Source organism: Lynx canadensis, chromosome C2 (assembly GCF_007474595.2).
Source record: "Lynx canadensis isolate LIC74 chromosome C2, mLynCan4.pri.v2, whole genome shotgun sequence".
Lineage (NCBI taxonomy): Eukaryota > Metazoa > Chordata > Mammalia > Carnivora > Felidae > Lynx > Lynx canadensis.
The window spans coordinates 36559134-36685813 of NC_044311.2; the positions used below are offsets into that span (position 1 = coordinate 36559134).

General features: G+C 45.8%; 1 protein-coding gene across 3 annotated transcripts; it reads left to right on the forward strand.

Annotated features, from left to right (window-relative positions):
- The first annotated feature begins 48450 nt into the window (after nucleotides 1-48450).
- Nucleotides 48451-121564, forward strand: PXYLP1 (2-phosphoxylose phosphatase 1). Of its 3 annotated transcripts, none has more exons than XM_030329903.1 (7): nucleotides 48451-48536; nucleotides 67968-68090; nucleotides 85077-85208; nucleotides 102324-102482; nucleotides 103334-103460; nucleotides 113603-113742; nucleotides 119215-121564. In XM_030329903.1, the coding sequence occupies exons 3-7, from the start codon at nucleotides 85130-85132 to the stop codon at nucleotides 120153-120155; spliced, it is 1446 nt and encodes a 481-aa protein (XP_030185763.1). In that variant the 5' UTR covers nucleotides 48451-48536; nucleotides 67968-68090; nucleotides 85077-85129; the 3' UTR covers nucleotides 120156-121564. The 3 variants fall into 3 exon arrangements, with proteins under 3 accessions (XP_030185763.1, XP_030185764.1, XP_030185765.1); XM_030329904.1 differs by lacking the exon at nucleotides 48451-48536 and adding an exon at nucleotides 62380-62443; XM_030329905.1 differs by lacking the exons at nucleotides 48451-48536; nucleotides 67968-68090; nucleotides 85077-85208 and adding an exon at nucleotides 87501-87606.
- Nucleotides 121565-126680: the final 5116 nt, after the last annotated feature.

Here is a 126680-nt window from a genome sequence, read left to right on the forward strand (position 1 = left end):
AAGAACAAAGAATCCCATTGTCTCGTGAAAACATTTTCAGAGAGCTGAGGTCCTAGAAGCACTCCCAGGAGCGCAACATCTGTTCAGGGCTCTCCCATACCTAGTGGCCTCCTATAAAAGCAAGTGTGGATGCCCTTATGAGCCCAAACGCACACAGGGGAGAGGTTGCACGTTTCCATCTAAAAATGCACATTTCTTTCCTGGATAATAGTCATGTTACCTAACAGCCCCTGGGACTGTCACACAGAGCTTAATAGGATATCACTGCCCACTAGCTACAGAAAAATCCACCTTTTTTTTTTTTTTTTTTTTTTTGTAAATAGAGAAGACCAGCCTTTTTCCTCTCCTTAAGAAAAATGTCTTGAAATCGCTTCTCCTTTATCAATGTGTGGGCAGTCCTGCATTCCTCCCAAACTCCTCCAAGATTTTCAGATGAAGTTGCCAGGACTGGTTCTGAATTCTTAGAAATTTAAAACAGAGACTGAAAATAATCTTTTTTGGTAGAAATACAAACAAATAGTTCCAGATGGAATCGCATGATGCTGGGGCTGGAGTTACAGGGATATATAGATGAGACAAAACAGGCAATGAGTTGAAAACTGTTGAAGCTGAGTAATGAGAACACGAGAGTTTATTATACAGTGTAGTCTACTCTTATTGTTTGAAATCATCTACCATAATAAAAAAAAAAAAGAACAGATTCTCTGCAGGTGAATTGATTTGGATGGATGAACATTTACATCTGATCACATGAATTAACAGGGAGATTCTGACTGCTGAAAGCCACTTGCCATTTCTCATCCACCTTTGAAAATGCAAGTGACATTTCCTGATTTGCACTCCAGGTCACTAATAATTTTCTACCATCCATGTGTCCTTCACTAACTGGAGTCTAAGCTTGGGGTTTAAAAGTTTGCAGTTTTCTTTTTTGATCATTCAGATATATTTGGTTTTTATCTGCTCTTTTTTATCTGGATTCCTTCATTCAGCATAATTATTTTAAGATGCATCCATACTTCTTTTTTTTGTTGTTTGTTTACTTGTTTTTGAGACAGAGGGAGACAGAATGCAAGTGGGGGAGGGGCAGAGAGAGAGGGAGACACAGAACCTGAAACAGGCTCCAGGCTCTGAGCTGTCAGCAGAGAGCCTGATGCAGGGCTCGAACCCACAACCATGAGATCATGACCTGAGCTGAAGTCGGACTCTTAACCGACTGACCCACCTGGGTGCCCCCTCCCCCCTTTTTAAAGATGCATCCATGCTTTTATGTGCAGCAACAGTCCATTCCTTTTTCCCGCTGAGTAGCATTCCGCTGGGTAAATACACCACAGCTTGTTTATCCATTGATGGACGTTTGGGTTGCTTCTGGATTGGGGCAATTACAAATAAAGCTGCCACAAATATTTATATGTGGGCATATGCTCATTTCTCTTGGGTAAATACATAAGAGTGGAAGATTGGATCATATGGTAGGTGTATGTTTCACTTTTTCAAAAAACTGACACATTGTTTTCTAAGTTGGTTGGGACATTTTACATTCCCAGTGTGTGAGTTCCAGTTCCTTCACATGATCGCCAACATTTGATATGATCAGCCTTTACAATGTTAGGTGTGCAGTGTTATCTCACTAGGGTTTTAATTAGCAGATCACTAATGATCTTGAGCTTTTTTTCATATGCTTATTTACCATCCATGTATCTTCTTTGCCAAAATATCAATTCAAATCATTTTTACATTTTTAATTGGCTTGCTTGGTTTTCATTATTAAAATTTGAGAGTTCTTCACACATTCTGAATGCACATTCTTTATCAGATGCATCCTTTATTTTCTCCCAGTGTGTGGCTTGTCTTCTCATTCCCTTCGCAGTATCTTTTAAGAGCAGAATTTTTTTCACTTCAAAGAAGTCCAAATCATTAATTTCTTCATTTATAGTCTGTGCTTTTGGTGTCTTATTTAAAAATCTTTACCCACACTTACAAAGCTTTTATTCTATGTTTTTCTTCTAGGAGTTGTATAGTTTTAGATTTTACATTTAGGTTTTGATCCACTTTGAGTTAATTTTTGTATATTGGGTAAGGCATTGATCAAAGTCATGCTATTGCATATAGATATCCAAATGTTTCAGCACTATTTGTTGTAAACATTATCCTTTCTCCACCCAATTGCCTTTGCATCTTTGTAAAAGTGCAGTTGTTCATAAATGTGCGGTATTTTTCTGGACTCTGTATTCTGTTCCATTGATCTATTTTTCTATCTTGGTGCCAATACTCTACTATCTTGACTACTATAGTTTTATAATAAGTCTTGAAATCAGTATTAGTTCTCCAACTTTGTTCTTTATGAAATTCATTTTGGCTATCCTAGGTTTTTTGTAGTTCCATATAAGTTTTATTTTTTTTATTTTTAAAAAAAATTTTTTTTAACGTTTATTTATTTTTGAGACAGAGAGAGACAGAGCATGAACAGGGGAGGGGCAGAGAGAGAGGGAGACACAGAATGTGAAACAGGCTCCAGGCTCTGAGCTGTTAGCACAGAGCCCGACGCGGGGCTCGAACTCACGGACCGTGAGATCATGACCTGAGCCGAAGTCGGACGCTTAACCAACCGAGCCACCCAGGTGCCCCTCCATATAAGTTTTAGAATTAACTTGTTCATTTCTTCACAAGAAAATTTGCTTGGATTTCAATAGGATTGCATTGAATCTATAGATCAATTTAGGAAGAAATGACATCTTAATAATACTGAGTCTTCCAGCTCATGAAAAACATATATCTGTCCATTTATTTAGGTCTTCTTTAATTTCTCTCAAAAATGTTTGATACTTTCAGTGGATAAGTCTTGCGTATCTTTTGTGAGATTCACCCTCTCAGTATTTAATATTTGTTGCTATGTTGTAATGTTTAAAAACAATTTCTACTTCAGATCACTGGTACCTAGTGTATAGAAATACAATGGATTTTTGTATATAGATCTTGTGTCCTGCAACATTGGTGCACTCACTCATTAGTTCCAGTGTCTTTTGTAAATTTCAAGGTACAAAGTTGAATAGAAGCGGTGAGAATAGACATTCTTGTTTTGTTCCTGATCTTAAGGGCATAAGTATCAAGTTTTTCACCTTTTTAAAAAAAATTTTTTAATGTTTATTTATTTTTGAGACAGAGAGAGACAGAGACAGAGCTTGAGCGGGGGAGGGGCTGAGAGAGAGGGAGACACAGAATCCGAATCAGGTTCCAAGCTCCAAGCTGTCAGCACAGAGCCCGACGCGGGGCTCGAACCCACGAACCGTGAGATCATGACCTGAGCTGAAGTCGGTCGCTTAACTGACTGAGCCACCGGGTGCCCCAACACCTTCTTATTTTTCTCCTTCATCACCCCAACTCCGTGGCCCTGATCAGGCTGGACATGCAGTAGGTGTTCAGTGTGTGATTGCTCTATGGCAGGAAAATGTATCGGAGTGTTCATTTCTCATATTCTCTTTGTGGCAGGAAACTCTCCCACGGAGGAAAAGGTCATTTTTCTCTCTTCTCTTGCCTCTCTTAACAGATAAGGGCAGACAGGGTCTAGACTCCTTCGCCTCTGGAGTATTGATAGATTTTGGGTTTTAGAGACCAGAACAGAAGCTGCCAGGAATTTTAGTTTGGAGTCCCCAGAAGCAGACCCCAAGACGAAGATTTGCACACAATCTGGGAGATGATCCCAGGAGTCACATGTCGGAGAACAGAGGGAAAGGGAGCCCAAGTGGTATGTTAACGAGTGGGTTACCACTTGGGGCACCTGGGCTCATCCTACTTGGACTTGTGGGAGATTGTGGGGAACACAGACATGCACTGTCTCACCCCAGGGGCCCAGAGCCGGTGTATTTACCCATCAAGTGCTATTCATCACTGGTTGAAGTTGTTCCCGGGACATTAGCTTCTGGGTACTTCTGGCCCGCACCCTGGGCCAGGCACACCCCTGTGCCAAGCAGCTGGAGAAGTCACCGGGCAGAGTGTTGGGGGCCTGCAGGAAGGTGCTGTTGGCTTCCCCAGAAAGGTGAGCTCTGGGGTTAGGGGCAGTGTACCTATAGTGACTGCTACATCTAAAACCTAGAAGATGGCCCCTCCTCACTGAGGGGTTAAGCTTGGTTCTGCCTGATGGGAAGGAATGGAGGCTAGAGCTTGGGGCTTTGGGTGACTTGTGGGGACAGAGGGGAGGAAGGTGAGTCCGTGCAAGGTGAGAATGACACCTCACGTTCACAGCAGGGCCTCTGAGGGATGGCACACAGATGCTGGGTACTGGGCCCTCGGGGGTATGACTCTGGGGAACAACAGCGAACAAACGCTGTGCCCAAGCTGGAGGAGGAAGGAACACCACCCATTGTTTGTTTGTTTTTTAATGTTGTTTATTTTTTGAGAGACAGACAGAGATAGCACATGAGCAGGGGAGGAGCAAAGAGAGAGAGAGAAAGACAGGATCAAAGCAGGCTCCAGGCTCTGAGCTGTCAGCACAGACCCTGACACGGGGCTCACACCCCTAAACCATGAGATCATGACGTGAGCCACAGTTGGACGTTTAACCAACTGAGCCACCCAGGCGCCCTGGAACACCATCCATTGTAAATGGGCAACATAGGCCATGAGAATCTCAGTGGTGGCCGTGATGGCCTGAAGACCAGAGATGCTTCCTCACGTTTCCAGGACTGTGCAAGTTCCACTGGCTCCTTGGGTGACCCCGGCGAAGAGAGAGTGTCCCCAACAATGGGTGATGTTGGGCATCTCACTGCCCTGGTAAGTAGGGGCTGAGATGCAGATTGAACTTGATAAGGAGAGGAGAAGTCATGTGATGCTTCTTACTCTTGAGTGTTATGGAGCAAATACAAACCGATTTCAGTGGTTGTAGTGAATAAAGTTTTGAAATCAGAGGGGAAAGAAGCCTGAAACATGGAACCACAACCCCAAGGGCGAGCAATTAAAGTTAAATGCTGTGTGTCCAGCACATACACACAAAAAGAAGGGTCCCCTCTTCAGCAAGTGAAATAGCATCCTGGGGCCACAACACACAGCAAGGCGATTTTTAAGTGACAGAGACAAAAAAAAAAAGCGCCTCTTCATCCTTAAAAACTCATGAAGCGTGTGTGAAGTCATGGAGAAGATGAAGAGTAGAACTTGGATCTTAGGACAAAGTCTAGACACCCGAGGGAACTTTAAAACACAGAGTAGGACATCCTGTTTCCCCAAAGGCAGCCTGTCACTTTGACAGATGGCACAGGCTGGAGATGGAGACAGGTTCAAGAAAGGCTGGAGGAACTCACAATTCACAAAGGCTGGCGTGTTCCTTGGGGAATGAAAATTGTAGGGTAACCGTGCGCGGTTGAAGGACATTCCTGACCTTCACAAAACCACCACAGCCAGCAAAACCACATGGAAGCGGCCCTGGGTGCCAGTCTATAGGGATATCCCTCTATATCCATGCTAAGATACCAATGGAATAAATTGAACACATGATACCGGGAACTCAGATGTCCACACTTGACCAAATGTACCGCGGTCCTGCTTTTGTGGAGGCACCCAGCACCCTGGAGGGGAAATTAAAAATACCCATAGATTGCATCCACCTGCTACGTGTGGAACAAATGTTGCTAAACTATCCAAGGGGTCCCTGTGTACCAGCCTCTCTGAGACACGCACATGTCTCAGGCCAGCCCCATTCTAAAAATTCCAACCCCTGAATGGTGGCAGGATCTGTGTGGAAGCAGGGTCTGAAAGGCATCCATGCTCCCAGCGGGGCCACAGTGGTGGGGGGGATGGTGGTGCAGAAGAGAGCTCTAGAAGCAGGTGGGGTCTGGTCGGGGAGTCTGGGAAATACAAGAAGTTCGGTGTGGGTGAAAGTGCAAGTTGGAAGTTTCAGGATATGAAGTTAGAGATATAAAACAAAGGTCAGATCGCAGTGGGCCCTATCTGATGATACGATGCTTTCAATTAGGACACTTCTTAAAAATTAACTTTTTTTATTTTGAAGTAATTGTAGATTTATATGCAGTTGTAAGAAATAACACAGGCAGGTCCTGTGTACCCTTTACACAGTTTTCCCCAGTGGTAATTTTTACACAACCGTCGTACAACATCACATACAGGATATTGACCTTGATACAGTGAAGCTCAGACCGTTCCCATCACCACAAGGGCCCCCAATACTTCCCTTTTGTAGCTACATCTGATTCCTTTCCACTTACTGTCTCTTTAACCTCTGCCAACCATTCATCTGTTGTCTATTTCTATAATTGTATCATTTTGAGAATGTTATATAAGTGGAGTCATACAGTGTGTAACCTTTGGAATTGGCTTTTTGCATTTAGCATCATTCTCTGGAGATTCATCCAGGTTGTCACATGGATCCGCCATTCACCGTTTTTTAAAAAAACTTTTTTTTTAGTTTTTATTTATTTTGAGGGAGAGAGAGAGCGTGCAAGCAGGGGATGGGCAGAAAGAGAGAGACTCCCAAGCAGGCTCTACACTGTCAGCACAGAACCCAACATGGGGCTCAATCTCATGAACCATGAAATCATGACCTGAGTCAAAATCAAGAGTCAGATGCTTAGCCGACTGAGCCACCTGGGCTCTGTGACAGTTCACCCTTTTTTATTGCTGAGTAGTATTCCGTGTTTATTTACCCACTCACCTGTTGATGAACATCTGGATTATTTCCAGGTTTTGACTATTATGACCACAGCTGCCATAAATATTAGTTTAAAGGTTTTTATGTGAAAATGAGGCTTTATTTCTCTGGAATATACACCTAGGAATGCAACTACCAAATCTTATGGAAGTTGTATGTCTAGTGTTCTGAGAAACTGCCGAAACTGTTTTCCAGAGTTCGAGGAACTGTGTTTTATTTTACATTCCCAACAGCAAATGAATGATCTAGTCCTGCACCCTCACCAACGTGTGGTGTTGTCCTTATTTTTTTTTATTATTGATAAAGAATTGACATAGAGCATCATGTAAGTCTAATGTGTAAAACACATTGATTTGACACATTTATAGTGTCATATGATTGCCATGTAGTGTTAGCTAACGACTCTATCAGGTCACATCATTATCATTTCTTCCGGTAGTGGGAACAATTAAGATCTTGTCTGTTAGCAAATTTGATGTTTATGATATGGTTTTGTTGCCTGTAATCACTATTCTGTGTCTTAGAGCTCCAGAACTTATTTGTCTTCTAGCTGCATGTACCTGTAAACAATACGTCCCCAATCCCTCCATCGCAGCCCCTGGTAATCACCGTTCCGTTCTCTGCTTTTCCAAGTTTGTTTTTTTTAAGATTCCGCATATAAGTCATATCATGCGGTATTTGTCTTTTCTGTCTGACTTATCTCACTTAGCTCAGTATCCTCGAGGTCCATTCATCTTGTTGCAAATGGCAGGATTTCTCTTTTCCTCATGGTCGCATAGTATTCCAATTGTATATACAGACCACATCTTCTTTATCCATTCATCCATTAATGGATGTTGTTTCCAAATTGTGGCTATTGTGAATAATGCTACAATTAACATGGGAGTGCAGATATCACTTTGATAACCTGTTTTCATTTCCTTTGAATAATTACCGAGAAATGGGTTTACTGGGTTGTATGGTATTTCTATTTTTAATTTTTTGAGGAACCTCCTACCATTCTCCATAGTGACTGAGCCATCTTACAATGCCACTAACAGTGCACGAGAGTTCCCTTTTCTCTGAATCCTCGACAGTGGTATTGTCCCTCATTTTTATTTTAGCCACTCTGGTAGGTATGCAGTGCTATTTTATTGTGCTTTCAACTTGTACTTCCCTAATGGCTAATAATGTTGCACACCTTCTCATGTGTTTTTTTGCCAATTACATATCTGCCTCAGTAAAATATCTGTGTATGTCTTTTGCTCACTTTCAACGGGATTGTGGTGGTTTTTTTAACTGTTAAGTTTTGAGGGTCTTTATACATTCCAAATACCAGTCCTTGGCTAGATACGTCATTTGCAAAGATTTCTCTCACTCCGGAACTTGTGTTTTTATCCTATTGTGGATCATGCTTTTGGTGTCAAGTCTAAGAATTCTTTGCCTAGCCTTAGATCCACCCAAGATGCTCTTGAGAGCAAATAGGAATAATGGGAATAAACCACAACTGTGCAGGGAACTCAGAATGCATGGTGACACTATCTGCAAGGCACGCTAAATAGCCTGTGCTTAATTCTGTAGCTAACGGGACGTAACAAGATAAGATTTAGGTAAATGGATTGGCAGCTCCATACCTGAAGAGTCAGCCCCTTGAGGGGTGGGGAGAAGGGTTCTAAAACTCAAAGAACCACAGGATGACAGTTTAGGAAGAGGCCTCAGAAATCATTGATTCAACCTTCCCAATATACGGATGAGTACATTGGGGCACAGAGATGTGCCCCATCAGCAGATTCTCAATCACACATGATGAAGAACTTCTATGGATCGTTGAGAAATCTGTTGGAGCTTCATTACTTCAGTGCAAGATCAGGCACTGGGATCTTGTTAAAATACACATTCGGACTCAGTAGGTCTGGGGTAGGGCCCAAGAGTCTGCATTTTTAATAAGTTCTCAGGTGATGCCTTTGTTGCTTGTCCATGGATCACACAGAGAGGAGCAAAACTTAGAGAACATGAATAGCTCACAGGGGCACCTGGGTGGCTCAGTCAGTTGAGCGTCTGACTTCGGCTCAAGTCATGATCTCACGGCTAATGGGTTCAAGCCCTATCTTGGGCTCTATGTTAACAGCTCAGAGCCTGGAGCCCGCTTTGGATTCTGTGTCTCCCTCTCTCTGCCCCTCCCCAGGTCCCTCTCTCTCTCTCTCTCTCTCTCAAAAAAAAAAAAAAAATAGCTCACAGAATTTCCAGGGGAACCAGAAAACCAAGCAAGGTGGCTTCATGGTCAGATGGACTCACACTGGGGAACAGGCACAGGCACTGTGGGGGCCCTATTGGAAACAATGACACTGAGCCCCCCATTGCTGCCACCTTGGCTGAGTAGATTGCATGGGGGCCTGTTTCTTTACACCATGAACTTCAGATTCCAGTTTGCCATGGGGCATCTGACTGGCAGAGTGGGGATCAAGCTGGTTCCTCACTTCAAAGGAAGCTGGGAAAGAGACCTCCCCTAGCTCTTGTAGTCAGGAAGCCCTGACCCACACAATGGAGGATCGCCTAAACTCAGTTCAAAGGCACTAGGTGGCTGGAAAGAATGACATCCCCCTCTTGGGGACAGAGTGTACAATCCCCTAAAATCCAATAAGATGTAAAACACTGAAATTTCTGGGAGGAAGAACACATTAACTCTAAGGTGTGAGGGCCAATAGTAATTTTTTATTCCTCTATTAAACAAACATGTGGCGGGGCACCTGGGTGGTTCAGTCAGTTAAGTGTCCAACTTCAGCTCAGGTTATGGTCTTGCAGTTCATGAGTTCGAGCCCCACATCAGGCTCTGTGCTGATAGCTCAGAGCCCAGGGCCTACTTCGGATTCTGTGTCTCCCTCTCTCTTTGCCCTCCCCCACCCCCTGGCTTGCGCTCTGTCTCTGCCTCTCTCAAAATTAAATAAACATTTTAAAAAATTTAAAAAAGAGAAGCATGTGGATATTTACTGAGCGCCTACTAAGAGCAAATCACCGAAGGGGCAGTATTCTGTGTTCATATTACTATCTTGTTAGGAACTAGGCTCCAAATATCTCTCCACAGTTTTCTCAAGGTTTATGATTTTTCTCTGACCTGCAGAAATATGGGAGTGGTCTCTTTAGAAAAGAGAAGTTTCCCTAACATCCATGATCCCCTTGAACTTCTGTTCAGATGTCAATTCATTTGTGCCCAATTGTTAAACTCCATTTATTTATCTTATCAGCAGGCTTCTGGCACATTCTCTTTCATACAGAGGGTAGAATGTGCTATCTTTCTAAAACATTCCAAAGCATATTTGAATAAAATGGTGATCTTATAGAAATCAGAGAGGGACATGACACATCACAGATGGAAAGAGCCTCAAGATGTTCAATGCTTGCAAAGTAACAAATAATGGAAAGAATGAAAGATAGAAATGGGATTTGCTAACAGATGGTCAGTATGAAAATATGCAATCCTAATTCGGATATGCAGATCTGTAACTTTGTGAAGAAAACTGGAAATGGTAACTAAAAGGGTAAATATGTAAGATTTTTTCTTATTTAAATGTTATTAAAAGATAATTATCCAACCAACAACAACAACAATAACAACAAAACACAATGGTTTGTGGGGTTTATAATATGTGTATAAATAAAATATATGGCAACAAAACACAAAGACTAGAATGGGTAAAATGAGAGCATAGGATTATAAGATTCTTATACAATATAAGTAGTAAAATATCACTTGGAGGTACAGCATAAGTTAAAAATGTATAAGCCTTAAAGCAACCACTAACATAACAAAATAAAAGGCTATAGTTTATAAGTCAAAAAAAGGAGATAAAATGAAGCATAAACAATACTCAAGTCATCCAAAAGAAAGCAGAAAAAGAAGAAAAATGGAGCAAAGAACAGATGGAACATGAACTCCCCTTAAACACACACACACACACACACACACACACACACACACTTCTGGTAGGCAGTATAATGTTTAAAGTTGGGCTTGCTTTTTTACCCACAGGGAAGAATCCAGGCACTGATGAATTCACTGATAAATTTTATGAAACATTAAAGAAAGAAATAATACCAATTCAACACAAACTTTTCTAGAAAATTGAAAAGGAGGGAATCCTTTCCAGCTCATTCTATGAGGTCAGTATTATCCTGACACTAAAACCAGAGAAAAGACATTATGAGGAAAAAAAAAAAAAGGTACAAACTATACCCCTCACAAAATGAATGCAAAAATTTTAAACAAAATGTTAGTAAATCAAATTCAAAAATAATTAAAAATGGATAATATATCACTGGTGAGTTTGTCCCAGGAATGCAAGGCTGGTTTAATATGTGTCAACTGATTGATACAGTTAACCATATTAATAAACTAAAAAAGAAAAACCATATAATCATCTCACTATAGGTGGAAAAACATTTGACAAAATTTAACATCCACTCCAGACAAAACTCACAGCAAATAGCAATTCTAGATGGAACTTTTCCGACTTATTAAAGAACATTTATGAAAAACCTATAGCTAACATCTTAGCTGAAGGTGAAAAACTTGGGGCGCCTGGGTGGCTCAGTCAGTTGGGCGTCCGACTTCGGCTCAGGTCATGATCTCACGGTTCGTGGGCTTGGGCCCCATGTTGGGCTCTGTGCTGACAGCTCAGAGCCTAGAGCTCATTTCAGATTCTGTGTCTCCCTCTCTCTCTCTGCCTCTCCCCCACTTGTGCTCTCTCTCTCTCTCTCAAAAATAAACATTAATGGGGCGCCTGGGTGGCGCAGTCGGTTAAGCGTCCGACTTCAGCCAGGTCACGATCTCGCGGTCTGTGAGTTCGAGCCCCGCATCAGGCTCTGGGCTGATGGCTCAGAGCCTGGAGCCTGCTTCCGATTCTGTGTCTCCCTCTCTCTCTGCCCCTCACCCGTTCATGCTCTGTCTCTCTCTGTCCCAAAAATAAATAAACGTTGAAAAAAAAAATTTTTTTTTAAATAAAAAAAAATAATAAAAAAAAAAAAATAAACATTAAGAAAAAAATTTTTTAATGACCCAGATCTCAGGAAAAGAAAACCAACATTCAGGGATTGGGAATGAACATTTGGGGAGAACCTAGTTTCTGTCATGTGTCTTATGCTCACAGTCTCAAGCATTTATTGGGGAAGTTGGGGCTCAGAGGAATGCAGGCACTTGCTCAAGCTGACAGTCACGCGGTCCAACCTTGGGGTGACTAGACATTGGTCAGCTGCCCTGATATGGGGGATCTGGGCCACTAGGAGGGGACATTGCCAATGGCAGGCCCCACCTTGGACAGGACAACAGCAGGATTTCTCTGCCTTGACTGAGCTTTTTCAAACCATGCACCCCAGTGCCACATCCTCCTCCCAGGGAAAGTGTGGTGCAGGGAAGATGAAATGAACACTCATGAAATGCGTAAACGACAGCGTGGGTAACATCTTATTCATTGCCCACCTGAGTGATCCAGGGATTCCTAGGGGTCATACAGAGCAGAGAGAATTGGTGGGCACCCTCTCTGTATTTAAGTCAACAGGGTCAAAGTCACTGCAGTTAGGGACCCAAAGGCCTCCCAGACCCATTATCCTTGGCCGTCACCTTATTCTGCTCTTCTCACCTGTAAGTTGCGCGAGAGGGCCTGGCGTGGTTGAAAGGCCTCGCTGAGACAAAGCGCAGGCTGTGTTTGTTTGCACGGTGAGCACCATCTCAAAGACACAGTCTGTTTGGAGCTTGGTTTCCCTGGCTTTCCTCTTCTAAAGGCCAAGAGCTTGCAAACACTGCAATGTGAATGATGCATTAAAGTTTTATACACTAATATATATTTTACTGAACTTTTTAATAACCCGGGGAGAAATGGCTTTAAATAATTCAATATGGTGTTGGCCCCGAGCTGAACCATGCTACAAGTAACCATGTATAAAATATGACACTAATATAGCATACCTTAATATAATAAATGTTTATCTTGATAATAAGCCATTTGAATTCTAGTAATGTGGGAGTTACGGTTGCCATGGCATGGTCTTGTTAAGTTTTTAAATGAGACGTCAACAGCAACAGCCACATAAATGCATACGTTCACCTACTTGCTGTTTATAAACGAACCAACTGGACAGTGAATGGCTTATTCATCAATAAAAGTTTTAAATGCTATTTATGAAGCAATTGAATGACTGGAGGAAGTGTGTTGCCAGTAATGTATGTTCCTTCTCAGAGCCAGCCTTGGGATTTTACAGAAAGTCCGGCACGAGGCCCGAGGTCACCCTCCCCGCCCGACAAGAAGGCCATTGTCAAAAGAAGGTGCCACTGGCACATAGTAGGTGCTCCATAAATCCTTGTGGGACAGATCTTTCAATGGCTGCCTCAGGAAAAAGAATTCAAGAATCTGAGTGGTTTCCAAACCTGGCGTTGTATCAAAACCACCTGGACATTGCATTAAGAATACAGACTTGTGAGCCCCACCCAGACGCAGAGTCAGAATCTCCAGATTTGCAGCCCACGAATCCCACCCCGAGTCTATGGTAAATTTGCCTTTCATTAAATTTCTACAAGATTTTTAGGCAGAGGATCTTAGAGTTGGAAGAACCCCTGGAGATGACCTAATTCAACCCTTAAAATCACATAGCAAGTTTGTGGGAAAGCTAGGACCCAAATCCAGTCTTCTGGCTCCCGTGCCAAAGCTCTGAAATTCTTTCCAATAGGCCTGGCCTCCAAACTGGAGCACATCTCCACCAGTTGAATGAGTCAGAACGCTTTTAGTTACACGTGAAAGAAGCCTCATGCAAACCAGTTTAACCAAAAAATTACCTGGCTTCGGGTGCAGCTAGATCCAGGGACTTACATGGCCCATTGGGACTTTGCCTCTTTCCATGTTTCAGCTCTGCTTTCCTTTGGGTTGGCTCATTCCCAGGCAGCTTGACTAGGTGGCCTCAAAGCTTCCAGGCTGTCTCCCAGCAATTGAGCCATCCCAGCTGAAATAGGCCTTCTCTGTCCCTACAGCAGCAGCCGACCTCCCCAGGGTGATACTCATTGGCTCACCTTTGGCCACGTGTTCACTCCTGACGCAATCACCATGCTCAGAGGAATGTCACCTAACTTACAGGTCCACCCCTGTGACAGAGGGCACTGTGGAGGGAGAATGGGGGGATGGTTCCCTCAAGGGGAAACCGAGTCACTGGCACCAGAAAGGGATGGAGGCAGGGCAGGAAAAACAACAGAACAGATGTCTTCTCACTGAGACTGTACCGACAGAAAGCAAAGTCACAGGGAAACTCAGGCATCTCTCTGCAGCTTCTATTTTACTCACAGAAAGTAATTTCACACGCGATGTTACATTAAAACAAGCCCAGAAGTAGAGTCAAAATTCTCATGAATTTTTAAGATGAAACAGGTAATTTCAAAGAGCCCTCGAGCTCGTAAGTGGCTGAGGCTCACCCAGACTCCCAGGGGCCCCAGGAGGGAACTCAGTGGACACGCTCGCTGATGGAGTCTGGGAAGCTTGAACACAGGGTCTGGCCCTGAAATGATCCGCAGATTTGAATTATTCATTATTTGTTCTCATGATGGATCTAATATCTCCCCTGCTCCCCACACCAGCTAGAAGTCCCCAGTGGTGGGGCGCCTGGGTGGCGCAGTCGGTTAAGCGTCCCACTTCAGCCAGGTCACGATCTCGCGGTCCGGGAGTTCGAGCCCCGCGTCGGGCTCTGGGCTGATGGCTCAGAGCCTGGAGCCTGTTTCCCATTCTGTGTCTCCCTCTCTCTCTGCCCCTCCCTTGTTCATGCTCTGTCTCTCTCTGTCCCAAAAATAAAAAAAATAAAAAAAATTAAAAAAACGTTGAAAAAAAAAAAAGAAGTCCCCAGTGGTCATGCCTGTCCCTTATCCCTCCTTGGCTATGGGGAGCAGATCTTCCTTTGGGTAGAAGGACCTGGAAGGCTCCACTCCCACCTCTGGCCTCAGGTACTTTGGCAACACTGGGTCCCATCGGAGGGCAGAAATGGCATAGTCAAGTGGCTCTGAGCCCAAGGAGAAGAGAGCTAGAGGCCAAAACAAGTTTAGCCTTGCCCTACCATGCAGGCTATGCAGTGCAACTCCTGATTCCTTTTCCCTAACCCTGGCAGTTGAGCTGGAGAACATGAGTGTGAGGCCATCCATTCATCCTGTTGAGTAGCAGACCCTGTTCCTGGGCACTGGGGTGTCAGAGATGAGTATGATAGTGTCTTTGCCCTAAAGGTACCCCTAGGCTGAGCAGAGAACAGTGCAGGTTCTCAACCATCAGGATCACCATGTATGGTTGTGCAAGTTGAGCACTGAACAAAGACCTCCAGCTGAGGGGTGAGTGGGGCTGAAGCCCGGTCAGCACTCTGCTTGCTTATCTGTGACCCCCGGCACAGGGCTATAAAGAGGCACAAAACCAGTATGTATGCTAGTGGCAAATAGGAGGGGTACCATGTTCCTGAGACCTGAGTCAGATCTGAGGAGGAAGCTGGGAAGCAGAATTGTGGGGGTCTGATGTGCTGGCCCCAAAACTGGGTCTCCAAACCCAGCGGCAGGGAGAGCAAGAACAACTGTGTGTCAGTGACAAAAGTAAAAGCCGTAGTCAAAAAGACCCTGGAAGCTGAAAGAAACAATAAGGCAGAGGAAGCAGGCGGTGGGGGAAGGCTGGAGCAATCTGTCTGGGAGGGGCAGGTAAACTGCCCATGTGCTCTCTGACCTATGCCCTGGCCTTCACCTGCCCTGCTCTGTGTTGCAGCGACTGCCTTCCCCGGGCCCCTTGCCCTCTGGCTGCTAGATGGTGTCCTGTGCTAACTGCCATTCGACCCAGACAGCATGCCCCTCCCTTCCTCTAGATTACCCTTCTCCACCAAGCCCAGGTCCTTCAGAACTCAAAGCAGAGGTTGCCTCCTCTGGGGAAGCGGTTCGTTTTGCACAGAGGGGATGGCACGTCTCTCCTCTGGCTCCCATAGCCCCCCATGCTTCCCTGGAGCAACAGACATGCTGTATTGTTGTAAATCAACCGAGATGTATCAGTCCCGCCTCCCCCCCCCTCCCCCAATCAGGGCTCTGCACTCTCAGAGGGCAGGGTGTCATCTCCCCGTTTCTGCATCCCAGCATCTGGTGCTGGTGCCGAACAGGAGGAACAAATAATGTCTGAGGCTCACTGTTTGTAAAAGGATTTGCATACCTTCTCATTGAATAATCAACCAACCTCTCATGGCAGAAACTGTCATTCTCATTCCACACATGAGGCTAAGTGACTTGCTCAAAGTCACCCTCTTAAACAGTGGTTCTTGAATCTAAGTCCCCTCCCACCCTGTCCTCAGGTCTTCCTAACTCCTGGAAAGCTTCTCCTGCTTGAATATTTTTCTAAGACCTTTTAGAATAAGCACAAACCCTCCCCAGACGGATAGCTTAATTGTTAACCTCAGTCTTGAGACCTAAGAGTTTTCTGGAGTCAGATTGCCTGACTTCAAATCCCAGGTCGGGTCCAGTAATCTTAAAACAAAATTTTTAAGTTTATGTGTTTATTTTGAGGGAGAGAGAGAGAGAGAGAATGGGGGAGGGGCAGAGAGAGAGGGCGGTGGGAGAGAGAGAATCCAAAGCAGGCTCCTCACTGTCAGTCCCCGATGTGGGGCTCAAACTCACGAACTGTGAGATCATGACCTGAGCCGAAACCAAGAGTCAGACGCTTAGTGGACTGAGCCACCCAGGCGCCGCCCCCCACCCTCCAGCCCCCAGCGATCTTAGGCAAGTTGCTTGATCTCTCTGAACTTTAGCCTCTTCATCTGTAAAATGGGTTCAGTAGGGTCCCTACTTTGTCAAGTTGTGTGAAAGTTGAATAAGACAAGACATGCGAAGTCTTAGCACACAGCCTGGATCACAGGAAGGATTTTTTTTTTTAATTTTTTTTTTCAACGTTTATTTATTTTGGGGACAGAGAGAGACAGAGCATGAACGGGGGAGGGGCAGAGAGAGAGGGAGACACAGAATCGGAAACAGGCTCCAGGCTCTGAGCCATCAGCCCAGAGCCCGACGCGGGGCTCGAACTCCCGGACCGCGAGATCGTGACCTGGCTGAAGTGGGACGCTTAACCGACTGCGCCACCCAGGCGCCCCAGGAAGGATTTTTTAAATGTCACCTAGTAGTAATAGGGTCAGTTGATTTAACAGATGGTGTATTCTAACTCCCTGCTTCTCAATGTTAATGTGCATGTGAATCACTTGGGAGCTTTCTTAACAATGCAGAATCTGTTTCGGGAAGTCTGGAGGGGAACCCACGATTCTGCATTTCCAGTAAGCTCCCTGGTGATGCCTGTGCTGCTGGCCCAAGGACCACACTTTGAGTAGCAAGGCTCTAGGTCAGGACGGAGCAGGACCTTGAGGGCTGGGGTTTGCCTGAGGAGTAGTGGTGTGTTATTTTGGAATGGGGGACCCTGCCGAAGGTGGGAGGAATCTGGGGACCTGTGTGGGGTTTGGGGTGGGCAGAAAGGGGAGTAGTAGAAGGGGCAAGAGGGGGCCCTGCAGACCAGTATCCTCAGCTCTTCAGATTGGGGCACAGGGGAGGAGAAAAGGATCGGGCTTCCCTTCCGGGGGGATCGGCCCTCCCCCTACAGATGACAGTCTTTGTGCTACATTGTGTCTGCCTGCCAACTGCTACCTCCATCTGTCCTCAGGGAGGAATGCTGAGACTGTGGAAGGGCCCAGGGGCTGGGGACAGCTGGTCCAGCAGGCAAGTAGCTCTGGGTTCCTGTTCACTGAGCAAGAATGACCCTCCGCCTGGGTTCCCCCACCCTACCCCCCAGCTAGGGCTGTGCAGGACCTGTGGGACCCCTGGATTGCTGGGCTCCCACTGTCCAGGATGCCGTCTGGCTCCTGCCCTGCCCCCCACAGACAGCACACATCTGCCATCCAGGGGAGCGTTCTCAATCCCCTTCTGACCTCGGCAGCCAACTTCTAGCTTTGGGACTCCACCTGGTCACCCCTCTCAGACCTCACCTGATAAGATCCAACAGGGGAGAGAGGACAGGTTTTTTAGAGAGTCTGAATCACAACAGATTTCTAAGCAAAGCGTGTCTGTCAATATGTTTTAAATTTCAAGAGCCACTACTGAAGGGACTGCTTTTAAATAGTTCCCCACCTCATGCACTTAAATCATGAAAAGGCTCCTTTTGCTGGTTTTAGGTTTTTAGCAGATGCACATAGTTGATAAAATGTCAAGGAGCACGGAAAAGCTTGGAAAGGGAGGCCCAGCCACCCTCGCCACCTGCTTCCAGTGGGGCCATTCTGAACCCTTCCAGGTACTTTTGCTGGGGGTTCGTTCCTTATCTCAAGACAATAGGATTTTCTTCTCTGCATTGACTTGTGGACTTTGTTCTGCCAGAGTCCTCTGCCGTTTGCTCTCCAGTTTATTTACTCAGATGTGAGTGATATCTTGTTGTAAACATGGGACAAGGTGAGTCTAGAGTTCTCCTACTCGGCCATCTTTCCAAGCCTCTTTGAGACAATATGACTTTAACATGCTTTCTAGACTTATCAATTTTAATTTTTTTTTAATGTTTGTTCATTTTTGAGAGAGAGAGAGAGAGAGAGAGAGAGCAAGTAGGGGAGGGGCAGAGACAGGGAGACACCGAATCTGAAGCAGGCTCCAGGCTCCAAGCTGTCAGCACAAAGCCTGACGTGGGCCTCGAACTCACAGACCATGAGATCATGACCTGAGCCTAATTCTGACGCTTAACCGACTGAGCCACCCAGGCACCCCGAGACTTAACAATTTTCGACATTATCTGTTAGCTTCCTGATTCACCCGAGCTTAAATAATCCGAGGCATTCCTCATTTGAACGCCTTTGTGCGTGTAAATACTACCTTTATATGTCTGCTCTTAGGCCCATCAGCCTTCCACAGTATATTCGACTCTCCATAGGTCAAATGAAGACACTGATTTCTCGCTTTATTCCTTCCTATCAACCCTGGTCAGCTTTACTTTTTGCTTTCCTTCAAAGTTTATTTATCTGTTTTGAGAGAGGGAGAGTGTACATGCACAAGCTGGGGAGGGGCAGAGAGAGAGAATCCCAAGCAGGCTCCATGCTGTCAGCACAGAGCCCGACGCCGGGCGCAATCTCGTGGACGCTGTGAGATCATGACCTGGGCAAAAATCAAGAGTCAGACTTTCAACTGATAGTGGCACCCAGGCACCCCTGGTCAGCTTTGCTTTATGTTTTCAAGACTGACGTGCTATTACACAGCTACAAATAAGGTTTCTGTTCTTTGTTTACAGGCTGAATCTAAAAATTGAAAATCAGGAAACAGTGTTTACATGATTATTACTAGGCAAATATTGATGGTGGCTCAGCCAATTATGGTAACAGACTATAAGCACACTGTCTTTCTTATAAGTTTTTTGTTTGTTCAGGAATTTCTTTTCTATTTGCCTTTCATTTCTTCGTCCTATTTGCCTACATCATACCCTAGTTTTCTTTCAAACTTTCCATCACATCAGACATTCTAACAAGCAGAGAATTATACTAAAAATATTTAATCACAAACCAACTTAATTTAATTCAATATATGGGGATGATTCATAGCAGAGAGCAATCAATGGACAAAGCGTGAGCCATCAAAGCACAGGGTAGGTACTGGGAGCCTCCTGCCGTGCTGAGCATGAACTCCTCAGCACCTAGACCACGGTGAGGTCCAGGGGACCCAGTAAGAGACCGGGCGGTGGAAGAAGGGTGGCTCATGTCAGCTGCTATTTAACAAGCAATTCAGAAGTACTTCAACTGGCACATCAGGCCTGCTAACAAGTCGTTTTCCTCTGAATCATTCAGCCATCAGCTTCGTCTGAACTGGCTGCTTTCTGGTCCTGCTGCCTATCAGCCATTCTGGACCTCCTTCCACCCTGCCGTGCTATGGGATCCCCTGTGTCCTAGATCCCGTGTGTTCTTCCTTGTGTCACCCCCTTGTGTTTTAGCTCCTCGTTTTGCTAAATGTAATACCCAGTTTTGCCATTTGATATTAAATTCAGGGTATGCTATTAAACATATTTAACCACTGGGGCACCTGGGTGGCTCAGTCGGTTGAGCGTCCGACTTCGGCTCAGGTCATGATCTCGCGGTTTGTGGGTTCGAGCCCCGCATCAGGCTCCGTGCTGACAGCTCAGAGCCTGGAGCCGGCTTCGGATTCTGTGTCTCCCTCTCTCTCTCTGCCCCTCCCCCACTCATGCTCTTTCTCTCTCTCCTTCAAAAATAAATAAACATTAAAAAAACACATATTTAACCACCAACTCATTCAAAAATTTTAGTCACTTGACATCTTGTTACAAAGTGACACAAAGACTCTGATATTTGAAAATCTCACTTTTCTAAAATGAGCATCAGTGACATACTATAGTGGAAGTACCATATTTGCAATTGCTTGAAAGCCAGCAAAGGAGGGCGGGGCCCTCAGGAGTCCATTTGACCTGCTCTCAGGCGGCCTCAGGTGCCAGGAGCAATGCAGGACCGTCCAACACATCAGCTGTGTCATTAGCAATCTAGAGATAACTAATTATGTTCTTATTATTTAATTAAAAAATTTTTAAGTTTACTTATTTATTTTGAGAGAGCACACGCATGTGTGCAAGCAGGGGAGGGGCAGAGAGAGAGGGGAGAGAGAATCCAAGGCGGGCTCCCACCTGTCAGTATGGAGCCCCACGCGGGATTCAAACCCACGAACTGTGAGATCATGACCTGAACTGAAACCCAGAGTCAGTTGCTTAACCAGCTGAGCCACCTAGGCACCCCTTATTTAATTAAAACTTAAATGAAAATGGAAGTTCTAAAACTGTCCTCCTCCATGCCAGTGGATTGTCTTGCACGAATCCTGAGGTACCCAGCTCTCACTTTGGGTGCCACTGCTTCATTCAACAAGTATTTGCTGAGTGTCTCTACCACTCCACTCTCCTGTTCTCAGAAAGTTCAATGTTTAGAAGGGAATATAGGTAAGAGAAGAGAACACTACAACCAGAGTGACAGGTGATGGGATAGAGGGAACACACATGACTGTGGGGCACTAAGGAGGGACTTCACCCAGAGGAAAGATCGTCTAAACAACTGCTTAGATGGATGTACAGGTAAGTGGGTGGATGGATGGCTGGAGGATGGATGGATGATGGTGGGTGGATGGATGAGGGGACGAATATGTGGGTTGAGAGGTGGGTGGATAGGTTGGTAGATGGATGGATGGATGGATGGATGGATGGATAAGTGGATGAATGGGAGGATTGGTAGGAGGGTCCACGAGTGGATATATGGGTGAGGTGACATCACAGAAGGCAGTGGGGAATGACAGCACAGTCCTGATTGGGGCAATCATCCTTTCCCTCAACTCTGCACATCTGAAAGATGGGGAAAATATCTGAGTCATCTCTGTTTTTCTGTGCCTGACAGAGGCCTAATACACAGTAGGTATTCAATAAATGTTTGTCAAGTATGTGAATCAATGAAAATTAATAATAAGCACCAGCCAGTTCAAAGAGGTCATGTAAGTCTCTTCCCCTTTCTGGGCCTCAGTTTTTCTGTAAAATACCTGCCACCCAAACTTATAATGCCATCAGTGCTGCAAAGGGAGACTGTGCTTGGGGACCTATTTTAGATATCACCATGTGACAGACCTCAGGTACCTGGCGTCTTTAATTTACCACTTTAGTGTTCACACTGCCACTTTATGTGCATGCATGATCGTATTCAACACTGGCATAGGTATTGTTATAATTATGTCCATGTAGCAGACAAGGCTGCTGAGGCTCAGAGAGGCTAAGAAACTTTGACGTCTGTTTGATTGGGATTGCAACCTTGCAAACTTGGCAAGTCACTTCCCTTCTCAGAACCTCTCAAAGATGGAACAGTAAAATGAGATAAAGCATGTAAAGCATCTGCACACATGAGGTAATTAGTGGTGATTCTCTTTGTTGGTCAAGCCAGGCAGTTGCAGAGAGGGGATTCTGTTCATTCTATCAATTGTGCTGAGGACCTCAAGTTAACTAACAAAAAAGATTAGGGGTGCCTGGGTGGCTCAGTTGGTTGGGCGTCCGACTTCAGCTCAGCTCATGATCTCACGGTTCGTGAGTTCAAGCCCCGCGTCGGGCTCTGTGCTGACAGCTCAGAACCTGGAGCCTGTTTCGGATTCTGTGTCTCCCTCTCTCTCTGCCCTTCCTCTGCTCATGCTCTGTCTTTCCCTCTCTCAAAAATAAATAAATATTTAAAAAAAGAAAAAAAGATTAACGTCCTGCTTAGTGCTCCAGTATATGTAAGGAAGAGTCCAAGAACACATTTTGTAACTTGTATTGTGTAGCGTAACTAAAATAATCATGGTGATGGGCATTAGGGAGGGCACTTGTTGGGATGAGCACTGGGTGTTATAAATAAGTGATGAATCACTAAATTCTACCCCTGAAACCATTATTACGCTATATGTTAACTAACTTGGATTTAAATTAAAAAATAATCAGTGAACAGCTGTGGCCTTCCCCAGCCCTAAGGCAACGGGGTTCCCTAGCCATTCAGGGTTCTGCCGCCTCCTGTGTGGCCTTAGGTGTCATTTCTTTCCCCCGCCTGTCCCCTGGTGGTAAAAATGGGCACCACAGGCTCAGCTTCCAGCCAATATTCCATCCAGAGTAGCCCGGCTCGCCGTTGTCTCGCTACGCCATCTAGTGACTGTTGTTAACACTGCAGAACAAGAAAGGGAGTGAGTTGGACCTCACTCCCCTGTGCCAACACCCACTTCGCGATCTTGAGCATATGTCTTAACTTCCCTGAATGTTAGTCTCCACATTGGTAAAATGAGTAATGCACCTACCTCAAAGAGTTTTTGTGATAAATAAGATAATTGGGGTAAAACACCTAGCCAGAAACAATGATCCATGGAAATTTAGCCCCTCTCAATAAAATGAAAAATTAAATTGCACGGTTAGATTCTTACAAGCTGGATCATTGGCTTTGTAAAAGAATGAAGCGTCATAAAGCAGGTCAGTTTCGAAGGCATGGAGAAAAGGGCAAAGGGAATTGTTAGGACAATGTGGGACGTAGGCCACGACTCAGGAGTGTAGATGTGGAGTCAAGTGGACATTCAAGAGCCAGTGGATGACTTTGAGAAACAACCTATGCTTGTGTCCTTAGAATGCAGGTATGTGAAGGTCACAGGACACAGCAGAGCAGAAGCCATGAACAACAGCAAATTTTCTAGTGGGGCCAGGCCAGTCAAGGAGGGCTCCCTGGAGGAGAGGATATTTAGTTAGGGTAGGATCTGGAGAATGAAGAAGGGCTCAGGGATGGGCTGGTGGTTCTAGACCAGGGAAGGGGAGAAAGGAGAGGTGTGAGCAAAGGGTCCAGGGGCTTGGTGAAAGAGACCAGCCAGAGAGAAGCAGGAGCAGGAAGTCAGACTAGACCACTCTAGGGCCAGGAGCTTCACCTGGACCCTCTGGAATGGGAGGAGCCCACAAAAATATTCAAAGACAGACTGACGTAAGGCAGATGCTGTGTACAAATTGGACATCTCTGTGCAAGGTGAATGGCAAGAACAATTAGATTGGTCGAATGCACAAAGAATTCAAAGCAACAATCCCTGAAACCGGTATTAGGTGGGACCAGCACTTTTCAGCAGGCTCTGCTGGCCCTACTGCTGGGTAGGATTGTTTCATACTCAGCCAGAGCCCCCTCAGGCTGCAGCTGCCTCCTCAGAGCTCATCAAGCGGCCCATCCTCCCTACCGTATTAGGAGAAGCGGCAGCTCCTATCAGCCAGAGGCGGCCAGATGATGTAGGGCCAGTCCTACACCCGCTGAGCATCAGAATTACCCGGAGACCAGGGGTGCTTGTGAAAAACCAAATTCCCCAGCTCCAGCCCAGAACGGCTCGGGCAGAATCTCTGGGGTTTGGTCCTAGAATCAGAATTTTTAATAGCTCAGCAAGTGTTGGAGATATGTCTCCAGGCTTAGGGGTACCGGTGAGGAGAAAGAGCAGGGATTTGGAGTCAGACAGACCCAGGGCAAATCCCAGGCCCATTCCTTTGCAGGGAAAAACTTCTTTACCAAAAAACTACTTTAAATATAAAGACATCAATAGATTGAAGGAAAAAGGATAGGAAAGGATGTACCATACTAACCAAAAGAAAGCTGGAGTGGTTGTGTTAATATCAGATGAAGTAGATTTCAGATCAAAGAATATTTGAAGGGATAGAGAAAGTGTTTTCATAATAATAAAGGGACAATCTATCAAGTACCCATAACAATCCAAAACATGTATGCATCTAATAACAGCTTAAAAATACACGAAGTAAAAATTAATAGAAGTGAAAGGAGAAAGAAACAAGCATGTAATTATGGTAGATGCAACCTCTCATTCAATAAGTGATAGAACAGGGGCGCCTGGGTGGCTCAGTCGGTTAAGTGTCCAACTTCGGCTCAGGTCATGATCTCACGGTTTGTGGGTTCGAGCCCCGTGTTGGGCTCTGTGCTGACAGGTCAGAGCCTGGACCCTGCTTCAGATACTATGTCTCTCTCTCTCTCTCTCTCTCTCTCTCTCTGCCCCACCCCTGCTCATGCTCTCTCTCTCTCAAAAATAAATAAAACATTAAAAAAAAGAGACATATCAGGGTTCGTTTCAGCTCTCAGACCCAACGGATTCAACAGGGGCTTAAACCTACAGCCATGTTCTGTTTTATGTTTTTCTTCCCCCAAAAGAAGTCCAGGTGGGCACTCCGGGCAGGTGTTGAGGTTCTAGCAAGCTCCCCAGCACCCAGACCGCCCCCATCTTTTGGCTCCACCGCACGTGAGTACCGTCGTTACAATTGCCTCAAGATCCAAGGTGGCAGTGGAGTTAGTCATTACATCTCCTTCCAGCTAGTGGAGAGGCAGAAGTGGGGAAAGGAAGACTGGATGTGAGTTAAGCGAGCCTCTTTTAAGTAGCCTTCTCAGAATTTCTCCATGACGTGTTCACATCTACTGGCCAGAATCAAGCCACATGGCCACAACCACTTCCAAGAGAACCTGGGAGATACCTTCCTTATTGCGAACAGCCATGTACCCAGCTAAATACCAGGGATCTGTTACTACCTAAAAGGGGGGAGGATAGACTGCCCAGAACTTTCCAGGGAGAGGTGTGGCTTACGAAAAGATGGTTATTCACTGCAGCCTTACTCAGGAGAGTACACAGAGTGACAAGGTGCCTGATGTCAGTCCTGCAGAACTACCACTTCAGGGACCTTCCGAGGAGCCTGCAGGAAAGCCTGAGGGAGGAAGAGCTGGAGCCCGACTGGGAGGAAACTTCGCAGAGCTAGCGAGCCAGAGGAGCTGGGGCGGGAGAGGAAGGGCATGTTCACAGCTTGAAAAGCAACGCAGACCTATAGAAGCACGGGCTTCCGAGCAGCTGCAGGATTTCACTCCAGAGCGGTCACCCGAGCTGGAAACGGAGCAGGTCTCAGGGTGGGTGGCATCGGAGGAAGCCAGCTGGAAGAGTCGAAACAGAGAATGCCTCCACCATGAGCAGGGATGACTTCTCCAGATCCCGGAGGAGAACAAGGGGAGAAAGGTAGGGCAGCGGTCGGAGATGGAAGAAGAGATTGAAAGAGGAGGTTTTTCCTTCCCCAAAGGACTGAAAGAGAATTAGGAGTATTTAAATGCAGATGGGAAAATGGGGCGCCTGGATGGCTCAGTGGGTTAAGCGTCAGGCTCTTGATTTCCGCACAGATCATGATCTCATGGTTTGTGAGATAGAGCCCCACATCAGACTCTGTGCTGACAGCACGGGGATCCTCCCCCTCTTTCTTCCCCAGCCTCCATCTCTCTCAAAAAAAAATAAATAAACGTTTAAAAAATAATAATAAATGTAGATGGGAAGAAGCCAGTGGAGAAAACAGTTAAATAAAACCTGGAGAAGAGGAGAAAAGTTGAAGTCTGGAATTCTCCCCTCCTGTCTTGCCCGCAGAATTCCAGACTCAAATGACTTGCTTCTAGGAAGGAGGGCACCTCTCCACTGGGGACTGGGGGGCAGGGGCAAGAGGACAGACCTGGGCAGGGGGACACAGGACACAGATGTTACAGAGAAAAGCTGACTGTGATTCCTTTCCCACCACCACACTCTCAGATCAGAGGGTCAGAGAGGAAAGTGATTTCTCTACTCCCCGCTTCCTGGCAGAGACTGGTGGATAAGAGGTTAACGGAGACTTTAGAGGCTCCTGGGATGTGCCCATTGTTTTGCTGACTATATCAATGGATGTAAAGGGAGGCCTGGGGCAATCTACGTGCAGAGGCAAGAATGGGCTACATTGCTCTGAACCAGAAGGTGTGGGGGTTGTGGTTGCTGGACTGTGAATAAAGACAAACAGGGCAAGGAAGAGGTGGGGTCCAACTGGCGAAAGCAGCTGAGGGAATTTTTAGGAACAGGAAATTCTAATGTTTGATTTTAGGCTGTTTGCGTTTCTGTGCTGTAAATTCCACTGGTCTCCAAAATGATCGGTAAAATCTGCCGTACCTGCAAATGCTTTGTCTGAGTGGTGAGGGAACCCTCTGGGATCTGGATCTCCCTTGGACTCCTGAGGAGGTTCTGGCAGGATGCTGAAAGAGCCCCCTCTGAGAAGCAGGGGCAAAGTCACCTGCTGAGAGTGTGAGTGGGGCGGGGCTGGAGACCATGGAGGCATTTGCAAAGAGCTGCTGTGGCACCTTGGGGAAAGAACTCCTGGTGGCATTGAGGACCCAGCTGAGTTGAAGTCACAAGGTTATATTCTCCCAGCCTGAGACCAACAGCTCTAGGCCACGTGGAAGTGGCACAAAGGGGCAGACAATTGGGTTTCCTAGGAACTGGGGACCTTGGGGATGGATGGGACAGCTCGACAGAGGGGCAGAGAGTTTGAAGTTACCACAAGAGGTGGAAAGCTTGGCCTGAAGAGCGGTGGAGCCTGGAGGGGTTGACAGGGAGAAGCTCAAGTCACATCAAAGTCTTCCAGATCTCACTGAGGAGAGCCAGAGGGACAGGGGCTGTGTGTACCCTGGGCAACATGTGGACTTAAGATGCTCATGGTCAGGGGCCCGTGGCTCTGTGATGGAGAGGTCTGGAGTATAGTCGTGGGAACCAGTGGCTCAGGGAGAAGAGGGGTGAAGATTCTGGGAAACATGGCTGTCTAGGGTCCGAGAGACTAGGGCACCTGACAGGTCATCCGTGTAGGCACTGGAGTACCCAGGGTGAGGAGGAAGGCAGTGAGAGGGAGGTGCCTGGCAGGGTAAGTCAGCCCCCAGCAGGGGAAGAGGGCTGCATGGTTATATGGCAGAACCCCCAAGGGAGCGGGGGATTTCTTGCGGCAGGGGTGGGGGGCGGGGGGCAGGGGGGCGGCGGCTTGGTAAGGGCATGGAGAATAGGGAGGCCTGGGGTATCAGGCACAAAGGAGAATGCATCAACGGCATTGAGGGTTTCTGCAGGGGAGCAGTGTCCTGGGGGCCAAACGGTGAAGGCAGATGGTGCAGGAGGTCTTTGGTAAGAGGGTTAAGGACAAAGGGTTTCTTTTCCCCATGAAACAAGAGTAAGCAAAGGCTCATTTTGAGGGACAGGGTACTCCTCACTGCCATGTAACTGCCTGGCTGCTCGGTCCCTCTCTTAAGGCAGACATAGCTAGGGGTCGTTACATGGAAGGGTCGTCCCCTTCCATGGGAGACCCTGAAGGGGCCTCCAAACCCTCAACACCGCTTTCCCGGGGAAGTCGCCACCAATGGATTAGGTCAGGGGTTGACAAATTACAGTCCACCAGGCTAAATGTGACCTGCCACCTGTTTTTTGTAAATGAGGTTTTATTAAAACACAACCAGCCCATTCATTTATGTAGTGTATTGTATGTATGTAATGTATTATCTGTGACTGCTTTCATGCTACGAGGGCAGAAATGGTACAGATATGATACAGCCCAGAGAGCCTAAGATATTTACTATCGGGTCCCTTAAAAAAATGTAGCTCAATTAGAATCTAGGTGAGACATTAAATGCACTTGTTCTCCCTGGATCTTGCTTTCCCTGATCAAGACTGACTGCATTCCTTAAATGAAAAAAAAATTCCTATTTTTTTTCTTTGTCAATATTCCTGTCTTGTAATAAATTGCAAAACAGCATGCTACTTTTCAAAGTTGAGCAAATGAGTTTTTACATATTAATATATTCATGTAGCCACCACCCAGATCGTGATAAATTATATACCCAGCCCCCAGGAGGTCCCTTTGTGCCCCTTCTTAGTCAATATCTCCACCTCTGTTGTGACCTCTATCACTGTTAGTTCTGCCTGTTCAAGTTCATATGAACAAAACGATACAGCAGGTAGCATTTTGTGCCTGACTTCTTTAATTCAATATGTGTCTGCGAGATTCATCCCCATTGCTGCATATATCCATACTTTATTCCTCTTTACTGCTGTGTGGTATGCCATTGCCTGGCCATCCACAGGCTTGTGGGTTGTTTTTTTTTTTTTTTTAATTCATTCTTCTATTGATGCACAATTATTGTTTTGTTTTAGTTTGGGGCTATCAGGGAAAAGATTGTGATGAACAATCATGTATGTGTCTTTTGTCAGATGTATGTTCATTTCACTTCAATATATGCCTAGAAATGGAATTTCTGGATCATGGAGTAGGTGTTTATCTTTAGTAAATATTCCAGACAATTTTCCAAAATTGAATCAGCTTATACCGATCTGTAGACTGCATTTAAATGGCATGAGAGCCTTAGCTACAGGAGTGATGGCTCCTAAGAGCAAACTCTCTGGTGTTAGCGAAGAAATAAGGGAAATACCAGAACAAAATTTCCTGGAAATCACAGCACGAAGGTTTGTGGTGCTCCACTGGTGCAGATATGGATCAGCGGGATGTCATTTTTTTTAAGTTATTTTTTTAATTTCATTTTTTAAAAATTTACATCCAAATTAGTTAGCATATAGTGCAACAATGATTTCAGGAGTAGATTCCTTAGTGCCCTTACCCATTTAGCCCATCCCCCCTCCCACAACCCCTCCAGCAACCCTCAGTTTGTTCTCCATATTTATGAGTCTCTTATGTTTTGTCCCCTTTCCTGTTTTTATATTCTTTTTGCTTCCCTTCCCTATGTTCACCCGTTTTGTATCTTAAAGTCCTCATATGAGTGAAGTCATATGATTTTTGTCTTTCTCTGACTGCCTCATCTCACTTAGGGTAATACCCTCCAGTTCCATCCATGTAGTTGCAAATGGCAAGATTTCATTATTTTTGATTGCCGAGTAATACTCCATTGTGTGTGTGTGTGTGTGTGTGTGTGTGTGTGTGTGTGTATATATATATATATATATATATATATATATACCACCTCTTCTTTATCCATTCATCCATCGAAGGACATTTGGGCTCTTTCCATACTTTGGCTATTGTGGATGGTGCTGCTATAAACATTGGGGTGCATGTGTCCCTTCGAAACAGCACACCTGTATCCCTTGGATAAATGCCTAGTAGTGCAATTGCTGGGTCATAGGGTAGTTCTATTTTTAGTTTTTTAAGGAACCTCCCTACTGTTTTCCAGAGTGGCTGCACCAGCTTGCATTGCCACCAACAATGCCAAAGAGATCCTCTTTCTCTACATCCTCACCAACATCTGTTGTTGTCTGAGTTGTTAATGTTAGCCATTCTGACAGGTGTGAGGTGGGATCTCATGGTGGTTTGGATTTGTATTTCCCTGATGATGGATGATGTTGAGCATTTTTTCATGTGTCAGTTGGCCATCTGGATGTCTTCTTTGGAGAAATGTCTATTCATGTCTTTTGCCCATTTCTTCACTGGATTATTTGGGTTTTTTGGTGTTGAATTTGATAAGTTCTTTATAGATTTTTTGGATACTAACCCTTTATCTAATATGTCGTTTGCAAATGTCTTCTCCTATTTTGTCAGTTGCCTTTTAGTTTTGCTGGTTGTTTTCTTGGCTGTGCAGAAGCTTTTTATTTTGATGAGGTCCCAGTAGTTCATTTTTGCTTTTGTTTCCCTTGCCTCCGGAGACGTATTGAGTAAGAAGTTGCTGTGGCCAAGATCAAAGAGGTTTTTGCCTGCTTTTTGCCAGGATTTTGATGGCTTCCTGTCTTACATTGAGGTCTTTCATCTGTTTTGAGTTTACTTTTGTGTATGGTATAAGAAAGTTGTCCAGGTTCATTCTTCTGCATGTCGCTGTCCAGTTTTCCCAGCACCACTTGCTGAAGAGATGGTCTTTATTCCACTGGATATTCTTTCCTGCTTTGTCAAAGATTAGCTGACCATACGTTTGTGGGTCCATTTCTGGGTTCTCTATTCTGTTCCATTGATCTGAGTGTCTGTTCTTGTGCCAGTACCATACTGTCTTGATGATTACAGCTTTGTAGTATAGCTTGAAGTCTGGGATTGTGATGTCTCCTGCTTTGGTTTTCTTTTTCAAGATTGCTTTGGCTATTTGGGGTCTTTTGTGGTTCCATACAAATTTTAGGATTATTTGTTCTAGCTCTGTGAAGAATGATGGTGTTATTCTGATAGGGATTGCATTGAATATGTAGATTGCTTTGGGTAGTATCGACATTTTAACAATATGTGTTCTCCCTATGCAGGAGCCTGAAATCTTTTTCCATTTTTTTGTGTCTTCTTCAATTTCTTTCATAAGCTCTCTATAGTTTTCAGTGTATAGATTTTTCACCTCTTTGGTTAGATTTATTCCTAGGTATTTTATGGTTTTTGGTGCAATTGTAAATGGGATCGATTCCTTGATTTCTCTTTCTGTCACTTCATTGTTGGTGTATAGGAATGCAACCAATTTCTGTGCATTGATTTTATATCCTGCAGCTTTGCTGAATTCATTAATCAGTTCTAGCAGTTTTTTTGGTGGAATCTTTTGGGTTTTCCATTAGAGTATCATGTCATCGGCAAAGAGTGAAAGTTTGACCTCCTCCTGGACAATTTGGATGCCTTTTATTTCTTTGTGTTGTCTGATTGCAGAGGCAAAGACTTCCAATACTATGTTGAATAACAGTGGTGAGAGTGGACATCCTTGTCTTGTTCCTGACCTTAGGGGGAAAGCTCTCAGTTTTTCCCCATTGAGGATGATATTAGCATTGGGTCATTCATATATGGCTTTTATGATCTCGATGTATGACCCTTCTATCCCTACTTTCTTGAGGGTTTTTATCAAGAAAGGATGCTGTATTTTTGTTAAATTCTTTCTCTGCATCTATTGAGAGGATCATATGGTTCTTGTCCTTTCTTTTATTGATGTGGTGAATCACGTTAATTGTTTTGTGGATACTGAACCAGCCCTGCATCCCAGGTATAAATCCCACTTGGTTGTGGTGAATAATTTTTTTAATGTATTGTTGGAGCTGGCTAGCTAATATCTTGTTGGGGATTTTTGCATCCATGTTCATCAGGGAAATTGGTCTATAGTACTCCTTTTTAGTGGGGTCTCTGTCTGGTTTTGGAATCCAGATAATGCTGACCTCATAGAAAGAGTTTAGAAGTTTTCCTTCCATTTATATTTTTTGGAACAGCTTCAAGAGAATAGGTGTTAACTCTTCCTTAAATGTTTGGTAGAATTCCCCTGGAAAGCCATCTGGCCCTGGACTCTTGTTTTTTGGGAGATTTTTGATTACTAATTCAACTTCCTTACTGGTTCTGGGTCTGTTCAAATTTTCTATTTCTTCCTGTTTCAGTTTTGGTAGTGTATATGTTTCTAGGAATTTGTCCATTTCTTCCAGATTACCCATTTTATTGGCATATAATTGCTCATAATATTCTCTTATTGTTTTTATTTCTGTTGTGTTGGTTGTTATCTCTCTGCTTTCATTCTTGATTTTATTGATTTGAGTCCTTTCCTTTTTCTTTTTGATCAAACTGGCTAGTGGTTTATCAATTTTGTTAATTCTTTCAAAGAACCAGCTTCTGGTTTCATTGATCTGTTTTACTGTTTTTTTGGTTTCAATAGCATTAATTTCTGCTCTAATCTTGATCATTTCCTGTCTTCTGCTGGTTTTAGGTTTTATTTGCTGTTCTTTTTCCAGCTCTTTAAGGCGTAAGGTTAGTTTGTGTATCTGAGGCCATTCTTCCTTCTTTAGGAAGGCCTGGATTGCTATATACTTTCCTCTTATGACCGCCTTTGCTGCGTCCCAGAAGTTTTGGGTTGTGGTGTTATCATTTTCATTGGCTTCCATATACTTTTTAATTTCGTCTTTAACTGCTTGGTTAGCCCATTCATTCTTTAGTAGGATGTTCTTCAGTCTCCAAGTATTTGTTACCTTCCTTTCCAAATTTTTTCTTGTGGTTGATTTCGAGTTTCATAGCATTGTGGTCTGAAAATAGTTTATGTATTTATTGTGAGAGGGGGCAGAGAGACAGAGAGAGGAGAAAATCCCAAGCAGGCTCCACAGTGTCAGCACAGAGCCTGACATGGGGCTTGATTTCATGAACCATGAGATCATGACCTGAGCCAAAATCAAGAGTCAGATGCTCAACTGACTGAGCTACCCAGGCACTCCTAGATGTCATTAATGCCACACAAAATGGAGGATGCCTCCCTGGGCTACCAGAACTGGGAGAATGCAGGCTTGGGCTGAGGCCTCACAGGCCACTCAGAATGATGTCTGTCAATGTTTGGCTTATGCTAACCATACTCACAGGAGACTGATGTACCCCCTTCTCCAAGAAGGAGGTGTATTCACAGCACTGAGACCCTAATCTGGAGTCAGGAAAGTTCTGAATGTGTCAATGTGCTAAGATGGTAAAGTATTTGTCCTTCAGCTGCTTAGGAACTGTGAGCCCTGAACCAGAACGTCCTAAAAGAATCTCTTACTCCAGGGCTGAGGTTCCTCTCTGGTGGCAGGAGTCCCCCAAACCTCTCTATCCAGGGTCTCTCCTTTTTGGACAGTAACCTAGTTTTCTCTCTGAACCCCAGGTTTTCTCTGCTGCATGATTCTTGAGGTGGGTTCATGCCCCTGAATTAGCTGTAGTCTCTCTGTGCTACTCTGCCTATCCCAAGAGACATTCCCTGCAGATTCATCAGATCTTACAATTCCAAGGCCTTGCTATTGTATTTGCCTTAAAATTTGGTTTAGGAGAGACTCAGTTTCTATGTCCTTTGGGACATATGAATCTATCAGGAAGATAGACACACAAGTCAAGAGCTTAGGAGATCTTGTTGGACTGGATTCAGACTTGATAAAAGAAGTAGATGACCTCATTGAGGTACGTAAAGCAGAAGGCTTAGAAGTTAACCTCAGGGGACACATCAAAATTTTAGGGCAGAAGGAGCAGAGTACCAAGATCTAGAAAGAAACACATATTTTTTGAAAATAAGAACATAATCCTGCCAGCATGCAATACTGTTCAACAGATTGGAATATTTGTTTCAGAAGGCTTTGTGCTATAAGTATTGGTACCTGTAAGAGCTTCCCCAGGAATTAAGCCCCAGAAGGACTTTGGAGTAGATTCTGAGATCTCTGACTACCTACTCTGACCACATCCATCTCAGAGAGTTCTTTGAGGGTATCTCTTGGATTCTGCCTCTGCAAGCTGGGGAGCCACATTTACCTGGACATCCCCTAGCCAGTGTGAGATGTGTGACTGCAGAAATGAGAGCTCAAGGGTAGTGGAGGAGATGGTGCTTTGGGATCATACCCAACTTTGTGTGGAGAACAAAGCTTAGGCTAGATGAGGACAGTGGCCAAGTCTGCCTCGTCTCCACTTTTCTATTACAATGTTTGGCTCTGTCGGGTACTCAATACATATTTGTTGAATATACGTATGGATAAATAGATAAATGAATGGGTGCGTGAATTAGTGGATGAGTGGATGGGAGGATGGATGGATGGATGGATAGTGGGTGGATGGAGGGTAGGGTGAGGTTTCAGTCAATATTGGTTTTCCAATATCATTAGGTTTGCTGCCCTCCCCCTTTCCCACGGCCCAAGCCAGCAGGACTCCTCTGAAAAAATATGGAGGTCCTTTACTTAATCTTTCAAACTTCAGGGATAATAATACAGATTTCTCTTTCAACCCTGAGGTTTATGTTTACTTAACAAAAATATTGTACATGTGGACTCAAACCTTACCAGAAAATAAGATCGAGGGATTGATATATGTGGATTTATAAAACTTCTAATATATTTAAGTAACCTTTACAAAAACACAATAGAGTATCACTCAAAACAACAACTACTACTACCATCTTAATGGCATTTAAAATATTTTTTTAGGGGCTCCTGGGTGGCGCAGTCAGTTGAGCGTCCGACTTCAGCCAGGTCACGATCTCGCGGTCCGTGAGTTCCAGCCCCGCGTCGGGCTCTGGGCTGATGGCTCAGAGCCTGGAGCCTGTTTCTGATTCTGTGTCTCCCTCTCTCTCTGCCCCTCCCCCGTTCATGCTCTGTCTCTCTCTGTCCCAAAAATAGATAAACGTTGAAAAAAAAATTAAAAAAAATAATAAATAAAATATTTTTTTATTTAAAAAAGTTTTTTTAATGTTTATTTATTTAAAAAAATTTTTAAACATTTATTCATCTTTGAGAGAGAGAGAGAGACAGAGCATGAGCAGGGAAGGGGCAGAGAGAGGGAGACACAGAATCCAAAGCAGGCTCCAGGCTCTGAGCTGTCAGCACAGAGCCCGATGCGGGGCTTGAACTCACAAACTGCGAGATCATGACCTGAGCCAACGTCGGATGCTCAACCGACTGAGCCACCCAGGCGCCCCAATGTTTATTTATTTTTTAGAGAGAGAGAGAAAGAGCGAGTTGGGGGGGGGGGAGCAAAGAGAGAGAGAGACACAGAATCTGAAGCAGGCTCCAGCTCTGAGCTGTCAGCACAGAGCCTGACACGAGGCTTGAACTCATGAACCGCAAGATCATGACCTGAGCTAAAGTTGGATGCTTAACTGACTGAGCCCCCCAGGTGCCCCTAAAACATTTTAGATTGGCAATAATGTGCCATAGATAATTAATTCACAAAAAAATATTTTCAGGATCTTCCTTCTCTAAAATTTCAAAAAACTAAAAAGTGGAGATGGGAGGATTCCTATACATCCACTTGCCTTGCTGCAAATACTGTGCATCTAAAAGCACTATTTTTTATCTCCATGTAAATATTCAAAGCCTTTCTGACATTATGATATGGGTCCCTAAATCATAGCTGGAGTGACTCACCGTTCGTTCTGCCTCCATTGTAATGGTTCCTGATTGTGAAAAAAGGACTCAGATGTCCAGCCACGTAGTTCAGCATTTTGAACTAGAGGGGTGCAAAACTGAGGAGGAATTTCTGTACTTACCCCATCTACTTTACAAGGTTTCTAGAAGAATCCCCAAAGAAAAATAGATGAGAGGTCCTTTGTGACTCTCCAGGCTCTGTGTAGCTTCATGCAATTCGTGTTGTATGTATTAGAAGAGAATCAACCTTCCACAGAGACTCTCACAGATCAGATCATGTCACTCACCTGCTCAGAAGGCTCTGGCACCTCCACTCACATGGCACGTTTGAGCAAGCCCTGCCCACAACCTGCAGGGCTACCTGTGATCCAACCATCCCAACCATTAAGCTCAGCTCTTACAATAACCCTTCTACCAAGGGATTCGACTTGCCAAACTTGATCCCACCCCAGGACCTTGGGACTTACCATTCCTTCTGCCTGGCATGCTCTTCTTCCTGATACTCCCACTTCTTCAGTTCTCTGATCAAATGCTTTCTCTGCACAGAGAACTTTCTTCACCAGCCCCATCTAAAATACCATCCATGGGGCTCCTGGCTGGTTCCGTTGGTGGAGCATGTGGCTCTTGATCTCGGGGTTGTGAGTTCAAGCCTCACATGCGGTATAGAGATTACTTTTAAAAAAATGTTTAAAATACCATCCACCTCCTGTTCTAGTCCCTCACCCTGATTTTTTTCTCTTCATGGCAATAACTTATTAATTTATTTATTATGTGTCTCCTCAACTAGGAGGGAACATCCACAAAGGCAGAGAATTGTCTGTCTTTTTCACTGGTGTGTACATGGCACTTAGAACATCAGTAGGTGTTTTTATTAGTTATCTGTTGCTGCATACACAAAGGTAGTGGCTTAAAACAACACACATCTATTACCTCAGAGTTTGTGTGAATCAAGAATCCAGGCATGGCTTAGCGGAGTCCTCTGCTTTGGGACTTCTCGTGAGGCTGCAATTAAGGAGTTGGCTAGGAGTTGGATTCTTATCTGAAGATCTGATTGGGGAAGAATCTACCTCCAAGCTCACATGGTTATTGGGAGGATTCAGTTCCTTTGCGTTGTTGGACTCAGAGTTTCAGTTCCTTTCTGGGTATTGTCTGGAGTCTGCCCTCAGTTGCTTGCCAGAGGGTCTATCCACAGCTTAGCTCACAATATGGCATCTTGCTTCATCAAAGTGATCAAGGGAAAGAGTCAGTTAGCAAAACAGAAGTTACGTGTTATGTAATATAATCACAGAAGCATCGTCTTGTCACCTTTGCCATATTGGTTAAAAGCAACTCACAAGTCCTGCTCATGTTCAAAGTGAGGGGGTTATACAAGGGTATGAATACTAGGAGGTGGAGATCATTGGGGACTATTTTAGAGTCTATCTGCCACATTACTTGCTCAATAAACACTGAATATTTTTAATCCAATGTACAAATTGACACTGGGGAAGGAAAGCTGTAAGATTCAAGATTCTTGCAATTTATTTCTTGCACAATGTAGAACTTCTGTGAAATTTACTTATCCTTTTCCCAACTTCCCTCTGATGTTCTGTGACCAGCTGGTCTGCTTGCCTGCATGAGCTGCCCCAGGCTTTGAAGATTCACCCAAGAGAAGTGACCCACACACAACCCAGACCCTTCAAGAATCTCTAATCTCAAACTCACCATTCACAGAGTTTATTCCTTATCCACAAGGATCCCTGGAATTGGTCAGTTGTATCCTTATACATTACAAGCTGGAAGTGGTGTCCTTGAATGGTTACTTTGCATTTATGAGGTCTTGCTGCTAGCCAAGTTAATAATGCATCTAATAAAAAGAAAGAAAGAAATATATTGTTCAGTAAGGTAGATATTATTAATATGATTCTGTTTTAAAAGGGCCATTACTTCAGAGTCTTGATGTCTGGCATGCTGTTAAAGAAGTTTTTTTTTTTAAGAATCGCCATGACAACAGAGAGAGCCCCACTTCCCCTGAGTCGATTACAGATTTGTCCATGTAGGGAATTGGAACACATCCAGCTTACTGGGAATCCTTTTCTGTCTCCTTTGGCAAAAGCCCTGGCTTATCATCCAGAGTGAGCAGGAGTCTCAAATCCATCCATATTCACTGATGAAGTCGTCGCCATTCATTAACAGAGACTTGATCAGCAGACGTTTATTGATTGCCAGGCACATGCAAGGCACTCTGGAGGATTCAGAGACATTGCTGTCTGAAGGATTGATGTGTCCACTGCGTGACAAGTTCCAGCCCCTCCAGGCAGAAGGAGCCATGTGGGACTGAGCTCTGGGTGGGACAGACCCTGCTCAAGGACCTGGGACTTAAACGGTGAAGAACCGTGATGTCATGATGTGCACATTGGACAGTTCTGACCTGTGAGGGCATTCTTGGTGTGCAGGGTTGGGCTGCATGGATGAGAGGCCTAATACAGTGGGTGAAAACCTGCCCTGGGTCTTAATTTTATATAAACTCTAACTCCAAATTGCTGGGTCACCTTGGGCATGCCACAGGACCTCTCTAGCTATTACTTTCATCCCTTACATGAAATAGGATTACATTTCTTCTTGGTGAACCTGCAGTGATCACATTGTGATCTGTTGCTTGTTTGACCAGACAGGCCTTTGAACCTGCTCAGGCAGTGATGACCCACTGTTGTCTTAGAGGTGCTCAACACAGTGCTGGGCATGCCCTAACACTCAACAAATGAATGAATGAGAATTGAAGCCTTCCTGCAACCACTCCATTCTTTGCCAACCCCTCCACACTGCTATTATACTGGCCTCTCACTCTTCCAAAGGAAATCCAGGACAGTAGAAAGCACCCCAGTGATCCCAGGCCTGCTTCCCACCCCAACCTATGGCGCAACTCAACTTTTCTACTTTGGATAATTTTTCAACCCAGGAAGGGTCCAAAGGAATGGGAAAAGGCATTGAAGCCAGGTATGATGAATAGGGAGAAGGAGGCAGGGGAGGAAGGAACAAGTCAGAACTGTTTTGCTTCCTGTAAGATGTGTGAGAATATGTTGGATGCTCTGTGCAGTGAGGGAGCAGCTCCATACTCAATTGGCAAGATGAAGAAACAAAAAATGGAATGGTACAAATAAAAAGCAAATAGTAAAATGGTAGCATTAAACCCAACCAAATTATTAATCTCATTAAATTAAAATAGTTTAAACACTTCAAACAGAAGGCAGAATGTCAGATTGAATAAAAAAGGAACATACAACTTTATGATGCTTACCAAAAACCTACTTTAAATATAAAGACATCAATAGATTAAAGGAAAAAGGATAGAAAAGGATGTACCATACTAACCAAAAGAAAGCTGGAGTGGTTGTGTTAATATCAGATGAAGTAGATTTCATATCAAAGAATATTTGAAGGGATAGAGAAAGTGTTTTCATAATAAAGGGACAATCTATCAAGTACCCATAACAATCCAAAACATGTATGCATCTAATAACAGCTTAAAAATACATGAAGTAAAAATTAATAGAAGTGAAAGGAGAAAGAAACAAGTATGTAATTATGGTGCAACCTCTCATTCAATAAGTGATAGAACAGGGGCACCTGGGTGGCTCAGTCGGTTAAGTGTCCAACTTCGGCTCAGGTCATGATCTCACGGTTTGTGGGTTCGAGCCCCGTGTTGGGCTCTGTGCTGACAGCTCAGAGCCTGGACCCTGCTTCAGATTCTGTGTCTCCCTCTCTCTCTGCCCCTTCCTCACTCGGGTTCTATCTCTCTTTCTGTCTCTCAAAACTAAATAAACATTAAAAAAAATTTTTTTAATAAGTGATAGAACAAATAGAAAATCAGTGAGGATTGGAAATCAGCTGACTTAATTCAGTCAATCAGCTTGACTTAATTCATATTTATAGGACACTCTACACAACAACAGCAGTAGGGACATTCTTTTCCAGAACATTATCAAGTTAAACTATATTATGGGCCATAAATAGGTCCCAATAAATTTCTTAAGAATCAAAGCCTACAAAGTAGGTTCTCTGACCACAATGGAGTAAAATTAGAATTCAATAACAGAAATATAGCTGGAAAATCCCCACATATTCAGAAATGAAACAGACTATTAAATAACCCATGGCTCAAAGAACAATCAGAAAGTATTTTGAACTGAATATAAATGAAAACAACACATCAGAATTTGTGAAACACAGTTAAAGCAATGATTAAAAGGAAATTTGTGCCACTAAAAGCCTGTATTAGAATATAAGGGAAGTCTTAAATCAGAGACCTAAAATTTTACCTTAAGTAATCAGGGGGAAAAGGAGCAAAGTAAATAAGAAAGTAAATAATAAGTGTAAGAGTAGAAATGAATAAAACAGAAAACCAAGAGAAAACCAATGAAAGCAAAAGATCATTTTTGAAATGCTCAATAATATTGATAAACTCTAGCAGAGAGAAGAGACAGACAAAATACAGAAACAAACTACCAACAACAGGAATGAGAGAGGAGAAATCATTACAGATCCTACAGATATTAAAAAGATATGAAAGGAATATTGTGAACAGCTTTATGCTAATATTTTTGACAACTTAGATGAAATTGACAAATTACTTCAAAGACACAAACTACTGAATCTTACTGGAAAAGAATAGATATTTTGCACAGTCATATCTACTTATGAAATCAAATTCATGGTTAAAAAAAATCCCATAAAGGAAACTCTAGATCTACATGGCTTTCATGGTGATATCTACCAAATATTTAAGGAAGGAATAACACCTGTTTTACACAAAATTTTCCAGAAACCAAAATAGGAATGAACACTTCCCAACTCATTCTATGAAGCCAGCATTGGCCTGACATCAGAAACAGAAAATTATTTCACAAGAAAATTATTAATATCACTCATGAACATAGATGCAAACATTTAATTTTTTTTAATTTTTAAACATTTATTTATTTTTGAGAGAGAGAGAGAATGAGAGGGAAAGGGGCAGAGAGAGAGGGGGGGACGGAGAATCTAAAACAGGCTCTGCACTGACAGCAGCAAGCCCAACGTGGGGCTCGAACTCACAAACTGTGAGATCATGACCTGAGCCAAAGTCGAACGCTCAACCGACTGAGCCACCTAGGTGCCCCAGATGCAAACATTTAAAACAAAATTTTAGCTAATCAAATCCAGCAATGTATTAAAAGGATAATGTATCGTGATCAAGTGGATATTATCCCAGGACCCCAAGGTTGGTTTAACATTTAAAAATAATGAGTATAGGGGCACCTGGGTGGCTCAGTTGGTTGAGCATCTGACTCTTGATTTTGGCTCAGGTCATGATTCTAGGGTTGTGGTATGGAGCCCCACATCAGTTTCCATGCTGAGTGTGGAGCCTACTTGAGATTCTCTCTCCCTCTCTCTCTCTCTCTCTCTTTCCCTGTCTCTCTTCCCCACTTTTCCTTTCTCTCTCTTTAAAAAAAAAAGTATAATTCACTATATTAACAGAGAAGAGAGAAAAAATTGTATGGTCATCTCAATAGATGGATAAAAAGAATCTGACAGAATCCAACATCCATTATTGGCAACAACTCTCAGCAAATTAGAAATAGAAGGGAACATCTTCACCCTGATAAAAAGGAAACTATGAAAAGCCCCTAGCTAACATCATACTTAATGGTGAAAGACTCAAAAACCCTTTAAAATCATAAATATTTCCACTCCTCTTGTTTAGCATTTTACTAGAAGTTTAAACCAGTACAGTAAGAACAAGAGATTTAAAAAGCATAGAGCTGGAAAGGAAGAAGAAAAACTGTCTTTATTCACACATGACATAATCGTCTTCATAGAAAATCTTAAATGGATCTACCAAAAAGCTGTTAGAACTAATAAATGAGATTAGCAAGTTTGCAGGATACAAGAACAATATATAAAAATCAATTGTATTTATATCAACTACCAATGAACATTTGGACATTTTTTAAACAACACCATTTATAACAGCATCAAAAATATGGAACCATTGGGGATAAATTTTTTAAAAATGTGTAACACCTGGGGGAGGCTGGGTGGCTCAGTCGATTAAGCATCCAACTCTTGATTTTGGGTCAGATCATGATCTCACAGTTCAAGCATTCGATCCCCACATCGGGCTGTCAGCACAGAGCCTGCTTGGGATTCTTTCTCTACCTCTCTCAAAATAAATAAATAAACTTCAAAAAATGTGTAATACCTGTACAACGAAAACAATAAAACATTGTAAGAGAAAGTAAAGAAGACCGAAACAAATAGAAATATAGGGTGTACATATTTCAGAAGATTTAATATTGTTAAGTTCTTTAACTTTCCCAAAGTGATCTATAGATTTGTTGCAATCCCAATCAAATTCCCAGCAAGTGTTTTGTAGAAATTCACAAGATGATTCTAAAATTTATGTGGAAATGTGAACGACCTAAAACAACACGATTCTGAAAAAGAAGAACAAAATCAGAAGTTTGTGCTACCTGGTATTATGATTTATTATAAAGCCACTATAATGAAGACCATGTGGTATTGCCATAAAGATAGACATATAGATTAATGGAACAGAGTAGAGGGGTCACGAAGAGATAAGGACATATAAACCAATTGATTTGCAACAAAGGTGCCCAGGCAAATCAACAGGGAAAGGATGATGTCTACACATGATGACAAAACAATTGGAAATCATACGCAAAAACTTGGACCTCCACCCTGACCTCACACTCTATACAAAAATTAACTTGAAATGGATCATAGACCTAAATATAAGAGCTAAAACTTCTGGAGAAGTTATAAGAAAATCCTACTGCTGCTGGGTTTGGCAAAGATTTCTTAGAACACAAAAGTCAAGAACTGTAGAAGTCAAAAATCAACAAATTAAGCTTCATCAATGTTAAAAATTTTGCTCTTCAAAAAACATTGTGGGGCATCTGGGTGGCTCAGTGGGTTAAGTGTCAAACTCTGGATTTCAGCTCAACTCATGATCTCAGAGTTTGTGAGTTTGAGCCCCACATCGGGCTCTGCACTGACAGTGGGAGACTGCTTGGGATTCTCTCTCTCTGCCTCTCTCCACCCTCCAAAGGGGGAAAAAAAACACCTTAAAAAAACATTGTCATGAAAATAAAAATGCAAACAGTAGGCTGGGAGAAATTATTTGCGCAGCGGACGTCTGACAAAGACTTGTGTCTAAAATATATAAAGAACACTCACGACTCAATAATAATAATACAGACAACCCAATTAAATAGTTAAAAGGTTTGAACAGATACTTCACCAAGGAAGATATACAGATGGCAAATAAGCACATGCAAAGATGCTCACCATCATTAAACAGTAGTGAAATACGCACATTTAGACCACAGTGAGATACTACCACACACCCACCAGAATGGCTAAAATTTAAAGTACTGACCATATGTATCAGGTGTAAGGATATGGAGCAACAGGAATTTTCATACACTTCCTGAGAGAATGTAAAATGATATATTCACTCTAGAAAACAACTTGGCAGTTTCTTAAAATGTTAAACATAGGGGCACCTGACTGGCTCAGTCAGTAGAGCATGCGACTCTTGATCTTGGGGTTGTAAATTTAAGTCCCACGTTGGGTGTGGAGATTACTTAAAAATAAAGTCTTTAAAAAAATTTAACATATGCCTACCCGATAACCCAGCCATGCCACTCATAGATAGTTACCTAAAAGCGACAAAAGCATGTGCTCACTAGGACAAGTACCAAGTCTTGTACACAAATGTCCATAGCAGGTTCATTTGGAATAGCCCAAACTGGGAACAACCCAGATGTCCATCAACAGGTGAACTGATAAGCAAACTGTGGTATATCTTTAAAACGGAATAACTTCCTTTTTCTTTTTAAAGATTTTAAAAATGTTTATTTATTTATTTTTGAGAGGGGGGGAGGGGCAGAGAGAGAGAGAGAGAGAGAGAGACACAGAATCGGAAGCAGGCTCCAGGCTCTGAGCTGTTAGCACAGGGCCCAATTGGGGGCTCGAACTCACGAATCATGAGATCATGACCTGAGCTGAAGTCAGACGCTTCACTGACTGAGCCACTCAGGTGCCCCTAAAATGGAATAATTTTTTTTAACGGAATAATATTCAGCAAGAAAAAGAACAAATCAATACATACATCAGAATGGATGAATGTCAAACTAATTATGCTGAGTGAAAAAAGCCAGCAACAAAACAAAAAGGACGCATTCTGTGTGATTGCATTTATATAAAATTCTAGAAAATGCAAGCTACTCTCTTGTGATAGAGAGTAGTAGATCATTTGTTTGGACAATGGCGGTGATGGGGAGAACCAAAGTGGGCAAACTGGGGGAATATTTACACAGGGTATGATTAACAAGAGTTGGGAAAGGTAGATGTGGGGGTTGAGGGAGAGAGAGATGTCTCCCAATCTCTGGTTTCCAGACTAGGGAAGGTGGGTTATGTGCAATTCCCTAAGATGGGAAATACCACGTTAAACATCAAAGTGTTCAGTTTTAACATGATGGAGTTTGTGAGCAAGCAGTTGGATGTTCTTGTCTGCTGCACAACAGAGGTCTGGGCTGGAGGCAAAGAATCTCAGAACCCAGGTCATCTGAGCCTGGGTTAAAAAATGTAAGTAACCTGAGTACACCGAGAGTATGGGTGACCCCAATGGGCTTTGGAATGCAATTTCCGAAAAAATTCAAACTCACTAGAAGATAAATTTGTTCAGCTCCTCTCTGGATAATACTGAGTTTGTTTCCTTTTCATGCAGTGGTTTAAAAAATAGAGATAGGAGGGGCGCCTGGGTGGCGCAGTCGGTTAAGCGTCCGACTTCAGCCAGGTCACGATCTCGCGGTCCGTGAGTTCGAGCCCCGCGTCGGGCTCTGGGCTGATGGCTCAGAGCCTGGAGCCTGTTTCCGATTCTGTGTCTCCCTCTCTCTCTGCCCCTCCCCCGTTCATGCTCTGTCTCTCTCTGTCCCAAAAATAAATAAACGTTGAAAAAAAAATTAAAAAAAAAAAATAGAGATAGGAAAGAAAACATCTTAGTTCAGTGAAAAGGGCCCTGAAATTTTGAGGAAGCCCAGGTTCTAGTCCTGGATCTCCCCTTATCTCACTACGATTGATTTTGGACAAGCTGACTGTCCTCTGTCCCGTTTCCTCTGGGCACAGAATTCTGCATTGGCAATGACTTTCTTTTGGCATTTTAAAGTTTTCTAGCTTCTATCTTTTCTGTTTTGGGTCCTAACTGGAAGTCTGGAGTATTAAGTGGGTCCCACCTCTCTCATGAACATGAACCCCAGTTCTGGTCTCCCAAGAGGCCATGAAACTGCAGAAAGGTCCACCAGGTTCCCACTTTCTCTTGCCCCCTTTCTGATTGGCTTCTAACTGAGAGGGAGGGACTATAGGTCCCTTCATCCATCCATCCAATATTCATAAAGTATGTGCCAGGTACTGTGGCAGATGAAATAGATTGCCAGAATCTTTTGTTGTCCCTTTAGGATTTGTAAATGGGATTCGTGTGAGTTCATCCAGTGCTTGTCTGTCTCTTTTTTCTTAGAAACCTCTTTTAGTTGAGCTCAGAATTTAGAGGACGAAAATGAATATTTAGATCTGTGATTCAGCAAATTACTTCGGTTCTTTGTGATCTTTTTTGGCTCTAGGTCAGATTCAGAGCCATCTCTTAGTTTTATTTAACGTGGTCATTTGTGTTCTGTTCTTCCAGATTTGCCTCTCTGATTAAATTTTAACCAGATAGACGGTAAAATGAATTTGCCCTCCCTAGTTGCTCTCAGGAGGGGAAGGGGCTTATATAATAAAACTGTGGTGGGGAGAAGGGATGGCAGCTGGTGGTAAGTAAAATGAATCATGCATACATAAATAATAGAGAACAGACCACCCTGAAGCTGAGAGGCTCCCACTGCATTTTTTCAAAATATGCATGTGTTATAGGGAGAGTACATTTTTGCAAGAACCCCTGAAATAACCTTCAGCCTTCTGTAAGATATTTATCTCCTGAGGCCCCAGGGTTGCCAGCAGTGAGGTGGAAACTTGCATGGGGCAATCTTCTCTCTTTATAGCTTAGTTTGATATTCTGGACTGTAATAATAAAATATATTATGCATCATTTTTATCTTAATGCTTATTTTTGTGTACTGCGTATTTTTTTCCAAGTTTCTACAGTGAATGGGCACTCCTTTAATAATCAGAAAACCAAAACCCATGATAAGTGGAATTTATAAATAGTATTTATAACCTAGATATTATGGTGGGCACAAATGAAATATTTTGTGTGGATGTATAATTCTGTTGTCAGGCAGGATTGCAGGCAGCAGACCTTTGGAACTTGGAACCTGGTGCAAACAAACCACACTACCTCCTCCTCTAGAGGACTGCCTGGTATTATGTTACATCGGTTTCTGCTCTCTACAACTTGTCTGCCTCCTGTCATAGGGTTCCATTGGGTGAGGCAGTGGCCCATTGTTTCTCTAAGTCTGCAGTGCAAGACAAAGAAGGCTGGACAAATATTTGTTCAATTTTTGCTTAATGAATTGAAACTGAATTGAAGATGGGCACCTGCTCCCAGCTGCTCCTGGTCTAGGCAGGGATTGATTGTGTGAAATGGCAGCAAATGGCAGCTGCCTAGCAGAATATTCATAACTTGGGTGAGCCTGGGACTGTTTTTATAGGTTGCATGGGTTCAGCTTTCACTGAATTTTGATAGTTTCCCTGGAGGCCAAAATGTGTGTGGAAAGGACAAAGGAACAGGCTGAGAAAAGGAGATGAGACCAAGGTCGTGAGCTGATGGCACTGCACGTTTTCATTTCTACTCTGTTTTACGGTCATCGATGGGTATCACTTGTTCCTCTATCAGATGAATAATGATGGTGACAGTTCCTATTGTGTAGGAACCAATGTGCCACGCACTGTGCTATGGGCCTGTAGTACTCAGGACTCTCTTGCTTGCCAGTGACAGAAAAAAAACCAATTCTAATTTGTTTGGGGGAAGTAGGGGATTTATTGAACAATGTACTTGACAAATCCAGGTCCTGGTTTCAGGCATGACAGAAAGCCACCTGTCATTCAATTCTGCCTCCCTCTGTGTCAGCTAAGTTTCTGGCACAGCCTCCCTAGGTGCTGTCTAGATGACCACTGACAGCTTCAGGCTGATGACATCTTATCTCCTCAATAACCACAGAGGAAAGAGGTTTAATGGGGAGAGTAGTCTTGGGATGCTTCCCCATATATATATATATATATATTTTCCCATAGGAGCCTTTTCTTTTTCTTTCCTTATAGACCCTTCTTCCTTGTGGCTCAGCCATGAGGTGTTATTGTCCTAGAAGCAGGGCAGCGTGGATACCACTCTGAACCTAAAGTCCATAGGGACGAGGAGGGGGATACCTCCTCCAGAATGGAAGGTAGCATAGAAGCCCTCAGGGAAATGGCAATGTGAGCAAAGAGACTGGAGAGGATGGGTCTAGGGAAGAGTATGATGCCCAGTTCCCTGAGGGGCCCGAAGCCACCTCTGTGCCATGTCTTGGCCTAGGAAGGGGTAGAGTACAACAGAAATCCCAGCAGGTTGAGAAGAAAGCTGAAAGCGAAGAGAGCCAGTGCCCACTTCCTGTTTGGAACTCTGCCCCAGAATGCCCTGTGCCAACACAGGAGGGCTGTAACAAAGTGAAGTGGTTGTGTGACATATTTAATGGGAAATGGCTCCAGAAGATGCCCGAGTCACCCTTAGTCCTCCTGTGACAGAGAAAGCATCCAGAAGCACCCACATGTTCCCTGTGGGGGTGAGAAGGTAGCTGAAAGAGAGAGGAAACCAACTTCCCATAGTGGCTGGGAGAACAGGATGGACAGGTGACCGACTCCTGGCAATCGGAGTCAGGCCCAGGGCTTGTTGGTATGGCTGGCAAAGAGAAGCTATTTCTCTGCCGGACTTGCGGCTGTGAGGTTGTGAGCCTCGGGCTGCTGGGGTCTCCTTGTGGAAAGAAGCAAAGCTGACTGATGGAGAGTCTCTGGAGCCTTTACTCTCTGGAAATAAGTCCAGACACGAGGCAGAAGTGCCCTGGGCTTTTCATTCGCATAAGTCAACCAAAGTCTTTCTTTGTTTAAGCAAGTGAGAATTGCATTATCTGTCATTGACAGCAGAAAGGGCTCGAACCCAAGTAAGGTATAGAGAGGCAGGCCAGCAAAGAGGTGGAGCCTGGAATCAATGGGAGGACAGTCAGAAGGAGGAGCCTGTAGACCAAAGAAGTGTTAGGTGGAACGGGAGGGCTGAGAGCCAGAGGAGAGTGAGAAGGCACAGTGAAAAGATTTTGTGGTGAGCAGTACACGCTCCCGGGTTCATGACTGGGAGGGGTTGTGTCAGTCGGGGCAGGAAGGAGCTCAGGACAGCAGGGCATCATGGGACTAGGGTGAGAAGAATGCCTTCAGGGGAGGAACGCATCCTAAGTGGCTAGGGGAATGGAAAGGTGAGACCACACAGGTAGATGGGGTTGAGAGCTTGGAACAGAAGACTTTGGTGCAGGAAGTGGTGATGTGAGATAGGAAGTTCTAAGCAGACAACCAGAGAGCAGGCAGAAACATGGGTAAGATATCTGGGTGTACTGTGGATTTAGGAGCCCTCAATACACGAGTGAAAGAAGAGGCGAAGTGATGAGCTCCTCCAGAAAGTGCATCTCAAAAGTAAATAGTTAAACAGCAGTGTCTGTCTATTTTGCTCAAGGCCAGTTATGCTAGGGCACACAGGGGTCATTGACACCAAAAGCCTGACAGTCACAGTTGGTGAGATCATCACCCACAGAGAAATCGTGTAGAAATTCCCTCCAGCTGGAAGCCAACATTGGAAGAAATGACCCCACGAATGCATTATCACATCAAGTTCAACCGCATGCCTTGAGGCTAACAGCGCGTTACAGATCAGTTTCAAGTAGCTCGCTCCTAGGAAGCCACGGGGTCGGGAGAGGGTGAGAGAGAGGCCTTGCGGGACGCCTGCAGGCCATCCTGAGACCCAGCAGCCGCAGGTCTAGAGTTGACCTACAGGGCCGGATGTGGTCGGTGCCGGAAGAGAAACGTGAGGAAGGCTGAACGAGGCGGGGGCATGGTGGCGAGAACCGTGGGTTTGGGTCCACGCGTCAGCAGTGACCCGGCGGTGGAGGATCCCAAACACGCGTGCCCAACCCAGCACCGGGATCGGGGCGGTACCTAGCCAGACACAAGGCCCAAAAGCACCCACACTAGGACCCGGGGCGAGTCTGTGTACCCCGGGCTAGGCGTGCGCCCGCGTAGTCTGATCCCAAGTCCGGCTTTGTGAGGCGCGCGGCGACTCTGTGTGCATGTGGCTGCGGTCCCAGTACACTCACGGTGCCCGTGACCGTGGCTTAGGCACGCCGGAAGCTTGGTGGACTGGCCTGTCTCTGGGGGCTCTTTGGCCCCCCCAGGGTCAGCATCCCCTCCGCAACCCCTTCCGCGCGCTTCTCCCCGCCGGGGCCGCCCCGCATCGGCGTCTCCGGGGCGGAGCTCGAGGGCGCCCGGCGCGGGGCGGGCCGAGCCCGGCGTGGGGCGGGGCCAGCAGGGGGCGCTGCGGCATGCTGTGCTGCCCCGAGGTCGGTGCACGCAGCCCTCGTCTCCCCCCGCAAAGGGCTGAGCAGGCGGCGAGCGCCGAACCGGGCGCGCAGCGGCGGAGCCGGGGCCGGAGCCGGGCCGGGACCATGGACGGTGAGTGGGAATGGTCCGGCGCCCGGCTGGTTGTCTTTTGGGCTGAGCGGCGCGGAGGCTCGAAGCGGACAGGAGCCCCAGGGTTGAGAGCCCGAGGGGATCCTCGGGACGCGCCCAGGCCAGGACGACGGGACTGAGTCTCTGGTGGGAGAGAGGGGCTGGGACGGGCTTCAGAGCACCGGGTCTGAACCCCCCGACTGAGCTTCCTCCTCCATTCCCGCTCCTTCCCCAAACCCCAGCCCCCAACTCGCTGTTTCTCCCCCAGGCCACCCCGGCCTCCGCCCCGCCGCCCCTGTCTCCAAGCCTCAGCACCCTCTAACCCTCTAACTCTGCCAAGGATTCCGGCGCCCTCTCCCGAGCCCTCGCCCCCACCTCCCTCAAACCCGCTGCCTCGGGCTTCTCCACCTCCAGCCCCGCGCCCCTCCGGCCCCGCCTTCCTCCACCGCGTCCCCGCCCCTCCAACCAGCTCCCGCCCGGCGCCCGCGCTCCTGCGCCTAATTCCAGCCCCAGCTGGACCTCCCAGGATCCCGGTTCCCGCGGCGCTTCGAACCTGCTGGTCTCCAGGTGAGAAGGCGGCGGCAACTTCTCCGCGGCCTTTCTCGGGGGTGAGGCTGGCACCCCCGCAGCCGCCTGCGCCCGGCGCCTGCGGGAGTCCCGGGGCCCCGCCGAGGGACCGCTCCGCGCGCGGGCTGGCGTGCCTGGGTGCTAAGGTTGGGGCTGCGTGCTCCAGATCCCACGGCCTTGCTTTTGCTCGTCTGGAGCGATCTAATAAAGAAGCCGGCTTTGTCACACACCAGAAATGGAATTGGCTTAGAGCAGGTTGCTTTCTTTCTGGCAGCAGCGGTCTTTCAAGTTGTACCTGTGGATGGTTCAAGGATTAGCGGTGCAGGAGGACGTGGAGCCATATTTTCCCGCTTCGCTGGGCGTTCAGAAGCTGCAAAGGGGTCCCCCCGGGGAGCGAGGCTCTCACCGCCTGAGTGGCCAGTGCCTTCGTGGGAAGGCAAGGATGCTTTGTAGGCTTTCAAAAAGTAAAATCAGGAGAGGTGTGAAATTAGATCGGTGCAAATGGGGAATCGTGGGGTGGATGGCCAAGGGGGCCTCAAGAGGGCTTCATAACTTGGGGACATTTGTTGCCTATGATGCGGAGCGCCCCCGGTGAACCCGAGTATAGAGCAGACCATGCCCAGCCTAGGCTTACAAACGTGACGTGACTGCAAACGGAGCTTGGCAACAGTTCCTTCTCCTTGGAGGTGTTGGTGCTCAGCCTGGACATCTGTGGGAAGAGAGTTCAAAGCAGATGGTTTGAAAAGCCTCGTGTTCCCTAGAGAGGGGTGGAGATGCACTGGTTACAGCCTGAAAAGCCAGTGCCTGAATCTGCCCGCATCCCTTCTCCTGGCTTTCCTTAAGTCTTGTTTTAAATTAATTGCGTATTTCAGAGAAAGGACATATAGGGGATACTTCTCTTTCAGGAATTAACTCCTGGCCAGTCCACCCTCACTAATGCTTGGGAGGCTGCTGTGGGGCACCAGGGACAGGATGGGTCACTGGGTCTCTGAAGCCTAAGGCTCTGAGCATTTGTGAAACTTGCAGTATCCATAAGTTGTTGTTGTTGTTGTTGTTGTTGTTGTTGTTGTTGTTTTTCTATTGATTGGCCTGAATAGTAATTAGCTCAATATCCTTTCAGCATTGAAGAGTGAATTAATGAGTAATTAGCCCAAGGTCACACTGGGGCTCAGTAGGCTCCCTCTAAGTGCCCACAAATTGCTGAGGGCACCTTCTTAGTCCTCATCATGCTGTTCAGTGGTGAGTTGTTGACTGTCAGATGCCCCACTAGCCAGGAATGCCTTCAGCGGGGAACCATCTCTGTCAGCACGCAGCCTGGCACCCTCTAAGTGATAGGTACTCAGTGTTTTCTCTAGTAAACAAAATGGATCCCCCCTCTTGAATCTAGGCTGAGTCCGTAACTCTTGTTTTTCCATTGTGCTGCACTGTTTTCAAAATATTGTCCTTAAATTCATCAATTTTTTAAAAAATGCATCCTGTCACTGGAGACAGACTCCTTTTTGTGTTTATTTGGGAGCAGAGCACTCGGTTTATGGGTCAGGCTCTGATAGCTGGGTCTCTAACCTCAGTGGGGACTCCAGAATTTCCGTGAAGGAAATCAGCTGTCCTCAGCCTAGAATTGGGGTGAGGGGGTGATGGGCACTCTGGGGAGCTAAGGCTGTTTGCTGAGGGGTGAGGCCCTCGCAGCTTAACCTGTAGGGCCCTGAGTTGTGACTGAAGCTCCCCCCGCCGCATCTCTCATCCATGTCTATAATGGGAAGGAGCACTCAGGGAGACCAAGCAGTGCTTGAAGAGCCCTGCCGGCCGCTTCAGATTGCACCGTCTTTAGTCCAGTGGGTACTGTTCACCCCAACTTTCCCGTGGAGAGCTGGGAGCAGTGCTTCTTAGAGGTTTCTGGCCATGTGGTTTGTGGCTCTGTTGGGGCTAGTGGTTTAGGATGGGGTTTCTGTTTGCTGGAGGTGGCTGTTACCCACCGACAGGTCAGCAAAGTCCAGCTCTTCTTCCTCTGTCAAAGGTCGGCCCTGAAGAATACGACCAGAGGCGGAGGGGGTGGGAATGCCCCGTGCCACCTTTTTTCAGGAATCCCGCAAGGCTGCCATTCAGAACGATACTTGGATGTGGGAACCGGCACTGCCCACGGGTTAAGGGTTGTCATGGGCTTATCTTTCTTCCCCAGACTGTCTCAGTCTCCAAGTCTGGCTCCTACCCAGAATTCCTGCCGCTGAAGATGAAAAATCTGTTTTCTAGAGGAGGTTTAATTAATGCCTGCGGTTTGTGAGTGAGACAGGGAGGGAGGGAGAGAGAGGGCGGTGGTGCCTACTCTCAAGGTGGGTAAGGAGAAGGATGGGAGAATATCCAGGGTCCTGGAAAAACAGCAGGGGTAGACTTCAGCCCCAGGGCATTGCCTTGGGACAGGGCTTTTGGTTGGTGGATAAGGATGTATGCCCACATTCTGGGATAGGGGTTACCAGTAGGAGAAGAGTCACTGAGATAGGAAAAATAGCTCACAGTAGCCTGAAATACGATTTGTTGGGCTCACTGTTCACCTTTCCAGAAAGCCTTGAAGGACAGCTGAGAGCTGGACTTAGCACAGTGAGAGTGCAGAGCTATTTTAAGTTTTTGAATGAGGGTTGCGCTGGGCCCCTTTGGAAATGGCTTGAGTGACATTAAGCTGGGGTTGGCCCCGGGGAGTCACCTCACACCTGCGATGCTGAGGGAGAGAGCCCAAGAGAGTGGCAAAGGAGAAGCAGCTGGCAGAGTCCGTGTGCTGCACTTAGGGGTGAACAAGAGGCAACAGCTGCTTTCTGGTAGGATAGTGGGCCTTTTGACAGAAGCAGCCTTCCAGGGACCTTTTTTTTTAAATGTTTTTATTTTATTTTTGAGAGAGCATGTGCGCGTGCAGGGAAGGGCGGGGGGTGGCTGGGAACAGAGGATCCCAAGCAAGCTCTGCACTGACAGCTTTGGCGCTGACTGCAGTGAGCCCAGTGTGGGGCTCAAACTCATGAACCTCAAGATCATGACCTGAGCCAAAGATGGCCCCTCAACTGACTGAGCCACCCAGGCACCCCCCCCCCCACCAGGCACCCTTCTTGAACCTGCTGGGCAGCCTGGCAGATGGAACAGGGCCTGCTGAAGCCGCCCCCCCACACCAACCTGCAGATCCTGGAAGGCAGCCACGCACGAGGAGGCACCTGTGAACCGGGAATGAATTTCGGAGTCTGCTCTGAGTTCCAAAGGCAGGAGGGTCAGGATTATTTAACTGGACCACAGACTCCAGCCTGCTAGCCTCCACCCGCAGAAGGCTGCTGTGAAGGTTCTTGGGCCTTGGTTAGGGAAACCCCGGGCTTCTTGAAACTGGCTTACAGTTCAATCAGTAATGAAGAGAGGAGCAGTCCCAGGAGCATGGATGTAGATAAGTGATTGAAAAGGCATTGAAAAACTTGGAGGGGCCTTGAGGAGTAGTTCCTGCAGCCATGGGTAGCCTTCAGTGTGTGCTCTGGGCTGGGTCATCCATGCACCTGCCCTCCCTTCCTTTGTCCCTCCCTCCTCCTCTCCTTGCCCAGTCTCATCCTTCTGTACAACCCTCGGGGAGCTGCCTCTGTGCTGGTACCCTGGGGTAGAAGAGAATTGGGGTGACTCAAACATCTAGTAGTAGCAACTAGGAACTTTAAAATTCTGTTTATGTTTGCCCACTTGCCTCCCTAACTTATACATTGATGTTTCTCTATTATGGGGCATCCTTTTGTCATGTGCTTACCACTCTGGGCCTCTGTGTGTAACCAACTTCCTCAGAGAGAGCTGTAATCAATAGCATGGAAACCAGAGCTTTAAAAAACAAACTAAGATGAAAATTATTGCACCTGGTTTTGACACCCCCTTCCCCTCCTCTCTGCTTGTTTGTGGTTAGAGTCATAATTTACACCAAATTTACAAATAGTTTGAATACTATTTGTCCTACCACTCAATTAGAAGGAGACCTGTGTCTTTCCCACTAACAAAACCATAGCTTACTTTCCTAGAACTACCTCATTCTTGGATCCCGTACCAAACTTTAGGCCTTCAGAGATACAGCCATATCATTTTGAGCTTTTAAACTATAAAATAAACTATAAAATAAAATGAAGCTCTTGCTTGCTAATTTTGTCATCTAATATGGGAGAATCTGAAGTTAGAATAAAACATGTTACTGCCTTGTTAACTCTTTATGCTTCTAAAATGAAAGAAGCAGTTGGATTAAGGTGGAAGAACGTTATTATGGTAGAAATGTCTGGAAACTCAAAAATAATAAAGGAGGGACACAGTCTTACAGAAATAAACTGTTAAATTTTAAACATTGTTACTAAAATGTGCAGAGGTATAAATAGGAATTTCTATAGAAGTATAAGCAAGTATAGAATTTTAATGAGTATAGATAAGTATAGAAACTTTAGTCATTTTGTTGAAATATTTAATTAAATATTTAATATTATGATCATACATTATTGTGCTTATGCAGTACCTTACCATATAAAAATTTTTTTTAATGTTTATTCATTTTTGAAAGGGAGACAGAACACAGGCGGGGGTGGGGCACAGAATCTGAAGCAGGCTCCACCCTCTGAGCTGTCAGCACAGAGCCTGACGCGGGGCTCGAACTCCCGAACCTTGAGATCATGACCTGAGCAGAAGTCAGATGCTCAACTGACTGAGCCACCCAGGTGCCCCAGTACCTTACCATATAAATAGGCAACTGAGCCTGTGATCTTAAGTCCTTCCAGCAAGTCTGGGATCTTAGAGATGAGGAAACGGGACCACAGGGTGTTTCAAAAGGCTTCTCCTAGAATGTAGAACTCTTGAGAAGAGAAATATTATGTAAACTTAGGTATTCCTGCTACAGTTGCTTGATAACCAAATGTGACTACATAGTTATTTGAAAATTACAGGTAGTCTCCTGCTTAGGGGTAAAAGTGGGTATTGGCTTTCTTTAAAATGTTCTGCAGGTCAAACAGACACAACCAGCATGTGATCAGCACCACCAGAAACCTCCTGGAAGGATTTCTCAGGGTTTGTGGACGTAAGAGGTTCTCTGCTGATGACTTCCCAGTACTAGAGTACCTGAAGACCTGTGTATTCAGCATAGTACAGTAGTGAAGAGTATAGACTCTGAAGCCATTCTGGCTTGGAATCCTGGATCTGTCATTACTAGTCTTGTACACTTGGACAAGTTACTTAACTACTCTGTGCCTCAGTTTCTTCATTTGTAAAATTGAGATGATGATAAAAATTGAGATGCTATTATTGTGAGGCTAAAATGAGTTCGTACATGACGAGGACTTGGAACGGTGCCTAGCACATGATATGCTTTAAAAATGTTAGCTGTTGGGGCACTTGGGTGGCTCAGTTGGTTAAACGTTAAACTTAGACTCAGGTCATGATCTTCTGATTTGTGAGTTTGAGCCTCGCATTAGGCTCTGTGGTGTCAGGGCAAAGCCCGCTTGGGATATCTGTCTTCTCCCCCCCACCCCCTCCGAAAAAAAGAGAAATAAACATTTAAAAATAAATACATTTTTTAAAAGTAAAAAAATGGTAGCTGTTATTACCATTCACTCATTCCTTAAAAATATGTTTTTGGTGCCAACCAACCTCACCAAGTTGATGGATATAGGAGAATGGACAAGACACACATAGCCTGTCCCAGTGGAACAGAGGACTTGATGCTTAAGTTCACAGTGAAGGACCTGAATGGTAGTGCAGACATTTCCCAGACGCTCACCTGCCTCTTCACCACCTATTATGATCATGAGGGCCTAGGGCAGGCCTATGAAGGGTTGACCATGGCAGGGGGTGGAGCTTATTATCTTGATCAGGTACACTCAGGTGTGATGTTGCCTTGCCCGCTGTTTAAGATATGCCCGCGATTCACAAGCACATGCTGGTTGTTAATGTTTTAACTATCACTCTTGGCCTCAGGTTGTTAGTGGGAAGTGTGATAAGAGACTGTAAACTCAGTATTTACTCACCTGCTTTGCCGGCACTGCTCTTGGTCCTGGTGGACAGCATACTGCCCTGACCACTGGTTCAGACTGGTGTTTCAGCAGCCCTAAAAGCCCCCCCAGTACTGTGAGAGACCCAATTCTGAGTGAGCAATAGCACGGCTGCTTAAGGGTGGCCGGGGGATTTGCACTGAGGCAGAAGGCCAGACCATCATGCTTCCTATATCTGCCATAGTCAGAACCTTCTGGACATGAAGATCTCTGGGGGACTGTATTGATAGGCTTGGATTTAATAACTGGTTCTGGAGAATGGAAGTCCTCACTTGCTCTGTGTGTCCTACAAAGAAACTCCCACGTGGAAGCCTGCCCAGCTAGCTAGCGCCTGCCATCACGGCCTGGCGCAGGCCTCTAGCCATGGACTGCGGACTGGAGAGCCCGTGATCGCTGCCTCAGGAACTTGAGCACCTCTGCCTTGTGTGAATGTGATTGCTACAGCCTTGGCTTCACACTGGAGCACTTCGTGTTAATGTGTCGCCTGTCGGACTGGAAACCTAATAGCTCTCTTAGTGAGGAGCCTGCTTTTATTTGTTTTTGAACTACTGGAATTTGAAGTCAGGGAGATTTTGTCGTTCTTTTTTTTAAATACTTGCCCCATGCTTGGAAAATAAAGAAATGACAAAAAATGTCATTCACTTTTAAAAGCCATTTATTTGTATGCAGGCAGAACTGAGTTAAGCAGAGGGGAACCTGTCTTTAGTTTCCATGTGGTTGGTTCCCCGGGTGCTCTAACTTTTCTGGTCTTGGTTGCCGCACGATTTCCCAGATGGGGTCATCTTTTGTCACCAGTTTGTCTCCATCACAGTTCCTAATGGAAACCTAAACCTGAAAATCAAAGCTTGGATATTTATGATTGAAGGTCATCGCACTGACAGTTGATTTTTTTTCTTGTTGTTGGCTCCATCTTCAAGTTGAAAAATAACTGTTGTCTTTGAGAAAGGCGTATTTCAGGAGATGCTAATGTCAGGCAGGAAGATGCAGGTACGTCTGCCTCGTTCTTGGTTCATCTAATTTCCATGTTAGTAGCATATGATTTTTTATTGGTGCATCTTGCTCTAATGACTGCTGATTATCTTGGAACAGCTGCATTAATTGATGGTGTTTAACAACTCAACGTACAGTAAGTAATTGCAGTTGGCTTGGCTGAACAGAACAGGTTCTTTTTTACTGGCTTTTTCGCTCAAGGAGTGTTTTCTCTGTGTGCTGAATGCCAGAAAGGGAGTTGGGGATGCTTTGCCCCAGTGCCTACCCACCACTCAATGCTCACACTCCCCTGGGACACTGCATGCCGTCCTAGCGTCTTTTCCCACCGCGTGCAGATTGTCTTTGCACGGGCCTGTCTCCTCAGCTTGACGGGGAGCTCCTGGAGGCCGGGGCTCACATCCAGCACGTCTCTCTGACTCTTCAGCCCTGAGCATAAGGACTCGCATGGAATATGCCTCAGTAAAGGTTGGGTGAATGAATGATTGGCTGGTTGCAAATCAGTCAGGTTTGCTTTTAGCTGCAAGTAACAGTCCTACTTTAGTGGTTTAGGCATATAGTGGTTTCTTTCTTTCATGTAACAAGATGTCCAAATGTAGGTGGTTGCTAGCATTAGTTTCAACAGCTGATGTCTGTCTGGACTGACATTTCTGTTATTTTCTTGGCCTGTCCTTCATGATGGTGAGATGACTGCGGCAGGAAGGAAGCGCCAGCCACACTGGTACCTTTGATCAGGAAAGCAGACGTTTTCCCCAGAACACTGAGCAGACTTCCCCTGACATTTCACGTGTCACATGACCAGTCCCAGTTTAAAGGGCCATGTGACTATTTAGCAGGGCACACTGTTGCCAAGAATAGTTGGGTGGGCTCACTGCTAAACAAATAACCCAAATATGCTTAAAGACTCAAATATGGTAGACATTTACTTTTTGCTGACACAAAATCCAAAATGGCTGTTCCTAATTAGTGGGGAGTTCTTTTCCAGCAGGTGATTAAGGGACCCAGGCTCTTAATTCTGCCATGCTTGTTTACATCAATCAGAAGAGGAGGGAGCCTGGAGGATGGTGTGTGGGAGAATTTTATGGGCCAAGCTTGGAGGTGGTGAATTAATTCCAGTGATATTCCATTGGCAGGGGCTCAGACACATGGCCACACCTCCCGGAAGAGAGGCTGGGGAATGTGGTCCAGTGCCTAGGAAGAAGAGGAGTTGGGTTTTATGATTAGCTGGCAGTCTCTGCCACACTGTCCCTCCCACCCCCGCCCAAATCAGAATTCTCTTAGCAAGGAAGAAGGCATGAATATTGAGGGACAACTAGGGGTGTCTGTCCTAGAAGGAAATAGTGTGCTAAGAAGGCTACCTCCCAGAATAGTCTTCATTTCCAGATCATCTGTCTTAAATCCCTGCTTCTGTTCCTACCTTTCGGAAGTGGACCAGAACAATAGAAGGTCCTCATTATCCCTGTTTCTTGACCCCAGGCCTGTTCTTAACAGGTTTAAGGGAATGAGTCATAATTGATCCCCCTCGGCAGTTGAAGATTACCCCACTGGAAATGGGATTCAGCACCCCTAGGCCAGAGGAGCTCTGAGCCTTTGAGACCTTCTTGCCAGTGAGCCTTTCAAGTGCCCCCACTCACCTAGCCTTCCAAAGTTTCTCTTCCTCTTCAGCCCCCAGCCTAGCCCACCCACATCCGGAAGGGAGCAAGGGATGCAGCACAGAGTGACCCCTGCTTCCCACTCAGATGATTTGAGAAATCTTTTCCCAGCCACTTCCTGCTAGTTTTTCTCTGTAAACATTAATAAATGACCCACTTACCTACTGAGTTAAAGTGTTTTGTTCCTGTTCCGTTTGTGGTGGGTTTCTGTGACACGTGTTTCTCCATCCACAGTATCTTTCTTGGTGCCCTTCTTTACTCCCTCCCTTCCTTTCTTCCCACACACACCTACTGAGCCACCTGCTGCTTCCTCAGCTCTGTGTTCGCCCAGCCCTGCAAGCAGTAGCGGGGAAGCTGACCTGAGCCTGTGTGTTGACGCATATGATGGGAGGGCTGTGGTCGCCCAATACTGGGGGGCCTCACCTAGCATTGGGGTCAGGGAAAGCTTCTAGGAGGAGCTGCCTTTTGCGCTGCATTTAAGGATGAGTAGGAGCTAACCAGGTCAGGAAGGCACTTGGGCCAAGCGAGTGGGCACAGACACTGAATTACGAGAAGGGGCATGTGGCGGTTGGGGGAGAACGGTAAGTCCAGTGCGCCAGAGTTCGGGTCCAGCACTGTGGTCATTTACTCGTTTAACAGAGAGCGGTGAACGAGGCAGATAAGGTCGCAGCCCCAAGGGAGCTCAGTGTCTGGGCTGGAAGAGGGAATGAGGCTGTAGGGGAGGGTGGGCGGGCATCCGAGGTGGGCTTGGCTGCTGTCCCAGCCGCTGCCCTGAAGGGTTTGCTGTTGCAGGCTGAGCAGGATGTAGGCCCACTGATTGTGCTGTTCGCCTCTCCTGCCCCGTCCCTCTGTTTCCGATTCATTTCTGGTCCTTTGCCCGGGCATTACTCAGGCCATGAAAATAGAGGCTGGCACCAGAACACCAGCGTGTAGTCGGTGAGGAAAGTCGAAACTGTCATTACATATCAAGGTATATACGCCAGCTGGATTTTTGACGGAGTGCTTTCTCGGAGCCCCAAGGATGAGGTCCTCAAGTTGGTTTACTATTTTTTTCCCTCTCCTTTCAACTCCTGCCAATACTTCTGGCCACTTGGCTCAGAATATGGCCTAGCCGTGTCTGTTACCCACCCTGTGAACACACTGAAATCTAAGTGAGGTTTGCCCTTGCTGTGGGCTGGCCTGTTGGGAGAGGCCGGGTCACCTCTACCGGCCCATTGGGTACTGCTCCACGGTCCATGAGGGTGTCCCTCCAGGCGAGGACTATGTGAGCACCGCCTGAGAAAGGAACTGTTGTCACCAGCAGGCAGGTCTGCTCAATTCCCCGAGGAAATGGGGGCTGTGCCAGGGTTCAGCCCGGCTGTCAGCTGCCTTCATTGTGACGAATGGCCCCAGGGTGGTTTCCTTCTTTCTCTCTACCCAGCCCTGTTCGTTATGGTGGAATTGACGGTGCTAGGGAGTGGGGTGCAGAGAGGAACTTTTGTGCTAGTCTAAGCCCAGGGCTGAATGTATGGCATTGTGTTTCCAGGTAGGGAAATCTCAGTCCATAGAAGGAAACTCCACCAGCCCCATGGTGTCTACTGGGTGCCTTCTTGGTGCTAAAGGCTGTAGGGAATATATAGTAATAAAATGAGAAAAGGAGGATCGTTACTACCTGTGATGTGATTTATAATAAGAAATATATGTTCGTTCATCCTTGTTTCTGGTGCAGACCCCCTAAACTGTGCTGGGACCCAAGAAGGTGTCTTTTGTTATGTTAATGAAGTGATCGTTTTTGAAAGCCCCCAGGTAACTAAGGATGGGGACCGGTTGCCGGGAGAACCAGCCTGTGATTAGGAGGTTGGAACTTTCAGTCCCATCCCCAGACCTCCAGGGAGGGGAGAGGGGTCGGAGGTCAAATCAGTTGTCAATGGCCAACGATTTAATCAGTCATGCCTATGTAATGAAGCCTCCATAAAAACACAAAAGGATGGGTTTGAAGAGTTTCCAGGGCGAGCACTTGGGGGTGCGGGAGACTGGCACCTTGGGAGAGAGCATGAAAACTAGGTGACCTTTCCCACATGCATATTTTTCCCTGTGCACCTCTTCCATCTGACTATTCCTGAATTCTGTCCTTTTATAGTAAACCAGTGATCTAGTAAGTAAAATGTGTCTCTGGGTTCTGTGAGCCACTCTAGCAAATTAATTGAACCAAAGAGGGAGACAGACCTCCAGTCAGAAGCACAAGGGACAACCTGGGTTTGCCATCAGCCTCTGAAGTGGTGAGGGGTGGGGGGAAGCTGAGCCCTTAACCTGTGGACTCTGACGCTATCTCCAGGTAGGTAGGGTCAGAATTGAGTTGAGTTGTAGGACACCCAGCTAGGGTCAGAGAACTGCTTGGTGATGTGCGGGGAAAACCCGTACATACACTAGACTTAGGTACGAAATCCTTAGTACCCTAAGTTCAGTCCCTTCCACAACCCCAGAAAGTGGGTGATTTTATATTCCGCTAGAATGTAAGCTCTGTGAGGGAAGGGATTTTGGACTACTTTGGTCACTGCTGATCCCCAGCTTCTATAACTGTGCCTGGCGTATTGCAGAGGCTCAGTAAATATTTGTTGAATGAATAATCGAACCACCATTTACAGGTGAGGAAACCAGCTCAGAGAGGTTAAGTAACTTGCCTGAGGTACTGCAGCTGGTAAGCGGTGGAGTAAAAGGCCGGGCTCTCAGTCCCAGGGAGGCACCATGAGCTGTGACTTGGGGTCCCAGCCCCAGTGCCCTTGGAATGTGGGCTCCTTCCAGGATAGCCCTGGAGGAAGGCCTGCAGCCTGTCTGGCTGATACTCTGCCCAAATGCAGCACAAGCTTGGCAGAAGCTAGCATTTGTATGGTGACGAGCCGCAAGCCCCCAAATGTCAAAGCTGGCAAGGTTGTCTGCGTTCTTGGCTGCCAGTGCCTTGCTGTAAACTCAAGGGTGAGATGTATATACAGGAGTGTATCTGTCAGCTTCTGAGTGATGTTTCTATGTTGCCGCCTTCATCCTGTCAGGCGTGTGTTCAGGAACCTTCTGTGGCTCCCTCCTCCTACAGCAGCCTAGTCTGGCCCCACTCATTCTCCACCCTGTTCACTGATGAGTGACTGCATAAAACCTGTCATCAGTCAACAGTGTAGGGAGGGGTGGATTCTGCCTCTGCATGTGTACCACTGGATACGTTATTTATCCTCCTTGAAATGCCTGCTCACATCAGGCATGCCCACTAACATCCTACCTGCCCTGTAGCTTTAGCAGTTTCTGTCTCTTCCTTAAAGCCCCATCTGACCATTTAGCCCATGTCCCCTTCCCTAACCCCTGTAGCCTCAGTCTGTTTATATAGTGCATTTCCTAATGGAGTTCCTGGAGCCCTGGTTTCTTTGGGTATGATGGGGCTTCTGCTGAGTGGGGCGCCAGACCCCTCCCAGTAAACTATGATTTTATCTTTCTTACACGTCAGGTTTCATGTTGCATTAGTTTTGAAAGGAGGTACTCTTTCAAAACCACTCGTCTCTCAATAGCTTAGGTACCTGCCTTGTGACTTCTTGCTTAACTAACATTGTTTAAAAAATAATTTAAATAGGGGCGCCTGGGTGGCTCAGTTGGTTGGGCGTCTGGCTTCGGTTCAGGTCATAATCTCACATCTCACAAGTTCAAGCCCCGCATTGGCCTGTGTGCTGACAGCTCAGAGCCTGGAGCCTGTTTCGGATTCTGTTTCTCCCTCCCTCTCTGCCCTTCCCCCACTCTAACTCTCTGTTTCTCTCTTTCTCTCTCTCCCTCCCTCTGAGAAATAAATAAACATTTAAAAAATTGTTAATTTAAATAAATTCTACAGCTTTTTTTTCCTGATTTTAAAAGTCATAAATGTTTAAGAAAATTTGGAAAATGCAAGACTATAAATGAGAAAAGAAGTCTTCCAGGATGCTACCACCTGCTTCACGAGTTGCAAACCAGTCTTTCCCCCTTGCAGTTTGTTTCAAAGCAGAGTAAAATTACTGTAGTCCCAGCCATAACCACTCCTAATATTAAGGGTCTATTTTCTCTTTCCAGGGTTTCTTTAAGAATTGTCACTTTTATTGATTTAAAAAAATAGCACTAAAGAGTATAACAGTAAAAAGTCTCACTCTCAGCCCTGTTTCAGATGACTCAGTCCAGTTTTGTAATGTTATCTTCTTTATAACGTAATTGAGCTCAAACTGTATATGCTGTATTATAGCTTGCTCTTTTGACTTAACATTTTCTGTCATTACTAACCATTTGTTATTTGTACCATAACACACTGTAAAAACAAAGCATTAAATATGTGAGTAAATATTGAAAAGTCCACAGTAGAGATAACCACTATTAACTTGGGGACTGTCTCCTTCCAGACCTTATTCTGTAAGTTTACATGTTTTCTTAAAATTTCCTGGTATATGTTGAGTTGTGCAAATGTTTGTTTTACCTTCAGAGACACCTATACAATAGATAAGCACTGTATCTATTATGCTGCTGAAATAGAGAACAAAGGCAAAAGAAAAAAATTAAATTTCTTTATAGTTTAGAGCCCACTGACAAGTCCTTGACACGGGCAGAGTGACCTTCCTGTAAGAGCTCAACCCCCTCGATGATGACACTTTGCTAAGGGCAAAAGGCAACCTTAGCTTAACAGTGGCCTCACCTTCAGGATCCTGTAAGTCTACGTTAACATATAAAAATTTCCTTGGAAACTTCCTTTATCTCTGCTCCCCAAGATACATGTTAGCAGTCATCCTCCAAGCACATGGCCCACTGATATGCATCTAAAGGGTCTCATGACTAGGGTTTTACTAGACAGTAGTAAAGGACCTTTTCCTAACAGCTAGCCTCTCAAGGTCCTGGAAACCTTGCTTCCAAAATTCCTTAGAGACTTATGCTATCCCTAACCCTCTCTTAATCCCAGTGCAGCTCTTCCTACCCATAGGCCCTATCCCCATGCTTTACTAAAACCTCCTGTTTGCACCGAAGAGGATTCAAGAATTCTTAAAAAAATTTTTTTTTTCAACGTTTATTTATTTTTGGGACAGAGAGAGACAGAGCATGAATGGGGGAGGGGCAGAGAGAGAGGGAGACACAGAATCGGAAACAGGCTCCAGGCTCTGAGCCATCAGCCCAGAGCCTGACGCGGGGCTCAAACTCACGGACCGCGAGATCGTGACCTGGCTGAAGTCGGACGCTTAACCGACTGCGCCACCCAGGCGCCCCTTTTTTTTTTTTTTTTTAATTTTTTTTTTTCAACGTTTATTTATTTTTGGGACAGAGAGAGACAGAGCATGAACGGGGGAGGGGAAGAATTCTTTCTTAACCATTCACTCCGAACCCCACCATTTCCACATCACTGCCACTTGCACACTCTCTCTCATTCATTTTTCACTTGGCAGAATCTGGAGGTTTGTCCACATCCACACCTAAGCCCATCTCTTTCTCCTTTCCCCTCCCTTCCCTTCTTTTTTTAAAAGATTTTATTTTTAAGTAATCTCTGTACCCAACGTGGTGCTCAAATTCACAACCCCAAGATCAAGAGTCACATGCTCTACCAACTGAGCCTGTCAGGTGCCCCCCTCTTTCTTTTTAAAGGCTAAATCCTGTTCCATTATATGAACAAACTGTAATTTTCCAACCATTTCCCTCTGGGGTACATTTCAGTTTTCAAATTTTTATATTTATTCTTATTGCTGCTTTATACATATGAATAAGCATTTTTGGGGATTAGATACCCAGAATACAAATTCCTGGGGCAAAAGGTATGTGTGTTTACTGTTTTAATGAGACCACAGTTCTTCTTCACAAATACTGTTCCACTTAACCCTCTTACCAACAGTGTGTGAAAGAATGTATCCCCCCCCCCCCCACCCACTGGGACTAACGTCCACTAGAGACGGATGATCTTTTTATTTTTTTGCCAATCTGAAGGGTGAGACATACGATGTCATTTTTAAATTTGTATTTCTTTCCATCCAGCTTTTCCAAGCATATACATACACACATTTAAAAAAAAAAAAATGGGTCGTGCAGGGCATGGCTCTGTATCCTTTTTTAGTTTTTCACATTAAGTCACATTAAAATGTTCACATTTTCTGGGTCATTGCATGGTCTTCAAAAGCTCACTTGTTCAGGGGTGCTATTTCACTGAACGGTGCAGATGACCTGGAATGTTCTTTATCTTAGTTTATTTAAGTCCTTAATCTCCAGCAGCCTGGGGAATGACAAGTAATAGAAAAGAAGGGAAAGCAGAAGGAGCACCTTCTGTGGGGGATTGTGGGATCTGCCCAGGAAATGAGGCAAATTAAAATCTGAATTAGATGTTTGCTCAGGGGCTCATCCCTTAGGTATTTGGCAGGGAGGTGCCTAAAGTAAATATCACCATGAGCTCTTGTTTTATAGGGACATTGAATACTATCTGTTAAATATTAAGAAGCTTCACCTGTTTCGTGTGCTCCATTAAAAGTGCACAGCTTTGTTTGTTGTTGTTGTTGTTGTTGTTTTGGATAAGGAGATTATGATGCTCCCAGAGCATCTCACATCGGCGGAAACATCCGGGAGGCAGGGTGGTGTGAGGGACATCGTGTTGAACTGTCAAGTCTGAAGAGTTGGCTTCAGATTCCAGCTCTTCCCCCGACAGCTGTGTGTAAACCTGAAGAAGACACTCAGACCTGTTCCCGGGGGTCTGTGTGGTGTGAATGACCAGGGTGTGAGTGGCTTTGGACAGCCTGATGGAGGGTAGGCTAGTAGTTAGAGGCCAATTCTAGCTCAGTATTATTGAGAACAATAAAAATGAGCACCGTCTAATAGCAGGATGGTATCATAAAAAATAAATATTTGGTCTTTGCCCCCCAGTTCAGGGCACACAGCTCCTGGAACACGGAATCTCCAGAGTGCTAAGAGTATCTTTTAGGTGCTAATGACTGCTGGTCTGGGGGTCAGGAGAGGGGATTAGATAAGCTTCTGGATGGGAGCTGGTTGCCTGGAAGGCCAAAGCACCATTAGAGGTTTGGACTTTAAGCCCCACCAATGGCCTATGATTTAGTCCGTCATAGATGAAAGGAGACCTCTATAAAAACCTCTCAACAGCGGGGATTTAGAGAGCTTCCGGATTGGCAGCACATCCGTGTGCTAGGAGGGCAGCATGCCTGGAGAGAGCATGGAAGCCTTGTGCCCTGGCCCCACACCTTGCCCTGTGCATTCCTTCCATTTGGCTGTTCCTGAGTTGTATCCTTTATATAATAAATCTATGGTGACAGCAAGTAAAATGTTCTCCAGTTTTGTGAGCTGTTGTAGCAAATTATTGAACCTGAAAGGGGGAGGGGTTGTGGGAGGCCCCACCTCTGACTTTGTAACTAGATTAGACAAAAGTGGGTAATTTGGGGACCCGGTGCTTGTAACTGGCATCTGAAGTGGGGGCAGTCTTTGGAACTGAGTCCTTCAACCTGTGGAGTCCGACACTAATTTGGGGTAGTCGGTGTCAGAATTGAATTGTAGGACACCCAGCTGGTGTCCACAGAGTTGGAGAATTGGTTGGTGTGGGGGGAAAAAAAAAAAAAACATTTGGTGTCAGAAGTATTGTGAGTCAAAACAGCTGAGCTGTATATGTTACCAGTCTCCAGAAATGTTCTGACACATAGTCAGCCAGGTCTGTGCTAGGCTTTGTCCACCAGAGGCACGCTTGTGAACAGACAGACCCTATCGCTGCCGTACGATGGTTTGTAGTGAGTCACAGGAGACAGCCAGCCAACTTTTCAGTGTAGTTGATTGATTATGTACTAATAGTCCCGGAGAGTGTCCTGAAGGAGAGATACAGAATGACTTGAGAGTGTCAGACAGGACCCTGATCTAGACAGGGGAGTTCAAGGGCAGCTTCCCTGAGAAAATGATCTTTGAGCTGGGGTCCGAAGGCTGATGGTGAGTTAGCTATGTGGGAAAGGTGGAGGGGCAGAGGAGAGATAGCAGCCTGCTGGCTGGGGGAAGGCAGAAAGGATGGATTGCCGGTGACTGTAGTGAGCCTCTCCTCTGCACATTCATCTGTCCATTCAGCCATCCAGCAGACATTGATTGATTACCTGGGCCAGGTACTGTTTGTGGTACTGAGGACAGAAGAATAGGGAGCAAGACAAAGTCTCTGGCCTCATCACTACTGCTGCGTAAGAAATCATCCCCACATTTGGTGACTTAAAACAGCCATCATTTCACTGTTATCCTCATGGTCTGGAGGTGGACAGGGCCAGCTTGTGTTTCTCACGCGGGTCTCTCACAGTTATGCAGGCAGTGGGTGGTCTAGAATCATCCAGATATTCCCTGACTCACATGTCTGATGCCTGGGCTGGGAAGCCTCAGTGGCTGCCTGGGTGTCCCTGTCTCCGGGTGGCCTCTCACATGGTCGCTTCAGGCCTCTAAAGCAAATGGTCCAAGAGAGAGCAAGCCAGATAGAATCTCATGGACTTTGCTGACCTGGTCTTAGAGGTCACACAGCATCATTTCTGTCCCATTCTATTCACTAAGGTAGTCCTGAAGCCTGATCAGGGGAGCTAGAACTCCCTCTTGATGGGAGATGTGACAGAAAACTTGTAGATGTGCTCCAGAACCCCCACACCCTCACCTTCTGCTCCTCCTAGCTTCTTATCCTTGGCTTTAAACCTACCCACCTGCCTCAGCTCACCAGCATCCTCCAGAGAAGGCAGTCTTATGGCCTGCATCCTGGCTCCAGCATGCCCCTTGGGGGTCCCACCTTCTTCCCCTGCCCCAAATAGCTCCAGAAAGGAGAGTTTTCTTCATCTCCTTTCTTGGTGGGAGATGGGGTGGGGGGCGGTTGGTGCCTTTTGTGGACTCGAACCCCAGGCATCTACCCAGCTGACCCACCTCCTAATTGGGTCATCAGAGGACATGCATGGACACAGGCACCAAATCCCCAAGGAGCAAGGCTGTTTTGTGAGGCTCAGAGATGGCCAGGATGACTGGTAGTCGTACCAGTGAGCCCGGACTGACAGTGAGCCTTGTAGGCCTTGGGCAGGGTTTGATCAGCATCCTAAGAGCATTATGGGTAACTGCTAAATGGCCAGAGTTTTGTTGACCACCTTCCAGGAGGATTATAGAAGACAGTCCTATGATCTCACTTACACGCGGAATCTTAAAAAAAAAAATGAGGTCATAGATATAGACAATAGATTAATGGTTGCCAGGTGGGGGTGGGGCTGGACAAAATGGGTGAAGGAGGTCCAAAGGTACAAAATACCAGTTATAAAATAATTAAGTCATGGAGACGTAATGTACAGCATGGTGACTATAGTTAGTAATACTATATTGTGTATTTTAAAGTTGCTAAGAGTAGATATTAAAAGTTCTCGTTATAAGAACAAAATTGAACTATGTATGGTGATGAATATTAACTATGGTGAGGAATGTTAACTAGGCTTATTGTGGTGATCATTTTGCAAAACATACAAATATCAAATTATTATGTTGTGCATCTGAAACTAATATAATGCTATACGTAAATTATACCTCAGTGAAAAGAAGACAGACCTCTGGGAAGACAAGATTTTGCATTATGTCTTTAAGTTAATGTTAGAATTATTTATTACAAAGGACTTTCAGTTTGTTCCTAGTTTCAGAAAAGGAAGCATAGATCTCCATCCTGATTAAACGAGTTATAATAACACCAATGATATGGCAGTCTGTGGTCAGTTATCATAAGGTAGGTGGGCAGAGCCAATCTTCTGTAGCCAAGAGTTCACACCACTGTCAGCTGAACAGAGTTTACAGCAAACATAACTACCATTATGATGTCCTGTAACACCCAACAAATAGTGCAACAGTTAACAATCAATAGTGCCCAAGTAATAAAACAGCAAACCTTGGAAGATGACTATTAAAACAAATCTCTAAATGTTACAGGATAGGTCTTTGCTCTCTTTAGTAGACATACTCAGAAACTCAATTTAGAAACTTAATTTAATGATGATAATACAGAATAAGTATTGGTTCATTTAGCTTACGTTTGTGGAAACTGATATGTAAACAGAACTCATGGCCACTGCAGTGCCCTGCATTCTCAAAAACACTTGTGTGAGCAGCTGCCTCCCCCATGGTTCTCATTAAATACCATTGATTTATCTATCTGTTTGTTTGTTTGTTTGTTTGTTTGTTTATTTATTTATTTATTTATTTATTTATTTATTTTATAGAACCCCTAGTGATTTACAGGTAAGTATGGCCTGCTCTGGAAAACTTGAAAGGACCTACCGTCCTCCGAATGACATCTTTGTTTCAAGACCTCTACTTGTCTCAGCTTCAAGTTAGGTTTCAAGGTAAGTACCATATTCCAGATGACAGAGTGGTTTTAAGATGTAAATGACCAGGTCTCTCCCGAAAATGTTGCTTGATGATAAGTTTATGGGGCTAACCCCAACCTGCACATTTATTTTTTTTTTCTTTTTCCAACCTGCACATTTAAAAATTCCTAGAAAACTCTTGCTTTGAGAAAAAAAAAAAAAGATTTTATTGGTATATTTTCAGATGGTAGCAGACCAAAAATGGAAAGGAATTAATCATTATTGAGCTATTATTGATAGGGTTTTGGAGTGGCGGTAGGGTCCGGAGCATATGGCCAAGAAAGAAGTATTAAGATGTCTGGCTCAAAAAGGTGATTTTATTAAAGCATGGGGATGGGACCTGTGGGCAGGAAGAGCTGCCCCAGGACTGTGAAGAGAGACTGGGGTGGTAAAGTTAAAGGAAGTTTCCAAAGGGACTTTGATATGGTAAAGAAGATTCATGGATACTGGAGGCCTAGCTCTTGTCAAGCGAAGGTTGTTTTTCCCCCTAGCAAAGTATTAACATGAAGACAGTAGGGAGTTCCTGGAGAAATGTCATACTCTGCCAGCCTCAAGTATTTGTCAGTGGGCTGCAGGTTATAAGGAAATTTAATTTTATCTGCCATTTCCTTCTGCCTTTGTTTCCCACATCATTACGGTGTTTTATGTATATTGGTTTAATCTTATTCAAAAGCCTATATGTACAGGTAAGTATTATTGTTAAGCTACTGTAACAAATTCCCAAAGTTCAGTGGCTTAACACAAGCCCACTTGTGGAGTCCAGTTTGGCTCCAAGATGGCGGTATTAAGGATGGGGGTTCATGAAAGTGGTGGGACCTCTGCTCCACCCAGAAATTTGGGGACCCAGGCTAGCGGAATCCCCGCCTTCTATAATATGTTGTTCCTAAGTGTTTTTTCCTCTTTTCTTTGGATTACTTTATTTTTTTCTTTAATACTGCACATTTCTGTTTATTCAGTATCAAGTCCTATCCTATCTTCTTTCCTTTCCAGTTGTATTGAGATATGATTGACATATAACATCGTATTAAGGTGTACAACATAATGATTTGATATATGTATATGTGTATGTGAAATGATCACAAGTTTGGTTAACATCCATCTCCTCAACTATTTGTAAGTTTTTTTCTTGTGATGAGAACTTTAAAGGTTTACTCTTTCTGGGGTACCTAGGTGGCTTAGTCATTTGAGCGTCTGACTCTTGATTTTGGCTTAGGTCATGATCTCAGGGTCGTGGGATTGAACCCCACATGGGGCTCCTCACTGAGCATGGAGTCTGTTTAAGATTCTCTCTCCCTCTCCCTCTGTGCCTCTTCCTCACTTGTGCAAACTTGCTCTCTCTCTCTCTCAAATAAATAAAAATGAAAAAAAAAAACAAAACAAAAAAGATTTACTCTTTCAGCAACTTTCAGGTATACAATAGAATATTGTTAACTATAGTCACCATGCTATCCATTACATCCCCAGGACTTATATATCTTGTAATCAGGAGTTTGGACCTCTTGTCCACCTTCACCCATTTCCCCTACCCCATCCCCTGCCTCTGATAACCACCAAACTGTTCTGTTTCTATGAGTTTGGTTTTTTTTTTAGATTCCACATATAAGTGAAAACATAATGCTTTTAAGGTCCAGACATGTTGTTGCATATGATAGGATTTCCTTCTTTTTTCAATGACTGAATAATACGCCATTATATATATATATATATATATATATATGTTTGTTTTTTTTTTTTGCACATTTTCTTTATCTGTCAGTGGACACTTAAGTTGTTGCCATGTCTTAGCTATTGTAAAAAATGCTGCTATGAACATGGGGTACAGATATCTCTTCAAGATGCTGATTTGGTTCCTTCAGATATATACCCAGAAGTGGGATTGCTAGATCATATGGTAGTTCTATTTTTAATTTTTGGAGAGACGTCTATACATTTTTCTCCAGTGGCTGTGCCAATTTACATTCCCACCAATGGTGCACAATAGTTCCCTTTTCTCCACATCCTTGCCAGCACTTAGTATCTCTTGTAAAATAGCCATTGTTTTGGTAATAGCCATTCCAACAGGTGCAAAGTGATATCTCATTGTGGTTTTGAATTGTATTTTGTGTTTCTCTGTAGATTAGTAATGTTGAGCATCTTTTCAAGTATCTGTTGGCCATTTGTACATCTTCCTTGGAGAAATGTTCATTCAATTCCTCTGCACATTTGTTTAATTGAATTATTTTTTTGCTATCAAGTTGTATGAGTTCTTTATATATTTTGGATATTGATCCTTTATCTGATACATGATTAGCACATATTTTCTCCCATTCCATAGGTTGCCTTTTCATTTTGTTGACTATTTCTTCCGCTCTGCAGAAGCTTTTTAGTTTGATGTAGTCCCACTTGGTTATTTTTGCTTTTGTTGTCTTTGCTTTTAGTGTCAAATCCAAAAAGTTATTGCCAAGACTGGTGTCAAGGAGCTTACCCCCTGTGTTTTCTTCTAGGAGTTTTATGGTTTCAGGTCTTACATTTAAGTATTTAATCCATTTTGACTTGATTTTTGTGGATAGTATAAGATAGGGGTTCCATTTCCTTCTTTTCCATGTGGCTGTCCAGTTTTTCCAACACCATTTATTGAAGACACTGCCCTTTCTCCATTGTATATTCTTGGTTCCTTTGTCATAAGTTAATGAACTATATGCATGGGTTTATTTCTGGTATCTCTGTTCTGTTCCATTGGTCTCTGTGTCTGTTTTTATGCTAATACCATACTGTTTTGATTGCTGTAGTTTTTGATATAGTTTAATGTCAGGAAGTGTGATCCTTCCAGCTTTGTTCTTCTTTCTCAAGAGTGCTTTGTTTATTTGGTTGTTTTGTTTGTTTTTTGTGGTTACATACAAATTTTAGGATTGTATTTCCTATTTTTGTGAAAAATGCTATTGGAACTTTGACTCTGTAAATTGCTTTGAATAGTATAGCTATTTTAACAGTATTCATTCAGCTGATCATCACAGAACATCTTTCTATTTATTTGTGTCTTCTTTAGATTTTTCCATCAGTGTCTTAGTTTGCAGTATATAGGTCTTTCATCTTGCTAGTTAAATTTATTCCTAGGTATTTTATTCTTTTTGATGCAATTATAAACAGGGTTGTTTTCTTAATTTCTCTCTCTGAGAATTTGTTGTTCGTGTATAGAAATGCAACTAATTTTTGTATATTGATTTTGTGTCCTGCAACTTTACTGAATTCATTTCTTAGCTCTGACAGCTTTTTGGTGGACTCTTTAGATTGTTTTATATATATATATATATATATATATATATATATATATATCCTGCAAATAGACACAGTATTATATCTTGCATTCTAATTTGGACGTCTTTTATTTCATTTTCTTACCTAATTGCTCTGTGAAGGACTTCCAGTACTATGTTGAATAAAAGTGTGTGAGAGTGGGTGTCCTTTTCTTGTTCCTGATCTTAGAGGAAAAGCTCTCAGCTTTTCACTATTGTGTATGATGAGTACCATTGACTTTGAGGTTTATGTTTAATTACAGCTTTAACCTAAGCCAAATCAAAGTTTTGGAGCTTATAACAGCGTTAGTCTCTACTCCATTGGAAGGGAGCTTGGACCAGATAGCAATTCAGCTTTCTTCCCGAGCTAAATGCCTGTGATTCTGTGTGACAGTGTTCTTAGCTCTGTTATTGTAGAGTTTGTAAGTGCAAAGGAGCTCCCTAAAAAAGGTTGAGAGCTTATTTTGGGATATGGACCAGAGAATCCTTGGGTCTCAGGTACATGAAGGGCTCCTAGAGGTCACCCACATCAGCCCCCCTCCCGCCCACACACAGCATTGCCAGCAGGTGGCTGCCCACACTTGACCCCCTCCTTGAGCAGGAGGGCTCATTCTGTACTGATACTGATGCTGCCAAACCCCCTCTGGACTGTCAGCAGTTTTCTAAAACATATTTCGAGGGCATGGAGTTCCTGCCCTCGGCAATGGCAGTGATTGTCTACGAGGGACCTGGCACTCCATGCCTCATCGTGATCAAGTCACGGAATGAGCCGGCAGTGAGCCCAGGGTTTAGTCAAAGCTCTGTCGGTAAGCGTGCTTCTAGCCTGAAAAAAGCCCTCCTTGGGCAAAACCCCTTGATCTGTGGCATGCATCAGTGCTCTCATTCACGCATCTGTCCAGAACAAAATCCTGTTTCTGTGTAGTATTGTTAACACAGACAACACAGCTTTCAGAAAGCAGAAGTGGCCTTGGCAACCTCCATTTCCAGGTGTGCCTGATTCACGTTGCACAGCTGTGATTCTCAGGCCCTTGTAAGCTATTTTTATTTTCTGCCTGTGAAATTTGGCTTTCAACACGCAAACCTTCATTGTAGGCTTGTATTTCTAGTTTTTCAGCCTTGCCTATTTAATGTTCTGTGCTTTCCTTGACATTTTAACAAACTTTTAATTGACACAGTTTGCTTGCAAAATAAAAAAGAATCAGCTAGCTGTATTTTTAACGTGGCTTTGTGATGAGTAAATCATGCCAACTGCATGTTCTCCCTTTTTTTGTTGAGGTACTTATAGTTGCTCTTGACATTCTAAAGTAAGAATATGCCAATTTCAGATGTCGCTACTTCTGCAACTTGAGGAGCAAAGCAGTGAAGTTGGATGGAACACAGGCTTCTCCTACAATGTCAGAAAGAGATCACTGGGGAGTACATAAGATTGAAAATCCTGGCTTGATGAATTAGTTATTTCAATCTGTTCTGGTCCCGAGAAATGATCAGGCACCTTGACAAGTTTATCCTTTTAGAGCTGGAAAAAAACCTCTAAGGAGAGAGTGGCAGGAACATGTAGTTCAGAAATGGTGGAGGGGGTGGGGGGCGGAAGCCTTTAATATTTCAGGGATTAAAAACACTAACTCTGCAGATTACCTGCCTCAAATCCTTTCTGGGAAGAAATGGTAGTTAGATAATTCATGTTGTATATTTGAACACATGTAAAATAGGGAATAAAAGGTCTTGATGCTGGAACAGGCACCACAGTCAGCAGGCTGAGGGATGCCACTCTGCCATGTGTCACTGCCGAATTGCACCTGAGCAAGCCAGCGCCGATGTTTCTTAAACATCTAATTATGACTGTATGTGCTTTGATTGCTAGATCTGAAAAGTGCCAGTACTGTCATTCTTTTTTAGAGTAATTGTGTGTATTGTCAAATCTTCCCCAACGGTGGGTTTTTGCAGACCACCCCTTGCTCCCTCGTTCCTAACAGAACTCTGATTCTGTGCCTGCCTCCACCCTCTCCCTTCCTCTATGGGCCTCTAGCAGGAGGTGAATCCCAGGTGTTTTCACTTACTTGCTCTGGCCCATTGCTGGAGCCCGTGATGGGTTTGCGCATGGGCTCCTGACACTATTCTTCAATGAGACATTAGGAGAAATCCACTGGAGGGTTTCTGGGAAAGCTTTCCTTGCTTCTAGTAGAAATGTGCAAGATCGTCCCTTCTGCCTCTTCAGATTGCCAAGTGTGGTGGTGATGGCTGCGAGTGTAGCCACCATCTCAAAACCCCTGGAGGAAGTCATCCTAGGGACAGGACAAAGACAGAGGATGGCAGAGAGTCCAGACAGGGACAGGTTCTGGCTTCCTGATGATGCTTTTGGGGTTGCTGAATTAACTAACCTTGGAGCTACCATTCCTCAACTATGTTTCGTTATGTGAGAATATGGATGAGTCCCTTTGCATTAGCTAGCATTTTTTTCTTACCTGCAGCCAAGCCATCTTCAAAGATGCATACGTAGTTTTTTTTAAGTTTTTTTTTAAGTTTATTTATTTATGTTGAGAGAGAGAGAGAGAGAGAGAGAGCATGCGAGGGAGGGGCAGAGAGAAAGGGAGAGAGAGAATCCCAAGTAGGCTTTGCACTGTCAGTGCAGAGCCCGACATGGGGCTCAATCTCACAAACTGTGAGAGCATGACCTGAGCTGAAATCAGGAGTATGACACTTAACCAGCTGAGTTACCCAGGTGCCCCCAAAGATGCATAAATAATTTAAGATAGGGGCGCTTGGGTGGCTCAGTCGGTTGAGCCTCTGACTTCAGCTCAGGTCACGATCTCACGGTCCGTGAGTTCGAGCCCCTCGTCGGGCTCTGGGCTGATGGCTCAGAGCCTGGAGCCTGCTTCCGATTCTGTGTCTCCCTCTCTCTCTGCCCCTCCCCCGTTCATGCTCTGTTTCTCTCTGTCTCAAAAATAAATAAACGTTAAAAAAAAAATTTAAAAAAAAATAATTTAAGATAAAATAAAAAATAAAACTCAAAAAGAACAAAGGTTATCATAACCATGATTCATTTATATCACATCTAAGAGTGACATTCTTAAAGTTTATTTATTTATTTTGAGAGGGAAAGAGAAAGAGCAGGGAAGGGGCAGAAAGAGAGAGGGAGAGAGAGAATTCTAAGGAAGCTCCATGCGGCCAGCATAGAGCCCAATGTGGGGCTCAAACCCACAAACCGTGAGATCATGTAAGAGTGACATTCTTAAATATGTGATGAGATTTTTCTGTCTAATGCAATTTGTTATGAATATGTATGTGCGTGTTCATCATTACCTACAGAAGGAGCCCCCAAGAAGAGGACCAATGTCATTTAGTGCTGGTGGCAAGTTCTAGTTAGGATATTGGCTTGGCTGCTTTAACAGAGGTGAAACAACAGTGATTTTAGAAGGTTGTGAGATTATTTATTCTCTCCCAAAGCAGTTTGGACTGACAGGCAGTCGGGGAAATGGGTAGCCTGCCCAATGAGGTCATCCAGGGTTCTTCTGGGTTATCCACTAGGATGTTATCTCCATGCGCATCAAGAAAGCTGGCTTACCACCCCACCAGTGATTCAGAGCATGGGAAAGGGTGGAAGAAGGAAGGTCAGAATGAGATAGGACTGATAGCCTCCTTTTGACCCAGAATTGAACGTAATACTTGTAAGCATAAGTCATTGGCCAAGTTGATCATATGACAACAGCTAGTTGCAAGGGATTCTGGGAAATAGTATCCCTAGCTGAATGGCCATGTATCCAGCTAAAACGTAGAGGATTCCATTAGTAAGAAAAAAGAGCAAATAGACACCTGAGAACAGTTAGAAGTGTCTGCCACATAGTGTGTCCTCTACAGTGGAGAGGGAGAGCGTAATGAGGACAAAGCGCTGGGTGTCACTCTCTGTGAAGTAAGGACTTGTGTCACAGGTCCAGTCTCCCTAAGCAGCCTGGAGCCGTATGCCGGTCCTGACCTGGCCTCTCTTCTGGTCAACCAAGGGACTTGAATCAGTGATGTTTAAAACCTCTTCAAGCTCTGACCTCCTATGGCATAGTCCTGCAGGCATTCTAGTTATAGAGCTGGGGCAGAGACAAAGTGGAAGCAGAGTGAGTACTTCATATGTGGGTGGCAGGTATTAAAACCATACAAGAAGTCACTGCTAACTTATTGAGCACTTATTAGGAGCCAGGTACTGTGCTGGGTCCCTTACACCTGTTAACCTCGTTAGCCCTGACACAACCTGTGAGCTGGAGCCTATGGTTGTTTCCATTTCATAGATGGGGAAACTGTGGCTCAGTAAGGGTGTGAGAAAGGCTCTAGACCTAGCCAACCGATCCCTGAGCCCCCATGCTTAACTATGTGTTGTGGGAAGGGCTGGGACATGAGGTGGGATTTGTGGGGTGTGGCCAGATCATAGTGAACCCTGCAAGTAGGGTTAAAGAGGCTTGGGCCTGATGCTGCCCTTCATCGGGGCCAGGCTTGGGATTGATCTGCAGCATGGATTGGCATCCCCACCGTTACCCCATAGCCAGGGGATGGCTGTTGCCACGTGTGTCACATCTGGGCATGATCTCTCACTACCCCAGGGTAAAAGACAGGCTGTTCTTTAGGAGGAGAGTACCTGGTAAGAGATGAGCCCCAGGAGGGTCAGCTTTGGGTCAGAGTGCAGGATGAGGCACACCACTTGCCTAACAGGCATCCTTTAAGGTGTTTGCCCCTGTGAGTCGAGCTGAGCCTGTGGCCTGCTCCTGTCCTGTATTCCCAAAGGAGGCCGGTGCCAGGAAGGCACAGAACCTGGCCCTAGAAAGTGAGAGCGGTCCGTGAAATTGGCCTGTCCTTTAAGCTGGCACTGATTAGTGGCGTGGATTCTGGGATCACGTTCCTCCTGCTCCGGCCTGGAAATTAGTGGCTTTGTGCCCAAAGGGAGTTCCAGAGAGGGAATGGGCATCAGTGCATGTATTGTCTTGATGGTGGGACTCCTTGGGGTCATCAGATAGGCTGGTCTGGGTAGGGGGAGTGAGACCCTTGCAGCCCACCTGCCTGTGGGTGCCAGCCAGAGATGAGGACTCCCTGGCCCGGCCCCATGGGGCCTCTGGGCAGCCAGATTTCCTTGGGCACAGCAGCCTCACTCAAGGTGCAGCTGTTGGGTGGTGCCTGGACTAACCCACCTCCCTTCTCTGGCTCTTGACACTCAGTACAAACAGTGCAAACCTTCCTGTTGTCCCCCAGCTGCCAGTACAGTTTTACTTAGTGCTTTTTCTTTGGTTCATTCTGTTTTCCTCAAATGCAATTATAAACACACCAGCTCCAATCTGCTCTTCAAGACTGAGCCTTAGGGGCGCCTGGGTGGCTCAGTCAGCTCAGCATCCGACTTCAGCTTAGGTCATGATCTCATGGTTCGTGAGTTCGGGCCCCACGTTCGGCTCGGTGCTGACAGCTCGGAGCCTGGAACCTGCTTCAGATTCTGTGTCTCCCTCTCTCTCTGCTCCCCCCACCCCGCCCTGCCTCGCCCCGTGTGTGCACGCTCTCTCTCTCTCCCCCTTTCTCTCCCTCCCTCCCTCTCACTCTCTCTCTCTCAAGAATAAATAAACATTTTAAGAAAATAAAAAAAAAAAGACTGAGCTCTAGCTGAGCCTCTTCCAGAAATCCTATCTGCTCCCTTTAGGTCTACGTGGTTCTCCTCCTCTCCCCACTCCCACTTCCCCCTGATGGCACCGGTTTCATATAGTGTAATGGTCTTTTTACTCATTGGTCCGCTGACCAGTCTGTGAGCTTCCTTCCTTTTTTTTTTAACTTTTAATTTCAAACATACACAAAAGGAGAGAGGATCATATAGTACATCCTCAAGAATCCCTTACCCAGCTCCAAGAGTTGTCAGCATGTTGCCAATCTTGATTTATTAAGTCCTCCTCAACCTGCTCCCACCCTGAATATTTTAAAGCAGTTCCTAGATCTTGTATCATTTTTCCATATATACTTCTGGACCTTTTAGCTGTGAGCTTCAGGATGACAGTACTGTGTCCTGTATCCTGTGTCCTGTGTCCACAGCACTGTGGATGATACCTGACACATATTGGCTCTTGAGAAATAATGTTGTTTTGAGTCGACCAATTGGGTGAATGAATTGGCTTCAGCCCCTAGAACTGAGCATGCATTCTGGATGCTGGAATTTGAATAACAGAATGTGAATAGCTGCTAGGAGCCCACAGCTTCCCTGGTGCCTGTCCTGCTGCCTGGGGTTTCCAGGAGGTTCTGAAATCTGTCTGTTATTTATGAGACTTTAAGGTTGGTTTATTCTTAGTCAAGCATCTTTGATTTTGCAATGAAACTCTACTTTGAGGTGACATGGGGTAGAGAGGACTATTAAGATGTAGCTTTTACCTTTGCTTGGTTCATATTTAGTTCACAATTATAGCCTTGGGGTTTGATTTTTTTTTTAATTATAATACCATATTTACTTGGGCCAAAGTGATTAAGACCAAAAAAAACAAAGTATAGAATACATCTAAAGCATTTTCTTTAATAACATCTTTCTATTCCTGGTAATGGTATTTTAACTACGCAAATAAGAGATAATTGAATACACATTTTTCTTTCAAGCAGTTGTGGTCATGTTTAAAACCGTGAATTCTGTACACTTTGAAGGGAACCCTGAGACCAGAGTCACTAGATGTGGCATTTCTCACTCTTACGAGGTAGAAAAGCAGGCCAGGGTTTGGGTTTTTGGAAATCTCTGGTGGTAGAATGGTAGTTTGTAAAAATGTCTTTGACATGTTCCTTTTTACTTTTAAATTCAGAAACAGTATTTACCACAATATAATGGGAAGTGCCTATTGACTGGTCCTTTTTTCAAAATTATATTCTAAAATATTTTCTTTCACCATTCAGATCTGTTGTAAAGTTAAATTAAAGTTGGCTGGGTTTTCTGTTTGTTTTATTTTTTGCTGTTCCATCAGGAATTCAGAGTAATAATTCTGTTTCTGGATTTAAGATATTTTTGCCATGTGGTTTTAGCGCAGGGAATAAGGCTGCGCCCAGTAGACATCTGATGACTATGTAACTTATATGAAACATAAAACAGTTGTTTCTACAGAAGTATTTATAGGAGTTGGATTTGGTCACCATGCCATATTGAGTCTAGAGTGTCTTTTCCTTGGAAGGTAGGGGGTGGGACTTGAGGATGTCTGAGGACAAGGAGATGTGGATGCCGTGCTGAAGGAGGTCATGAGCCAGCATCTCATCCTGCTGCTGTAGCAGTGAATCTTCCCATGCACTTTATTTTCTGGGCTGTGAGTGAGCAGGCGGTGGGGTTTCTGCCATGGACCCAGAGACCTGGCTTTCACTTGGCATGACTTGGACAAGTCTGATGGAGTGTCTGGGGGAGTCACAGTATACCCCAGGAGTGTGCGCACACAGCCCCCATGGAAGGAATACGCAGGAACACGCCTGGAGGGAACCACGGATTGTGTGACTTCCTGAGCGGCTGTGTGAGCCTCCTCCCTGCAGATGGAAAAGAGAATGGGTTCTCTGGAGAATGGGCCAGAGCTCAAGCCACAGAGACAGAGCCCATTGGCTGGTAATCCTCGTCTTCTTAGGATGGGCCCAACAGAAGCTGACATAGATGTTCCAGGCTGGAAAACCTGTGGCGGGGGTTGGGGGGACACCACAGATGAGTCAGCTGAGGGAAGGCTCGTCATGGTGGAGGAGTCAGGAACGGGGCTGCTAACGTGGCTGACTGCTCTGATGGCTGGGGCTGGTGAGTAGGGAAGTGGCCAGTGGCCAGTGGCCAGGATTTGGAAGAGGAACCACAGCACGGGGCAGAAACAGCAGCTCAGGGGAAAAGGCAAGTCTTTCTGTTTAGATAATGATGCAAGGATTCTTCCAAAGCTGGGCAGTCAAACACAGCATGTGCCTACTGCTGCTGCTGTGTGTATGTTTGCTCCTCACTGCCTTCCCGCTCTTACTCTTATTCCCAATCTTATTAACATCGGGATCCTCGACTCGGAGAAACGAAGTTAGTTGTCAAAGAGACACACAGAAGGTAAGCGGCAGAGCAGGGAATTGACCCAGATCTGCAGGTCAGTGGAGCCTCCTTTTTGCCTCTGCATCATGACTCCTCTCAACTGAGGAAGTGTCCTCCCTGAAGGCAACTTTTCTCTGAACCATGCGCCCGGGGGCCCACATGGCACCTGCACGTGGGTACACACACACACACACACACACACACACACACACACACATTGGGGTCCTAGCTCTAGCTGCAAACACATTTGTCTTCAAATCCATGTGAATTTTAGATACCATGTTTATTTAACCATTTTAAAAAATGAAGAAAGGGGTGCCTGGGTGACTTAGTTAAGCGTCCCAACATCGGCTCAGGTCATGGTCTTCTACCCATGTGGGGCTCTGTGCTGACAGCTCAGGGCCTGGAGCTCATTTCGGATTCTGGGTCTCCCTCTCTCTCTGCCCCTCCTCTGCTTGCACTCTGTCTCTGTCTCTCTCTCTCTCTCAAAAATAAATATTTTTAAAAATCTAATAAAAAAAATTGAGAACAAAGCATGACCTTTCTCTCCAAGTTTTCTAGGAAAATAAGCCCCAGAAGAAGGCATGTGTTCTTCCTGGGGCTGGATGTTGCCACCCCTTCCCTCCAGTCTGTGTGCACAACCCCCCGGGGCGGTGATCACACCAGGCCTGTCCCCAGCCCAAGTGGAAGTAATGAGACTCTGACCACATCCCTGGCATTTGCATTTGGTGGTGGTGCCATAGGAGAGTCAGAGGGGGAGGGTGCAGAAATCCTGAGAGCGTTCGGGGGGAAAGCATGGGTGTTCCCAGATTGAGGCCCGTGTCATCAAATGGAAAAGCTACAGATATGTAGAGAATGTCAGTAGCCTAAAAACTAGAAGCAGTCAGGCAGTTACACAATCCCTGCCATCTGGTTAACGCGACACATCCTCAGTATTTTAAATCTGGAACTAAATATAGACCTTTCTGAAAAAGCACGCAGCATATTGAGGAGTGTAGGCAAGTGGAGCTTTGCGTGTGCTTCCTGCAGATGACGATATGGAGCTCTAGAGCCTGGCTTAGAAATCCCTAGGAAAGACGCAAGGCATTTCTTCTTTGTCGTATCAATTAGCTTTCGTTTTGTATCAAGTCCCAAAACGGAGTGGCTTCAAACAGCAACCATTAAATTTGCTTTTGATCTGTGGGTTGGCCATGCAGTCTTTAGTCTGTGCTGACTTTCTTCATATCCATCTGCTGGTGGCATGGCCAGGCTGGCCTTGCTCACATGTGTGGTGATGGGCAGGCTGGTTGTTTGAAGAGAACCTCAGCGGGGACCCCTTGCTTTGGTTCCATGTGGTCTCTCACGGCCTCCAGGAAGACAGATGGTAGCCGGGTGTCTTTCCATGGTGGCCACAGTGTTCCAGAAGCAGCAAAGGAGGACAGGCCCCAATGCATAAGTACTTCTCAAGCCTCTTCTTATAGCTGTTACTGTTGTCTCCACTGGCTGAAGTGAATACCTTGTCCAAGCCTAGAGTCCATGTGGGAGGAAACGACACAGGCCATGGATACAGAAAAGCGTGAACAAATTGGGGACTATCACTACTACAAATCCACCGTACTCTAAGCCTGAGATTTAACTCCTTGAGTAGTGGTTGTTTCCACCTAAGGCCCACCAGAAGACAGCTCTGAACAGTATTGTGGTTCATCCTCATGTAAAAAAGGCAGTGTCAGGTAAAACCGTAGGCGGAGTACTGGTGGCCTCGCCTGCCATAAAGTGTGGTAGAAAATCCGCTGAGAGGCTGGAAGCAGCAAGTAGTTGAAGGGCCAGACCTGGCCCAGCACAAGAAGAAAGACCCTCGCCTCCCATACCCAAATGCAGAGCAACCAAGTGGCAGGTCTGGTCTCTGAGGTACTGAAGCAAGAGGTACCCCCAGGCTCAGAAGTCAGAGGTGGGTGATTTCCCAGAGCAGCAAGGTTGTTTCCCAGGCTCAGAGTGAGAGAGAGGCGGAAGTCAGCATTTGAGCCGGAGCTACAGAAGGAGGGATGTGGACGAGAACGGGTAAACGTTGAGTACTTGCGTACGTGGAGGAACCAACGAAACAGGTGAGGGAACTATTCCTGTTACCTAGGAGGAGGGAAGAAGTGGCAAAGTGAACTGAGAGAAAGATGAGGTAGTAATGCTAATAACAACTATTGTCCTTTGAATGTCTGTCACATACCGGGGATTGTGCGTAGTCTTTCCTGAGGGAATTCGTCCTGAGTCACAGATGAGGAAACTGAGTCCTAGAGAGGTTAAAGAACTGGCCTATGTCACTAAGATGAGTGTTCTGGCCCAGGTGTGTCTGACTCCCCAGGGCTGTGCCTGTCTTTCAGCACCATGCTGCTGGTGGGGTGCACAAGAAAGGACATCTTTAGGGGGACCTCAGTGGCTCAGTCCGTTGGGCATCTGACTCTTGATTTCAGCTCAGGTTATGATCTCACAGTTCATGGGTTCACGTCCTGCATCAGGCTCTGCACTGATAGCACAGAGCCTGCTTGGGATTCTCTCTCTCTCTCTCTCTCTCTCTCTCTCTCTCTCTGCACTGCACCCCCCCCCCAACAAACAAACAAACTTAAGAAGATATAAAGAACATTTTTATGCAGCAAGGACTGTAGAGCCCTCTTAACAGTAGAGCTCAGAAACACCCCAAAGGCCATCTCCCAGGCAGGAACACTGGAAGATGTTCATGTAAAGGAAAAGATGGTGGCCTCAGAAGGTGTCATGGTAACAGAAGGCGGAGGAGGGCATAAAGAAAAGCTCCAGCGTATTTATTGTCAGGGGTACAGAGATACCCCACAGGAGACATTTGCTCTGAACTTCCTCCTCATTTTGTGGTCTAATCTCCACCCACACATCCCACTCACCTTCCCCAATCAGAAGGATCACCTTATAAGAAGGTCATTGATAAAGTGGAATAAATTGAATCAGGAATGACTGAGGTAAGGAGAGGGCTTTGAAACCCACAGGCTGTTTAACAAGGAGCTGCCAGCTGTTTCGAGTATCTTAAGAAGCCAGCACATGCCAAGAGTCAACTTGTTCTGTGTTGATCACAGCTTGCAGCTAGAATCAGTGTGCAGACCTATTGGGAGACACTACAACAAGTAAAAACAAACTGTAGAGGCACAGAGATCTTGTTTGTATCTTGTCGCCATGATTTAATAACGTGTGCTGTTGATTTGGTTTTCTGCCTGCGTATTAGAAGCACACACATCTGCCCTGCAGAGAGTAAAGGAGGTCATGTCAAGGGCCCCACATGGTGGCTGGTTCACATTGTGCTCTGTGAATGGAAACCTAGGGAATGATGGTTGTGATCAGTTAGAAGTTCCTCGTTCCAGGGCGCCTGGATGGCTCAGTCCGTTAAGCATCTGACTTCGGCTCAGGTCATGATCTCAAGGTTTGTGAGTTCGAGCCCCATGTCGGGCTCACTGCTGCCAGTGCAGAGCCTGCTTCAGATCCTCTGTCCACCTCTCTCTCTGCCCCTGCCCCCTCACATGCTCTCTCTTTTAAAAAAAAAAAATTTTTTTTTTTTTTAAAGAAGTTCCTGGTCTCTGGGGAAGCAGAGCAAAGTTAGAAGGCTGCCAAGGGGCTCATACCTAGGTTGCAAGGGTGGCTGAGGGAGCATTGTTATTCTGCCCACATGGGGTATGTTTTGAAAACACTGTGGCCAGTGTTTGTAGGTGAATGTTGTCGCCTTCCATGCTCATCCCCTGGGGAGCTGGGCCAGGCAGTAGAGGCTATCTAGGGTGGAGGGCAGAAACCTTGACTCCGATTTTCCTTAGGTTGTTTTCCTATGGGGAGGTTTACTGTTGAACAATCAGCTGAGCATTACCAAAGACACCCCCCCGAGGTCAAGGTGGCCCAGAGCCACCCAGGCTTAACACTTTGTTTCTGGGATTGGGGTTTATCAGCATCAAGGGTTCACCCTCCTTGTTGCCACAGAAAGGAATACCTGTAGTTCTATAGTCCAATGGACCCAGGTTCTGTCTCCTACTGTGACCTCACCCTCCTTGGGGGTTCAGTGCAGAAGTCATTGCCCCTCACCAAGCACAGATTCTGCTGAGCTGCTTTCAGATCCACGCGTGTCTTTTCAGACCCTCTCAGGTAGAGTTTATGAGGAGTTTGAATTTTGGAAACAGAGAACATTTATTTGGGGTCCCAAATACATTAAATCTGGGGTGGGATCAGCCAGGATAGTATGCTGTTTTAGCCATGATGCTAAACTTGTGAGTCTAATGAGTCCCCTCCAAGGCAGGGAGGGGGTGTCCCCAGGAGGCATTGCAGGTCATTTTGGGACGCTAGGCACTGGCCCTTGGTTAGGGGTGGTGACTAAAGGGACAGAAGCAGTGCTTGTTTGAAGGTCTAAGGTTGGGACCTGTTTGTTAACAGAGATGCTGGTTGCCAAAGTACAGGCTCACTTGTGAGGTGCAAGTGTATTTTTGTTAGTCTTTTAGCAAATGTTCTCTTTTTGTAGAAAGTCTGACAAATGTCTTTAAAGGAGTGGTTCCCAAAATCCCCTGCAGGGCTCTTGCTGGGGTTAGGGGCTGGGAGATAAGGGACTCCAGCGCTCTGGATCATACTTCATTCCCTACCAATACACTTTTTAAAAAAAAAATAGGGAGATGAGATAAAATTCACATACCATCCAGTTCACCCAGAGTGCACAATTCAATAGCTTTTAGTTTATGTTATTCGCAAAGGTATGCAACCCTCCCCACATCAGTAAATGAGTTTTGTCTGGTTGCATCTCTTGGGGCTCTGAAGGAGATTGTATCCGAAAGAGGAAAAGATGCCTCCACTAAGAGAAGGTTTGAAATTTTTGTTGTCCTCTTACTGTACCACGTTGAATCTTTTCTGAGGAGAGTGTCGTTTTCAAGTTCTATCTGGAACCCCAGAGAGAATCAGGAGATAAACTGGATGTCTAAGACTGACGGGTTACCACCTAGAGCCAGCATTCACTTTTCTCACCAGTGCCCATCATTCACCATTTTTTTAACGTCCTTTTGCACTGCTCTGACGTAGTTAGAGGAAATAAGCATGGGTGGAATGGGGCTGTGGGAAGACCAGCAGACGCCGCTGAAATAGGGTCACCGGTCCAGATGCGAAGAGGCCTTTGATTAGCAGATGGAGCTATGAGTGTAGGGACGAGTCCTCTGGGACACTCCAGCCATCCCCAAAGGCATTACTGCGGGACGTGTGACAGTGACTGGCATTCAGGTGAAGGATTAAAATTTTAAAAAGACCAGAATCATATTAGCCCAATATTCACCAAAAAAGGTTGAAGATGTACAAGTTGGTTGTCAGCATTGGGTGAGTACGTGCTGGCCAGTAAACACTTGTCTGTCTGGCACACTGTAAGTGATCGATAAATTTCCTTACCTTTTTCTTTGGAAAGGTCATGCTGGAAAGTATCTCATTTTCTTTTGATGTCAGATCAACGAAGCGTTCACGAATTGGTTTCCTCCTCTTAATGTGAAGGGATCGTTCTCGGCTGCTCTTACTTGGGGGCAAGGACGTAACCAACAGTGGGCTATTGTTCTCCGACTAGGATTCCCGCTTCCCTGCTGGAGGACTGGGCTAATTGGATTATTTTCAGTTGACAAACTTGGTTTTCCACCTCAGAACACATGTTTATTGCCTCTGTTTTATTCACAGGATGTGTTCCCGATTGGAGGTGAAACCATGAAAGGAAAATAGAACGAATAATAATGCTTTTCCGCAATCGCTTCTTGCTGCTGCTGGCCCTGGCTGCCCTGCTGGCCTTTGTGAGCCTCAGCCTGCAGTTCTGTGAGTATCGCCTGGTGTCACTGGGTCGTGGTAGGGGAGGGGGCTTCATTCTGAAATAGAGGGCCCTTGTGGGGAGCAAACAAGTAGGCCCCAAAGCCTTTGTTTTTCAAATGAACAATGCAGTTTAAAACAACTGAATCTTTTTATTGTTGGTACTGATGGTGAATGGTTGTGAGTACAAATCCCAAACTGCAGAGCATTGTCCTGAGTGTCTTTTTTGGCCATAAGGAACTAGAGTGCTCACTAGGCCTCATGATACGTTTTTGGCTTTTGCACAGATTACTAAATTGCCCAGTTATTCTGCCTTGGATTCCCAAGGCAGAGACACTGAGTGGCCTGGCTTGAGAAGGGATATTTGCCTGCTGGTTGGTTCTTTGAGCGTCAGGTGTCTGTTTTATGTTCGGTGAACTGTGGGGCTGCCGTTGTTGGGGAGGGTGGGGGAATTAGGTACCAAACTCTATTTCCTGGGGCAGCAAGGACCATGCATGGGAAGTCTTGTGTGGTGAGGAAGAGCAGGGCCGATGAAGTCAGTCCACGGACCTCACCGCCCAACACTTTGTCCTTCACGGGGAGCCTGTGCTCAGGCTGGGCCCTAAATCTGTGCACCCCACTGCTCCCCAAGAGTGGCCATCCTCTAACAGAGATCCAGCCCTGGCACGTCCTTGGTTGGAACCCCTCAGCTGTGGCCAGTGGTGTCTGGGAGGCTCTTGGCCATCTAGGCTCCACCTCCACCCGGCGCCCCCCCACCCCCCCGCCCTTGATCTCTGTGCTGTAGCAGTGCTGAGTTACTTAGCATTCTCTACATGTTTACTCTGTTCTCTGTGCCCAGATCCCATCAGCCCCTCTGTCTGGAGTGCCATCCTCCTCACCTCCCTCCCATCCTTTTCTCCACATGGTTCATTCAGTCCTTTTCTCCTCTAGAAACCTTCCATAACCCCCTCACCCCTAACTTGGTCTGGTGCTTCTTTGATGCACATCCAGGATGCCCTAAACCTGTTCCCCTCCTTACATTAACCATGTAGTATTCTAATGCTCAGTTCTTGTGTCTCTTCCTTCAACAAGACTGTCTGTTCAGGGGCACCTGGGTGGCTCAGTCGGTTAAGTGTCTGACTCTTGGTTTCGGCTCAGGTCATGATCCCATGGTTTGTGAGTTCGAGGCCCAAGTTGGGCTCTGCACTGACAGCGCAGAGCCTGCTTGGAATTCTGTCTACCTTTCTCTCCACCCCATCCCTGCTTGTGCATGTGCTTTTTTTTTTTTTTTTTTTTTTGCTTGTTCATAACCTGTGCGTGTTCTCTCTCTGAAAAATAAACTTTAAAATATATATGTATAAAACTCTGTGTTCTCTGAGAGCAGGGACCATGTCCTGTTTCCCCCTATACCCTAGGAATTGCACTGCCAATGACACAGTAGGTGTTTCATGACTGTTTATTAAACGAATGAATGAGCTACACCTGCTCCAAAAAACAGGCTGATCCTAATTCCCTCTCCTTCTGGTGCTGTGTACTTGAAGCTGACAATGTAAGATGCTGGCAATTTTTTTTTTTTTTTTTTTTTTTTTTTTGCTGTCACCTGCCTTCCCTCCATTATACCACCTCACCCTGATGGGTGGGAGACAAGTGGTGGGCACCCATCACTGCCTAGGACGGCTCTGTGAGGAGGTGGCGTTTCTGTTGCCGTTTGAATGATGGAAAGAAGAGCAGGTGGTTCAGCAAGTGGGTTGTTCTGAGTGCACTGGGGAACGTTGGACAGACTTGGCACTTGGAATAAGTGGTTTGAAGTGAGGAGGCTTTGAGCAGGTTTCCCTGACACACCTCCATGTGACATACTCCATGCTCGCGTCCGGTACATGTGACAGGCTATCTCTAATACTAAAGACTATTAAAAATACTCCTTTTATCCTTCCAGGATAGGAAACGAGGTCAAGAGAGGGTGGGCATAGGAAGTTTAAAGATACTCCAGATGGTTAATGAACCATAAAATACGAATCCTTTCTAAAAAGACATGTGCTAGGACCCTCGGCAGTTTAATTGTTCATAACTCGTCATGAAAAATTTTTCCCTCCTTTGGTTGGAGAGGTAGGAGGGTACAATCAACCTTGAGTTTTATTCTGAGAAGCTGACGGGTCCCGAGACATGAATGTGGGTTACTTGTGTTTGCTGCGTTTCTTTTGCATGAGGTGGTTTCCACGTCACTGAATTGGCCAGTGTGTTTTGCTTATATAACTCTTCTGAAAGTACCTTCTGTTTTAGGAGAGCCAATTTTCAGCCATACTTTTTTTTTAAGGAAAATTTTGCAGAGTAAATTAGGCTGCCTGGGTTTGAGCTCTTTATTCTTGGCTACATCGGAGTTCGGGAAGATATTAAGATATGGATGTTCTTACTGCTGTTCTACTTCTAGGTAAACTGTAACTTTGGAATTTACCCATTTCTGTAGAAATGGAGTTTAATTGCTTTATTTAATTGCGTCGCGGGTTGCTGGTTATTATGGTGTGAGGAATGGCACTAATTGATAATACGAAGGTATATGTTTGACTAACGCTTGTGTGTTCATTCCTACCCTAAATTATATGGACTTTTTTTCATCATTTCTTTTGACTAATTTTTGAATGCCAAATTAGCACACGTAACTATTTTAGGTAATATTTTTGAGGCAGTCAAACATAACGTAGTTTTTCTCATGCGTTAAGTGAACAGTATAGTTTTATTTGCTTTCTGCAATGATCATGTATTTTGTTGATAGTTTTCTTTTTCTGGTGTTTTGAATATGGGAAAGTTATGACCCGGGTTACAATTTAAAAATCATGTTGTTTAAATAAGCATTTCTTCCTCTTGGTGCAGAAAGTGGGTCTGTGAACCCGGGTATGTTTATTAAGTGCTTATGTGTGTTGGGCATTTTTCTACAGTGTCGGGGTGGAGGTGGTATGGAAAGGATATAAAAAAGGTTAAGACACAGTTCATAGTTTCTCAAAATATGTTTCTTTTAAATGGCGTTAATGCTAACAGCCTCTAATGAAAATCATTCATTTTGTATTTCCAAGTCCTTGATGTTTTTGAATTTGGAAATAGGGAAATTATGAAATTCCTGATGTTTGAATTGTAGAAGGGAACAAGGAAGGCATGCCTATCTTTAGTTCTGGTTAAAATGTTTACAAGTGGAAAAATTACTTCTCAAATTAAGGCACTCCGTTAGTGCAACTGGGCAAGAGGGCCAGGACGTGAAGACTTGTGAATGATTAGTTATTTTCTTTTTTTTTTTTTTAATTTTTTTTTTCAACGTTTATTTATTTTGGGGACAGAGAGAGACAGAGCATGAACGGGGGAGGGGCAGAGAGAGAGGGAGACACAGAATCGGAAACAGGCTCCAGGCTCTGAGCCATCAGCCCAGAGCCCGACGCGGGGCTCGAACTCACGGACCGCGAGATCGTGACCTGGCTGAAGTCGGACGCTTAACCGACTGCGCCACCCAGGCGCCCCTGATTAGTTATTTTCTAATCATTAGTTATGTTAGATTAGATTAGTTAGATTAGTTATGTTTCTGCTCTTTGTGCTCTTTTGTAATCGTCCATTTTCTTGCTTCAGCTCAGCCTTTCTTTAATTCTTATTTTGTGCTCATTTCACCATGTTCCACCCAGCATTCCCAAGATGGCAGTGTGACAGGAGTGCGCAGGCTCTGGAATGACAGCCTTGGATTTGAATGCTGCTCTGACACCTACCAGCCGTGTGCCCTTGGGCAAGTTCGACTTCTCAGAGCCTGTGTTTCTTCTGTAAAATGGAATTAATTGCTGCTTTGCAATGCTGGTGTGAGAACAGACACCTTGCAGGGAAACCCTTGGCTTATGGAAGCATAGTCAGTGTAAACCTTTTAAGCAATAGCACGGAGTCCCGTTACCACATACCATCTTCAGAAACCAGGGCTCTTGGTGTCCCACAGGCTGCCGAGCCTTGTGACCCTTCAACCACTTGTCAGGGAGGAGGCTTTTGAAATATATCTTACATTTATTTGGGTTTGATTAGACTTCATTGGCCGAGATAGCAACCAGTCTACACTGGGCACATGGCACCTATATCTGGGGGCAATTTTCCTGGGCAGAGCCCCACTTGACCAGAGCAGATTCTGAAGGAAATTCCGAAGATGGATTAGAGGTTCAGATCCCCAGGCAGAAGAGGGAAAGTTACCCGCAGTCGTGAAAGCCAGGGCTGTCTTCAATATCTGAAGAACCTTTTCTGCAGGAGTCATACCTGTTCTCTGTTGGCCCAGGTGACCATGGGGACACATTCCAGTTAGGCAGAAGGTGGAACAGCCTAAAGGTCAGTGTCATACAGAGGTGGAATGCATAGTGTGCAAATTCTGGAGCCTTGCTCTGCAAAGAGAAGAATATTAGGTCATTGGGCCTGATTAAGGTCTCTTAAAGCTTCGAAGTTTCATGAATTTTACCTTTTTTGGTTGATCCAGTGCCATGAGTATGGATAACTTTGTCCTTCAGCAAATGTTCCTTGAGTTTCCACCACGGGTTAGATCCTGGGCCGGTAGCTTAATCCCTCAAAGGCCACAGGAGCCATTTGTCTACTGGAAGAGAATCATGACAGACACTCGGAATACAGATTGCATTGTGCTAACACAGGTAAGAGGCGATAGCATGTAAGGTGAGAGGGGGTAAGAACATGGCTAAAGAGTTAGACTGCCTGGATCAAATCCCTGTCCTGCCACTTACCAGCTAGGTGATCTCAGCCATATCATTTACCCTCTCCATACCTCAGTTTCCTCATCTGTAGAATAGGGATAATGATGGTTCCTATTTCATAGGGTTAGTAAAGGATTAAGTGAGGTCATGTTTATAAAACACCTAGAACAGTGGCTGGCGCATAGTGATTGGTGTATGTATGTTTGTTAAATAAAGTGGATTAGAGATCATTTATGGCAGGGTGATATGGGACGATAGAGGACGAGAAGCTAATTTAGACTGGGAGTTCAGGGAAGACTCCCCAGCAGAGATGACCTCCTTGAGGGATGAGTAGACGTTGGCCGTGGAGGAAGGTGAGAAGAGCATTCCTGCAGATGGAGATGGTGTGCAAAGGCAGTGAGAGAGCAGGACCAGTTTAATCACCTGTGTGTAGCTATTAACGTGGACAAAGGCTGGGGCCACCTCCATCCCCACGTGACGTCCTGAAGGCTCTGGGGAGCCACTGAAGGAGGGAACACACCAGCAGATTTATGTCTTGGAAGGACCACAGTCTGGGATAGTGTTTGCCAAGTGTGGGCTCCTGAGCACCTTGAGCAGACTGGCCCTGGGGACTTGTAAAGAGTACATATTCCAAAAACAAAAAAAGAGCACATTTTGTGCCCTTCCTCCAGAATCCAAATTTTGGCAGGAATGGGACCCAGAAATCTACATTTTTGACAAGTTCCCTGGGTGAGTCTAGTGAGCACAAATTTTGGACACTCCTTGTTTGGAGGCTGATGGAAGCACGAAGCCGGGAGGCAACTCAGGCCATTTTGCCTCCATAAAAGTCTGAGGGTGGCACCCTGAAGGTGTTGGTCCAGGGAAGAAGAAGCAAAGCCAAAACGGCAGGTGGTGGGTTGGTAGAGTAGGTCACGGTGATGGGAGAAGAGGGAAGACCCCATCAGGACACACGGGAGTCTGCCTGGGGTAGTTCGGTCAATGCCTTATTCACTAATCCATTCATGCGTTCATTCACGTAAACATCTCATCTCCCCCTGGGTTAAGTGTGCCAAAGGCTCAAGGCCCAGCCCATGACATGGCCTGCCCACAACATGGCCTGGGAGGTAACCACGTGGAGCTGATGGCTCTGTGGGACTGAATAAGGCCCAGACAAGTGGACAAGCTGATCACAGAGCAGGACGGGTAGTTGGGGGGTGTCTCTGAGGTGCATGGAGGTCATTGGAGGTCCCCAAAGGCTGACTGGGTACTATGTACTGCTGGAAAGTGGGTTTCAGGATCTGAGCCTAGGAGAGACTCTGTCCAGACCCCCTGCTGGGGCACTCTGTGTTCACTGTTCCTGAAGCCATGACTTGGAGAGACCAGGTCTCCTGGGGGCATGTAGAAGCCACTCCAGACTGACAGTTTTGTTTGGCCCAACCAATGTTTTCACATTTTTGCTTTTATTTATGAATGTTTTAGAACTTAGGCAGTTTCACCTAAACTTCCAGCCCCTCTTTAAAAAAAAAAAAAAAAAAAAACTTCCAGCAAGCTGAGACCCATGGTCCCTTGCAGCGAGAGTAGCTAGAGCAAGCAGCGAGGTAGTGGCCGCTCCCCATGGGGGTGTGCAAGCTCTCCTTTCTCCACAGTCTCCACTTGCTAAGCCCTGTCACCTTGGAGTTTGTGCCCTGTCACACAGGTAGAGGAAAGAGAGGACAGGGCAAAGATGAAATCTGGGCAGACAGAGGAAGGGAAGCCATGAAGGAGACAGAATGGCAGCAGATGGGGCGCTTGGGTGGCTCAGTCGGTTGAGCATCCAACTTTGGCTCGGGTCACGATCTCGCGGTTTGTGAGTTCGAGCCCCGTGTCAGGCTCTGTGCTGATAGCTCAGAGCCTGGAGCCTATTTCAGATTCTGTGTCTCCCTCTCTCTCTCTGCCCCTCCCCCACTCATGTTTGCTCGTGCTTTCTCTCTCTCTCTCTCTCTCTCTCTCTGTCAAAAAAATAAATAAACATTAAAAAAATTAAAAACAAAAACAAAAAAAGAATGGCAGCAGAGAGGTGGGTTTCCAAAGCCAAGGGAAACAGGTGGGCAGATGAGGAGCCTCAGCTTAATCACGTGTGTGTGCGCACGCGCGCACAGTAGGCACCCCAGCCGAACCGGCTTAGTGTGTGAGTCATTTGTGTGTGCGTAGTATGAGTGGTGGCGTGTACATGTGTCTTCAGTAGTTTCCCAGGTAGCTCTCTTCCGGCAGGGCCACCATTTTCCCACAGCCTGCAGTCCTCACACCCCCTCCCCTTTTATATGCTACTTTGGATCGATCGTCCTCTGGGAAATGGAATAACCAAGTTTGCTGGAACCGTGTGTAAATTAAAAGAAAATTGCCTCTGAGGAGGAGAGTGAGGAGCCCCCGACAGGTGCCTGGGTATTGTGATTTTTGCCTTGATTATTCACACCTCGGCCTCAGCCTGCTCTTTGTAGTTGACTGTTGACGTTCACAGCTTCCGCTTTTTTGCACGCACCCTTGAAGGTCTGGGGTAGATGGGGGTAGGGATTTTGCTGAGGCACAAATTTGGATAATAATAGCTGGGAGTGAGCTCCTGGCTGCTGAGCAGGCCTGGCCCTGCCAGCCAACTGGGCCTTGTGGTTCCCTGCCCTTCATCCTGAGTCCATTTTATGGAGGAAAGCGTGTGCCCCAGTGGTGTGTGTGAAGAGGGGATTCATGAAGATTTAGTGTTTTCATGACAAAGATTTGAGGATGCCAAAGGCCTTAGGTGCTATGTACTCTATTTTAAAAGCCACAGTAAGGTTCCTCCTAGGATTTTATTTTGGTGAATTGGAGTCAAAAAGAATGAGGAGTTAAATATGAGGGTTTGCATTTTTATCCTAAGTTCTGTTCATAATATCCCAATCTCGACATTATCACTAAAGTTTTACATGTAGTATTTTTAAAATTTCAATCCTTTTCTTGGAGACTTATTTTCTGTTTGATTTCTGAGAGGTTTAATTTTGTTTTTTCTCTGAATGATTCATATCCAACTACCACATAGATTGAGTTTCCCTTCCTGTCAATACTGTTGAATTGACACACACATGTATTCCCATATAAAATACCATATGTACTTTTAGTTATTATATTATGGACAACCTTCCAAGTGATTACAGATGGGTGTATATGTAATCATGGTGTAATGGCTGAGGGAGTATTTACCATTGGACACTTCTGCTGCCTTCCCCCTGTGTCTGTTATAAGCAACGCTTTCATAAACATCTTGGAATGCACGTTTCCATCCTCTCACCTAATTATTCTTTTTTTTAAATTTTTTTAAGTTTACTTATTTATTTTGAGAGAGAGAGCAAGCAGGGGAGGGGCAGAGAGGGAGAGAGAGAATCCCAAGCAGGCTCCATGCTTTCAGCACAGAGCCCTACGTGGGGCTCAAACTGAAACACGAGATCATGATTTGAGTCGGACTCTTAACTAACTGAGCCACCCAGGCGCCTCTTGCCTAATTATTTTTAAGAGAAATTCTCTAAGATCAGAAACTAGGAAGGAAGGAGAGAAGGAAGGGAGGAAGAAATGAAGGAGGGAGGGAGGGAGGAAGGGGAAAGAAAGAGAGAAACAATACCCCCACTCTGGAAATGCCCCCCACACATTAAATATGTCTATTTTTAGCTCATGGAAGGGCCTGCTATGGGATACTCTCACCCCTCCTCCAGTGTAACTACAACATGAACATGTTCATCGCATAAGACATGTGACGAAAGTGGATTTAGCACACTTAATTTTGACACTTACCTACAGAATTTTTTCACCCACAAGGAAGGGAATCTCATTTTAGAGAAGAGGAGACTATCAGGGCTAGTCAGTAAAACTAGAAAACGTTAGCCAAAGTAGCCAGTGAACTTCGGAGCATATCCGCATATGCCAGGACTGTGTGAGGAGAGGAACAAAATAGGAGAGGAAAGCTGCAGGTGTTTACATTGGAGTAACCGCTGGATGGAGGGGAGCCAAGGACACAGTGCAAGTTTGCCCAGGTGGAGTTTACTCCAACTGCACTGATGAACTTGGGCCCCACTCCCTGTTGCCTTGGCAACAGGGCACCTGCCCCAAGCTGATGACATTAAAAACCCCCAAAACTCAAGAAAGTCCACAGTGGCATGAGATAAGTCATAATCAGAGGTGGAGCCCTGTGATCTTGACGGCAGCTCTGCCCCAGGGGAAGGGGAGGATGGGTGGGTTAAGAAACTACCAGGAATGAAGTCTTGACAGCAGAATCTGAATCTGGCATATGAGGGTGAAGTCAGGCTGCACCCAGGAAGAACTCTCTGACAGTCTCACTGTCCACACACAGTGCCTCACCCGCCTGGCAGAGCCAGGCTGCCCCCTGCCCCCCACCCCGGGTGGGAGGGACAGGGAGTCGGCCATGATGTGTGGCCCCTCTCTGATATGTCTGGCTTGGGCTGCAGCATCACGTCTTGCGCCCCCCCCCCACCCCCCGCCGCCTCCCTTCCTGTCTTTCCTGTATCATCTGAGGGGCTGGACCCCACTGCCCAGGGGTCTGCCTCTTGGAGAATCTGGAACTCAGCCAGAGTTCTGCCTCTTCCCAGCCCCAGGTATCCAGCAGAGGAAGGGCTGACTGGTCACTCCAGGTACCTGAGGGCACAGGTCCCTCCCTCAGCATTGGCTCTCAGTGAGGGGGGCTTCCCCAAAGCTCTCCCTCACCCCTGGCCATCTCTTCCTAGTGACCCTTCCCACAGACAGACGACCAGCCGCCTTTCTGCGCAGCTGGTTTGTTGGCCTCATTGGGGTTTAGTTTCCCTCTAAAGGTAGACCTTTGAGACAGAAAACTTACTTGTTCCTCTCAAGGGGAAGAGGAAACAATGTCCTTGGGCCTTAGTGACTCTCACCAGAGCAGGGATAGAAGCATGGATTTAACCTCTGGCAGGACATCCAGCCACACATATGTGCTAAAATGTAGACTGTGGGTTGTTCTAGGTGATAAGATTATGGGTGATTTTCACTTCTTTTTATACCTTAGTGTTGAATGGCTATTTTAGGATGAACACATGTTTATGTGAGTTGTACAGCTCCTTTTGCATTTTGAAAAAAGAAAAATCTCCTGTCAAGGGTGTTGAAATCAGAAACCTGTTTCCAGGCACCTAGGGTTGTTAGCCTGAGTCTACAGACGTCCACATTGTCTCGTGTGGTTTCTGGGATCCTTTGAACCCTGTGAACTGCCGGATTCAGAAGCTCGTGTATGCAGTCCTTTCTCAGGGTAGAGGAGCAGTAGCTTTTATCAGATTCTCAAAGGTGAGGCAGAGGGGATTCAGGCTGAGAGATGGTTAAGAGTGGCTGATAGTTATTTTCACAGTTCTTTCTGGGAGCCTGTCCTTGGATGACTCTCCAATTTCTAGTTTCTGTCATGATTTGGCATCCTTTGTGCTTCTGTCATCTCATCCAAAGGACTCTGTTTGGGCCAAGCCAGTTATCAGTTGCCTCAGAGGAGAGTGAGGTTTCCTGGCCCCTCTGAGAGACCACAGCTGGGCTCACGCTTGGGCCGTAGGGGGAACCCAGTCCTTGTGCTCTGGCAGTCCGTGGACTTAGGGTTCAGTTACCCATGTCAGAGGGAGGTCAGGCAAGGAGGAATTAAGAGCTTGGGAACAGTCTATGACAATACCTCCAGCCTGATCTGATGTGAGTCCCAACCCCATGAGCTACACCTGCTGTGGTTTACTGGCTCCCTGAATGGGACCAGGCTTATCACTGGGACAAAAGCATTTACTAGATTCCTACCTAACGGTGGTTCACCATGAGCCAACAAGAATGAGGAATGAAGAATGGTTAAGAATGAGGAGAACAGGAAAGGTTGGTTATATTGCAGCCCAAACTGGATAGGTCGGAAAGGACAGATTTCAGCTATTTGATCAATCTTGTCCATGTAAAATCCAGTCTCTCAAAGTAAATGTGGACTTGATTTTCACCTTGCTTGATTTCTACTCCTGCCTTTAAAAGTAAATGGCCAAAGGCAGATAACCGAACTGGTCTTTGGTTGTGGTTCTGTCTTATATTTGAGAATTACATATAGATATTTATATATTCAGTGCTGGGTAGAGGCACAATGGGCTGTTAGGACAATTTAGTGGATTGGGGAGCACTGAGGGAATTGTGGAAATTGCCTGTGGAGCAAATCATTATTTTCTGGCAGGTCAGTGAAGGAGAGAGAATTCAAGAGCCTTTGGATGATTGGGGAGTACAAGGACCCAGGGGTATTTTAGCTTGTAAGAAGGTACCATCTTGGGGGCATATGGCTGGCTCAGTTGGTAGAGCATGCGATTCATGATGTTGGGGTTGTGAGTTTGAGCCTCACTTTGGGCATGGAGTTTACTTTAAAAAAAAAAAAAAGGTGTCATCTTGGGTATGCTGAATGTATTTAAAGGAGTCAGAAAAGCTCCTAATTGAGTAGTCGAGAGGAGAAGGGAGACTTGTTCATTGTGCTTCTGTGAAAGGTGTGGACACAGAGGGTCTGTATCGCTTCCAGATCCTGAGTTAAAGAGAGCACCTTTTAAGAGCCTGGAAGTAGCCAGAATAATCATTTCAAGGGGCCAGACATGCAAATAACGCTTCTTATCCCTTACCACACTGCAGGCACTATATGGTGTTCCACAGGCGAGGTCTTCGGTCATCCGTGCCACCACTGTGGTAGGGATGCCATTATCTTCATTTTACAGGTGAGGGGAATAAAACATAGTGAGGCAGGAACGTTTGCCCAAAGTCATGCAGCTAGGAAGTAACAAAATTGGGACTTGAACCCAGGTTTGTGACTCGGTGGCCCCCAGTCCCATACCACCTGTCTGTAGTCAGAACCATGGGGCAACAAGGGTGACTGAGGACAGACTTCAGTGGCCCTGGAAAGGAGGAGCCCCACGAAAGAGGTGACTGCAGTCCCCTAGGGAGATGACCAGCCCAGGGCTGATGGTGAGGCAGGCCCTGGAGCTAGGAGGGTAAAAAGGAGATGGAGGGGCCACTCTTTTGGCCCGATGAGGTTCTCTGCCGCTGCAGTCCGTGGTGTAACTCAGGCAGGTGAGCCAGCACTTCAGCCCTGCTGTGCTTCGGTCCACGCGGACGCCTCTGGGTCTGTGACACCTGGGCCTTGGACCTTCCAGGTGCCCGTGTAACAAGAGGAAGAGCTGACAAATAAATGACACAAGCACAGGGACAGTAGGGGACATCTTGCAGCCCAGGGCCTAGGGTAGGGATGGCAGGAGGCCACCTGAGTCCTTGTGAAACTGCTCCTATCATGTGAGGAAGCCTTTCGTTCCTGGAAAGGGCTCTTATTGGCACAGTTGGCTAGACTCAGGTCCCTATCCCTGGACCCCAGTCAGCTTGGCAAGGGCGGAGCCCTGGAGGAGCAGCATGACAGTCCCCTATCAGGCCACAGGGTTGGCATGGGGGGAGGTGCCACTCCACAGAAGGGAGGGACAGGAGGTGAGCTGGCTCAGGAACACAGGTGCGGAGGGGAGGCACCGTACTCAGTCAAGTCAGATTTGAAGCACCTGTAAAGGGCTTGCATACAGGGGGTTAAGGCCAGACCTTGTGGGAAAAGGCCAAGTGTACAGGTAGATTTTTATTCTCTGCCCTGGGCCAGAGCCCTGATATGGGGAGATGAGCTAGAGACCGTGGGCATTGGCTTGGTGCCCTCAAGGAAGGACACTAGCCTGTCCGTATGGAAGTCAGAGTGACTCCCAGGTAATGAGCTGGCAGCAGACATCTGTCTGTGAGACTACCTGCTGCTCCTGTGGATCACTGAAGTTGTCAAAGTAACTTAAGCGGCCTGAGGCCCAAGGCCAGACAGGGGCTTACAGCCTAGGGTCATGTGCTGGTAAGTAATGATCTGATCCTGACCCTGGGCCCTTATATCTCTTTTCTCTGCCCAGTGAGACACTTCATCAAAAGCAGAGAGCACAGTCCCTGGCTCAGAGCAGTCCTCCAGCTCAGCAAGCATTTATGGAGGGCCTGCCCTGTGCTGGTCCGATGGGCAGTCTTACAAATAGGAAAAAGACATAGCTCTAACCCTCAAGATGTTTGGGGTGGCAGGTTGACAAACTGTGGACAGCCCTGCTTATGGGTACTGTGGTGTGAGCCAAGATGGCAGCAAGAACCAGGTGGGCCCATGGAAGAGGGATGTCGGAGTGGGATTCCTGGAGGGGTGACCCTGGGACCCTTATGGAGTTGGCCAGATTTGGGGAGCAGCGGTGAGATGAGGGTAATTAGATGTAAAGGGGGGAGTGTGGTTGAGAAACACCTGTGGTAGTGGGGACAGCTCTGAGCAGTTCAGGACAGTGAGAACCAAGTTAGGGGCGAGTGTGCAGGAGGGTGGATCTGGGGGGATGTCTCACCCCAAGCTTCTGTGCATCAGAACCTCCCCAACATGTCTAGTGTGTGGAGGACCCGTCAAAGGGCCCCATGTGGCCTGGCCCTGCATTCTGATGATTCAGGAAGGTGTAAACAACACAGGGTGCTATCAGAAGCTAGTGAGTGAGGTTGACAGGCCCAGATGTCAGAGGAAGAAGCAGCAGATACAGTCTTTCTGGATGGAAGGTCTGTGATTTTTACCCAGTCTTTCAAACCACTGCTTCCCGGGGTTATGAATGGGTCATTTGAACCCAGCTACTATGGTTCCTTCTTATTCCATGGACTGCTTAGTAAAAATACCACAAACGGGGTAGCTTTTAAACAACAGAAATGTATTACTTTCAGTTCTGGAGACTGGGAAGTCCAAGACCAAAGCACCAGCAGATTCGGCGTCTGTCAAGACCCGCCTCTTAGAAGGCATCTTTTCTCTGCAGTCTCATACGGTAGAGGGGCAGGGTCGGGGTTACTCTTTGGGGTCTCATTTATAAGGATGCTAATCCCATTTGACCTAATCATCTCCCAAAGACCTCACCTCTAGATATCATCACACTGGGGGTTAGGATTTCAACATGCAAATTTTAAGGGGACACAGACATTCAGTATATAGCAGTTCCCAAGTGGTAGCCCCCATAGGCCTTACCCCATGTGCTTACAGATAAAGTAGCAAACTGTGGGGACTCTGGGATGCCCAGGGACCAATGGCCCCCAGTCTCTGTGTCACTTCCACCATCATGTGTCCTTAGCTTCACCTGTCTCTGACCCAGACTCCAAGGGAGTGTGCCCACAGGCAGGGTTAAGAAGCCAGAATCTGGCACCGTTCCGTAAAAGATCAGAGTTAAGGATTGAGGGCTGCCGCACGGCCAGAGTTGCTGGGTCATTAAGATGCTGCCCTCAGACATATACTTTTCTCATTCGCTTGCTCTGGCACAAATTCCCCCAGAGTAAATTACCTCCAGACACCCGAGCTGTGTGTTAGCAGTTCTGGCCCCTTCCAGGTGCGGGGAAGAACGTTGCTGTAGGACCAAAGAGCTAATTTTGAATTGGGGAAGAGCCAACTCTGTAGCTCTGTGATTGTTGTTTTAGTACAAGTAATACAAGTAATGAATGAAAATATGCTAATAACTATACTGATACTATTCTGCTAATAGTATATCAAGACATTATAGCAGGATACATATATGTCTATACATATCGGATATGTATAACATATGCTTACTGTAAGTATGTATGTGCGAAATACATAAAACAATATGGAAATTTATGGAAAAACAAGTAAAAAATACTTCTTCACACCCCATACCCCTGTTCCCCAGAAGAAACTACTGCTGCGTTGTCAGGATGTCCTTATAGACATTTTTTATGCACTTACATAACATGCTTGTAGATTCATACATTTATAGTTTTTTTTTTCTTATCTAGTGACTTGGTTTATTCACTTCACTTCATTTACCTTTGATTCTTTTCCATTCGGTTTAGTCATGGCAGAATATTCCCCAATATGGATGCAGCATTCTGTTCTGTTCATGATGGATATTTAGTTGATTTCCCTTTTTTGTTATTACAAACAGCACTCTGGTGAATTTCCATGGCCATACCTGTTTGTGATTCAAATTGATACCTCTGTTGAGTAGCTTCCAAGATGTAGAATAATGGGATCAGGAATAAAGCACATAGAACATTCTGGTGAATGCTGCCAAATTCTTCCAAAGGTTCCAGTTTCCACTGCCACCTGCAGCACGTGGAAGGCAGTTTCACACCCGTGCGGGTACTGACAGGATTATTAAAACGTGATATTCTAGTCTGTTGGCAGGGTGTCACATCCTGTTGTTTTATTTTGTATTTAAGTATGAATAATGTTGAACATCTTTTCATATGCTTATTGCCATTGGTATTTATTTTTCTGTACTTGGCCCGCTTATATCCCTTGCTGATTTTATGGTTGCAGGAGCTCATATGCATTTTGGATATTAATAATTTGTCTGTTAGGCATGTTGCATATATGTTCCTTTCCTTTTGTTTATAACATCGGTTTGCCAAAGGGAAGTGTAAAGTATTTATTTAGAAGAATTTGTAGGGGCTCCTGGGTGGCTCAGTCCTTTACGCATCCGACTTCAGCTCAGCTCATGATCTTGCAGTTCATGAGTTCATGAGTTTGAGCCCCACATCAGGCTCTGTGCTGACAGCTCAAAGCCTGGAGCCTGCCTCAGATTCTGTGTCTCTTCCTCTTTCTGCCCCTCTCCCTCCCCCTATCCCTTCTTCTCCCCCTCCCTCCTGCCCTCTCTCTCTCTCTCTCTCAAAAATAAATAAATATTAAAAAGAAAAAGAATTTGTAGAGTAAATTAGGGAATTTAAATGGATTTAGATTGGTGATTGGGTCCTGTTTTAGCTATTGTTCAAATGTATGTATGCATATTATGGTGATTAATAAACCTTTTAGAAATGGTGCATGGGGGCGCCTGGGTGGTGCAGTCGGTTAAGTGTCCGACTTCAGCCAGGTCACGATCTCGCGGTCCGTGAGTTCGAGCCCCGCGTCAGGCTCTGGGCTGATGGCTCAGAGCCTGGAGCCTGTTTCCGATTCTGTGTCTCCCTCTCTCTCTGCCCCTCGCCCGTTCATGCTCTGTCTCTCTCTGTCCCAAAAATAAGTAAACGTTGAAATAAATAAATAAATAAATAAATAATAAATAAATAAAAGTTATAAAAAAAAAAAAGAAATGGTGCATGGGCACACCTATTTCTGTGCATTTTCTCAGTGGGTGGATGCTAAAAATGCCACTATCATTGTATAGAGAGTTCCAGAAAGTCTGTGATGCTGCAGAGAGATTCCCCATACGTGGAAAGGTTGGAGACCATTGACCCAGAAGATGGACTTAATCCGCTTATAAGTAATTCATAAAAGTTTATTAATCAGGACTCATTTGATTGAAAGTGTCGAAAACCCAACTCAAAATAGCTTAAGCAAGAAGGGTTATGTAATATGTATATAACTGGGACCTCTAAGAGAGGTTCTGCCTTCATCCACATCACCCAGGGTCTCAAAGGATGGATATCCTCAGGTCTCCCTCCCTTCCTCCCTCTCCTCTCTCTCTCTGTCTCTCTCAGTCTCTGCATTTGTTGGTCTGCTTGTCTGTACTTAGTATCATTCTCTTCTACAGCAAGCAGAGGTTGTGCGAGGATGGATTGGTGGCTGGGCAGGCCCAGGTTTCCATTCTTAGAGATCATCATACAAAAGAGACCCTTTTCTAGTGTTTGCACAGCACCTCTGCCAAGGAAAAGGAGACGAATTGCCCCATCACTGTCCTCGTTGACTCAGTCACACGTCCACCCCAGCCAAGGGTCAGAGACACTGTGATTGACAGTTCAGCCACAACCAGGAGAGGAAGGAGCAGTTCATCAACAGAAAGGGGGATGCTAGCTGGACAGACTGCAGGACCCACGTATGACCTACAGAAGACTGGTAGGGAGAACCTGGCCTGGAGGCAGAGGAGTGAGCTTGAGATGCGGTTCCATCCACCACATACGCCTTGGCAGCTGCCTCAGTCTCCCCCTGGGCTCTAGGCTCTCTTCTCTATAAAGTGGACTTGTGAGGATTAATGAGTGATGTCTGGATCAGGCTCTTGGGAACCCCGAAGTGCAAAGCAGGTGATATCAATGAGATCTGTCAGACAACACATCTCGCACTTCGTAGGCACTCCATAGGTGATGGTTTTCCTCCCTGGTATTTCCTAGAATTCAGAGGGTGTTAGGAATGAAGCAATCAGTTTGCATGAGGTTCTTCCTTTACCACCGTGAGTGAGGCCCCTTTCTCTGCGGTGGCCCACCCATGGTTGCACAGGTAATTATTGGTCAGAAAAAGATAATGGCATTAAGAAAGAGGCAGGGCACATTTCCTGATGAGAAGCTGACTTCTTGCTGGACTAAAGTCCACCCTAATGCTGTGGGAGAGAATAGTCGCTCAGTGAGAATCTAGCCACACCCTGGGCCCCTCCAGCCGGCCTGGTTCCTCCTGTGACTGCACGTGCCATGACCTGCCTTGCCTTCCTTGCAGTCCACCTGACCCCGGTCTCCACAGCTAAGAATGGAGTGAGTAGCAAGAGTCGAAAGAGAATCATGCCTGACCCAGTGACCGAGCCTCCCGTGATGGACCCCGTTTACGAAGCTCTTTTGTACTGCAACATCCCCAGTGTGGCTGAGCGCAGCATGGAAGGTAGGCCTGCCTGTGCCGCCTAACTTGGTACCCAGCACCCCTCTGGGAATTAGTTCTTCAAGCAGCATAGCGCCATGGTACGGAGCCAGACGGCCTGGACTCAAATCCTGTGGTTGCCACTAGGTCGTGCCCTTGAATGAGTTCCCAAGTTAGCTTCCTCCTCTGCTGAATGGGGGTAACCAGCAGTACCTACTCACAGGGCTGCCCGAGGCCTGAAGTAACTGTTTTGAACAGCACGTGGCTCAGGATAAGCCCTCTGCAAATGTTTGCCATCATGGTTTTCGGTGAGACACCAGAGATGGAAAGGTGGGCTTGGCGGGCTCTAGGGCATCACCCCCCGCCAGCTCCCCTCTTTTCCAGTAAGCTCTCTCAGGGCTTAGGAAATCCACAGGATGCTGGATGCTCTGTTGGTGTATTGTAGAAAATGTGCAGGAAACTATGATTTCTGTGTTGAGTTTTGCTTTTTTGAAAGTGTATCAAAGAATGATGTTGAATATTTTTCTCAGTTTGTACCCTGATTTGTTTCGTGGAGGTTTAAAGCAGAAGTCATCGTTTCCAGTACTTCTGCGGGCCTCCCCCTAGTCTGTGGATGTGAGGGAGGCCCCACGAATCGACATGCCCCCATTTCACTGGTCTCCAGCCCCCAGCCACACCCCCAGAGGCTCCCCGTTACTTCTGGAGGTCTGAGACATGTATAACCAGCCCTGTCATGTTCCTCCGCCTGCCTTGTGAGCCACCCCCACCCTCCAGCATGGCACCCTCTTACCATGGTCATCCCTCCCCACTTCTGCAGAGTGGAAAGGATCCACGCTTCCTGCGCGTTAACCAGGACACATGCTCCTCTCCCACAGGTCACGCCCCGCATCATTTTAAGCTGGTCTCCGTGCATGTGTTCATTCGACACGGGGACAGGTACCCGCTGTATGTCATTCCCAAAACGAAGCGACCAGAAATTGACTGCACTCTGCTGGCTAACAGGTAAATTGCACTTTTTCTAAAAGTGATTTTCAAGAATCTGTTCCCTCCGTCTCAGTCACAGTGCTGACTGGAGAATGACACAGGCCAGGAATAACCTACACTCGCTGAGCACAGACCATTCTCCAGGAGCCTGATCTTTAGAACAATCCTGAGTGTTAATTGCCATTTCAGAGTTGCGAAGGAGGAGGCCCAGAGAAGCAAGGACACCTGTGTAAGACCACACACAGCAGATAAGTTGAGATTTGGGTCCAGGCCTGTGTGAGGTCTGCTCTCCTCACCTGTGCTCTTCAGTTTGAGGAAAAGCTGGGACACAGTGCAGTGAACACTGGGCTGGATGTCCTCAGGCTCAGCTGTTCTCTTTGGGGGCAGCAGGTAAGTCCCTTAGTCTCTGAGCCTCCCCCTCCCGTCTCTGCAATGAGAATGACCGTGCTGACCGTGCAGGGTCTGGGTGAGGAATGAAGTGAAGTAAGAGAGGGGAATGTGCATTACCAGCTGCAGAGCCATATAAATGTAAGATATACTTCAACCTTTTAATTGTTCATGGGAATAGAGACAGCACATTCTTGATTGAGAACCCTTAGGGTAAAAAATAATTCAACAGAGAGTGGAAATTTTGAGTATAAAAATAGCACAGCTCTAGGAGTGCCTGGGTGGCTCAGTCAGTTAAGCATCTGACTTCGGCTCAGGTCACAATCTCACAGATCCTGTGTTCGAGCCCCGCATCGGGCTCTGTGCTGACAGCTCAGAGCCTGGAGCCTGCTTTGGATTCTGTGTCTCTCTCTCTCTCTCTGTTTCCCTGCCCTCCTCCACTCATGCTCGGTCTCTCAAAAGTAAATAAAACATTTTTAAAAAATGTTTAAATGTTAAAAAAAAGAAAATGGCAGAGCTCTAAAATGAAATGACGAGAGGCAGCTGGGCGGCTCAGTCAGTTGTGTGTCCGACTTCAGCTCAGGTCATAATCTCATGGCTCATGAGTTCGAACCCCACATCAGGCTTACTGCTGTCAGCACGGATCCTGCTTCGGGTCTTCTATCCCCTCCCCCCCCCCCCCCCGCCCTTCCCCTGCTTTCACTCTCTCTCTCTCTCTCTCTCTCAAAGATAAATAAAACATTAAAAAAAAATTTTTTTTAATGAAATGACGAGCCAGGCCTCTGCAAATGTGTCTGGGGGCACACCACATGGCTTGAGATTTACTGAACGAGCAGAGGAGATGGAGGGCAGTGCCCAGTGGGGAAGACGTTATTTGGATGGAATGCTTCTGGGTGCCAGCCTGCCTCGGGCAGGGCTGCTCTGGCAGAACCATGGGTTGCCTGTCTGCAGCCAGGCCTGTTCTTTCTAGTGGATGGCGGTGTGGAGCCAGGGGTTTCAGGTTAACTCTTTGCGCCTCCAGGCTTCTCACTGTCCAAGATCGTGGGGAAGAGGGAGTGAACCATTCGATGTAAACACATCATGAAATACCGTATGACTATAGGCTTCCATGCACTGTCTCCTTTCCTGCTGGAGGTCACAAAGCTCACAGCCTGGGCGCTTGTGTCGTCTATTGTGTGTTTAGCAAGCATGGGTGCATGTCCCAGTGTCCCGTGAGTTGGTAGAGCCCCAGGGTTGAGGCTGGCCCCTGTCAGAAGGCCATGCAGTCACTGGCTTTCTTCCCCCAGTCTCTAGCCTTCTGTGCCAACCCTTCCCCTGGGGTCTTCTGTGCTGCTCTACCCACGTTTTGCCGGCCCCCCACCCCTGCAAGCCTGTGTACCTGCTGTTTAGCTTGCTTGCCCCGTCCCTGTGTGACCCACTCCTACAGCTCCTCAGGAGCTCCCCTGAGAAGCTGCCTCCTCTGTGAAACCTCTCCTGGTGTGTGAGGACGGGTTTCTGGTTGTATTGGGCACTGCCACTGCCTCACTCAAACTGAGAAGAGGGATGTACAGGAAGGGTCTCAAAGCAAAATATTTAATGACCAGACCTAAACTGGCCTTAGGACTAGGGCAAGGGTAGAGGCCACTTGCTGTGCCGGCTGTTAACCCTTTGGTTTCTGGATTGGAGGATTGGCTGGAGGAATAGGGTGAGGTGCAGGGAGGACAGCTCAGAGAAGGGGCTTTTCTCCACTGGCACAGACTTTGGATATCTGCCCTTTGAACTGCCCAGGAATGGACAGGAAAAGACCTCTGAGTTGGGCAACCTCAGGGCAGCCTCAGGGACTTTGTGGACAGTTCCACGCTTCTGCCCTGATGACTCCCGGCTTCTGCTCCTCTTTTTCTGTCTGGGCTTCACATTCCCAGATGTGAGAATTGCAGTGGCTTGGCTCAGACCAGGAGTCTGTCCCCAGACCAGTCAGCTAGTGCTGCAGGGTCCCTGAGTACCTCAAAGCTCTGGAGGCTACCCTCGCTGTTCCTGGAGAAGGTGCCCATTGGGCATAGCCCCCTGGCAGTGGGCAGGGCCTCCCCTTTGCACCTACATGCTTCGCAGCCTGTCTTCCGGCATGATTATCTGTGCCCTTCCCACATCACTGGCTCCTTAAGGGCATTGGGTCTTGCTCCTTCCTGTATCATTGGTGCCCAGTCTGAGCCTGGCATAAAGTAGGTGTTGGACTAGGTTGGTTGCTGAGTGAATTCAGGACCTTGGTGAGAATCACAAGTCATAATTGCTAATCAAGTGCCTCAACTGATTTCAGCCTCTGCCCTGGAATCCTCTGAGGACTTTGTGACCTTTTGGTTGTAGGGAAAATCACTTCACCTCTGTGAGCCTCAGTATTCTGTCCTGGCACATGGGGACAATAGTCCATCCCTTATTACATCCTCATGAAGTCTGACTAAGGGGACGGACTAAGCACTGAGCTGGTCATACTGAGAGGTTTACAAACGATGGTGTTTCATTTACTGCAGCAGCCTGCAGGCCTTCTGGGGCCTGGCCTCTTTCCCACTCTGAATGGTCATGGTCATGAGGCCAGGCCAGGTCCCAAGGTCCCTCATTCTGTCACAGCCAGGACAGGGCCCTCTGACAGGGCCATTTCTGGAGCTCCCATTTGAGAGACGCTATTCTGGGGACCAGCTGCCAAGGCTGCTTCTGCTGTCATTTTCTCTGGCCTTGATCTTTTGGCCTACTTTTATTGAAAATTCTGTATCTTTAAGAGCTGCTTTAAGTCTTTTGTGGAAAGAGGGTGGAGTGTGCATGTTTAATTAAATAATGTCATTTCATTAATTCTACTTTTAAAAACATGAAGTTGACTTGTCATAAATACCCACTTGGAGAGCCTGGGTGGCTCTGTCAGTTGAGCATCCGACTGGCTCAGGTCATGATCTCACGGTTCGTGAGTTCGAGCCTCGCATCAGGCTGGCTGCTATCAGCCTATCAGCACAGGGTCCACTTTGGATCGTCTGTCCTCCTCTCTCTCTGCCCCTCCCCCGTTCACACTCTTTCCTTCTCTCTCTCTCTCTCTCTCTCTCTCTCTCTCTCTCAAAAAATAAATACAATATTTAAAAAAATTATAAATACCCACTTAGAGTAAGAGTGAGCAGGACTCCCAGTGACAGGGACCCACTTTGAGCCTCTGAATCCCCTGAGACTGTGGGGTCTGGGTCACCAGTTGTGCCTGTGCCTTCCCAGGTGCTAGTTCAGCTTCAAAAATCATTAATTTTTATGGCATCTTAAAGGCGGTGGATCCTGGAATGTCCCTGCTACTTCAGTCTAGTGACAGGGTTTATCGGGGCCAGCAGGCAGGCTTGCAGTGAGCTGAGTAATCAGTGCCAATGTCGGTGCAAGGGAGCGGCCCCGTGTTTCCCTTCACGGTGACACATTCCATGGCTCTCCCGAGTCTTTGTAGTGGAAGCTGCCTCTTCACGAATGCCCTGTGCCTCATGACAAAGGTGCTGTTGTAACCCTCATAGGACAAGATTTAGCCAGCAGTAAGGTTGTTAGCCATACATGTGCCATGTGTATTAAATGCTTTTCTTCTGCATTGAAGAATATGAATCAGATACTGTTTTCTACATTCAAGGAAGAAAAGAATATTCAATTCAACCAGTATTTAACACGTTATTTTATTATTTTTTTAAATTGTATTTATTTATTTTGAGAGACAGAGAAAGTGCATGCAGGGGAGGGGCAGAGGAAGAGAGGGAGAGAGAATCCCAAGCAGGTTGCATGCTGTCAGTGCAGAGCCCGACCTGGGACTCGATCCCCAAAACCGTGAGATCGTGACCTGAGCTGAAACCAAGGGTCAGATGCTTAACCGATGGAGCCACCCAGGTGCCCCATTACATTTTATTTTAAAACACGTATTATTTGTCAGGTACTATGTCATGTAACAGGAGGTGACATGTGGGCAGGCACCTAAATAAGATGAAGGAGCCAGCCCTGTGCAGATCTGGGGGAATGGTGTTCTAGAAAGACAGAACAGCAAGTGCAAAGAGCCTGAGGCTGGAGGGGCTGCACATGTAGGAGAACAGTAAGACCAGTTATGTGGCTGGACTGGAAGACTAATGGGAGAGCAGGCTTCTAAAGATTCATGGAAGAGAGGCTGCTCCTGCCCCACGGGGCCCACTCCCCTCTGAGAGACAGATCTGATGCCTAGCACATGGTGAGCCCTCGGGGAATGGTGGCCAGCACGAATGGTGGCAGCAACGGCAAAGGTATTAGAGACAAAGGCGAAAAAGTAGAAGCAGAAGTAGTTTTGGAACCATATTTAGGGGCACGAACCACAAGAGGGCAGCCTGACCCAGTTTGCGGCAGAGGGAGAGGTGGGATAGGTGGGATGCCAGGTCAGGGAAGGCCACCAAGAGAAAGGGACCTCAAGGGTGTGCAGGAACAAGTCAGGTGGCAGCTGATGATAAATGATACCTGGGGCGGTGAAACCTGTACAAATGTGGGGGGAGGTAGACAGCTCAGCCCACAGGCTGGAGTGGAGAGGTGGCGAAGGACTAGGTTATCTGACACTTTGAATGCCCAGCTAAGGATTATGGACACCAGGCACGAAGGCAGTGAGGGAGCTGGGAAATGGAGGGATGAAATTATGAAGATCTCTGGCCGCCATGATGTGGAGGATGGATTAGACGCCGGCAGTGATGTTTATGTTCCTGTGGGGACAGCGATCCAAAAGAAAGATTTCCCGCAGAGTCCGAGCCGAAGTCCTTAAAATGACCTACAAGGCCTCTTGTGCTCTTCCTCATCCCCTTGCCCTGCTTTGCCCTCCGCTGTGGCTCTCCTCACCCTCACTCAGCCTCAGCCACACTGTCCCTAGCTCTCCTTCCCACTGACTGTGTCCTCTCTGCAGATAGCTGTTCCCCAGTGGCTTTATGGCTGGCCAGTTCCCCCACCTCCCACAAGCCTTTGCTTAAATGTCACCTTCTCAGTAAGACCACTCAGAAGACTTCACTTACAATTACAATGCACTTCTTCCACCCAAGTCTCCTGGGTCCCCTTTTTCCTTGCTCAACGCATCAATGCTTCATAGCATCTGTTACCTTCTAATGTGCATGCATGCATACATGCACGCATGCGTAAACACATACACTCTCTCTTTCTAGTGTTCATTGTATGTCGTCTGTTTCTCCAGGCTCCTAAGCTCCCTGAGGGCAGTGTTCAATGCCGCTATATCCCAAGTGCCCAAGACAGTGCCTGGCACATGGGAGGAGCACGATTAAATATTTGTTGAATGAATAAATGATAGAGGCTGAAACTCAGGGAGTGGCAGCCGAGTTGGAGAGAAGTCTTGGATCTGAGAGAAGGGCACCAGGTGGGGTCGGTAGGACTTAGTGACAGGTTGGATGGGGGTGAGACAGAGACAGAGAGGATGGTGCCCAGATTTCTGATGGGGTGTCTGGCTCGTGGTGGTGCCCCTCTCTGGAATAGAAAATGCAGAAGAAGGAGGAGTGGGAGGTAAGTTATGAGGACAGGTCTCAGTGCTAAGTTTGAGCTGTCATCAGGCATCCAAGTGATAATTTCTAGAAGGTGTGTAGGTGTGGACTCAGGGGCATTGTCTTGCTGGAAGGTAGAGGTTCATTTGAGAGTTCACATGTTGATGGCAGCTGAAGCCGTGAGCTTGACTGGTATCACAGAGCCTATGGAGTGAGGGAAAGCCAAAAACAGTCCTGGGAAACGCCAACCTATAACATAGCACAGAGAGAAAGGAGGATCCCGGGAGGAGGTGGTGACTGCAAACACAGTAGTGATGTTAGGAGAGCTAAGAAAGGAGAGAGTTTTAGGAAAGGGTGAGGGGTGAGTAATCACGTCAGTTAATGCACAAAGTTCCAGAAAGGCAGACTGAGAAAAGTATATTGAGTTTATCCTTGTAGAATTTCATTTCATTAATAATATAAATTCCTTTGCATAAATTGTAAAAATCTGTAGTATGAACTCACTCCAGTTTCTAGCCACGTAAACGTTCTTGAATTGTTTTCTGATAACAGTATCACTGGTATTAAACCTGTTCTCTGTCTTACTGTTCTGTGCAGGACTCAGAAATTGCTCAGATTATAGCTAAAGCACAATAAATTTTCCCATGGGTGTGTAGATTAGCCTCAGGGTTCTGTCTCGAGCTTTGTGGCATAGAGAGAAGTGAATAATGCATATAAAAATGTAAACAACTATTCTGGACGTGAACAGTTTGAAGCCTTAAGATAGTAACTCTTTTAATTCTTCCAGTTTTCAATACGAAAGCTGATTTCCAATGAGACTACAATGACATGAGTTTTTCCCAAAGAAAAATTCATCGTCACAAATATCATCATTTCTATGTTAGTCAGAGTAAGGCTAGGCTTTTGTAACAAAGAGACTGAAGAATGCATTGCCTCAAATAACAAAGAGGTTTATCTTTTCCTTCTGTGAAGGTCTGAGATGAGTGATCCAGGTCATAGGACGGGACTCCACTTGGTCATTTAGGGCCCCAGGTTCCTTCCAGGTCATTGCCCCCATAGTGCCCTAGGGATGTCTACATGATTGAACTAGGACTGCTGCCATGTCTAAATAGTGGCCCGTGGGAAGGAAAAGAGTGTGAAGGGGCACCCCATGATCTGAAAACCTAAACCCAGAAGTGGGATACATCCTTCCATTCCATTGGTGAAGAATACCATGTGGCTCTACCTAATCACCAGGGCCTCAGACATGGGATCTAACCAAGTTCCCAAGAAGAGGAGAACAGATTTTAGTGTACAACTGTTAAAAGAAAAAGCAGAACCAGACAGTAGTAGTAGCAAAAGCAGATTTTATCCAGGAACTAATGCAGTAGGAGAGCAGAGACCTTAGCATAGAACTGGGCACTGGGGCGCCTGGGCGGCTCAGTCGGTTCAGCGTCCGACTTCGGCTCAGGTCACGATCTCATGGCTTGTGAGTTCGAGCCCCGCGTCGGGCACTGGGCTGATAGCTCAGAGCCTGGAGCCTGTTTCGGATTCTGTGTCTCCCTCTCTCTGCCCCTCCCCTGTTCATACTCTGTCTCTGTCTCTCTCAAAAATAAGTAAACATTAAAAAAGATTAAAAAAAAAAAAAAAAAAAAAAGAACTGGGCTCAAATCCAAATACAACATGGGCAGTGGAAACTTACAGCCAAGGACCAGGGTAGGGGTCAGTGGATGGAAAATGACTAAAGAGAAACCTCAGGGGTGAGGAGATTGCTGAAGGCAGACCAGGGTGAGCAGATATCACCTGGGAGATGAGGAATTTGATCAGATATCAGGAGCAGGAGACTCTGGCTACATTGACTTAGCAGGATGTTTTCTAAAACTGAATGATGCAAAGAGGGACATAAGTCCAAAAAGAACATGGAAATCCAAAGGTTGAGGCCTAGTTGGGAAGACGATTCAGAGGAGCCTACCTATAGTTTGCTCAAAGAGAATCACAATTAGCACAATTAGCAGTTTCACTCATAGTACTTCCATTGAAATCTGAATATTTTAATAAACCACTGTAGGAACTTGCCATATTCATTGCTACAGATTATGGGAGGCTTATACTTTTCATAAAGCATCTAAGGTTGGGGCACTTCCCAGTTGAATTCATTCACACGTGTTTTGGAGTATCTGCCACGTACTAGGTACCCTCTTGGCTGCAGGGGTGGAGCCATGGCCTTGGCAGATAGGACCTGGTCACTCAGATCCAGGACAGGCCTGGGACTCAGGTTACCTGGTCCTCTTCCTATTAAAAAGATCCAGCCATCTGCCATCTCTTCTGTATATGAAGTTTTTCTTCCATGAATCACCTGTCTTTCCAGACCCAAAACAAGTTTTCATATGTATAGTTAGATATTAACATACCATTAAGTAGTCAGATGCCCTGAAAACTTGCACCAGCTCTGCAAACACTGCCCGTAGTGAAATTTCATTCCTGAAATTGGCAGCAAAGCCTTCTCAGATCCTCAAAAATCACCAACCCGTAATAATGATCTGGAACAGAACATTTGACTCCTGTTGATGGATAGCCTTTGTTTGTGTGGATTCATATTGGCAGCCTCATTGTCAGTCTGGAAACCTTATTCCCCAGTTTGCAAATGTTTATCTGTTTTAGCCTCAGGAGGAACAACATACCCTCTGTGTTTATGAAAAGACACAATGCCCTGCAGCAATCCAGGATAATTAGACTGTATTAGGATTAGCATTCTCTAATTTTAAAGTTTATTTGTTTGTTTGTTTGTTTAGAGAGAACGGTTAGAGAGAACACGCGCGCACGCGCGCGCGCGCGCACACGGAAGAGGGGCAGAGAGAGGGAGAGAGAGAATCGCAAGCAGGCTCCAGACCCAGTACAGAGCCCAACTGGGGGCTCCATCTTAGGACCATGACATCGTGACCTAAGCCAAAACCCAAGAGTCGGAAGCCTTACAGACTGAGCCACCCAGGCGCCCCAGCATTCTCTAATTTTAAAACATTTTTTTAAAGATGGACTTTTTTTTAGCGTTATGTTTTTGAAAGATAATAGAAGCATTTTAGTAGTTACTTTAAAAGCATTGTCAAAGTTAACTGGGCTTTCAGACAAGAGAGGTCTGCCATTGGGACAATTTATCCTTGCTTCTTTTTCATGCTGCTTTAGCTTAGCTGGGAACTAGTCTTATCTGTTCATGTCTGTTCAGTTGGAGAATGGATATACGTTCACAGGTCATTTCATTATTCAGGGAAATTGTATATCAGCCGTTAGAAAGATAAATCTTGATTTACCCATGTACTTCATGGCAAAAATATAAATAATGTCAGATATTACAAAAAAAAAGATGTTTTTTAGCTCTTCATAACCACCCTCCCATGAAATGAAATACTGTATGTGCAAAATGCAATGTGAACTGTAGAGAACTAATGGCGATCTTGGTTACCTTAATCAGTTAATTTTCTTCAAAGGAGATTTTCCCCCAGGTCAGTTAAGGATTACTGAGGGGCAGGTTGAGGTAGGTTTGCTAGGAGGAAGGGGCAGCATGTGGAAAGTGTTGGAAGCATGAAAGAACAAGATATGTTGAGGGTACAGAAGGCAGTTGGTTGCGTGTGACCAGAGCCCAGCATTAGAATGGAGAGGGTGGGGAGCCCTGAACCTCAAGTGAGGTAGGGTTGGAACAGGCAGATGGGCCACACACCGCTTCCATGGGAAGATGGCAGTGAACAAGAGCAGGGACGGTCGGCCTTGCCTTTAGGTCGATCCCCGGCTGTGAAAAAGGCAAGATTAGACGAGCAAGATTAGGCTAAAGTAGACCAAAGAGGAGCCCGTGCCATACAGACAAAAGCTGCAGGTCGTGGCTGCAAGGATGCAGGAGAAGGGGGGTAGAGAAGCCCCAGGAGGACACGTCTGCAGGATTGGGTGGCAGATGGCATGTGTGGGAACAGGGGAGGGAGAAGTCAAGAAGGGTTCCCAGCCTGGACATGACTACCCGGTGGGATTCCGTAGGCGCCTGGGGAGGGAGACGGGAGGGGCGCAGGTTGGGGATCTGGGTGGTGGAGGGCAAAGGTGACACCCATAGTGCTGGGAATGATGGCTGCTTCAGCAGAGGTTAGGGGCTCAGGCTGGCCTTGTGGAACGTCAGTGGTCATGTAATAATGGTACCGGAATTTAGAAGCGATTAAGCCAGTACCTATGACAGTGGGTGAGCAGGGCGTGCCACGCCTGAGATTTTGCTGGCTGGGGTTGAAACCCTTGTGGACCGTTTTGGAGCACGGTGACCACTAATTCTCTGTGTTGTCTCTTTAGGAAACCGTATCACCCTAAACTGGAAGCTTTCGTTAGTCACATGTCAAAAGGATCCGGAGCCTCTTTCGAAAGCCCCCTGCACTCCCTGCCGCTTTACCCCAATCACGCACTGTGTGAGATGGGCGAACTCACGCAGACAGGTATGCACAGCGGCCATTTGCTCGTTCCTTCTCCTGTGTGCTCCTCCATTTGGCGTACATCGAGCAGATGCGCCTGGGCTAGGCTCTGGGCTCACGGGAGTGAATAAGGGCTAGTACCTCAAGCAGCTCTGAGTCCACCAACGTCTCTACACACACGATTTCTAAAAATTAAAAATAACCCTTTTTATATTGCAAAAGCAGTATAGTCAATGGAAGAGAAGTTAGGAAAGACAGCAAGCAAAAGGAAGAAAAACGTAAAGTACCCATAACCCTAGTCCACTGAAGAAATTAGTATCCTGTTTTCTTTCGTTTATGTGCATGCTTACGCGCACACAGCGGTAGCTTACTAAACACAGTGTTTTGTAACTCACCTTTTCGTTTAACGGTACGTTGTGATAGTCTTTCCCTGTCAACAAATATTTGTCAACAACATCATTTCTTTTTTTTTTTTTTTAATTTAAATCCACGTTAGTTAACATATGGTGTAATAATGATTTCAGGAATAGAATTTAGTGATTCATCACCTACTTATAACACCCAGTGCTCATTCCAGCAAGTGTCCTCCTTAATGCCCCTTGCCCAAGCCCATCCCCTGACCCAAGACCCCTCCGGCAACCCTCAGTTTGTTCTCTGTATTCAAGAGTCTCTTATGATTCATCTCCCTGTTTTTATATTATTTTTTAACAGCATCATTTCTGATGTCTGCCTATTATCCCACTCTTGCTGGGCCATAATTTCTGTAACCAATCCCATGTCCTTCGATACTTCAAAGAAAATAACCTGATTAAGTTTGGATGGGAGAGATCTCAGGAACGAACACATATGGCAGATCCCCAGTGAGCACGGAGTTTGTCTGGCCGAGAGTGTTCCTCACAGAAGCCCATCTTTCTCTCTGTAGCCCTGTTCATACCACTACACAGCCAGTTCACTGTCAGGTTAGGTTGGCGAGTTAACTGTGGGGTCACCTCTGTTGAGAAGAGAAGGAACTGGGAATCCCCCAATAGGTTCTGGTTTCTTCCTACTTCAGTCTGGGATCTCAGAGGACCTTTTGCATGGTCACCAGTCTTTTTGGAAGAATCGGGAGAACCTACCGGCCATGTTGTTGCCTTGTCCCACCAGTACTGTAGGACCTCAGCTTTGATGGAAGGAAGGTCTGTGTCCTATGGTTGGCCCTGTGGATTTGTCACATATTTTTTAAAGTTTATTTATTTGAGAGAGAGTGTGTGCTCAGGTGTGGGAGGGGCAGAGAGAGAGGGAGAGAGAGAATCCCAGGCACCCCAGGCCTGTAGTGGTTTAAAACAGGAGTTCTCATCCTATCAGACCAAGCACCCCTTTTTGTTAACAGGTATTTTGTGGTGCTCCTTTAACCGTCCTGAAGTGAAATTCAAATATAATATGACCTATTTTAAAGAAGGGCAATTATATCAGATACCCTAACTATAATATAAAGAAGAAACAAAAGGAAATGAATTTGTTATATAATTTTATGTCTCAATATAAAAGCTTGAGCACACCCACACTAGCAAATAGAATGACACAGTCGGTTATTTATGCGGACAACTGTGACAACTGTGACAGTTGTAAATGCAGTCTGACTGAGGGATATTACACCGGGGACTCTAAAACCATGTTTTGGGACATGATTTTTTTGGCAAGTTCTGATCAAAGTAAGATCAGACGTCCCTTAATTTATATTGCGTATCTGGAAAAAATCAGTGGATGTTAATCGTATGTAAAAATGGTTTTATATTTATGACACAAAGAAACAGGTTGTAGGCTAAAGTATTTTAACAGGTTTTTTTCATGTGTGGGAATATTTTGTGGTACACAAAAGTTAGGTGGGACAGAGAACAGTTCTTTGTGGAGACTGTCTAGCTCCATGGCCCCCACCCACTAAGTATCAAGAATGTTCTTCCCGTCATTATTGTGACAACTCAACCCCCAAACGCTCCCTGAGACCAGAGCCTTGCTTGCTGAGAACCATTGGTCAGACTCTCTGGTTGCAAGCAACAGAAACCAACTCAAGCAAAAGAGGGACATTTATTGTAAGGATTCAGGGTGATTCACAGACTTAGATTTAAGGGCAAGAATATGACCAGGCCTCCAGAGACTGGAACCAGGAATAAAAAAAGCTGTCTGTCCCAGCTTCTGTGGTTTTGCTCTGTCTGTCCACAGAGTGACAGTCTTAGCCACACCCAGAGATGAACTGCAAGTCCAAATTCTTTTTTTCCCTCATGGGTGTCCTCTTTTTTTTTTTTAATTTTAGAGAGAAAGCACGAGCAGGAGAGAGGGGTAGAGGGGAGAGAAAGAGAATCTCTAGCAGGTTCCATACTCAGCATGGAGCCAGACACAGGGCTCATTCCACAACCCTGGGATCATGACCTGACCCAAAATCAAGAGTCAGATGTTCACCCGACTACTGAGTGCCCCAAGTCCAAATTCTTGAGAGAGAGAGAGAGAGTGTGTGTGTGTGTCTGATGGGGTCCTTCAGGGTCAGTGCCCATCAGCTGGCTAGGAGGTCAGGGTGACTAGGCATTGAGCAGTGGGGGCCCAGCCGCTAGATCCAGGAGCTGTTCCCTGAAAAGAGGTTGGGGGAGGTGGCCCTTACACACTTAGAGACAATTGTTCATTCTGACCTCTCTTCTCAATTGGTCTATTATCTACATCGTTTTCTAAATCAACATTACTCTAGAAATCATTTTCTCAGTACTGTTTGTTCCTGTTCCCTTATTCTCTTTTTTAATGCTCACTTTTATCTTCTATTCTAAATTTCGTTAAAAACATATGGATGTTAGAATAACCATTTATAACTGAAACACTTTTGGCACCCCCACAGTAACTATATAAGATTGATCATTAGTGCCTACTCTATTCAAGACGCTTTGGCAGCTGCTGAGTGTAGGAGAGAGGAGTGGCTGGATGAGTAGATGCTCCCCGGCTTGTCCTAAAGGAACCTGCAGCTGCCATGGGACAGCACGCAAGAAGGCAGCTCACCATGCTGCTGCAAGCTGCATGGTCCTACAGAGAGACCCAGGGCTGTAGAGTGCACAGGCCTGTGAAACGGGACCGTTGACGTCCGCCCGACAGGGCCGGTGAGGCGGTGAGCGAGATTAGCGTGTGTAAAATGCCTAGCACGCTGCCAGCCTACTCTAAGCTCAGTGATTACAGCTCAAGCCCTGGAGATCCAGTGACAAATTGGAACAGGAAGGAATTTTTTTTAAGCTTATTTATTTTGAAAGAGAGAGCATGGGAGGGGCAGAAAGAGAGGGAGAGAGAGAATCCCAAGCAGGCTCTGTACTGTTAGCACAGAGCCGGATGCGGGGCTCAAACTCACGAACCGTGAGATCATGACCTGAACCGAAACCGAGTGTCAGACGCTCAACCAACTGAGCCATCCAGGTGTCCCAGGAAGGAATTCTTGATCTGACCTGGAGGAGGAGGAAGGAAGACTACAGAGAAGGCAGTATTGGAGGTAGAGACTGGATGAGGATTTCTCTAGGCAGAGCAAGGGGAAGGGCATGAACAAAGCCATGAAGAGATATATGTTGGGAGAGGATAGGAGACCCTAAATGGCTAGAACATAGTATTTCTGCATGAAAATGCAGGGAGAAGGCACTGTGAGCAGGGACTAGGAGGGTGAGGTTGGGCCTGCGGGGATATTGGGGGTCTTGAGTTCCAACTCTGCCGCTTAACAGCTCGGTTTCTTCAGCTGTAAAATAAGGAAATTGGGTATGATGATAATATGCTTTCTTTATCAGGTTTTTGTGAGGATGAAAGGAGAAAGATCTGGCATGTGGGAAGCACTCAGCCTTGATGTATGTAGCCTAGACATAGGTAGACCCAGAGGTGAATTGGGGCCAGACACAGATTCTTAATCTTTGTCACTCATGGTTTGCCTCTTTATGCAAATCATTTTGGAAATAAATGCCTAAGACCTGTGTCAGCGCCGATCTCTGAAGGAATTCCCTCGATATTCTTCCTTCAGAACGGGACCCAGACACCCTTCATGATACTTTCTTTAGCTGTTCCCCTTCCCGGGCCAAAGCAGTTCCCTCTGTCTCACGCACCTCAGCCTTGAGTTGTCTCAGGTTTTCATATCATTTGGGCATCTGAATAAGTGACATTGGTCATGAACTGGTCATGGGGCCTGCATGTGGCTTACCCTCTCCGAGAATTCATATCTGTTGCTGAGATTCCATCACCCCTACATCCTACTGCTTGGAGGGTGAGCTTGCAGATTGTTTTCTGTTTGAAGATAAGGCTTTCCTTTTTTTTTTTTTCAAGATAATGTGTTACCATACTGTGGTGGTTCAAAAATAAAACTTGTTAAACTTTTAGTTAACAGGTAAATTTAAAATTTTTGTTCCTATGTTCCATTTATCCCATTTCTGTGCCCCTGTCATCCCCAGGTAACCATTGGTATTAGTTTCTTGCATGTCCTTCCAAAGGTTCTTTATGCAAAACACAGACACATTCTGTAGTTTATGCAAAACTACAAATATACATTCTTACTTTTCCCTCATTTTTATTTAAAAGGGCTATAATAGGGGGCGCCTGGGTGGCACAGTCGGTTAAGCGTCCGACTTCAGCCAGGTCACCATCTCGCGGTCCGCGAGTTCGAGCCCCGCGTCAGGCTCTGGGCTGATGGCTCAGAGCCTGGAGCCTGTTTCCCATTCTGTGTCTCCCTCTCTCTCTGCCCCTTCCCCTTTCATGCTCTGTCTCTCTCTGTCCCAAAAATAAATAAACGTTGAAAAAAAAAATTAAAAAAAAAAAAGAAACTGTCTGTTTAAAAAAAATAAATAAATAAATAAAAAATAAAAGGGCTATAATAAATGTACTGTTCTGCACTTTGCTTTTTTTCAAGTATTCTATCCGGTATCTGAGCAATCATTCCATATCTGTGCAGACAAAATATCCTTGATGAGCTGGTAACCCTGCGGCAGGATTAGACGGAATGCCGCTAGAAGGTTAGCAGAGAGCCTTCGCTTGGGAGAGTAGGGAGAATGACGGAGAGAACTCCACGGCAGTGAGGGGACTAGAGAGCCAGCAAACAACTTTTTTTCTTTACCTGAGTGATTCCCATGGGCCCTCACTGCATACTAAAGAATGCTGTGTCCTTGGGCAGGTTGGAGAAAGCTCTCCTTAGGCCCATGCCAATTACAGCCTTGACACCTACCAGCAGGGCATTTCCTGCCTTCTGAGGCCCACCAGTCACGATGCCCCTTCCCAGGGAAGGGGCTGGGCAAGAAGGGAGGGATTGGTGCTCCCCAGCTCTGCCCATCCCTTCATGGATGATAACCCCAAGGGGCTCCCTTCACGAGCTGATGGAGCTTCCACACGCTAGGGGATGGTTTTGGTTATATTCTCAGGCACTGATGTAAAGCATTGTAGAGTTGGCCACAGACTTGACTTCCCTTTGCTACTCCTTCTGCTGAGCTAGTAGTGAGGGCAGCTCGTGTCCCTGTGTTTCAGGAGTCGTGCAGCATTTGCAGAATGGCCAGCTGCTGAGGGACATCTATCTAAAGAAACACAAGCTCCTGCCGAATAACTGGTCCACAGACCAACTTTACTTGGAGACCACTGGGAAAAGCCGAACGCTCCAGAGTGGGCTGGCCTTGCTTTATGGTTTTCTCCCCGATTTTGACTGGAAGAAGATTCATTTTAGGCACCAGCCAAGTGCTCTCTTCTGCTCCGGAAACTGCTATTGTCCCCTGAGAAACCAGTATCTGGAAAAGGAACAGCGTCGGCAATACCTCTTACGTTTGAAAAACAGCCAGCTGGAGAGGACCTATGAGGACATGGCCAGGATTGTGGATGTCCCCACCAAACAGCTTCGAGCAGCCAACCCCATAGACTCCATGCTCTGCCACTTCTGCCACAACGTCAGCTTCCCGTGCACCAGAAATGGCTGTATTGACATGGAGCACTTCAAGGTGATCAAGACACATCAGATAGAGGACGAGAGAGAGAGGCGGGAGAAGAAACTGTATCTGGGCTATGCACTCCTGGGCGCCCACCCCATCCTCAATCAGACCGTCACCCGGATGCAGCGTGCTGCGGAGGGCAGGAAAGAAGAGGTCTTCACCCTCTACTCTGCTCACGATGTCACCCTGTCACCAGTTCTCAGTGCCTTGGGCCTTATGGAAGCCAGATTCCCAAGGTTTGCAGCCAGGTTGATCTTTGAGCTCTGGCAAGACAGAGAAAAGCCCAGTGAGCATTCTGTCCGGATTCTTTATAATGGTGTTGATGTCACGTTCCACACCTCTTTTTGCCAGGACCACCACAAGCATTCTTCCAAGCCCATGTGCCCCCTAGAAAACCTAGTCCGCTTTGTCAAAAGGGACATGTTTGTGGGCCTGGGGAGTAGTACTAGTACTAATTATTATGATGCATGTCACAGGGAAGGATTCTAAAAGGTGAGCAGCACAGTGCTCATAGAATCTATGCCAATAGAGAGGGATGGGAAGGGTCTGCTTCTAGTTCTGTCTGTTGCCAAGGGTTTAAGATTATTGATTTATAAAGGCTAGAAATTGTGTTTTAGAGCCACGTAGATGGTTGGGTTGAACAGTAAGTACGTCACTATAATTGGGTACACGAGTTAGTTACTTGGTACGTAACGGCCAGTTCACAGAGAAAGGGAAGGTACTTTTATCAGAGCCAGACTTTGCTTACAACGCCAGAATAATAATTCAATACTCAAAGTTGGCGATCCACATGTATATTATTTTGATCCGCCATGGTACTATATGATGGAACCAGCAAACCTCAGCCCGCATTTTCTTCACCTGGGACAATTTTACCTTGTCCTAACTTCAAGGAAACATTTCCTGAAGTGATTTATCTGAAATAGGGGTCGGCAAATTTTTTCGGTACAGGGCCAGATAGTAAAGATTTCAGACTTTGAGCACCCAAAGGCCACATACAGTCCTCACTGTTCAGCTCTGCTCTTGGAACATGAAAGCACCCACAGACAGCACATAGCCAGATGAGTGTGGCTGTGTTCATGGGCTGCAGTGTGCTGACCCCTGACCTCAGAAAACTGGCTCCTCTACAGTTTGCACTTTCAGCGCTTTAAGAAGCAATTGAACGCAGAGAATTATTCAGTGGTGCCTCCAGTAACCTCCACTAGACACACCGAATTTGGTCTATATCTGGTGTTACAATAAAACTTGAGGGGAAGTAAATATCAAATCCGAATGAATCATAGAAAAATTGTTAGAATAATACTTGATGTTCATGATGATCGTGGTAGATGATAGTTTTAAGTATGTTTTAAATATTTGTCTGCTGTAGTCTATTTGCTGTATATGCTGAGATTTTTGTATTCCATTTAGTATTTTTATAGTCTGGGAAAATATTTTCTAAGGCCAGTTTTAGATGTGCTCTTATTCCTATGTGATATTCAATTTACTGTACCTGCTTGGTGGTTAGAAGGAAAGCCAGAAGCTGAATTCGGGCACTTTCTTCCAATAAAACTAATTATGACCCATTCCCTTTGACCAGCCCTAGAATTAGATCAGTTTTTAAACCATTTTTGTCAGTTTCAAATGGTAAATTCTAACTGATTTTTAAATAAGTTTTTGGAAGAACTTTGTTACTAGATAGTTAAATAAGCTTTATAAGGTATTTTATATATTAGAAGCAATTATAATGAAATCTGTGGTTTCTGAACTAAAATGGTGCTAGTTCCTTGTGAAGAAATGTAAAGTGCAGGTGAGACTTTCCTGTGTCGTTGGCATTCCAAACTTTTTGTTTTTGTCTAATGTTGCCTTTGGATACATACGTCCATTTCTATAAATAAATTTTTGAAGAATACTCGGTACATACAAGTCATGGTTTGTACCTATGGGTCTTTTCAAGTAAGTTCTGGTATTTTAGAAATGTATCCTTTTGTTTTTGTTGTAAGTAAAAATGTTGCAAATTAGAAAACTCTCCAGTACCTGCGGAGAAAAGAGGCCAGGACCCGTGGCCCGGCTGCAGGCTGCGCATGGGGCCCAGAGGACATGCACAGCTAGTGGCCTTGGACTGGTTTGAAATCCATTTACACAGCTCCTTTCATTGCTGAAAATCGTGCTGTCTCTTGAGTACTTAGACCTAATCAGTTGGGGTTTGCTTCCACTCACGGTATATTTAAATTAGGACTGCTAAACACAGCTTGAAGATTTAAAACCAAAAGTGAATCAGAAGATGTTTTAAAAATCATTTGGAAACGTCTCTTGATAAAGGTAAATATTTTGGATAAAAGTCAACATTAAAAGCATAGGTAAGAGGTTTTTGCCTCCCAAGACATCACGTATGTACATCATTAATATACCTTCCTCAGCATCAAGTACTGAGACATCTCTCCATAAACAAACACTGAGCACTGAGCCGAGATTAATGCATTTAGTTCTTCGTTTCTGGGCAGTGGTCTTAATGGCTTAGTTCATGGCAGGTGTGGGTGCAAATTCAGCTTTCTTGTTTTTATGATTAAAATTAATACATGCTCACTGGAAAACAATCAAACTATACTGAAAGCGGCTTCAAGTGAAGTTCTCTTTTCTCACCTCCAGAGAGAACACTGTGAGCTGTTTGACAGATACTCTTCCAGAAATTTTCCATGCAGATGTACAAATATATGTAATTTTTAAATAAGATCACTTTGTATATATTGTTCTGTGATTTGCTTCCCTTAAAATATATTTCTTATTAACTTCCCTTAACAGTATGTCTTTTTCCACATTGAGATAGATGATAGGTAGGTAGCTAGCTAATATTTGCATAATATTTAATGATACAGATGAGACTTTTTAAAAAAAATTTTTTCATGATTATTTATTTTTGAGAGAGCGAGAGAGACAGAGCACGAGCTGGGAAGAGGCAGAGAGAGAGGGAGACACAGAATCCGAAGCAGGCTCCAGGCTCTGAGCTGTCAGCACAGAGCCTGATGCAGGGCCCGAACCCGCAGACTTCAAGATCATGACCTGAGCCGAAGTCAGACACTTAACCGACTGAGCCTCCCAGGCTCCCCTAAAGACATATTTTTAAAATATTAAATGAATGAAATTGAAACTTAAAACAAAGGTACTAAAATGAGACCACAGGCTTTTGAGGTACGCAGAACAAGCAGAAGCCAGCGATTATACACGTTAATTTTGTAGCCCAATTGAGCAGTTAACCCTTTTTCAGTACAGCTGCAGATATTAACATGACTAGAGTGTTTCTCAAATTTCACTGATAAACAATTGGAGAACTCAATACTGATGTTAACCCTATTTGAGGATCTTCGAGGCTATAGCAGAATTATGCTTTTGAAAGATGTGAGTGATTCCTTTGCCTAGGACCCCTAAAAACGGATACAGGAGAGGCAGGGATGCATGCTTCCATTTCTGTGAGTCTTCAGGAAGCCTTCTGAACAGATTTAGCAGCCCAAGCTAGTATGGGTGTACCCGGGTGTGTTTAAACACAGCCCCAAGTACAGAGCAGAAAACAGCTAGGGTTTTTACATTGCAGTACTGGCTTTGATAGTGGCCAGAGTTCTGGCCTGGGCCCCAATTAACTCCCATTGCTCAAGGCCACTGAACTAAATGTTGGTACCTGCCCTGTAGCCATCTCATGAATACTTGTGCTTGAGAGGAACCAGCCGAATTCAGAGTGTCTGGTCAGGCGGTCCTGGCCTCTCAAACCCACTTGCCAGCTGAGACTGGCCTTGATGTGAGGAGCAGGTATCACTGGAGTGTCCACTTGGCTCTTCCCAGAGCTGTGGAGCCCTTCAGCAGGGGGCGGCCTGAGGCCTGGCTTCTGGATACCTGGGAGCAGTAAAGGCACCGTTTTGGGGTCACACTTTCCTTGAGAAATGCCCCACAAGCATTTCTTTATCAATCTAAATGCTCTCAAGAAGTTCCTATTACCCCTAACACAAATGGGGAAGCAGGCTGGAGTGGGGTACGGGAGTGAAGTCACTTTTCCAAAAGAAGAGCCAAGCCTAGTGTCCAACCCAAGTGTGTGTGACACCGGTCAACTTCATAGCGCTTGTACTGTGTAACACATCATGGAAAAGTCTTTTCCTAGACTAATTTAATCCTCCCAGTAGCCCTACAAGATACCATATTTGCCGGTGAATATCAGTGAGTACTAAAACATAGTGGGGTTACAACTGTTAAAAATTTAAATGATCAGGAAAATATTCCAGCTGTGCCTCTGACCATCTGTGGTTGCTGCTTTTCTTATGAAAAAACCACATAATATAAAACTAATCTTTGCAGTGATGTTATACTCAGCCATTAGGGGATGGCATCAAACATAATGTCTAGCCTTCAGGGAGGGCCCAGTCTTCCATCTGTAAAGGAGATAGGGTAGTTTGGGGCGCGTGTTTGAATAGGGAGACCAGCTGTCCCGGTTTGCCTGGGACTAAGGAGTTCCCCAGGATGAGGGACTTTTCATTGCTAAAATTGAGCACGTTCCAGGCAAACTGCGACAGGCTGGTTACCCCAGGGTTACATGAGACACGTGTCAGGTAGTACCATCATTCCCACTTTATAGAAACAGGTAAGTGTGATGGCGTGACCCATCTGAGATTTCACACAGTAGGCAGCAGAGGTAGGACTCAAAGCTCTTGCCCGTTTAACTCGAAGGACCATGTTCTTAAGCAGGACACGACAGTGCCTCTCAAAACCATTTAGGACTTTGGGTGCCGCAGAAACCTGAATACACTGGTTAAGCAAATAAAGCCTTTCATTTTCCCCAGTGGCCCGAGCGTCAGAAACCCAGACTGCTATTTACATCTTACCGGCTGGAACAGGATCCATTGGCCCACCTCCATTGCAAAGGAATCTAGGAGAGTGAATATTTTTGTTGGGCACACTGCGGTCTCTTTTTTTTTTTTTTTTAATATTTTTTAAATGTTTATTTTTTGAGAGAAACAGAGTGTGAGTGGGGGAGGGACACAGAGAGAGGGAGACACAGAAGCTGAAACAGGCTCCGAGCTCCAAGCTGTCAGCACAGAGTCTGACGCGGGGCTGGAACTCATGGACCATGAGATCGTGACCTGAGCTGGAGACGGACACTTAACCAAGTGAGCCACCCATGCGCCCCCAGGTGCCTCTTAATAAGGAAGAACGGGGAGTGGATATTGGGAAGACCACTTCACGACTCTTCCCCAGCAGCCGGCAGTGTCTTCTTCCTGGGACAGCCACATCCAATGAGTAGGCAAGGCAGGGATTGAAAACCCTGGGGACAACGCTGAGGGGCCATCCCTGTTTCAGCACTCCCCATGGCATCAGCGGAGGCCTCATGACTGCATCACAGTCCACTTCTGCCTCATCTCCTGCCTCCCCTTCCTCCGCAGCATTGGCCCCAAGAACATTCACGAGTAAACTTCCCACATGCATCCCTCTCAGAGTCGGCTCCTGGGAACAGACCTGCAACAGAAGGCAAGCAAAGCCTAGGGCCTAAGGCCTCTGCCAGTCTGGGCAGTAAAACGGGGTCAGTTGCTTGAAAGGGATAGTATATCTATTGATGACAAATTTCTTATATCTCTGCCTTTGAGGGGCTTAGTGTGGCAGTTCAGTAAGTGCACAAGAAGCAATAGGAGAAACTTGATCTTGAACAGCCCAAAGCTGATTACACAGAGCTGTTCTACCAAGACTTCCCATTTATTGAACACATAGCAGGGGCTGGACACTGGGAGAGCCATTATGTCTCATGGGCTGTGTAAGCATTTATTATCTCCATTTTACAGGTAAGGAGACCGGGGCCCAGAGGTAGGCCTCTGCCCAGGATCCCACAGTCAGTAGGAAGTGGCAGATTCAGGACTGGAGCGTGGGTTTTCCCAGACAACAGACCTCTTCCAGCTCCCTTGGCGCTCCGCTTCCTCCGCCCCCTTACTCCACTACCCTCCTACAAGTGAATAAGCAAAGCCTGAAAACTGCCATACAGCTGAGTCAACGTTAGTCCAGGGAATGATCTCTGTTACATTCGTGGTTCCAGCTCCCTCCATTTCTCTTCCCGCTTTTTTCTAAGGCAGCATTTCTAAGAAAGTAGGATCATCTTCTCATGGGTTGTTTTAGCCTGCGTTCCGAGAGCAGTCTGAGGGGGATAAAAAAAAACCAAAAAACCCTTAAGTGTAGGTGTTTATGAGGGAATGTTGTCCTGAGGACAGGAGCGAAGGGCAGGGAAGGTGACAAAGGGAAGAGGGAAAGCTGCAGTGGGGCTGTGGGCCGAGCCACCACGGTCACCAGTGGCTCCAGCCCACGCGACCTCCTGACAAACCTGAGACGCATCTGAACCATTCACCCGGAGGAAGACCAGAGGGACGTTGACCCCTTGCTCCCATCCTCGGCTGTCTGCCCCCTGTTGCTGGGTCGGACCCGCAGGAGTGCAGAGGGTTCACCTGGGCACCCTGGCGTCCGAGAAGCCCTGAGGCAGAAAGCAAGAGCATAAGATGCTGTCAGGTCAAGGCCTGCATGGACTCGGTCGCCACAACAGTGGGCGTACAGAGACGTTAGGCCGAGAGAGGATGGGGAAAGGCAGCAGGAGACGTGTTCGACGTGAGGAGGAGTCAGTGTTCACTGAGCGCCTCAGGGTCCCGGGCACTGTGCTGTGCTTTGCAAGCAAAGCCTTGTTTCTGTCTCATAGCAATCCTGTGGCCCTGAGATCATCCTTCTTGTCTCCCATTTTTAAGCTGGAGAAAGAAGCTGAGAGGAGAGGTCATCCTCCGAGGCCTCCCAGCAGGGAAGTGGCAGACCTGGGAGTCAAAGCAGCAGACTCCCGAGCCCTTGCTCATCATCACTCCACCTTCGCAGTAAACATTCCTCACGGGCCCCACGTGAGTGTGTGAGGGTTTACTAATACATGCTAAGTCCACACTCGATATTTCTCTCTGGTGCATGGACTGTACAAATCAAACCACGCCCCTCCTTGTTGAAACCCCTTGGTCCTCCCCTACCTTCTAGAGAAAA

Excerpts from the sequence above, each read along its gene's own strand:
- PXYLP1 (XM_030329903.1), top strand. The coding sequence starts at position 85,130 with ATGCTTTTCCGCAATCGCTTCTTGCTGCTGCTGGCCCTGGCTGCCCTG. Across the intron at positions 85,209-102,323 it reads GAGCCTCAGCCTGCAGTTCT|TCCACCTGACCCCGGTCTCC; the intron begins GTGAGTATCGCC and ends CCTTCCTTGCAG. Across the intron at positions 103,461-113,602 it reads TGCACTCTGCTGGCTAACAG|GAAACCGTATCACCCTAAAC; the intron begins GTAAATTGCACT and ends TTGTCTCTTTAG.